Source organism: Ranitomeya imitator, chromosome 1, assembly GCF_032444005.1.
Source record: "Ranitomeya imitator isolate aRanImi1 chromosome 1, aRanImi1.pri, whole genome shotgun sequence".
NCBI classification, from domain to species: Eukaryota; Metazoa; Chordata; class Amphibia; order Anura; family Dendrobatidae; genus Ranitomeya; species Ranitomeya imitator.
Window position 1 is genome coordinate 13637549 of NC_091282.1, and position 124830 is coordinate 13762378.

The window sequence follows — 124830 nt, forward strand, 5'->3', positions numbered from 1 at the left end:
ATTTGCAGGAGAATTCCTTGGTTTTTGTATTACTTATTGTGATATAAATTAACCTGGTGACAGACGACACATGATATCAGTGCAAAATAAAATGGGAAAGAAAAAACCCCACAATTAATAAATAAGACATACAATTAATAAAATAACATCATGTCCTTTCTTATATTTACGCCTGCTGGAACCCTGGTGTTTAGTTTGAGCCTCCACCAGGCTTCCCTGCTTCTCAATATACTTTCTACATCTCCCCCTCTTCTTGGGTTGAATATTTTCTCTATGGCGTATACAGTCATGGCCAAAAGTATTGACACCCCTGCAATTCTGTCAGATAATACTCAGTTTCTTCCTGAAAATGATTGCAAACACAAATTCTTTGGTATTATTATCTTCATTTAATTTGTCTTAAATGAAAAAACACAAGAGAATGAAGCAAAAAGCAAAACATTGATCATTTCGCACAAAACTCCCAAAATGGACCAGACAAAAGTATTGGCACCCTCAGCCTAATACTTAGTTGCACAACCTTTGCGACCAACCGCTTCCGGTAACCATCAATGAGTTTCTTACAATGCTCTGCTGGAATTTTAGACCATTCTTCTTTGGCAAACTGCTCCAGGTCCCTGATATTTGAAGGGTGCCTTCTCCAAACTGCCATCTTTAGATCTCTCCACAGGTGTTCTATGGGATTCAGGTCTGGACTCATTGCTGGCCACCTTAGAAGTCTCCAGTGCTTTCTCTCAAACCATTTTCCAGTGCTTTTTGAAGTGTGTTTTGGGTCATTGTCCTGCTGGAAGACACATGACCTCTGAGGGAGACCCAGCTTTCTCACACTGGGCCCTACATTATGCTGCAAAATTTGTTGGTAGTCTTCAGACTTCATAATGCCATGCACACGGTCAAGCAGTCCAGTGCCAGAGGCAGCAAAGCAACTCCAAAACATCAGGGAACCTCCGCCATGTTTGACTGTAGGGACCGTGTTCTTTTCTTTGAATGCCTCTTTTTTTCTCCTGTAAACTCTATGTTGATGCCTTTGCCCAAAAAGCTCTACTTTTGTCTCATCTGACCAGAGAACAGTCTTCCAAAACGTTTTAGGCTTTTTCAGGTAAGTTTTGGCAAACTCCAGCCTGGCTTTTTTATGTCTCGGGGTAAGAAGTGGGGTCTTCCTGGGTCTCCTACCATACAGTACCTTTTCATTCAGATGCCGACGGATAGTACGGGTTGACACTGTTGTACCCTCGGACTGCAGGGCAGCTTGAACTTGTTTGGATGTTAGTCGAGGTTCTTTATCCAACATCCGCACAATCTTGTGTTGAAATCTTTTGTCAATTTTTCTTTTCCGTCCACATCTAGGGAGGTTAGCCACAGTGCCATGGGCTTTACACTTTTTGATGACACGGCGCACGGTAGACACAGGAACATACAGGCCTTTGGAGATAGACTTGTAGCCTTGAGATTGCTCATGCTTCCTCACAATTTGGTTTCTCAAGTCCTCAGACAGTTCTTTGGTCTTCTTTCTTTTCTCCATGCTCATACACACAAGGACACAGGACAGAGGTTGAGTCAACTTTAATCCATGTCAACTGGCTGCAAGTGTGATTTAGTTATTGCCAACACCTGTTAGGTGCCACAGGTAAGTTACAGGTGCTGTTAATTACACTAATTAGAGAAGCATCACATGATTTTTCGAACAGTGCCAATACTTTTGTCCACCCCCTTTTTTATGTTTGGTGTGGAATTATATCCAGATTGGCTTTAGGACAATTCTTTTTGTGTTTTTTTCATTTAAGGCAAATTAAATGAAGATAATAATACCAAACAATTTGTGTTTGCAATCATTTTCAGGAAGAAAATTAGTATTATCTGACAGAATTGCAGGGGTGTCAATACTTTTGGCCATGACTGTATATATATATATATATATATATATTTTATTTATTTATTTATTTTTTTAACGATTCTGTTTCCACGGTGACAATCTAAAAAATGTTTGTGATATGTTTCTATCAAAGCTTGCATTTTCTACATTATGAATATGTTCTCGGATTCTAAATTTAAGCTGGCGCTTAGTGTTACCAACATACTTTAAACGACAAGATCCACATGCCATGATTTAAGTGACATTGCAGGTATTGCAACTCAAGAAGGATTTTATGGGAAATGTGAATTGTTCACTAGAATCCATAAAACTGGAGCATATCAGGGAGAATGTACAAGTCTTGCAAACTTTATGTCCACATTTAAAGAAGCCCTTTGTGTGGAGCCGACGCTGAGATTTAGATTCAGAAGTGTTCTGATAATTGGGTGAGAGTGTGTTACCCAATGATACAATTCTGTACCCATCATGTAGAAGTTTTGCTGTCAGAATCCTGATTTTGTATAATTTTCCTAATTGCAGGAAACTGATTATTATACTGTAGAACTAGTGTGACTGGACCAGTAGTCGTGCTTTCCTTTCTTTTTTGTTTTGAGTAAAAGCGCGGTCTCCCCTCTACTATTTTCTCAGCTCGATTGAGATTACTATTCGTGTACCCTCTTTTGCTTAATCTTTTTTTGATTTGATTAACTTCAACTTTATAATCTACTAGCTGAAGAACCCGGCGTTGCCTGGGCATAGTAAATATCTGTGGTTAGTTATAGCACCTCACATCTCTCATTTTCCCATCACGCCTCTCATTTTCCCCCTCACATCTCTCATTTTCTCCCTCACACCTCTCATTTTCTCCCTCACTCCTCTCATTCCCCCCTAACACTTGTCATTTCGACCTCACATCTGTCATTTTCCAATCACTCCACTATTTTCCCTCACTCCTCTCATTTTGCACTCACATCTTTTCATTTTCACCTCACACCTCTCATTTTCCCCTCAGTATATACGTTTGTCATCTCCCTTATATATATATATAGTATACACCTGTATGTCATCTCCTATATATAGTATATACCTGTATGTCATCTCCCCTGTAAATAGCATATACCTGCTGTATGTCATCTCCTCCTGTATATTGTATATACCTATGTGTCATCTCCTGTCTATAGTATATACCTGTATGTAATCTCTTCTGTATATAGTATATACCTGTACATCATTTCCTCCTATATATATAGTATACCTGTATGTCATCTCCCCTGTATATATATATATATATACCTGCTGTATGTCATCTCCTCCTGTATATACCTATGTGCCATCTCCTCTTTTATATAGTATATACCTGTATATAATTTCCTCCTGTTTATAGTATATACCTGTGTGTCATCTCCTTCTGTCTATAGTATATACCTGTAAGTCATCTCCTCCTGTATATATACCTGTATGTCATCTCCTCCTATATATAGTATATACATGTATGTCATCTCCTCCTGTATATAGTATATACCTGTGTGTCATCTGCTCCTGTATATACCTGTGTCATCTCCCTGTATATAGTATATACCTGTATGTCATCTCCTCCTATATATATTATATATCTGTGTCATCTGCTCCTGTATATAGTATATACCTGTGTGTCATCTCCCCTGTATAAAGTATGTACCACGTAGTATATTGCCCAGCCACGTAGTATATTGCCCAGCCACATAGTATACTGCCCAGCCACGTAGTATATAGCAGACACGTAGTATATTGCCCAGCCACGTAGTATATTGCCCAGCCACGTAGTGTATTGCACAGCCATGTAGTATATAGCACAGCCAAGTAGCATACAGCCCTTGAAGTATATAGCACAGCCAAGTAGCATACAGCCCATGTAGTATATAACACAGCCAAGTAGCATACAGCCCATGTAGTATATAACACAGCCACATAGTATATAGCACAGCCATGTAGTATATAGCACAGCCACGTAGTATATTGCCCAGCTGCGTAGTATATTGCCCAGCCACGTAGTATATAGCAGACATGTAGTATATTGCACAGACATGTAATATATTGCCCAGCCACGTAGTATATTGCCCAGCCACGTAGTATATTGCCCAGCCACGTAGTATATTGCACAGCCACGTAATATATTGCACAGCCACGTAGTATATAGCACAGACGTAGTATACAACACTGCCCATGCAGAATATAACCCAGGTCACAAAGTATAGAGCACAGCTATGTAGTATATTGCCCAGCCGAGTAATATATACCACAGCCACATAGTATATAACACTGCCCATGCAGTATCTAACACAGCCCACGCAGTATATAGCAATATGGGCACCATATCCCTGTTAAAAAAAAAATAGTTATATACTCACCTTCCGTCGTTCCCGGGATCCCAGCCCAGGCATTTACCGATGCTCCTCGCGACGCTCTGGTCCCAAGAGTGCATTGCGGTCTCGCGAGATGATGACGTCATAATCTCGCGAGACCGCAATGCATGGACCCGAGCGTCATGAGGAGTGGGAAACGCCTGCGCTGTATGCGGGGGCCGACAGAAGGTGAGTATATAACGATTTTTTATTTTTTTTATTATTTTTAACATTAGATCTTTTTACTATTGATGCTGCATAGGCACCATCAATAGTAAAAAAGTTGGGGACACACAGGGTTAGCAGCAGCGTTAATGGAGTGTGTTACACCGCGGCATAACAGGGTCTGTTAACACTGCCATTAACCCTGTGTGAGCGCTGACTGGAGGGGAGTATGGACGGGGCACTGACTGCAGGGGAGTAGGGAGCGGACATTTCGCCGCCGGACTGTGCCCGTCGCTGATTGGTCGTGGCCGTTTTGCTGCGACCAATCAGCGACCTGGGATTTCCGTCACAGACAGACGGAAGTGACCCTTAGACAATTATATAGTAGATGAGGAAAATTACAACATCACTGATAAAATCTTGAAATTCCTGTGAGAAATTACTATATTTCTGTAGATGAAATTTTAGTGCATGTAGGGCCACTTTATGAGGTATAGATGTATAAAGGGAGACCACATCTGAAGTAATCCAAGAAAACCCACTACACCAGGTGAAATTCTGCACGGCATCCAACACATCCGAGCTATCCCTTAAGTCAGTGATTTTCAACTTTCTTTGAGCCGCGGCACACTTTTTATACTTAAAAAATCCCGGGGCAGACCACCAACCAAAATGGCACAAAATGACACTAAAACAGTACATATTATACATATAGTTAATAATATAGATTCTAAATGTATTTATACTCACTCAGTGTGAAACCTGGGCCTGTTTCAATAAACACAAAAGGGATATCCTAGCAGGGATGGTGGAAAGACACACACGAAGCTCTTCCTCAACAGTTCTCAGTCTCTCCCTGTTTTTCGTTTTTATCGCAGTCAAGCTTGAGAAGCCCAGCTCACATAGATATGTGGTCGAAAATGGGAGCAATGTCAAAATGCCCCCATACTGTCCTGATTTGTTGTGCCCCCTTAATGTCCTGAAACACATCCGCATTCCCCCCCATATCATATGTTCCCTCAGACCAGTCTTTCATCCAGCTGAGCTGCCTCACCTGCCCCCTTGGCTAAGGCTTCACAGTGACAGTCGTCAGACTCACATTCTCACAACAGTCTGACAGTCTCCAGAGACAGAGTCACAGACATAGATACCGTATATACTCGAGTATAAGCCGACCCCCCTAATTTTGCCACAAAAAACTGGGAAAACTTATTGACTCGAGTATAAGCCTAGGGTGGAAATGCAGCATTTACCGGTGAATTTCAAAAATAAAAATAGATCATTATTTCCCCATAGCTGTGCCATATAGTGCTCTGCATGTTCATTATTTCCCCATAGCTGTGCCATATAGTGCTCTGCGCCGTTCATATCTCCCCATAGCTGTGCCATATAGTGCTCTGCACTGTTCATTATTTCCCCATAGCTGTGCCATATAGTGCTCTGCACCGTTCATTATTGCCCCATAGCTGTGCCATATAGTGCTCTGCACTGTTCATTATTTCCCCATAGCTGTGCCATATAGTGCTCTGCACCGTTCATTATTTCCCCATAGCTGTGCCATATAGTGCTCTGCACCATTCATATTGCCCCATAACTGCCATATAGTGCTCTGCACCGTTCATATTGCCCCATAGCTCTGCCCCATATAGTGCTCTGCACCGCTCATATTGCCCCACAGCTCTGCCATATAGTGCTCTGCGCCATTCACATTTCCCCATAGCTCTGCCATATAGTGCTCTGCACCGTTCATATTTTCCCATAGATGCTCCACATAAATCTGTGCCGCTGCTGCTGCAGTAAAAAAAAAAAAAAAAAAAAACGCCATACTCACCTCTCTTGCTTGCAGCTCCCAGCGTCTGGTCCCGGCGTCTCTCCGCTCTGACTGATCAGGCAGAGGGCGCCCTCTGACCTGCACAGTCAGTGCAGATAGACACAGGGAAGATGGAGCGGCGCCCGGCGGCTGGAACGGGGACAGGTAAATATGCGATACTTACCTGGTCCCGACGTCCGGCTCCTTCTCCCGGACAGCTGGTCTTCGGTGCCGCAGTTCTTCCACTGTTCAGCGGTCCCACGTGACCGCTGGACAGGGAAAGAGATGCAGCACCGAAGACAGAGTCAGACTGTAACGTCAGCCGCTGCTGGCGCTTCCCTGATGCAGAAGTGCCAGCGGCGGTCTCAGCGGTTGTCAGGGGCACTGAAGGGACTCGCTTGTCTTAGGCAAGCAAGCGAAATGGAGGGGGCACCATAGTTTGGGGAACGTTACCCGCGGCACACCCGACCATGTGTCTAGTGTGCCGCGGAACACTGGTTGAAAATCACTGCCTTAAGTAACCGGGAATCCTTTGAACAAAGGGTTGTAGAAGTAAATCCAACCACTCACCTAACTTCTCACCAAGGGCACCAATACCCGAGACAATTGGTCTCATAGAAGGGGGATTGGTGCCCTTATGCGTTTTTGGTAAAGCATAAAGGATTGGGGTTACAGGGTTTGTCACCTTTAGATATTCCATTTATTTTTTGCTGAAAAAGCCCAAGTGAAAACCTTCATCAATAATTCTATGGGTGCGCACTTTGATAGTCTCTGTAGGATTGCTCCCCAGACGCTCATAAGTGACATCGTCATGCAGCATACTCTCTACCCAATTAACATAATCGGTTTTATTCATAATAACTACCACCCTTGTCAGAATTTTTAAAGACAAGGTTATCATTATTCAATTGTTCATGGACTATTTTCAGATAGGATGTTAAATTGGAACTGTACAAGTGCTTTCTGACTGAATTCTCAAACAGATTTCAATTCTAATTCTACAGCATTTTGAAATGTATCCATGGCAGGTCTCCTGGACTGCACACGATAATACAGGATAATAAAATTTTATTTTTAGAGAACCCAGGTTTAGTCTATTGAATATTAAAATCACTACATAGCTTTACACTCACCAAAGTGCAGACCCGTTACAGGACTGGGTCTCGGAGCCTGTTATCTGGCTCTGTCTTGCCCTTTTGATGTTCAGTGATTAATAGTATGGAGTCATATGAGTCAACCATCTTGGTTTGGACAAGAGGCTAACACTATATTGTTTCACACATCGTCAATGTTTATTTTTGTTCTCTTTATCTCTGGTTCTCCAGCTAATTATCATTAAATGTACCGTATTTTCCGGCATATCAGATGACTTTTTAACCCCTGAAAATCTTCTCAAAAGTCGGGGGTCGTCTTATACGCCGGGTACAACATGTGCGGAGCTCTGAAGTCGCCGCATATGGTGCAGGGAGCAGTCCCGGATGGTTCCCAGGGTCTGGAGGAGAGGAGACTCTCCTTCAGGCCCTGGGATCCATATGTGTGTAAAAAAAAAAAAGAATAAAACTGAAAAATATGGATATACTTACCTTCCGACGGCCCCCGGTGTTCTCCCAGCTCTCTGCGATGCATGCGGCGGATTCCGTTCCCAGGGATGGATTGCGCGCCGCGAAGGACCTTAGTCTCGGAAAATGGCGCCTTTTTTGCCAAAGTTTGGAATTTTTTTTCACCGCTTAAATATTAAAGAACCTAGACATGTTTGGAGTCTATGAACTCATAACGACCTGGAAAACCATAATGACAGGTCAGTTTTAGCAACCAGTGAACATGGTGAAAAAAATTAAAATAACCTGTGGAATTGCACTTTTTTTGCAATGTCACCGCACTTGGAATATTTTCCCCTTTTCCAGTAGACAATGTGTTAAAAACAATGGTGTCGTTCAAAAGTACAACTTGTCTCGCAAAAAAGACCTCACTTGGCCATAGTGACGGAAAAATAAAAAAAGTTATTTATCTGGGAAGAAAGGGAGCAAAAAGCAAAATCTAAAATACCTCTGGAGATGAAGGGGTTAAAAGTCATGGAGGCCATACAAAATACTAGCTGTAGCAGTGTTCGGTGTGGGGTGGACTCCTGTTTTACTCAAATACGTTGATGCAAAAAGAAGATTTTGTAATGAGAGTTATATGATTAAACTAACTTTCATATTATTGGTTAATAAAAATGTTCTAATAACCTCCGTACTGGCAACATCTTAGAAAGTGTTCTCGTGTTCAGTGAGGTATTAAAATCTTACTTATCACAGTGGGTGTACTTATTTATGCTTAATACTGTTTATTAAAGTTTATAAAGTACAGTGAACATAATTACAGCTTCTTTCCTGTATGACTTCTCATGTCTAACAGGATTTGATTTATTACTATGCTTTTCTTATATAGCGCCATCTTATTCCGCAGCTCTTTACAGACATTATCATCGCTGTCCCCAATGGGGCTCACAGTCTAAATTATATATAATTAATAATCAGAACTCTCTAAAGAAAACCCAAACCAATCGGAAGGTAACACTTCATGAAAAATTAATACATAATGACCAATCACCATAGTGATGACCCTGGAAAAAGCAGAGCTAAACGTGGGGGTGGAGGGATGCAAGACTTTCGTTACCAGTGGATACCCTTCTAGGTAAAACAAATTCCTTTAAACTTGTATTTATATCTATTGACTTTATTTGGATCCACCCTACGCACTAATAATTAAAAACTGCACTTCATTATCTTGAATCACTTGCATCCAGCACACTGGTACTATGGTGTCAGGAATATAATGTATTTGATTGTCTATTATCACGCACACTGAGCTCTGCTACATCCAAGAGCTGAGTACAGACACATGCTGTGGGCTTTTCCGTCCTCCCTTCCTCCCAACTTTCCCCCTGCTAGGAATACAGCTGTAATGTGAAACCAGTGTGCTGGGAGCAGGCCTAATCCGCTTTGTGTGAGAGCATTGTCAGGGGACATTCCCTATGTTTTCTTAAACTGGTATATAATCTCGTAGCTTAGGACTGGAAGCAGGATAAATACATTTTTGGCATCTGCATTGGCCGGGCCATCACCCAGTGCGTTTTCAAAGCGCAGCGCCTAGCATGTGTAGACTTAACTGGAAGCCAACCTTGTGAGAAGACATGCAATACATTAGTTGTCACTCTATGAGGTTCCCAGCGAGGACTCTGCGCGAAAAAGTTTTGGAGAACGAACTCAGTGTTTTAGTCCTGAGATGATACCGTGTGTGCTTTCGATTACCCCCTCTTTTTCTCATTGTTATTCTATGCTATCTTTTATTTGGAAATGATGGCTGCAAAATGAGAAGACTGGTACACCCAGCAGAATAAGGACACTTGTTGGAATATGCATGTACCACGGCCTAGACCCCATGGCAAAACCAAGACCCAAATAGTCACGGAACTGGTGAGATTTATAGGGGACCAAGGCCGTCCTCATAGCCCAGTGGACACAGAAGCCAGCACCAGCGCAGGTGGTGCTGCTGCCGAGGACAACCGCTGAATGCCGGCCCTACTTGCAACCAGGGGAGCGTGGACCCCTGCCTGCAGCTGGCTCTGCAACAATGCTCCGCCGATGACACAGACATCTGAAGTTTATCTAAAGTTTATGCTAAAAAGGAAGAAAGAAATGTTCATCAAATGGAGAGAGGTAGGCATATCTAAAGAAGAATATAATGCTGTCTGTAGGACACGAATCAGATTAACTAAAGCAGACAATGAATTAAGGCTTGCAAGAGACGTCAAAAGCAATAAAAAAGGATTTTGGGGATATGTCAAAAGTAAAAGAAAAGTCATAGATGCTATAGGATTTTTACGGGATGGAAATGATAAAATGGTAAGAAAGGATGTTGAGAAGGCCGAACTTTTAAATTCCTATTTTACATGTATTTTCACTCAGAAAGGAAATGGAACATCAACTGATATTCACTGTCCTATTAAGGGAATAGAAGAATCCAGGATATCTATAAACAGAACAATAGTGAGGAAACACTTAGCTAACATAAATGAATTCAACTCTTCAGGTCCAGATGAATTACACCCTAGAGTACTGAAGGAGATAGCAGAAGAAATTTTTAAACCACTCTCCATAATCTTTGAAAATTCTTGGAGAACAGGAGAAGTCACAGAAGACTGGAGAAGAGCAAATGTTGTTCCTATCTTCAAAAAGGGGAAGAAGGTGGACATACAATAATTATCTCCTTTTATAATATCTTTTTAAACATTTGAAAACACTGTCTATTTTTTGGAGTAAAAGATATAAAATTACTAGCTTCATTTCTCCTTGCTCTATAACGTACTGTCCTCTGAAGTAAATTATGCAACTAATTGGGTTGGCTCCTGACCCATTACCAATTCAGGAATAGGAGCTGGTGGCAGCAGAAAGTGTCCTGAGCCGTTGGTAACTGGTAAAGACGGACAGCATTGATAATTATTGTAACCGCCTGAGTGGCAGTAGTTATATTGCCCTCGCTGCAGTGTGCCCATTAGCCAGTACACAGTAAGGCAGCCTTACTGGTGACTATTTATCTTAGGTGCAGTACTGATATGTGATTAAGATATGTATAAATGTGTGACACTGAGTCACTACTCACGGACAAGCCTAGAGAAAGGGTAGACAGGAGGTCTGAGGTCAGATACCAGGAGGGCACAAGATAAAGAGCAGCAGGAGAAAGTCGTGGTCAGGTAACAGTCCAGGGTCAAATACCAGGAGGGTACGTCAAGACTAGGGAGTAAGAAAAACAGACAGTCAGAGGCCAAGTACAGGGTCAGGTACCTGCAGTCAGAGCGCGTCAAGAGCAGAGGGCATAATCCACATGAATAGTCAAGACAAATCCTACGTCCGGCAACAAGATCAGAGAAAGACACAATCAGACAGAGCTAAGCACACACCAAACTAAGCTCAGCTACAGCTGACCCCAATCTGCTATCAAGGATGAGAGGCATCTGGGGAAATGCCCGAAGGCTTGACCAGATTGAGCAGCAGGGCTGTTGATCAAAATGCTGTGAGCCCAGAATGACCCAGGATCAGATTGGATGAATGGACTGTCACTCACAATACTGACAGTCCAGCATATACCATCACATTGCGAGGTTGATCCATTACTCACAGCCTCCCTAGTCCATAGTAAAGATGAAACCATGACAAAAAGACTTCCCACATTCTGAATGAGAACAGCTTTTCTCTGTATGACTTCACTCAAGTCTAACAAGATTTGGTTTACTAAAGATTTCCCACACATTGATCATGAATATGGCTTATCTCCTGCGTGACATCTCTTCAGAAAAGACGTGATTTAAAAGATTTACCAAATTCTGGACATGAATACGGCTTCTCTCCTGTGTGAGTTCTACGATGTTTAACAAGTTGTGATTTCTCTGTAAAGCATTTTCCACATTGTTGTTGAGGGAGGATCTACAGTGATCCTTCACGGTTGACTCAGTGATTTCCAAATTAATCTACAGGGCGTTGCCGGCAATGGAAAATGACCAGACGGAGACATGTGTCTCTTTTTGGGGGGATCGCGCAGATCTCTGGCCCCCGTTTATTGTGTATCACTTTTCATAATCATAGAAATTATACTTTAACCAATCAGCATAAGAACACGCTCACAGTTCTTAACTTATAAAAATGCAGGAACAGTCTGCACGTCAAAGTCTTGTAGAACAATACACCCTTAGTCTCATGTCCTGTCCAGGTTGCAACAATCAAGGTCTCATAACAGCTGTGAACTTTAGGCCTAGTAACAAAATTTATATCAAAACAGCAAAATGGAGTCGAAAAGTACAAAATGGAGAATCTTTCTTAATTTGTTTCTTCACATTGTAAACATGAAAACAGTATCTCCCTTGTATGAATTCTTAGATGTGTTACAAGATTTGATTTTCGTCTAAAACATTTCCCACATTCTGAACATGAATATGGCTTCTCACCTGTATGAATTCTCTGATGTGTAATAAGACTCTTTTTTTCTGTGAAGGATTTGTCACATTCTGAACATGAAAATGGCTTTTCTCCTGTGTGAATTCTCTGATGTGTAATAAGACTCTTTTTTTGTGTGAAGGATTTTTCACATTCTGAACATGAAAATGGCTTTTCTCCTGTGTGAATTTTCTGATGTCTAATAAGACTCCCTTTTTCTGTGAAGGATTTCTCACATTCTGAACATGAAAACGGGTTTTCTCCTGTGTGAATTTTCTGATGTCTAATAAGACTCCCTTTTTCTGTGAAGGATTTGTCACATTCTGAACATGAAAATGGCTTTTCTCCTGTGTGAATTCTCTGATGTGTAATAAGACTCTTTTTTTCTGTGAAGGATTTTTCACATTCTGAACATGAAAATGGCTTTTCTCCTGTGTGAATTTTCTGATGTCTAATAAGACTCCCTTTTTCTGTGAAGGATTTCTCACATTCTGAACATGAAAACGGGTTTTCTCCTGTGTGAATTTTCTGATGTCTAATAAGACTCGCTTTATCTATGAAGTACTTCCCACATTCTGAACATGGCTTTTCTCCTGTGTGAATTCTCTGATGCGTAATAAGACTCCCTTTTTCTGTGAAGGATTTTTCACATTCTGAACATGAAAATGGCTTTTCTCCTGTGTGAATTTTCTGATGTCTAATAAGACTCCCTTTTTCTGTGAAGGATTTCTCACATTCTGAACATGAAAACGGGTTTTCTCCTGTGTGAATTCTCTGATGTCTAATGAGACTCGCTTTATCTATGAAGTACTTCCCACATTCTGAACATGGGTTTTCTCCTGTGTGAATTCTCTGATGTCTAATAAGACTCGCTTTATCTCTGAAGTACTTCCCACATTCTGAACATGAAAATGGCATTTCTCCTGTGTGAACTCTCTGATGTTTAATAAGACTGTCTTTATCTGTGAAGGATTTCTCACATTCTGAACATGAAAATGGCTTTTCTCCTGTGTGAATTATCTGATGTCTACTAAGTTTCCCTTTATCTGGGAAGGATTTCTCACATTCTGAACATGAAAATGGCTTCTTTCCTGTGTGAATTATCTGATGTCTACTAAGATTCCCTTTACCTGTGAAGGATTTCTCACATTCTGAACATGAAAATGGCTTTTCTCCTGTGTGAATTCTCTCATGCACAGCAACTTGTGATTTATATAAAAAACATTTCCCACATTCTGAACATGAAAATGGCTTTTCTCCTGTGTGAATTATCTGATGTTTACGAAGATTCCCTTTATCTGTGAAGGATTTCTCACATTCTGAACATGAAAATGGCTTTTCTCCTGTGTGAATTATCTGATGTTTACGAAGATTCCTTTTATCTGTGAAGGATTTCTCACATTCTGAACATGAAAATGGCCTTTCTCCTGTGTGAATTATCTGATGTCTACGAAGATTCCCTTTATCTGTGAAGGCCTTCCCACATTCTGAACACGAAAATGGTCTTTCTTCTGTGTGAATTCTCTCATGTATAATATATCTTGATTTCGTTGTAAAGCATTTCCCACATTCTGAACAGGAGTATGGCTTCTCTCCTTCATGCTTGCTTTGAGTTAGATAATCTGAGCTTTTAGTAAATTCCTTGTGACACTGAAATCTTGTATCCACTTTGTCATCTGGAATTGTAGTAACAATGCAAGATTGCTCAGGAGAGGGTTCCTCATAATTAGGAGGATTATAAGAAAGTGAAGTACTGTGAAGTCCAGGAGGTCCATGAAGGGTAATGAGGTTGCCTCCATTAGAGTGCTTCCTTATATCTTCTTTTTTACAATTTAGTGATAATAACAGTTTATCACAAGAATTTCCTATAAAGATGAAAGAAAAAAAATTCACAAAAGCATTTTGAAATTTGATGGAGCTCAAAATGAAGACGCTCGTCAGTGAAAGTACCGGTAATAAGGAAGACAACTACATGCCATAACATCACAATAGGTAAAGTGAATAACATTTATAAAATGGTGACACTGGCACAAACAGACCTCAAAAAATTAACCTTTATTGATGTATTTAAAAGGGTTAAAAATACTTGATTATCTTAAAAAAGTGAAAAATGGAGGGTCAATAGTGGAAAAAAAATATCTAGGACTAATCTCTGCTTAGATGAGCCCTAAAGTTCATCCTATCTGCCAGCGGAGGCTATTATTATTATTTATTTATATAGCACCATTGATTCCATGGTCTGTACATGAGAAGGGGTTACATACAAATTACAGACATCACTTACAGTAAACAAACTAACAATGACAGCCTGATACAGAGGGGCGAGGACCCTGCCCTTGCGGGCTTACATTCTACAGGATGGTGGGAAAGGAGACAATAGGTTGAGGGTTGCTGCAGCTCCAGTGTGGGTGAGGCGGTATCTCCGGTAGTGATGAGGTTGGCACCCTAGTTGTAGACGTGATGGCACCCCCGCTGATAGTCGGTAGCCCTAGGGACCCTAATGCACCCTGAATATCCTACACACTATAATATACACAAAAAACACACACATTCAAAAACAATTAAAGGGAGTACCCAAGATATAAATATCTCGTAGTTATTGCTGTATGTTCCAGGAGGGATGCAGACAAGAGGTGTAGTCACATTAATACCCCAACAAAGATAATATGGCCAGAGCATGCAATCACATTAATAGACATCTTTGGGGCTACAATTTAGACAAAGAAAATCTATGATCCATATCGCTAATACACAGTGCTTATAATATTTACATGGTCTAGAATATCACTAATGGAACGCCAATCAAATGGGTGCACAGTCAGATATCACATGACAAGGTACTATTAGATAATTAGCTCCTTTCTGTTCACTTAATTCAAAAGTCTAATGCCCAATGTGATATTTTCTGTTTGCCCCTCCCCACAAAAAATGGGTGCATAACTGAACATAAATTCGCCATACAAAAATCCCTCACAATATAGGTATTAATATACTCTCCTCGTCTCCTAATTTCAGAAACCAGCACATAACTGGGTACATAATCCTGTATAAAAGACATGAGAAAGAAATTCCACACAGTCGTGGTACTTATCCGCCATTCTTAGCTCCCTCTTATCCCGACGCGTTTCCCCCTTAGGAAGTATAAGGCCGGGGTCACACAAGAGAGGAATACGGACGTATTCACAAAAACAACGCATTGCACACGGCCCAATGATTCTCTATGGGGCAGCTCCCACCAGCCGTACATTTCTCTGCCATATTCAGGATCTGAGTGAAATCGCAGCATGCTGCGTTTGTCACTGTATTGCGCAAAAAATTCCGCCAATGAAAGTCTATGGTGGCGAGAAAAATACGGATTACACGCGGACCATGCATGTGACTTGCGAGAAATACGCAGCGGTGTTCTGTAGAAAAGCCGGTAATTCAGTGCGGTGTACAGTAACATCACACTGACAATAGAATAGAATTTCTACCGCTTATAGCAGTCAGTACAATAAAATTAGACAGATCATTCTTAAATATCTCCCTGTAGTCAATCAGGACAAATCTTTATGCACAATTCTTCAGAATGGATGCAGAGTAGTGGCCAGGAGAGGTTGCACACTGGGGAATATTTTGTCTCTCAGTATGGTGCGCCAGAAAAAAACTCCCACATCATGGCTATCAATAAAAGGTTTTTTTAAATGTTCTGGTAACAGATGTAATGTCTGCCAATTTGCAGACAACAAAAGAACTACCTTTTCCTCGAATCACAATGTTACTTATAATATAAAATCATTTATTAATTGTGATTCTGACCATGTCATATACTGCATAAAATGTAAGGCTTGCAACATTTGCTATATAGGTTACACCACAAGGAAAATCAAAAAAAGAATTTCAGAACACATAGCAAATATAAATAACAATAATTCAGGCTATTCTGGGGCTACGAAACACTTTATTTCTGTACATAAAGGAGCCCTATCAGATTTTTCATTTTTTGGCATAGAAAGGGTTAGTCAGTCACCTAGAGGTGGAGATTGGAAGAAACAATTAGCACTGCGGGAAGCCTTTTGGATTCTGACTTTAGACACTAAACATCCACACGGTATGAATTACAGGAATGACCTTTTTTACATATATTGAACTAACAGATATATCTTGCCACAATTTAAAGTATATATTTATGCAATTTCAGTGTATTTGAAATAGGAGAAAAAGTCTTGTTGTGTGTCTAGCTGCAGCTTTTTTCAATGTAATTGATTGCTATGTCTGTGATTGGTTCCTTGCTATATATAAACCTGTTCATCTATATGGTATTAGTTCCTATGACTAAGGGCGCCGTGGTGCGCCAGAAACGCGTCAGGCAGAGAGAGTCTCCCTCTCTCTTTTTTAATATTGTTTTTTAAAATGTTTCAATAAATTTTGGATATTTTACTTACACTGGATGGACGTGCTGGATATTCCCTTTTCCTTTCCTCTACTTCAGCTGAAATCACCAGCAGGTACTGCACCCACCAGCTATATTCATTTGCAACGGTTTACAGATGCATATCTCGGCGTGTCAAGCTCCTAACCTTCCCTCTCCCCCCCTCCTCTTTTCTTGAGAGAAAATAAATGTCTACACGTAGTATAGGTATATATAGAAGAAAAATAGAGCAGCACAAAGACAGAGTCCGGGTACAGAGCCCCCCAGGCAAATACCAAACCTCAATATATAAATCCAGACAAATTGCAGGCAGCGCAGCGTTTATAGTGAAGAGGAGCTATTTAATCAGCCCAGAGGGCGACGTTTCGGTGCCACCAGGAACCTTTCTCAAGCAGTGAACATGTGAAAGTGCCAGGTATATGACGAGTATACATGATTATAATCATTTGCATTAATCATCATTGTAAGAGCATGTAATTACATTATAATTAATATGCATAAAGTGCAGGCAGTGATACAGGAATTATTCATCACATAAAGTGCAGTGCATGAATATAGATAGAGAAGGCAATGAAAAATCTGCATTTAGACACCAATTGGTAATGATAAAACAGGTGAGCAGCCTTGTTAATCACATCCGTGACTTGCCACACTCCCTTGTGTAAAAAAAGAATATATATATATATATATATATAAAAACAGAAAAATAAATGTACAGCGGTGTTATAGCACGGTTATAATTCAGTTCTCATCTTGTGTTAATATAAAACACCATAGTTGTAAGTCTATCATTTTCAAGCATGTTACAAAGGAACGAAACCTCAGCGCTGCAATATATTCATATAATGACTGATAAGCTACAACATCTTTATAAATATATAAACAGAGAAACTAAATATACAGCACATAGAGGGTTAATATAGCAGCACTTTGATGTTGAACAATATTTGTGTCACTATAAGTATAATGCTAATAAAAATCACATCGCACCATAGATATGAGACTCGTTCTCCAGCAGGTTCTACAGAGGATTCCCATTAATATGAGATATTAGAAGGGCTGGGAGAAATCCATAATGGTGAGAACGCCCCATTACTGGGGACCCACCACACGGGGAATGGGGGAGACACAAGCCTCGCTAAAGAAATGGGTCTCATCCCAAACTCTTCCATGGATAATATTCTCCTCTGAAGCCGCATCTTACATCTTTACAATAGAGGGAATTATCCCCAAATTACAGGAAGGCGTCAAGAATAAATGTATCTGCATTATTGTTCCATCTCAATTTCCAACAAAACAAAAATCTGAATGGGACAAGCCATGGATCATAAGATTTGATTATATTCACATTTTTCAAAAAAGGAAAAACATTTTTTAAAAACAATTAGCAGTAACCCGAGCAAAAAGAAAAAGATTCCAGCTGAAGCACAAGAGACACCGCAGAGAGTAACTCATAGAAGAACTGATTATAATTCACATTTAATCCGAAAGGTTTCAGTAGATTTAACCTCCGGATCCAGAATAATCCCATAGTTTTAAGCATTGTAACCCAATCACCGCCCCATCTCAAAGGGGGGTTACTCAATGGTACGAAATGTAAGATATTTTCCAGTGTGGTCCTGTTCCACAAAATATTAATCAAGTTTCTTTTTTCTAATTGTGGATCTGAGGTGATTCAAATGTTCACTGCCTGAGAAAAGTTCCTGTTGGGACCGAAACGTCGCCCTCTGGGCCGAATAAATGGCTCCTCTTCACTACAAACGGTGTGCTGCCTCATATATATATATATGTATACACACATACATACTAGCTGTTTCCAGCCAGCTAACGCTCGGCACGCTCAGGAGCCTCGTGTGGTAATGTGTGGGGATGGAGGTTCGTGTGGTAATGTGCGTGGGGACGGAGCCTCGTGTGGTAATGAGGGGGGACGGAGCCTCATGTGGTAATGTGTGGGGACGGAGCCTCATGTGATAATGTGTGGGGACGGAGCCTCGTGTGGTAATGAGGGGGGACGGAGCCTCATGTGGTAATGTGTGGGGACGGAGCCTCGTGTGGTAATGTGTGAGGACGGAGCCTCGTGTGGTAATGTGTGAGGACGGAGCATCGTGTGGTAATGTGTGGGGATGGAGCCTCATGTGGTAATGTGTGGGGACGGAGCCTCATGTGATAATGTGTGGGGACGGAGCCTCGTGTGGTAATGAGGGGGGACGGAGCCTCATGTGGTAATGTGTGGGGACGGAGCCTCGTGTGGTAATGTGTGAGGACGGAGCATCGTGTGGTAATGTGTGGGGATGGAGCCTCGTGTGGTAATGTGTGGGGACGGAGCCTCGTGTGGTAATGTGTGAGGACGGAGCCTCGTGTGGTAATGTGTGGGGATGGAGGTTCGTGTGGTAATGTGCGTGGGGACGGAGCCTCGTGTGGTAATGTGTGGGGACGGAGCCTCATGTGGTAATGTGTGGGGACGGAGCCTCATGTGATAATGTGTGGGGACGGAGCCTCGTGTGGTAATGAGGGGGGACGGAGCCTCATGTGGTAATGTGTGGGGACGGAGCCTCGTGTGGTAATGTGTGAGGACGGAGCATCGTGTGGTAATGTGTGGGGATGGAGCCTCGTGTGGTAATGTGTGGGGACGGAGCCTCGTGTGGTAATGTGTGAGGACGGAGCCTCGTGTGGTAATGTGTGTGGACGGAGCCTCGTGTGGTAATGTGGGGGGCGGGATTATGTGTGGTAATGCGGTGGGGGGGTGGTATTATCTGTGGTATTGTGGGGGGTGGTATTATGTGTGGTAATGGGGTGAGGGGACGGGATTATGTGTGGTGATGTGTTGAGGGGACGGGATTATGTGTGGTGATGTGGTGGAGGATGGAATTATGTGTGATGTGTTGAGGGGGCGGGATTATGTGTGGTGATGTGGTGGGGGATGGGATTGTGTGTGGTGATGTGGTGGGGGGTGGGATTGTGTGTGGTAATGTGGAGGGGGGGCGGGATTGTGTGTGGTGATGGATGGGATTATGTGTGGTGATATGGCGGGGGGCGGATTATGTGTGGTAATGTGGGGGGAGGGATTGTGTGTGGTATTGTGGAGGGGCGGGATTATGTGGTAATGTGGTGGGGGCTGGATTGTGTGTGGTGATGTGGTGGGGCGGAGCTACTGTGCAGGGTCGGGATTAGCGAGTAATCACAATGCCTCATATATATATATATATATAGATAAATATATATATCATGGAGACACACATATCTACTATATAATTGTCTAAGGGTCACTTCCGTATGTCCGTCCTTCTTTCTGTCACGGATATTCATTGGTCGCAGCCTCATGGAAATCCAAGTCGCTGATTGGTCGCGGCAAAACCGCCACGATCAATCAGCGACGGGCACAGTCCGGAAGAAAATGGCCGCTCCTTACTCCCCGCAGTCAGTGCCCGGCGCCCGCATACTCCCCTCCAGTCACCGCTCACACAGGGTTAATGGCAGCGTTGACCGCGATGTAACGCACTCGGTTAACGCTGCTATTAACCCTGTGTGACCAACGTTTACTATTAATGCTGCCTATGCAGCATGAATAGTAAAAAAGATCTAATGTTAAAAATAATAATAATAAAAAAAAATAGTTACATACTCACCCTCCGTTGGCCCCTGGATCGAAGTGGTTACCGGTGCTCCCGGATCGAAGCGGTTACCGACTCTCCTCGCGACGCCCCGGTGACCGCTCCATGCATTGCGGTCTCGAGAGATGATGACGTACAGTCTCGTGAGACCGCTACGTCATCATCTCGCGAGACCACAATGCACTCTTCAGACCGGAGCGCGCGAGGAGCATCGGTAACCGCTTCGATCCGGAAGCATCGGTAACCACTTAGATCCGGGGACCAACGGAGGGTGAGTATGTAACTATTTTTTATTTTAATTCTTTTTTTTTTTTTTTTTTAACAGGGATATGGTGCATACTACGTGACTGGGCAATATACTACGTGACTCTGTGCTGTATACTACGTGGCTCTGTGCTGTATACTACGTGACTGGGCAATAGACTATGTGGCTGGGCAATATACTATGTGGCTGGGCAATATACTATGTGGCTGGGCAATATACACTGTGTTCCAAGTTATTATGCAAATTGGATTTAAGTGTCAAAACGATTAATTGTTTTGTTTTTCAAATAAACTCATGGATGGTATTGTTGTCTCAGGGTTCAATGGATCACTGAAATCAATCTTAAACACATGTGATAATTAGTTTTCCAGGTGATTCTAATTAAAGGTACCGTCACACTCAGCGACGCTGCAGCGATATAGACAACGAGCCGATCGCTGAAGCGTCGCTGTTTAGGTCGCTGTAGAGACGTCAAACATTGGCAGCTCCAGAACGATGCAGGAGCGATCCAGTGACGTAACGGGGACTCACTTATCACGCCGACCTGACGACGAAATAAAGTTCTGGACTTCTAGCTCTGACCAGCGATGGCACAGCGGGATCCAGATCGCTGCTGCGTGTCAAACACAACGAGATCGCTATCCAGGACGCTGCAACGTCATGGATCGTTGTCGTTCTCGTTGCAAAGTTGCTGAGTGTGACGGTACCTTAAAGGAAAACTACTTAAAAATGATGTTCCACATTATTAAGCAGGCCACAGTTTTCAAGTAACATGGGAAAGAAAAAGATCTCTCTGCTGCCGAAAAGCATCAAATAGTGCAATGCCTTGGTTAAGGGATGAAAACGTTAGCTATTTCTTGAAAATGTAAGCGTGATCATCTTACTGTTAAGAGAGTTGTGGCTGAATCTGAGCACAGTCGTGTTCGTGCTGATAAAGGCATAATGAAGAAGGTTTCTGCCAGGCAAGTTCATCGGATTAAGAGAGCAGCTGCTAAAAAGCCATTACAAACCAGCAAACAGATATTTCAAGCCGCTGATGCCTCTGGAGTCCCTCCAACCGCAAGGTGTAGGATCCTTCAAAGGCATGCTGTGGTTCATAAACCTAATATTCGGCCACCCCTAGACAGTGTTCACAAGCAGAAACGGTTGTAGTGGGCCCAGACATACATGAAGACTAATTTTCAAACAGTCTTGTTTACTGATGAGTGTCGAGCAACCATGGATGGTCCAGATGGATGGAGTAGTGGATGATTGGTGGATAGCCACCATGTCCCAACAAGGCTGCAATGTCAGCAAGGATGTGGTGGAGTCATGTTTTGGGCCAGAATCATGGGGAAACACTGGTAGGGCCCTTTAAAGTTCCTGAAGATGTGAAAATGATCTCTGCAAAGTATATAGAGTTTCTGACTGACAACTTTCTTCCATGGTATAAAAACCAGAAACGTGCCTTGAGGAGCAAAATCATCTTCATGCGGACAATGCCCCATCTCATGCTGCAAAGAAACCTCTGAGTCATTGGCTGCTATGGGCATAAAAGGAGATGAACTCATGGTGTGGCCACCATCTTCACCTGACCTCAACCCTATAGAGAACCTTTGGAGTATCATCAAGCAAAAGATCTATGAGGGTGGGAGGCCGTTCACATCAAAACAGCGGCTCTGGGAGGCTATTCTGACTTCATGCAAAGAAATACAAGCAGAAACTCTCCAAAAACTCACAAGTTCAACGGCTGCAAGAATTGTGAAGGTGATATCAAAGAAGGCTCCTATGTTAATATGTAACTTGGCCTGTTAGGATGTTTTGGAGTTAAATAGCTTTTTTGTTCAGTGAATGTGACCTCTTAATGCTGCAAATTCCACAAATGAGCATTTTCAGTTCTTTAAAACATATCAAATGTCTAGAAATTCTACTGTGCCTAATAATTTGGAACAGTGCATTGCGGGGTTTTATTCATTTTGGAGATTATACTGTTATCATTGGGAGGTTTCTTCAATAAAATGCAATGTATATTCTAACGGGTGATGACTTTTATTAGACTGACTGTCATTTGGACCAACCATTTAGGAAAATCAGAGAAAAATATCATTGGCAATATGCTACGTGGCTGGGCAATATACTACGTACGTGGCTGGGCAATATGCTACGTGGCTGGGCAATATACTACGTATGTGGCTGGGCAATATACTACGTATGTGGCTGGGCAATATACTACGTGGCTGGGCAATATACTACGTACGTGGCTGGGCAATATACCACGTACGTGGCTGGGCAATATACCACGTACGTGGCTGGGCAATATACCACGTACGTGGCTGGGCAATATACCACGTACGTGGCTGGGCAATATACTACGTGGCTGGGCAATATACTACGTACGTGGCTGGGCATTATACCACGTGGCTGGGCAGTATACCACGTGGACATGCATATTCTAGAATATCTGGCCATAGTCAATGCTATATTTCCATAAACAGATAACAGATCTGAGTGGGGACTTGCTTTCTTTGTGGATTGAGTTGAAGCTTTTATTGGGAATATTTTAGATAACGTTTGGGATCACATTTATCCGGCACGTTACGCTGAGCACTTGCTTCAGGATTTCCATCTAAATCTCTGAGTGACGCGATTCAGACGAAACCCCCGAGGGATCCATTCACTTTAATGGGGCAGCAGAGTTACTCTCGACTCCGTAAGCCTCTGTTCAGCGGTATCCTTTTCAGAAGTGCCACCATCTGCCTCATTATAGCAGAGCACAGGATAAATGTGTGCCGAGCCTTACTGCGATCTTTGCGAGGAAGAATGAAAATAAATGAACAGCATGTGAAGAATTGGCTTTATTTCTTTTTTACACGGTTCATAGTGCGGTATAAGTAATTAGGCGAATTTACTCTTCGGGTCAGTGCGATTACAGCGATACCAGATTTATAGCGGGTTTTTATGTTTGGTTGCTACCACACACTAAAAGATGCTTTCTATTGCGAAAACTAGTTTTTGCATCCCCATATTTTAAGAGCTATAATTTTTCCATATTTTGGCCCACAGAGACATGTGAGGGATTGTTTTTTTGCAGGACGAGCTGACGTTTTTATTGGTACCATTTTCGGGCACATGACATTTTTTGATCACTTTCTATTCTGATTTTTGGGAGACAGAATGAACAAAAATTCAAGAATTAATTTATTTTTTTTATACTGTTCTGTGTGTGGTAAAATTGATAAGGCAGCTTTATTCTTTGGGTCTTTTTTATGTTTTGGCACTTTTACATAATAAAAACTATTTTATAGAAAATAATATGTATTTTTGCATCACTTTATTCTCAGAGTTATAACTTTTTTATTTTTCTGCTGATGGAGCTGTATCGTGGCTTGATTTTTTGTGAGACAAGATGACGTTTTCAGCAGTACCATTTTTATTTACATCAGTCTTTTTGATCGCGTTTTATTGCACTTTTTTTCAGTTCGGTGGTATGATGATAAAGCATTGTTTTTGCCTCGTTTTTCATTTATTTCTTTTTACGATGTTCACTGAAGGTTAACTAGTGAGACAGTTTGATAGAGCGGGTTGTTACGGATATGACTATACCAAATATGTTATGTTTTTATTTACATAAATGTGTTTATTAGAAAATATTTATTTCATTTTTTTTCTTTATATAGGGATTTAAAAAAAAATATTTTTGCACTATTTTTGTTTAACATTGTCCCATAATAGGACATCACTGTATTATATCAGATCGCTGATCTGACACTGCACTGCAGAGTATCAGATCAGGATCTTACAGGCAGGGAACGAGGCATGATGGTGCCTGCTGAGAGCAGGTGCCCACAAACCACCTTCCCTGTACGACCCCATAGCCATCTTGGGTCCGGGGGTCTCCATGGAGACCATCAGGACAAAGATAGCACTGCGTTGTCCTGATGAAAGCACGCAGGGAGCCCCCTCCCTGTGCGATCCTCCTCTATGTCGATGTCACTACTGACAGCGGCATCAGAGGGATAAAATGCCCACAACTGATGCTAGCACCGATCGTGGGCGTTGCTGCGGGGTGTCAGCTGTCACATACAGTTGACACCTGCACACGATAACCGCAGCGCTCAATGTGAGGCTGCGCGATCGTGCTGCCGTACATATACTTCCCTTTGCAGGAACGCACCTCCCGCCGAGCAGTATAGGTGCGGCGCATGTCGGAAAGGGGTTAATTACTTCAGATTTATTATGTTGCAATAGTCTCCTACCGATTTATTTATTGAAAACAGACCCGAGTAGTAACAGAGACCCCATTCTGAGTCTGGCACTGGAACCATTGCTCCTGAATTCACCAACTTCTTTACATCTGCAGCAGCCTTGTTGTGACCTGAGGAGACTGGATAGTTATCAGATGGAATCTTCCTTGGGTACCTGCACGAAATGTATCTTGTAACACTTTGCTATCTGCTGTTTGCAGTATCCATGGGTTCTTGGATACCTCTGTCCATGCCAGAATAAAGTTGTGGAGCCTTCCCCCCACTTTCCTTGGGTCCTTACTTATGTGCACTATTTGCTGAACGGGAAAAGGCTCGTCTTCCTTTACTGCCCTTCGGGTAGCTCCATCTACCGGTCTTCCCTTTACCTTTGTATTCCGGCTTCTGACTGGAATAAGGCCTTTGAAAGGATGAAACTTTTTTTTAGGTTCCTCTTCTGGAAACCCCTTCTTCTCATCCGACACCCTTTCCAACATGATGTCCAGTACAGCAGGGGTCCCCAACTCCAGTCCTCAAGGCCCACCAACATGTCATGTTTTCAGGATTTCCTTAGTCTTGCCCAGGTAATAATTGCATCACCTGTGCAATGCAAAGGAAATCCTGAAAACATGACCTGTTGGTGGGTCTTGAGGACTGGAGTTGGGGACCTCTGCAGTACAGGACCAAACATTTGAAGGCCAGAAAAGAGGATGGAGCACAATTTAATTTTAGAGTGACAACCCCCTGATCACATTTTCAGCCATATTGTTCACCTAGCTGTATTGGCTAGATTCTCATTCCTTGCGGCGAATCTAATGGATTCTGCTGAGGTGTTCGCCGTAAAAGCTGTCGCCATTTTGAGTAACGGCATAGATTCCAACATCTATTCTCTAGGTGTCTTCCTTATACGAGACTCCAACTCTTCCATCCATATATTCATGGATCTTGCCACAGAGGTACAGGCTATATTAGCCTTAATTATAGCTGCAGATGTCTCCCATGAGATGACCCTCTGCCTTTCTGGCCTTAGGATCTTTTAGTCATGACGAGTTTTAAAAGGGGATAGCAGTTTTCTTTTCTTCCCTCGCTATAGGGATATCCACCTTAGGAATCTTTCCAAATTGTATGTCGTCCAGCTCAAAAGGTAGACATGATCTCAAACTTCCTGGAATTGTCAAGTCTCTTTTCCACATCTTCCCACTCCTCTAGGATCATGGCTTTAATATTCTTAATGACAGGGAACACTTTGTTCATACAGCTCCTTAAACCTCCGAACACTTCATCTTGCATTGAGGAGGGGGCTGGTGGGTATCCACCACCTTCATAGTATTCCTGATGGCTGACAATAGAGCGTCAGTATCTTCCCAAGAGAAAAGGTACTTCTTTTCCTCTGTGGGCATTGTAACAAATTCTTCCCTTTCCTCTTGTTCAGGGTCAGTGTAATTTGATAATTTCTCCCCTTCTGGTCTGGATTTCATCTCCCATCGTGGTCTTTTTTACCTGGGAGCCATCCGGAAGGATTGTGGGGTGACTAACTCTGTGACGGAATTCTGAACCTCCTCTCTAATTATGGTCCTTATATTGGTCATAAATGAGGGGCGTTCATCTTTAACCACCTTGGCAATACACTCCGGGAATAACTGTTTCCCATATACCATAGGGCAGTGGTCCCCAACTCCAGGCCTCGAGGGCCACCAACAGTGCAGGTTTTCAGGATTTCCTTAGTATTGCACAGGGGTTGGAATCATCACCTGTGCAGATGATCACATTACCACCGATGCAATACTAAAGAAATCCTGAAAACCTGCACTGTTGGCGGCCCTCGAGGCCTGGAGTTGGGGACCCCTGCCATAGGGGAATAATATTCCCATAGGGGAATAACTGTTTCCCATATACCAGAGACCAAACCGCTGCACGACCAGCTCTACCCTCACCTACTGTGTCCTCACCCATCCCTTGTAGATTGTGAGCCCTCGCAGGCAGGGTCCTCTCTCCTCCTGTATCCTCACCCATCCCTTGTAGATTGTGAGCCCTCGCGGGCAGGGTCCTCTCTCCTCCTGTATCCTCACCCATCCCTTGTAGATTGTGAGCTCTCGCGGGCAGAGTCCTCTCTCCTCCTGTATTCTCACCCATCCCTTGTAGATTGTGAGCCCTCGCGGGCAGGGTCCTCTCTCCTCCTGTATCCTCACCCATCCCTTGTGGATTGTGAGCCCTCGCGGGCAGAGTCCTCTCTCCTCCTGTACCAGTTGTGACTTGTATTGTTCAAGATTATTGTACCTGTTTTTATTATGTATACCCCTCCTCACATGTAAAGCGCCATGGAATAAATGGCGCTATAATAATACATAATAATAATAATATTATATGTGACCGGCAGTTTAGTATTACACATGGCACATCTCTTTCCTTTCTTTTTAGGTGTGGATGGTGTCATGGACCTTTTAGGGGCTTTCTTGTCCTATAAAGGATCAAGGGAAGGTACTAGGAATTATAGCCTAGACAACAGTGTGAGACCCAAACTCCCAGAACCTCACCTGTACCAGGGTTTCAGCAGGGGTATCAGACCTTGCATAGCGGGCTGACTAGACGAACTGGGACCTCAGCTCACCCCTGTCCACACTTGAAATAGTATTGTCTCACATATCTTCCATGTGAATCGTCAAAAGACGGTTCCCCTTTAAATAAGGATCTGGCGCTTTTTTTTAGGTCTCCTAGAAGTACATTACACGATGGAACGCACGCTGGGTACTAGAAGCCTGCGCGTCATCCTTCTGTAACTGGAAGTTCCTCTGAATCTTCTGCGCATATCGGAGCCATGCGCAGAGATGGGCCGTGCTAGCCGAGAGCCCCTCTGGAGGGGAAGCTGCTCACTCCAGGAACCACCGCTCACCTGGACAGGCTGAGGGACCCCTTATTCAGCGGGGTGTAGGCCTCCGGACCCTCTGCAGGAGGAAGGGGAGAGATGATGAGGACACCGTCCCAATCCTCCTGCGTCCGGCAGCAGGAGCTCCAGCTTGCTGGAAGATGACAGGTACGACTCTTCTGTGTCCGTCCTTGATAGGGACAGGAGAAACACTGAGGGGCGGTGGAGGGAGGGGATAAGAAGGACAACCTCCTGATGGTGCTGACAGGAGGGACGTCCTGGAAAAAATGGCTTTGTAAATCTTGTTGGAAAAATTAGAAATTGCTGCTCAACTTTTAACCCTCATAACATCCTAACAAAAAATCAACAGCAGGTGAAGAATTGGATTTATTTAATGTTTACGCCGTTCCTCGTGCGCTATAAGTGATTAGGCGACTTTCTTTAAATCTGACATTTCCCTCTCCGTGGGTGGCACCATAATAACACCCCGGCAGCAGGCACGCTGTCTGGGTGTTATGTTTGACTCCGATCTCTCCTTCACCTCCCATATACAATCTCTTGCCCGCTCGTGCCGCTTACACCTAAAGAACATCTCTAGAATCCGCCCTTTTCTCACCATGGAGACAGCTAAAACCCTCACTGTCGCCCTGATCCACTCCCGCCTGGACTACTGTAACGCTCTACTAATTGGCCTCCCCCTCACTCGACTTTCCCCTCTCCAGTCCATCCTTAATGCAGCAGCCAGGGTCGTCCATCTGGCTAATCGTTACTCGGACGCGTCCGCTCTTCGCCAGTCGTTACACTGGCTGCCCATTCATTACAGGATACAATTCAAAGTACTTGTTCTCACCCACAAAGCTCTGCACAGTGCGGCACTCCCTTACATCTCCTCCCTCATTTCTGTCTATCAGCCTAACAGACCACTGCGCTCTGCAAATGACTTTCGATTAACCTCTGCACTAATCCGTACCTCCCACTCCAGACTCCAAGACTTCTCCCGTGCTGCGCCAATCCTCTGGAATGCTCTACCCCAAGATATTAGGACCATCCATAATTTGCATAGTTTTAGGCGCTCGCTCAAAACACATTTGTTCAGAGCGGCCTATCACGTTCACTAATCAAAGTTATGTTATGTTTGTGTGTGTAGCCCATTCACTATCCCTATCTATTCCCCAACCCCTAAAGATGGCTGGACCATGATTGTAAATACATTATTGTAAATACACACCTGTACTTTGTATCTCCCCCACCTCATTGTAGATTGTAAGCTCTCACGAGCAGGGTCGTCTTATTGTGCTTTAATTATTGTATTGTTAATGTTGTTACTTATGACTTTTGTGTTTGAAACTGTTAAACTGTAAAGCGCTGCGGAATATGTTGGCGCTATATAAATAAAGATTATTATTATTATTTCTTCAGGTCGGTGCGATTACAGCGATACCAGATTTATAGCGGGTTTTTATGTTTGGCTGCTGTCACACACTAAAAAACAGTTTTTTGTTCCAAAAACTAGTTTTTGCATGGCCACATTTTGAGAGCTATAATTTTTCCGTATTTCTGCCGACAGTCAAGAGACGGCTTGTTTTCTGCAGGACGAGCTGACGTTTTTATTGGTACCATTTTCGGGCACATGACATTTTTTAATCGCTTTCTATTCTGATTTTTAAGAGGAAGAATGAACAAAAACCATCAATTTCAGAATTGTTTTTTTTTTTTTTTTTTTTTATGCCGTTCCGAGTGTGGTAAATGATAAAGAAGCTTTATTCCTTAGGTCAGTACGATTACAGTGATACCACATTTTTATAGTTTTTTATGTTTGGCGCTTTTACAGAATAAAAATTATTTAATAGAAAAGATTATTTTTGCATCGCTTTATTCTGAGAGTTATAACTTTTTTATTTTTACACTGACGGAGCTTCATTGGGGGAAACAGGAAACCATGGGACGTAACAAACAGTCTTCTAGGGTTTGATAAACAAGGACTAGTCAAAAGCACGATCAGACACAAGAATCTCAGGTCAGGGATCGGCCACTTTAATATGCAAAACATTTCCACCCAGGCCCGAAAAAAAAATACCAGAGGAGACGGAAGGAGGTGAGAAGGACCTGGAAGGCAAAAACGTAGAAACAGTTTAGAGAGCTGCTAATGGAGGTCTGATGAAGAATGGTGCAGGAGGCCCTTGGCAGAGATGACGATAGCAGGAAGAAAGTTATGGTGGTCTGTCCCATGTCAATATGCATCCAGATTAATAGAGTGGATCCAGACTGTAAGACAAATATGATGACTCTCCAGATGCAAAGGGGGAATCTGAGCGTCTGAAGAAACTGTTCTTGACAGATGGAGCGCTGAATCGCACTGTGACCAAATACAATATATACAAGAGACTGATAAAGAGAATCAGAAGGAAAGGAACGAGGATGACTCAGGAAAGGAAGAAAGAATGCTGTAGAGTGTTCAACACCAGACGCAGGCCCCCCCAAGGCACACGGGAGGGCCGTTAAGAGATTTAGTAAGCGTGCTCACCCCACAGGAAATCTCAAACAAATGAAATGGAAAACTGCTTTTCCTGAAAGAACAGTAGAAACTTGCCCCTGGGGAGCTGAGGAACAAACTAGGCTAAAGATCCAACAATAGGGGGGAAGGGATGAGAGAGGAAGGGGAAAATAAGAGGGTTTCCCTACTTAGATCATAATCATCCCATGATCGGAGGAACCAGAGCTTGAATGCTGCGTTTCACGAGCAGGCCGTGAATCTGGAATAGTCAAAATATGATGGATATGGAAAACATATATAGAAGTTTCCAAGTGGAGACTGTAAGAAAGTAGACTACCTCCATGCTAGAAGAAGGCGGGAGGAAGGGGGAGGGTTCGAGTGTAGGCGACTGTGAGAGTGTTGGAGAAGAATTTCTGAGTTGTGGAATCACAGAGGAAAAACCTCGTAGAGCACCCTGGATCTCTTCAGGACGATGTAGGGTATGCTCCACCATAAACGACTATGGACAAGAACAGTTGGATGAAACAAAAACGGAGATCCGTCTGATGAGACAACCAATCTCAAGGCATGTCCGATTCACTAAATAGTGGACTGAAAGAAAGGTAGACAGCTGCTGCTATTGACCATAAGGTACATGACGGGTGGTGGGTCTGACTCACTGGATAGGGGACAGAACACTAGTACCACTGCTGCAATCGGCTCTCAACACCCTGTGACTGACTGTGGATACAACCCGGAAGGGCACAGGAAAGAGCACTTCTGTGCTGCGGTCAAGGTCAGGATACCTGACAGCATTACACAGAATAGCAGTGTCTGACGCCCAGCTATATTGTGCACAGCACCACAAACTCTGTCCTGAAGCAAGTCCTGTTCTACCATATCTCCTGAGGACAGGGCGGCCGGGGCTTACAGACCAGAGGGAGACTGCTGGCGAGCATGGAGCTTCTAGTCATCCGGGAGCTGGCGCATAAAAATGGTGTAGGCCTGGATGGAGCTCATCTCTCTTCATAATGCAGAGTAATGCCGGCATCTGATTCTGGAGAGGAAAGATGGCGCCGAGGGCAGAAAAGAGCAGAATGAGTTTCCGCGAGACAGAAAAAAAAAAAAGCACACTGCTGTCCCAGGTATAGAGGGAGCAAGGCGAGCTGTGATTGGATGAAAAAGGTGGACAGGAAGTGCTGGAGAGACCAAGCGACTGACTGGCTGGGATTATGGGGGGCGTGTCCTAGTTCCAGGAGAAGGCCCAGAGCTGAGTCGGGAACTAAATTTTGAAACTAGGCCGCCGGGAAAAACCAGGGTGGTGAGGGAGTCACAGCTGGACTAAAAGAGTAGGAAAAAAAGCCCCTAATGAGCTGTGCATGACCCAGAGATGAGGAAAGGGAAGGAAACCACATGTCTGCAATAATAATGAATAAAAAACAAGCATTACTAATATTATATATAGTGTGACAAATTCACTGGAGGGGAGATATGTAGCACTGAGGTTGTTGGCTTCAGTAATATAAACCTAGGAAAATGATCCAGCACACTAAGTGCTGAGAGGGGTTAATCGGCCATGTTTAGTGCAGGGTTGACTGAACAGCTGTATAGTGGGAGGGTCCAGAGGATAAATACCCAGCCTTCTACAGCATTCAGTGTGGGGTGCGCCTGGAGGGAAAGCTCTGGAGCCGCATGTTCATGATCAGGAAAGCTGAACCTTGTGTTGTTTGTTCTTGAAATGTACGGATTCCTGCAGTAACAAGGACTGTGACACGTTATTTTTTGCTTTCCTGTTAGGCCAGGAAGTCCGTGTTTGTGTTGCTAACGTTGCCCTGGTTTATGCAGTACTCTAAATAAATCAGTGGAAGATTTAAAGAGACAGTGTCCTTGCATGTGCTGAGTGAAGACGGCTGTAAAAATGGAACAGCAGTCAGACAAAATGGAGGAGCTGATCAAGCACCTAATCCAAAGACAGCAGCAGCTCCAACAGCAGCACCGGCTGGCACAACAGGAGACAAGTAAGCAGCTGATCCAACAGCTCCAGCAACTGCAGATTGAGTTACTCAGAGGTAATGCATGGCACAGCGACAGCTTCAACCCCAATGTCAGCTGATGATTTTTCTGTCCAGAAGGTGGTGAGGATAGCCTTGCAGAAAATGACACAACGCGATGGCAGAGAGGCCTTTTTAACAGTTTTTGAAAGGGTCACAGATAGGGAGAAACTCCCACCAGAGTAGTGGGTGGAAGTCTTGAAGCCATTCTTAATGGGGGAGCCACAAAAAGCCTATTATGATTTTGGTTTACAGGACACAAATATGCAAAATTGAAAACAAAAATGTTCGGGCACTTGGGGGGTTACAATGTCTGTCAGGGCACAACTGGTCCACTGCTGGGCATATCACCATGGCAAATCTCCTCGCTCCCAAATGTTTGATCTGCTGCACCTCGTCCAAAAGTGGTTACAGCCACAGTCCTCTACACCAAAGCAGATGGTGGAGCGAGTTTTAATGGACTGGTGCGTGTACTCCCTTCAGAGCCCGATGCACACTTGGGTTACCCAGGAAGATCCCCGGAACCCCTATGACTTGGTCGGAGTGGTCGAAAGGTATCAAGGGTCAAAAGGTCCTTGAGGAGACAACCCACTCCCTACTGGGGGGGCGGAAGTTAAAAAGGGGTTGGGGAGCCCAAAGTCCAAGGGGGTAGTCGAGGTCATGCAGAGGGCCTAATCAGGGGATGTAATTTGCTGGAGATGTCAAGGCCCAGGTTATATAGCTGCAGATTGTCGTCTGACCATCGAGCAAACGGACTGTACCATAGGACGCTGGTGTTCATTCTACGCATATCCAGCTTGCAGTGTGGACTGTCCACCCAGCGAGGGGCCCCAATCTTGTCCTGTCTCATGGTGGAGAAGGGAATTTCTGCAGCGACTACAGGAAACTAAATGAGCTGGCTAAATTTGAAGCGTATCCGATGCCCAACGTCTATGAACTCGTAGAGAAGCAAGGGTCAGCTAGATACATCACCACTCTAGACCTAACTCACAGTGCAAAGGAGATGACGGCCTCTTCTACACCTGACGGTTGCTTCCAGTATACGGGAAGGCCGTTCGGGAAGCCAGGAGCCCAAGCTACCTTCCAGAGAGTCATAGACCGGATCAGAGCCCCTCACAAAAAGTAAGCCGCAGCTTACCTTGATGATATTGTGAGATTGTAATCCCGTATTGGGGTAGTCATCTGCAGAAGATCCAGGCCATGCTGGATGTGCCGAGGAAGGGGGGAAAGGTTACCGTAAACCCAAAGAAGTGTGCCATGGGGAAAGAGAGGGAAAATACTTGGGCTACATTGTTGTAAAAGGTGAAGCAAAACCGCAAGTGAGTAAGGTGGAGCCGTGGAGGTAATCCAAAATTGGCCTACAAAGATCTCCAAGAAACAGGTCCTCAGGCATTTCTAGGAATGGTGGGAACCTATCAGCGGTGTATACTGAATTTCACCAAGATAGCCACACCCCTGACCGATCTTCTTAAGGGCACAAAGACGTTAATGGCCAAATCGTCTCTGGAAGCAGAAATGGCGGTCCAAGAGAAGAAACTCAGGGCTACAGGACTTCAACTTTCATGTGGAACACAGGCCTGAGAAGCACTTTGGTAATGTAGATGCCCTTGTCTAGACTTCCGTGTTTAGTGAATGAAGGTGCCAAAACCCCAGGCTTTGGGCAGATGTGGGGGGATATGTGACAAAGTCACTGGCAAAGTACTGGACGGGAGATATGTAGCACTGAGGTTGTTGGCTTCAGTATCATAAACCTAGGAAAATGATCCAGCACACTATGTGCTGAGAGGGGTTCATCAGCCATGTTTAGTGCTGGGTTGATTGAACAGCGGTAGAGTGGGAGGAGTCCAGAGGATAAATACCCAGCCGTCTACAGCATTCAGTGTGGGGTGGACCTGGAGGGAAAGCTCTGGAGCCGCATGTTCATGATCAGGAAAGCTGAACCTTGTGTAGTTTGTCCTTGAAATGTACGGATTCCCGTTGCAACTAAGACAATGACACGTTATGTTTTTGTTTTCCGGTTAGGCCAGGAAGGCTGTGTCTGTTTTCCTAATTTTGCACTGGTTTATGCAGTACTCTTAATAAACCAGTGGAAGATTTAAAGAGACAGTGTTCCTGAGTCTACCTCTATGTGTAGCCGAGTGAGATGTTCTACCACAACATATATCTACATATATAAGTTTACCAGAGAACCCCAATGTTTTCCTGGGCCTCAAAATTTTCCCGATGGACTACGGCACACACACTGGAGAGAGTGGACCTGCGGGAGAAAAATCACCTCCTGTGTCCTCCAATGAAGCGATAGAGAAATTAGCTCAGTCACTGAGGGGTTAAGTTTGTATTTTTTATATCTTTTTCTTCTTATTTTCTTTGGATTGTATTTTTTATATCTTTTTCTTCTTATTTTCTTTGGATTTATTCGCATTTGTATTCAGCAGAGATTACCGTTCTGGAGCAGGAAACTTTAAATGGTCGTGTAAAGGGTTAATAGTTGTTCAGTAAAGAAAAAAACGGCTTGTACACAGACGGCACACGGGACAATGTAACTCGCCTGGACTGATCAGATGAGTAGTTTTTTTATGGACCTAATATTCATTTAAAAGGGATGTTTCAAAAAAAACACATTTTTTTTTTAAATTTTGATATTATAATACATTTTAAAATCTATCCTATTTTGCACATATCACCCCCTAATTACGCCCCTCCAGGCTCTATTTACCCAACAGTTCCAGTGTGAACCCATATGTGGGGAGGAACCGCATGTTATATACCGGGGTGGGGGCTACAGAGCCGGATATTATACGTTCGGGGGCTATGGGGCCGGATACTATACGCTCGGGGGCTATGGGGCCGGATATTATACGTTCGGGGGCTATGGGGCCGGATATTATACGCTCGGGGGCTATGGGGCCGGATATTATATGCAGGGGGCTATGGGCCCAGATATTATCTGCTGGGGAGCTATGGGGCCGGATATTATACGTTCGGGGGCTATGGGCCCGGATATTATACGCTGGGGGGCTATGGGGCCGGATGTATGACATCTGTTTGTAGATACAAGCTCGTAATCCCTTTTATGATAAAGCAATTCTCCACCCCGGCACAGAGGAGGGACTAAACATTTGTCATGTGCTGTCACCTACCTGGTGTCCTCCGCTTGCCTCCGCCTGAGACCGGTGTTCTGTTCCTCCTACAGCCAAGATGGCCTCCATAGTGGCAGAGGGACGACAGCCGTATGTCTGACCCACACCTCCATAGCACGGCACTTCCTGACTTACCACAGGGCTCTTCATGCCACCGGGCGGCTGGCCTGGATGTGGAGGGACCAGAACATCGGCCTCAGTGTAGGAGGCAAACAGAGGGGACAGGTAGGACGACTCTACATGTGACATGTGACGTCACTCGTCAGCACCAGGCAGAGGCTGCTACATCACCGAGATCCATAGGACGGGGAGATTCATAACCTGGAACACAAGCTCAGTCATTTATATGGCAGCACGGGACTTGTGGAAGAAAAATACAGACAGAAAGGATGGAAAGAATATTAACAAAGGTAAAGGAAAACTAAATCTGTGCTTCCTAAATCATTAAGAAGAGGTGTGAAGGCGGATCCATCATTCATCGGTGCACCACCGGACTCTACAGGAGCAGCCGCGCCATCACCGGACACTTCTGCTGTGATGTGGACAGAAGATAAAGCTTCACTGCACCGGAGACTCCACACAATATCACACACGGCCGTCATTATTACAGTCATGGCCAAAAGTATTGACACTCCTGCAATTCTGTCAGATAATACTCAGTTTCTTCCTGAAAATGATTGCAATCACAAATTCTTTGGTATTATTATCTTCATTTAATTTGTCTTAAATGAAAAAACACAAAAGAGAATGAAGCAAAAAGCAAAACATTGATCATTTCACACAAAACTCCAAAAATGGGCCGGACAAAAGTATTGGCACCCTCAGCCTAATACTTGGTTGCACAACCTTTAGCCAAAATAACTGCGACCAACCGCTTCCGGTAACCATCAGGGTATGTGCACACGTCACACGATTTTTTCCTGACGAAACCCTGAGATTTCTGCCAGAAATCCGCGTTTTTTTTGCGCGGATTTCTCGCGGAAATTGCGCGTTTCTTGCGCGGATTTTTTGCGGATTTTAATTTTTTTTCCTGATTGTCATTTTGGCTTAGAAATCCGCAAAAATTCCGGAAAAAGATAGAGCATGTCTGGATTTTTAGCAGTAAGCGTTATTTTTTGCGGAAAAAACGCTTACATCTGCACAAAAAATCCGGAATGCATTCTAAATGATAGGATGCATAATTTTAGCGTTTTTGATGCGGAATTATAGCGTTTTATAGCGAAATTCCGCAAAAAAAAAACCGCTAAAAATCCGGACGTGTGCACATACCCTCAATGAGTTTCTTACAATGCTCTGCTAGAATTTTAGACCATTCTTCTTTGGCAAACTGCTCCAGGTCCCTGATATTTGAAGGCTGCCTTCTCCAAACTGCCATTTTTAGATCTCTCCACAGGTGTTCTATGGGATTCAGGTCTGGACTCATTGCTGGCCACCTTAGAAGTCTCCAGTGCTTTCTCTTAAACCATTTTCTAGTGCTTTTTGAAGTGTTTTGGGTCATTGTCCTGCTGGAAGACCCATGACCTCTGAGGGAGACCCAGCTTTCTCACACTGGGCCCTACATTATGCTGCAATATTTGTTGGTAGTCTTCAGACTTCATAATACCATGCACACGGTCAAGCAGTCCAGTGCCAGAGGCAGCAAAGCAACCCCAAAACATCAGGGAACCTCCGCCATGTTTGACTGTAGGGACCGTGTTCTTTTCTTTGAATGCCTGTTTTTTTCTCCTGTAAACTCTATGTTGATGCCTTTGCCCAAAAAGCTCTACTTTTGTCTCATCTGACCAGAGAACATTCTTCCAAAACGTTTTAGGCTTTTTCAGGTAAGTTTTGGCAAACTCCAGCCTGGCTTTTTTATGTCTCGGGGTAAGAAGTGGGGTTTTCCTGGGTCTCCTACCATACAGTCCCTTTTCATTCAGACGCCGACGGATAGTACGGGTTGACACTGTTGTACCCTCGGACTGCAGGGCAGCTTGAACTTGTTTGGATGTTAGTCGAGGTTCTTTATCCAACATCCGCACAATCTTGCGTTGAAATCTCTTGTCAATTTTTCTTTTCCGTCCACATCTAGGGAGGTTAGCCACAGTGCCATGGGCTTTACACTTCTTGGTGACACTGCGCACGGTAGACACAGGAACATTCAGGTCTTTGGAGATGGACTTGTAGCCTTGAGATTGCTCATGCTTCCTCACAATTTGGTTTCACAAGTCCTCAGACAGTTCTTTGGTCTTCTTTCTTTTCTCCATGCTCAATGTGGTACACACAAGGACACAGGACAGAGGTTGAGTCAACTTTAATCCATGTCAACTGGCTGCAAGTGTGATTTAGTTATTGCCAACACCTGTTAGGTGCCACAGGTAAGTTACAGGTGCTGTTAATTACACTAGTTAGAGAAGCATCACATGATTTTTCGAAGGGTGCCAATACTTTTGTCCACATCCTTTTTTATGTTTGGTGTGGAATTATATCCAATTTGGCTTTAGGACAATTCTTTTTGGTTTTTTCATTTAAGACAAATTAAATAAAGATAATAACAAAAATAATTTGTGATTGCAATCATTTTCAGGAAGAAACTGAGTATTATCTGACAGAATTGCAGGGGTGTCAATACTTTTGGCCATGACTGTACATACCAGTCATCATCATCATCGTTAGGGCTGGAGGAACGCACCAAATAAATATAAAGATAGTAATAAGGTGCATTCGCAGCCCGGGTCCACCGTGCTGAGATGGAACCTGCAGCTAAGTAATGGCATCACTCGGTGTGAATAGAAGCGAACTCTGTTACTCCACAGAGTCGCAGTAGTAACGCTGTACCCTGTTAGCATATAAAGGCACAGATTATTGACCTCGTGGAGACCAAAACATCCAACACCGCGGAGACACCATCACGTGTTTCTCAACGCAGGCAGTGAATAGCCAGGCCTTTCCCCGGGAAGGAACAACCAAGGAAAGGGCAGCATCCGATAAAGGAAAACATCCAATAAAGGAAAACCACCTATGCCAAGCATGGTATCCATCCACAGACAGCTGTTTCGGGGTTTTTGCCCCTCATCAGTGCGGAGTAGGAAACTGGCTATCAGGAGCAGTCACAGGGTGCAGAAGGTGGACGGTAGTGGGATCCCTAGAATTCACCCCACTACACTGGTGGATGGACTCGCTCTGACCCTCGGTGGCTTTTGAGCCCGCGCCTGAGGATGCCCGGAGCAGATGCGGAGTCCAAGCGGGAATTCCCACCCTAGAAGAGTGAACGCAGCTGTGAAGCCACTATTAGACGCTGACTTGTTTGCTCCACTCACTCTAATACCCAAACAACAACCAGAGGGAAGGGGATCATTTAGGAGCATTCACCAGAGTCAATCTCACAGCACACACATACATTGGCATACATACATGCGCATGGCCGAGCGGCCATGCAAATCTTTTATAGTCGCAGCCTTTCGGGACCTTCCTGGTGGTACAATCAGAGCCGCTATAGGACCTGAGCATGTAACCTCCGGCCTCCAATGAGAGGTCGTCCCACGGGCATGCTCAGTAGACAAAAAGCAGGACTTAGTCCCTGGAGAGTTTGCTCGCCGCTGATTAATGCTGGTTACAATTGCTGGACCTGGAACGGCAGCAGTAACCAGACGCTCAGCATCCGCTTGAGGAAGACGCTGGGACCGACGTCTCTGCTGAGCAGGCTGGGGAAAATGGGAGACCGCAGAGGACATGGTTCGAGATTTCCCCTGTGCAGCGGCAGGAACTCGACACCTAAAAATCATCATCATCATCATCACCATGCGCCGGTTAATATCACACACCTGTGAAAACATCTCCCGGAATCTCCTCCTTCCCGTCACTCACACACGGCTGATCCCCCCTCGTCATCATTTCTTCTTCTGTCTCATCCTTCACTTTATTCTTAGTCAGATCTTCCTCCTGATATATCAGATGTAACAATCAACACAATACAAGAAACCACCAAAATCTGTGACCTCTATGACCTCGATCAGAAATGTCCCCCCATATACAGATCCGGTACAGGGCTCAGCACCGTCTACCTGATGATCCTCCGGGATGTTGTGATTCTCCTCCGGACAGTCCTGGGGACACAGAGGACGGGGACATCTCTCTGGTGGATTTCTCCTCCTGGATCCATCTGTAGGAGACACACAGTGATGGAACAGATTGTGTCATGTGATTATGAGATGATGGGAGTAATAGTAGGTGAACACAGAACAGACATGACAGTCTCCCCTCCTCACCCTGCTGATCGGCCCATATTGCGATCGCCTCTTGTGCTCCATGTATAACGTCAACCTTAATATCAATCAGATCTTCACCCTAAAAAGAAAAACGTAAGATGAGCTCAGGTCCCATCACTTCATGGTCAGATGTTGTGGAGGCTTCAGTGTCATCTACCTGATGATCCTCCGGGATGTTGTGATTCTCCTCCGGACAGTCCTGGGGACACAGAGGACGGGGACATCTCTCTGGTGGATTTCTCCTCCTGGATCCATCTGTAGGAGACACACAGTGATGGAATAGATTGTGTCATGTGATTATGAGATGATAGGAGTAGCAGTTGGTGACCACAGAACAGACATGACAGTTTCCCCCTTACCCTGCTGATCGGCCCATTCATCCATTGTTTCTTTGGCTTCATCGATAACCTCAAACTTAATATCAATCAGATCTTCACCCTAAAAAGAAAAATGTAAGATGAGCTCAGGTCCCATCGCTTCATGGTCAGATGTTCTGGAGGCTTCAGTGTCATCTACCTGATGATCCTCCGGACAGTCCTGGGGATACAGAGGACGGGGACATCTCTCTGGTGGATTTCTCCTCCTGGATCCATCTGTGGAGACACAGACTGAATACATCACCTGCCGTGTATCTGTCTATATATGAGACACGTCTCTCAGAACCGGTAATTCTAGGTTTATGTATCAGGGACTAAATTACATTGTTGTGGTCCTCACCACCGGTACCGAGGTCCCAGCACATTGTGGACCCCAAGTATGAAGTGATAATCAGCGAGGACAAAGCCTAATGCTCTCTGTTCTGCACTCGGAGGATGAGGACCCTGAGGAGGGGAACAGAGAAGACCCTCGTCAGTCAGATGATGGAGCCGCACTAAGAAACACAACTTCTCCAAGTTCCCTCCACCAGGGATGGAACCACAGAGGAGCTGGAGAAAGCTCCACATTTCTATCCAGCGGTTTCTTCTCTCTTAATTCGCCATTATGGAGATTGGGGGAAGGACGGTCACCATTTACCAGTGATTGTTTTTAGGGAGCTCATGACGTCACCATGAAGACACGGCCTCCCTCCTGGACAGGATCCTCTGGGATCACTAAGAGGAGAGATCCTGTCGTCCTGCTATTACTAGACGAGTTACTGCGTTTTTATTCTTCTTTCACCCCTTCACGACCGTTAAAGTATAGGTACATCTTGGCGATCGTGCCAGCACAGGAGCTATACCCTCGCAATCGCCGCTGGGAGTTTGGCTTATGGGATAGCAGAGACCCGGCTATCAATGTCAGGAGCGGTGCCCGCACTGCCCCTGGCTGTTCACCCTCCTAGATAACTCGATTAATATTGTTAGCAAAATTTAGGAGACTGGGAGAGGGAGGAGGCTTCCTCTTCCTTCCGATCGGCACTACCGTGACATCATTGCAAATCTCCGATGGTCGTCATGGCAACCCAAGGTTGACATGACAACCGCAGGGTCTGCCAGTGACAGCACCAGGGGCATGGAATAAGAGGCTTTGGTCAGCGTAATATACCAGCGATCTGTGTAATAAAAGTGCCACAAGATTTAAACCCCTTCCCGACCTATGACGCATACGCTGCGTCATGAAATTCGGTGCCAACCCGACCTGTGACGCCTATGTGGCGTCATGGAGGGATCGAGTCCCTGCAGATCGGGTGAAAGGGTTTATTCCAATTTCCCCTGATCTGCAGGGACAGGGGGAGTGGTACTTCAGCCCGGGGGGGGGGGGAGGTGCTTCACCCCCCGTGGCTACGATCGCCCTGATTGGCTGTTGAAAGTGAAACAGCCAATCAGAGCGATTTGTAATATTTCACCTATGAAAACTGGTGAAATATTACAATCCAGCCATGGTCGATGCTGCCATGGCCGGAAACCCTGATCTGCCCCTCGCCACCGATCTCCTCCCCAGTCCTCCGTCCTGTGCTCTGCTCACCTCCGTCCTCCTGTCTGCTCCCCCTTGCTTCGATCCCACCCCCGTGCTCCGATCCCCCCACCTCATACTAACCGAGCCTCCCGGTGTCCATCCATCTGCTCCATGGGCGCCAGCATCTTCCAAAATGGCGGGCGCATGTGTAATGCGCACGCCGAATCTGCCGGCAGATTCGTTCCAGGTACATTTTGATCACTGTGATAAAACCTATCACAGTGATCAGAATAAAAAAAATAGTACATGAATCCCCCCCCCCCTTTATCACCCCCCATAGGTAGGGACAATAATAAAATTGTCGCGGCGGCCACTTTCCTGAAGCCGAGATCTAAATCTGCGAACTCGGCTACAGGAAAATGGCCGCCCGATCTCCATCTGTGCAAGCGCGGCCTCCTGCGGCCATTTTCCTGAAGCCCCGGGAAGCAGAGCACTCCATCTGCGCACGCGCAGCCTCAGGAAGATGGCCGCCGCCACCGATAAACCGGTGATTAACCCGGCTCTGCTGCTCACATTGCATTCCGAGCCGCTGCATCACCTCACCTGTGGAAGGGACCCTGCTCCCGCCATACCGCTCATTATCCCAGCACCTGTGCCGTCACCACACCACTGCTGCAACCCCCCCCATGGACACCAGGCCGTGGCGTCACCCACCTAAGCAGGAAGGGACCCTGCTCAGGTGCACGCTGTACCGCATCACCCCACCTCTGCCGACACCATGCCTCCTGTGACCCTGCTCTGCCACCGCCAGCCCTCAGGTAAGATACAGTAAATTCGGACAATAAGACGGACCCCCATCTTATAAAAAAAAAATCTCTTTTTCTGCAATTTTCACCCCAAATTTGAGGTGAGTCTTATGGTCTGGTGCGTCTTATAGTCCGAAAAATACGGTAACTCTCGTTTAACAGAATAAAAATTTTAAATTTGAAAATTGCAAAATTTTCGCCAAATTTCCATTTTTTTTTACAAATAAACGCAAAAATTATCGACCTAAATTTACCACCAACATGAAACCCAATATGTCAAAAAAACAAACTCAGAACCACTAGGATCCGTTGAAGCGTTCCTGAGTTATTACCTCATAAATGGACACTGGTCAGAATTGTAAAAACAGCCAGGTCATTAAGGTGAAAATAGGCTGGGTCATGAAGGGGTTAAAAAAAATATATGAAAAAACAAAAACAAAATGGGTATATTTATGTAAAAACAAAAATAAAGTCCACATATTTGGTAATTCTGCATCCAGAATGAACTGATCTACAAAACTGTCCCACTAGTTAACCCCGCAAAAAACACAAGCCACCATAAAGTTCCATCAGCAGAAAAATAAAAAAAGTTACAGCTCTCAGAATAAAGCGATGCAAAAATAATTATTTTTTTCTATAAAATACTTTTTATTGTGTGAAAGCGCCAAAACAAAAGGAAAAAAAAAACTATATAAATGAGGTATCGCTGTAATCGTACTGACCCGAAGAATAAAACTGCTTTATCAATTTTACCACACGGTGAATGGCATAAAAAAAAATTCCTGAGTTGCTGGTGTTTGTTCATTCTGCCTCCGAAAAATCGGAATAGAAAGTGAACCAAAAAAATGTCATGTGCCGACGTCAACTCGTCCTGTAAAAAATAAGCCATCACATCACTCTGTGGGCCGACATATGGAAAAATTAAAGCTCTCAAAATATGGTGATGTGAAAACTTTATTTTGCAATAAAAAGCATCTTTTAGTGTGTGACAGAAGCCAAACATAAAAACATCGCAGTAAGGCTCGGCTCACATTTATCCTGCGCTCTGCACTGAGCGCTTACGCCAGGGCTTCTGTGTAAATCTCTGAAATATGCGATTCAGACAGAAACCCCGGCGGAAGATTCCCTATAATGAGGCAGATAGAGGCAGTGTGGACATCGTGTGGCTTATGATCCGGCGGTGTCTGTCTTTTTCGACAGAGTAACTTTGCTGCCTCATTATAGTGAATGGACCTGTCCGTCATGTTACCTGAATTACGTCACTCGGAGATTTAGATGAAAACCCGAAATAAGTGCTCAGTGTAGAGTGCAGGATAAATGAGATCCAAAATGGGCCCAACAAAAGCTTCTACTCAATCCACTCAGGTCCGTCATCTCTCAATGGAAATATAGGGGGCTTCCACATTACTGATCACTCAACAACATCCACTGCTGCCTGTTTATTGAAAAGACCCATGGAGTCAAAATAGACACTACATCTGTAGATAAATTCTCAAAGGGGTGTCATTTCCAAAATGCAGTCACTTGAGGGGAATCTGTATATGGAGTCCGCAAGCTATTCTAGGAAAATCTGCACTCCAGAAGGCAAATAGCCCTCTGTAATCTCACCATATGGCTAAAAAGTACTGCGCAGCCATACAGTATATGAGGTATTTCCATATTCAGCAACAGTTGTGGGACACACCAATCACTCTCAGACAAAATTGCACTCCAGAATTCAGTTGGCGTTCCTTCCTTCCCGAGCCTTGCCGTGCATGGAAACAGTAGTTTCCACCACATAAAGGATATCGGCGTGCACAGAAGAAATTGCACAACAAATTTTGGGGTCCACTTTCTCCAGTTTTACTTACGAAATTTAAAAATTTGGACCTAAATCAACAAGTTTGTGGCAATTTTTTTAATATTTTCACGGCTCAATACTATAAACTTCTGAACTATGAGTTCAAGGTGCATACCACACTTCTACATATATTCCTTGAGAGGTGTAGTTTCCAAAATGGATTCACTTCACAAGGATTCATTCTTGACCTGTCCTCTGCTTTCAACACAGTTGATCACTGCCTACTGCTACAGATTCTTTCTTCCCTTGGCATCAAAGACCTTGCCCTGTCCTGGATTGCTTCATACCTTTCCGACCGCACATTTAGCGTTTCCCACTCCCACACCACCTCCTCATCCCGCCCTCTCTCTGTTGGAGTCCCTCAAGGCTTTGTCCTAGGGCCCCTACTTTTTTCCATCTATACTCTTGGCCTAGGACAACTCAAAGTCCCATGGCTTCCAGTACCACCTGTATGCGGACGACACTCAGATCTACCTCTCTGGCCCAGATGTCACCTCTCTGCTGTCCAGAATCCCGAAGTGTCTGTCAACCATATCCTCCTTCACCTCTCGCTTCCTAAAACTCAATGTAGACAAAACCGAACTCATCTTTCCCCCACCTCACGTATCCCCCCTACCTGATCTATCTATTATGGTAAACGGCATCACGCTCTCTCCCGCACCTGAAATCCGCTGCCTCGGGGTAACTCTCGACTCTGCCCGGTCTTTCAAACCGCACATCCAAACTGTTGCCACCTCCTGTCGCCTCCAACTCAAAAATATTGCCAGAATCCGTTCCTTCCTCAGCCCACAATCTACCAAAACTCTTGTCCATGCCCTCATCATCTCCCGCCTCGACTACTGCAACACCCTCCTCTGTGGCCTCCCCGCTAACTCTCTTGCACCACTCCAGTCTGTCCTCAACTCTGCTGCCCGGCTAATCCACCTCTCTCCTCGCTACTCCCCTGCTTCTCCCCTCTGCAAATCCCTCCACTGGCTCCCCATTCCCCAACGAATCCAGTTCAAACTACTAACACTGATCTACAAAGCCATCCACAACCTGTCCCCTCCCTATATCTCTGAACTAATCTCCGAATATCTTCCCTCAAGTAATCTCCGATCCTCCCAAGACCTCCTACTCTCCTCCACGCTTATTCGTTCCTCATACAACCGCCTCCAAGATTTCTCCCGAATATCCCCCATCCTCTGGAATTCCATGCCTCAACACGTCCGACTATCCGCCACCCTTGGCTCCTTCAGACGGAACCTGAAAACCCATCTCTTCAAGAAAGCCTACAGCCTGCAATAACCATTCTGCCGCCTCACCATCGCCAGAGCCACCGCCTCGCCCCTACCTTCTGCCTCTTGCCCACTATCCTATAGAATGTAGGTCTGCAAGGACAGGGTCCTGTCCCCTCTGTACCAGTCTGTCAATGTAAACCTGCTTACTGTAATCGATATCTATAACCCTGTATGTAACTCCTTTCTCATGTACAGCACCATGGAATTAATGGTGCTATATAAATAAATAACAATAATAACTTGTGGTTTGTTTCACTGTTTAGGCACATCAGGGGCCCTGCAAACATGACATGGGGTCCGCCATCTATTACACCCAATTTTGATTTCCTAAAGTCGAATGGTGCTCCTTCCTTTCCGAGCTCTGCCGTGCGCCCAAACAGTAGTTTTTTTTAACCACATATGGGGTATCGACGTACTCAGGAAAAACTGCGCTACAAATTGTATGGTCCATCTTTGTAAAAATTGAGTCTAAAGCAATGTTTTTGTGGGGAAAAATAAAATCTTCATGTTTTCCCTCCACATTTCTTTAATTCTTATGAAGCTACTAAATGTTTCTTCTTGTATGTGGTTTTGAGCACTTTGAGGGGTGAAGATTTTGAAATGGTGTAATTTTTAGGTATTTTCTGTCACATGGGCCCCTCAAAGTCACTTCAAATGGGATGTGGCCCCTAAATAAATGATTTTGAAAATTTTGTTGGAAAAACGAGGAATTGCTGATAAAAATTTAACCATTTCAATTTCCTAACAAAAAAAAATATGTTTAAAAAAATAAAGTAAAGTAGATATATGGTAAATGTAACTTGTAGGCATAAAAATTCAAAGTTGCAACATTTTCTAATTTTTTTGTCAAATGATCGATATTTTCATAAGTAAACGCGAAAAATAATGACCAAAATTGACCTCGAATATGAAGTACAATGTGTCACAATAAACAGTCTCTGAATCACTGGGATACCTTGAAGCGTTCCAGAGTTATCTCATGAAGTACAGTGGGGCAAAAAAGTATTTAGTCAGTCAGCAATAGTGCAAGTTCCACCACTTAAAAAGATGAGAGGCGTCTGTAATTTACATCATAGGTAGACCTCAACTATGGGAGACAAACTGAGAAAAAAAAATCCAGAAAATCACATTGTCTGTTTTTTAACATTTTATTTGCATATTATGGTGGAAAATAAGTATTTGGTCAGAAACAAACAATCAAGATTTCTGGCTCTCACAGACCTGTAACTTCTTCTTTAAGAGTCTCCTCTTTCCTCCACTCATTACCTGTAGTAATGGCACCTGTTTAAACTTGTTATCAGTATAAAAAGACACCTTCAAACAGTCTGACTCCAAACTCCACTATGGTGAAGACAAAAGAGCTGTCCTCTGTGGGGTGTGTGGCTTATTGTGGTCGTATGGACAGATACTTCTTCAGTCTCTGCCTGGGAACTCTGCAGCTCCTTCAGGGTTACCTTTGGTCTCTGTGCTGCCTCTCTGATTAATGCCTTCCTAGCACAGGCTGAGGGTTTTGACATGCGCCCAGGTTTGTTGTGGTAACATTCTTTCCATTTGATGATAACACTGGTCAACAGCATTTTTGGTGCCAAAGATATTTCATCGAATTTAGGGTAACTTTGGGCCGCTGATTCTGAATATGTCATCAGTTTTGTCAGATTGGCTCAAGTTTTTGAGATTTTTGGTATCTTATTTATAGCACTTGTTGGTAAATGCGACGCATCATCTCATTAATTTCTTTGGATTAGTACTTGAACTGAGCAGTTCTCAATATAGTTTTGTGTTAATTAGTGTTCTAAAAGTTTGTTCATAGCTTGATTTTTGCACTAACTTTATGTTGTTGTCTGTTTTCCAGTGAAAAGCATGAACTCATCAAGAAGAAGTTGTCTTAACGATCCAGACTCATTCTGTTACATTTGTGGTGAATACACACTGCCAAAACATAGAAGAAACATAACAGACTTCGTAAAAAAAGTGTATTTTGCCTATTTTGGGGTTATGCTTGGGGACCAAGACAAGTTTTGGGCACCACACATAGTGTGCAAAGCATGTATCGAATTATTACGAAAATGGAGCAAAGGACAAAGAAAAAGCTTCAAATTTGGTGTTCCAATGGTGTGGAGAGAGCAAAAAAATCATCATGATGACTGTTATTTCTGTGCAGTGCAAGTGCAAGGATTCAATAAGCATAAGAAACGAAAATGGGAGTAACCTAACATGGAATCTGCAAGAAGGCCTGTCCCTCATTGTGAAGATGTGCCTGTACCTGTGGTTACCATGTTACCTGACCTTCCTCCACCTGATGATGATGAAGTGTGTTTTGGCAGTGTGTATTCACCACAAATGTAACAGAATGAGTCTGGATCGTTAAGACAACTTCTTCTTGATGAGTTCATGCTTTTCACTGGAAAACAGACAACAACATAAAGTTAGTGCAAAAATCAAGCTATGAACAAACTTTTAGAACACTAATTAACACAAAACTATATTGAGAACTGCTCAGTTCAAGTACTAATCCAAAGAAATTAATGAGATGATGCGTCGCATTTACCAACAAGTGCTATAAATAAGATACCAAAAATCTCAAAAACTTGAGCCAATCTGGCAAAACTGATAGCATATTCAGAATCAGCACCCCAAAAATACCCCAAATTCATTAAAATATTTTGGACACCAGAAAAAAATTTTTTTTTTGTTGACCTGTGTAATGGATTTGATGGTGCTTCGGGGGATCATCAGAGATTGGGGGATTTTTTCTTATAACTCAACCCTGACTTGCACTTTGTCCCTGACTTGTTTGGAGACTTTGTCTTCATGGTGTTGTTTGGTTAGTGGTGACGCCTTCTTCCTCTGCTCACCCCACTGCCTCTTCCTGCCTGTTGTGGTCCTGCTGCTTCCGCCACCTCCGCACTGCTGTCCTCGCTCTGCATGGCACCTCGCCAGGTTGGATCAGTGACTTCACCGTGCACAGAATCGTCTTTCACTTCCGCACTCTGGTCCGTCTCCCGACTTGTTGACTTAACATCACTTGTTGGCAACTGTGTCTCACCATCATCGTCCACCTCAAAAAAAATTTTGGAGCGAGGGCCGCATGATAACCCTTGATATGGTGTAAGAGGAGGAGAACAAGAAAAATAAAACATGAACTGTATCCTCATTTTAGGGTGGAAAGGGTGCATGGGAATACAGATGCGCCTATTAGTTATCAAATTCAAATGAGCTTTATTGGCAGGACTAAGTACATGTTAGCATTGCCAAAGCATATGGTAAAAATACGGGGGTGGGGGAGGGGGGCATATAGAGGTCCAGGGAATATCAAATGTCATGTTATCATGACCCCGGCAGCAATAATACCCCCGGAATAACCTTAAGCAGGGAGGGAGAAGTGACTGCGGCCTGCAAGCCTTAGATCTGAGTCAACTCCGTGTAAAATAAAAATAAAGATGCCGTCATACAATGGGAGAAAGACCCAAATGTAACTCCTGTTTGAATAAATGGACAAAGGACTGGTGGTGTTCTGTCCCCAGGATGGGTTGGAGAACTTTCCCCCACATGGTTCATGAATATTCATTGGCAAAGGTCTCCAAGGAGATAAAAACATGTTTTGAGCCCCCAGTTTTGATCTATGTGAAGCCTTGTGGGCTGCCTGAGGCTCTGAGCCGGCACAGGAGGAACTGGCGCCCACCTTAGCTGGAGTCCGATGCCTGAAGGTCCTTGTTGTGCTAGTTGTATCCCGTGCCCCTGGATCTGGGACTCCTTGTTGTTGGCCTCAGAAGTCCCACTCCTTCTAAATGAAATGTTTTCTGAGGCCCTATTCTACGTATATTCCAGGGGGTCTTACATTCCCTCATTCTAATTTCTGATAGGTCTTGCACTTAGTGCATAGGCTTCAGCAGTCTACGAGTCCCAAAAATTCAGAAATCTCATGCACACGATTCCATTTTTTTCTTGACAAATGGAAAACTTCTGCATTTTTGAAAGAAGTAGGATGTCAATTTTTTCAGTGATTTTACAGTGTTTTTTTCACCATTGAAAAACCGCAAAAATGCAGTAAAAACAGTGTGAACACAGCCTAAGGGGAGGAGGAGGGTTTTTCTCTCCTATTAATTTTGCCATAAAAAAACAAGTCATACAGGAAAGGATGTTTCCTAACCTTTTACTCCTGTAAATTCCATTTTATATGCGGTTTTGTATATTTATTGTTAATCCATAAAAGTTCCGCAATACTCATTGACAACATTGTTCACAGTAGTGGCCTGGGAGTCAGAGATGTGTCCAGGCGTCTTCCCCCTGCTGTTCCTATGTCACTTGAACCCCATTTCCATCCATGTCAGAGATTTTACTACGGTATCACATGTCAGTCATCATCACGTGCCGGTCATTATTACACACCTGTGGAAACATCTCCCAGAATCTCCTCCTTCCCGTCACTCACACACGGCTGATCCCCCCTCGTCATCGCTTCTTCTTCTGTCTCTTCCTTCACTTTGTTCTTAGTCAGATCTTCCTCCTGATAACAGATGTAACAATCAGCACAATACTTTTAGTAGCATCTTGAGGGGTGCTCGCGTGTGGGGTCAGGCACGCGCATTCCTGCAGCAAAGCATCACGGCAGCTAAGCATCGAGACGCCGCAGTTATTTCAACGGCAGGAGTCAGGACCCCACTCTATGTATCTGTCTTTGGGTATGTCTGCTGAGTAATCACTTCTTTTTACTCGGATCTAGCTTTGCTATTAACCCATCTTACTCCTTCACCATGTTTACATATGCCCTTACAGTGTTTGCTCCACTAATCCTCGCTCTCCTCTCTATCTCTAACCACAAACCCCAGCACCCTCTAACCAAATAATCATCTCCCCTTCCCTCCCCACCTGTCCTCCTCTGCTGACCTGCTCCTCAACCTCAAATCTGTACTAATAAAACATAAAACAAGCCGCCACTCTCCTTCTCCCACCTGCTCTCCCTCTCTCTGCTTCTCCTCACTGCTGGCGACATATCTCCCAACCCTGGACCCCCACAGCTCATACCTCCCATTACTACCCCCTCCTACCGCTCCCTATCTAATATGAACTACCGCAATCTTTCCAACATAAAACCCGTGCACCTGACGCCCACCCCCCCTGCTCCCTCTCTCTGGAGCACTCTGGAATGCCCGCTCAATCTGCAATAAGCTTCATGTGATTCATGACATTTTTCTCTCTCACAATCTTGCCTTCCTTGGCCTCACAGAAACATGGCTAACACCCTCTGACACCGCCTCCCCTGCTGCGCTGTCTTACAGCGGCCTCCACTTCACCCACACCCTTCGCCCCGGCAACAAACATGGTGGAGTAGTGGGTCTTCTCCGTTCTCCTAACTACACCTTTAACTCAATCCCACCTCTACCCTCCCTTATCCTCCCCGCTTTTGAAGTCCACTCTGTCCGCATCTACTCCCCCTACAACCTCCAAGTGGCCGTCATATAACGACCTCCAGGCCCGGCCACTGCCTTTATTGACCAATTCTCTACTTCGCTTCTTCACTTTCTCTCTGCTGACATTCCCACCATCATGATGGGTGACTTCAACATCCCCGATGATACCCTTCAGTCATCAGCCTCCAAACTTCTGTCCATTACTTCATCCTTTGGACTTACTCAGTGGTCCTCCTCAGCCACCCACACAGACGGACATACCCTAGACCTGGTCTTCACCCATCTCTGTTCTCTATCTAACTTCACCACCTGACCCCTCCCTCTATCCGACCACCATCTGTTCACCTTCTCATCCCTGTCCTCCTCACCAGTCACCCATGTCCAGCAACATCCGCACCTCGGCAGAAACCTTGCACACCAAGACACCCACACACTCTGACTCTATCCTACCACTGGCATCCATATCCTCACTCCACGACACAGACAGTGCCACTGCTTTCTACCACGCCACTCTCGCATCAGCTATTGACACGGTCGCCCCTCTCATTCATGGCAGAGTGCGACGTATCAATAGACAACCCTGGCACAATAACACCACTAAAAAGCTCCGGCAAGTGTCCAGGGTTGCAGAGCGGCATTTGATGAAAACAATCGCAAGATGACTTCACTGCATTAAACAGGCAACACTCGCTTTTAAATCTGCTCTCACCTCTGCTAAACAGGCCTACTTCACAACCTTCGTATCTTCCCTATCCTACAACCTCAAACCGTTATTCAAAACCTTTAACTCCCTCCTCCGCCCCCCACTGCCTCCTCCAACCTCCCTCATCTCTGCTGAGGACTTTGCCATACACTTTGAAAATGGTAGTTACTTACCGATAACGGTATTTCTCTGATCCCATGATGGCACCACGGAGAGAGGGGTCCGCCCCCAGGGACAGGAAACCTACAGGTGAAAAAGGGCGTACCTCTCTCCCACATCAGTTGGATTACAGAGCCTTATACAGAACTTCAGCTACAACTCAATATTTGCACAAATTAAACGTAACCAATTTAACTTAACAGAGGCACCGTGACTAAAATTAATTACTAGTACATTACGATGTGCACACCTGTGTGTGAAAAGGGAGGGAATATACGGGTGCCATCATGGGATCAGAGAAATACAGTCATCGGTAAGTAACTACCATTTTCTCTATCCCCATGATGGCACCACGGAGAGATTTGCATAGATAGTAACTCTTAGGGAGGGACCACTGCCTCTAGAACCCTTCGCCCAAAGGTAGGATCAGAGGAGGTCAAGTCTAGACGGTAATGTTTGAAAAATGTAGACTGAGAAGACCAAGTGGCCGCTCTACATATCTGTTGTACCGAAGCGCCAGCTCTCCGCCCAGGATGATGCCACTGCTCTGGTCGAATGAGCCTTTATATTCTCCGGGATGGCTGTCCCGCAGGATGAGTAGGATAGGGCGATGGCGTCTCTTATCCATCTCGCTAACGTGGCTTTCGATGCTTTTTGTCCCTTGCGTGGACCCTGGAAGCAGACAAACAGAGCCCTATCCTTCCTGCACTCCCTAGTGGCTGATAGATATTGGACCAGACATCTTTTTACGTCTAGGGTGTGCAGTGTTTTTTCCCCCTCATTTTTGGGGCTGGGACAAAAGGAGGGCAAAGAGATCTCTTGCGTTCTATGAAATTGTGACGCTATTTTAGGGAGGTAAGCCGGGTCAGTTTTAAGAATGACTCTGTCCTCTAGTATTTGAGTAAAGGGTGGGCATGCCGATAATGCTTGTATATCGCTGACACGATGAGCCGAGGTCAGGGCCACTAGGAGTGTGGTTTTTAGAGATAAGATCTTTAATGGCACTTCTGTCAGAGGCTCAAAGGGAAGTTTGGTTAGGGCATTTAAAACAAGGTTTAGATCCCAAGGAGGAGAATTGTGGAGGGGAATAGGCCTGGACCTACTTGAGGCTTTAATAAATCTCATGACCCAGCGATTTCTGGCCAAATCATAATTATACAAAGCTCCCAATGCTGCTACCTGGACCTTTAGAGTACTTGTAGCCAAACCTTTTTCCAACCCCTTCTGTAGGAACTCAAGAATTTTCTCTATTGGGATCTCCCCGGATAGGTCTGCGCCAGATACCGACATACATTTTTTCCACACTTTCTGATATATTTTGGTGGTTACGAGTTTTCTGCTCTGTAATAGAGTGGACACTAGATTGGGTGAGAACCCTTTATCACTTAGAAGCTTCCTTTCAAAAGCCAGGCTGTCATGTGTAGGTTCTTTACACTGGGGTGAAACACCAGACCCTGGGATAAAAGTTTCGGAGTGTCTGGTAGAACCCAAGGGCTTGATATGGACATTTTTCTTAGCCAAGAAAACCATATTCTGCGGGGCCAGAATGGAGCTATTACTATCACTGTTGCTCCCTCCTCCCGAATTTTCCTCAGCACTAAGGGGATGAGAGATATCGGAGGGAACGCGTAGGCGAGGAGATAGTTCCAGGGAATTGTTAGGGCGTCTAGATCTACTGGGCCCCCAACGGGGATCGATTGAGCAGAATGTTTTTAGTTTGCAATTTTGACTGTTCGCGAATAGGTCTATTTCTGGCAGTCCCCAGAGTTTTACGATTTGGATGAATATCGACTGATTTAGCTCCCACTCCCCCTGCTTTAAGCATGTCCTGCTCAAGAAGTCTGCAGTTTGGTTTTCTGAGCCTTTCAAGTGGAGAGCTGTCAAGGACTTTAGACTGTGTTCTGCTATGTGGAAGATGGATTGGGTTACCTCCATCAATGCTCGACACCTGGTGCCCCCTTGGTGGTTTAGATATGCAACCACTATTTGGTTGTCCGAAAAGACTTTTACGTGATGGGAGTGAAGGAGATTTAGAAAGTGCGTTAGGGCCAATTTCACCGCTAACAGTTCTTTCATGTTTGAAGAAGCTAGTTCTTGACTTTTGCTCCAATTCCCCTGTGCCACTTGATCGTCTATATGTGCTCCCCACCCCCAGGGGCTTGCGTCCGTCGTTAGGATTTTTTCCGTCAGAAGTGCCCAAGGAACCCCCTTGGTTAAATTCACTGGGTCTGCCCACCATGCTAGGGAGTGTATTGTGCTTTGTGAGATATTTAATTGCCCGTCTAAATTTCCGTCCCGGGAATGACATTGTGCCCTCTGCACGGCCGGGATACATGCAGTCATAGAGCCCAGCAGGGACATTGCTTTTCTCAGAGTAGTGACTGGGGATACTGTTGTGAGTGCTGCTCTTGGGCTCCCTCTTGTGGTTTCTAGTGGTATGGCTGCTCCTTGGAGTTAGCTGTCATCAGCTGCCTCCACTTATCTTCTCTTCTGCTCGGCTATTTAGGTCTGGCTCTGTCTTCAGCCAGTGCCACTTGTAAATGGTTCCTGGTTGGATTCACATCTCTTTGGAGTTCCCTGTTATCCTGACAAGTTCAGCTAAGCTAAGTTTTTGCTTGCTCTTTTCTGTCCATAGATTGTGGACTTATCCATTCTGTGCTTTCTATGTTTGTCCAGCTTATCAGTGTGTATTAATTCTGTCTTGCTGGAAGCTCTGGGAGGCAGATTTGCCCTCCACACCTTTAGTCAGGTGTGGAGTTTTTTTTTTGTAAACTCTGCATGGATTTTTGTAGTGTTTTATACTGACCGCACAGTATTCCATCCTGTCCTATCTATTTAGCTAGACTGGCCCCCTGTGCTCATCCTGGTTTCATTCTGTGTATGTCTTTTCCCTCTCCACTCACAGTCATTATTTGTGGGGGGCTAATCTATCCTTTGGGGATTTTCTCTGAGGCAAGATAGTTTTCCTGCTTCTTTCTTTAGGGGTAGTTAGCTCTTAGGCTGTGACGAGATGCCTAGGGAGAGTTAGGAGCATTCCACGGCTACTTCTAGTGTCGTGTTGAGCTTAGGGACTGCGGTCAGTACAGTTACCACGTCCTTCAGAGCTCGTTCCATGTTGCTCCTAGACCAGAGTATCATAACAGTACAAGTGGCCAAAAATGAATTAAATGCATCTCAAAAGAAGGAAAAGAAAGTTCTGAACCATTTTTTTTTCTGTGCTTTGGTTTGTCTTTTTTTTTCTTTTTCCTCTTGATATCTGGGTGGTTCAGGATATATGCTTTGGCATGGATGTTCAGAGTGTGTTTTCTTGTGTGGATCAACTTGCTGCAAGAGTACAGAGTATCCAGGACTTTGTTGTCCAGACTCCGGCTTTAGAGCCCAGAATTCCTACTCCTGATTTGTTTTTTGGGGACAGATCCAAGTTTTTGAACTTTAAAAATAACTGCAAATTGTTTTTTGCTTTGAAACCCCGTTCTTCTGGTGATCCCATTCAGCAAGTAAAAATCATCATATCCTTGCTGCGTGGTGACCCTCAAGACTGGGCTTTTTCTCTTGAAACAGGGGATCCGGCATTATTGAATGTAGATGCATTTTTTCAAGCGCTCGGATTATTGTATGACGAACCTAATTCTGTGGATCATGCAGAAAAAACTCTGTTGGCCTTGTGTCAAGGTCAGGAAGCGGCAGAGTTATACTGCCAGAAATTTAGAAAATGGTCTGTGCTCACTAAATGGAATGAAGAGGCTCTGGCTGCTATTTTCAGAAAAGGTCTTTCTGAAACCCTTAAAGATGTTATGGTGGGCTTTCCTACGCCTGCCGGCTTGAGCAAATCTATGTCTCTAGCCATTTAGATTAATCGGCGTCTGCGCGAGCGCAAAGCTGTGCACCATATGGCAGTATCCTCTGAGCAAAGTCCTGAACCTATGCAATGTGATAGGATTTTGACTACAATAGAACGGCAGAAATTCAGACGTCAGAATAGGCTGTGTTTTTACTGTGGTGATTCGGCTCATGTTATCTCTGATTGCCCTAAGCGTACTAAGAGAGTCACTAGGTCTGTTACCATTAGTACTGTACAGCCTAAATTTCTCTTATCTGTGACCCTGATTTGCTCATTGTCGTCCTTTTCTGTTATGGCATTTGTGGATTCAGGCGCTGCCCTGAACTTAATGGACTTAGAATTCGCCAGGCGCTGTGGTTTTTCCTTGCAGCCTTTGCAGAGCCCTATTCCTTTGAGGGGTATTGATGCTACACCCTTGGCCAAGGATAAACCCCAGTATTGGACACAGATGACTATGTACATGGCTCCTGCACATCAGGAAGATTGCCGTTTTCTGGTGTTGCATAACCTGCATGATGTTGTTGTACTGGGATTTCCATAGTTACAGGAACATAATCCGGTGCTGGATTGGAAAACTATGTCGGTGACTAGTTGGGGTTGTCGAGAAATACATAGTGACGTTCCTTTGATGTCAATTTCCTCTTCCCCCTCTTCTGAGGTCCCTGAGTTTTTGTTGGATTTCCAGGATGTATTTGATGAGCCCAAGTCCAGTTCCCTTCCGCCACATAGGGACTGTGATTGTGCTATTAACTTGATTCCTGGTTGTAAGTTCCCTAAGGGCCGACTTTTCAATCTGTCTGTGCCAGAGCATGCCGCCATGCGGAGCTATGTTAAGGAATCTTTGGAGAAAGGGCATATTCGGCCCTCTTCGTCACCATTGGGAGCGGGTTTCTTCTTTGTTGCTAAGAACGATGGCTCCTTGAGACCCTATATTGATTATCGTCTTCTTAATAAGATCACGGTCAAATTCCAATACCCCTTGCCTTTGCTTACTGATTTGTTTGCTCAGATTAAGGGGGCTAGTTGGTTTACTAAGATTGACCTCCGAGGGGCATATAATCTTGTTCGTATTAAACAGGGTGACGAATGGAAAACTGCATTTAATACCCCCAAAGGCCATTTTGAATACCTTGTGATGCCATTTGGGCTCTCTAATGCTCCATCTGTGTTCCAGTCTTTCATGCATGATATTTTCCGCAATTATCTTGATAAATTCATGGTCGTATATTTGGATGATATTTTGATTTTTTCCGATAATTGGGAGTCTCATGTGAAGCAGGTCAGGATGGTGTTCCAGATCCTTCGTGATAATGCTTTATTTGTGAAGGGGTCTAAGTGCCTATTCGGAGTTCAGACGGTCTCTTTTTTGGGTTTTATTTTTTCTCCCTCATCTATAGAAATGGATCCTGTTAAGGTCCAAGCTATTCATGACTGGATCCAACCCACATCTGTGAAGGGTCTTAAAAAATTTTTGGGCTTTGCTAATTTCTATCGCCGTTTCATTGCCAATTTTTCCAGTGTGGTTAAGACCCTTACTGATTTGACGAAGAAAGGTGCTGATGTGACTAATTGGTCCTCTGAGGCTGTTGAGGCCTTTCAGGAGCTTAAACGCCGATTTACTTCTGCCCCTGTGTTGCGTCAACCGGATGTTTCTCTTCCTTTTCAGATTGAGGTCGACGCTTCTGAGATTGGGGCAGGGGCCGTTTTGTCTCAGAGGGAGTCTGATGGTTTTTTGATGAAATCGTGTGCTTTTTTTTCCCAGAAAGTTTTCGCCTGCGGAACGCAATTATGATGTCGGCAATCGGGAGTTGTTGGCTATGAAGTGGGCGTTTGAGGAGTGGCGACATTGGCTTGAGGGAGCTAAACACCGTGTTGTGGTCCTGACCGATCATAAGAATCTGATTTACCTCGAGTCGGCCAAGCGGCTAAATCCTAGACAGGCTCGATGGTCCCTGTTTTTCTCCCGTTTTGATTTTGTGGTCTCGTATCTTCCGGGATCTAAGAATGTTAAGGCTGATGCCCTCTCTAGGAGTTTTTCGCCTGATTCTCCTGGAGTCCTTGAGCCGGTTGGCATTCTTAAGGAGGGGGTGATTCTTTCTGCTATCTCCCCTGATTTGCGGCGGGTGCTTCAGGAATTTCAGGCTGATAGGCCTGACCGCTGTCCAGTGGGGAAGCTGTTTGTTCCTGATAGATGGACAAGTAAGGTAATTTCTGAGGTTCATTGTTCAGTGTTGGCTGGTCATCCTGGGATTTTTGGTACCAGAGATTTGGTTGCTAGGTCCTTTTGGTGGCCTTCCTTGTGCAGTTCTGTGGGACTTGCGCCCGGGCCAAGCCTTGCTGTTCCCGCACTAGTGGTTTGCTTTTGCCTTTGCCGGTCCCCGAGAGGCCCTGGACGCATATTTCCATGGATTTTATTTCGGATCTTCCTGTTTCCCAGAAGATGTCTGTTATCTGGGTTGTTTGTGACCGGTTCTCTAAAATGGTCCATCTAGTACCTTTGCCTAAGTTGCCTTCCTCCTCAGATCTGGTTCCATTATTTTTTCAGCATGTGGTTCGTTTGCATGGCATTCCGGAGAATATTGTGTCTGACAGAGGTTCTCAGTTTGTCTCTAGATTTTGGCGGGCTTTTTGTGCTAGGATGGGCATTGATTTGTCTTTTTCTTCGGCGTTTCATCCTCAGACTAATGGCCAAACTGAGCGAACTAATCAGACCTTGGAGACCTATTTGAGATGCTTTGTGTCTGCTGATCAGGATGATTGGGTGTCTTTCTTGCCGTTGGCCGAGTTTGCCCTTAATAATCGGGCAAGTTCGGCTACTTTGGTTTCACCTTTCTTTTGTAATTTTGGTTTTCATCCTCGTTTTTCTTCTGGGCAGGTTGAACCTTCAGATTGTCCTGGTGTTAATTCTGTGGTGGACAGGCTGCAGCAGATTTGGACTCATGTGGTGGACAATTTGACGTTGTCTCAGGAAAGGGCTCAACGTTTTGCTAACCGCCGTCGGTGTGTTGGTCCCCGGCTTCGTGTGGGGGATTTGGCTTGGTTGTCTTCTCGTCATGTTCCTATGAAGGTTTCTTCTCCTAAGTTTAAGCCTCGGTTTATTGGTCCTTATAAAATTTCTGAAATTATTAATCCGGTGTCTTTTCGTCTGGCTCTTCCTGCCTCTTTTGCCATTCATAATGTTTTCCATAGATCTTTGTTGCGGAGATATGTGGTGTCCGTTGTTCCCTCGGTTGACCCTCCTGCCCTGGTGTTGGTTGAGGGAGAGTTGGAATATGAGATTGAGAAGATTTTGGATTCTCGTTTTTCGAGGTGGAGGCTTCAGTATCTTGTCAAGTGGAAGGGTTATGGCCAGGAGGATAATTCTTGGGTTGTTGCCTCCGATGTCCATGCCACCGATTTGGTTCGTGCTTTTCACTTGGCTCGTCCTGATCGACCTGGGGGCTCTGGTGAGTGTTCGGTGACCCCTCCTCAAGGGGGGGGTACTGTTGTGAATTCCGCTCTTAGGCTCCCTCCGGTGGTTGTAAGTGGCACTTTTATGAGTTCTGCTCTTGGGCTCCCTCTTGTGGTTTCTAGTGGTATTGCAGCTCCTTGGAGTTAGCTGTCATCAGCTGCCTCCACTTATCTTCTCTTCTACTCGGCTATTTAGGTCTGGCTCTGTCTTCAGCCAGTGCCACTTGTAAATGGTTCCTGGTTGGATTCACATCTCTTTGGAGTTCCCTGTTATCCTGACCAGTTCAGCTAAGCTAAGTTTTTGCTTGCTCTTTTCTGTCCATAGATTGTGGACTTATCCATTCTGTGCTTTCTATGTTTGTCCAGCTTATCAGTGTGTATTAATTCTGTCTTGCTGGAAGCTCTGGGAGGCAGATTTGCCCTCCACACCTTTAGTCAGGTGTGGAGTTTTTTTTTGTAAACTCTGCGTGGATTTTTGTAGTGTTTTATACTGACCGCACAGTATTCCATCCTGTCCTATCTATTTAGCTAGACTGGCCCCCTGTGCTCATCCTGGTTTCATTCTGTGTATGTCTTTTCCCTCTCCACTCACAGTCATTATTTGTGGGGGGCTAATCTATCCTTTGGGGATTTTCTCTGAGGCAAGATAGTTTTCCTGCTTCTTTCTTTAGGGGTAGTTAGCTCTTAGGCTGTGACGAGATGCCTAGGGAGAGTTAGGAGCATTCCACGGCTACTTCTAGTGTTGTGTTGAGCTTAGGGACTGCAGTCAGTACAGTTACCACGTCCTTCAGAGCTCGTTCCATGTTGCTCCTAGACCACCGTATCATAACAGGATACCGTCAACTGTAACACTGCCTGCGTCATTTTTTGAATCTTTCCCTGAGGAAGGTAGCACTTCTGCGTGATTGAGTCTAGGACTAGCCCTAAGTACTCCTGTACCTGGGATGGCACTATTTTGGATTTGGGTATGTTCAGCAGCCAACCTAGACTCGACAGTGAAGCCATGACCAAATCCAACTGTTGTTTGCAATGTTGGAATGAGGTCCCTACCACGAGGAGGTCGTCCAGATAGGGAACTATTAGGACATTCTGTTCCCGTATGTGGGCCATCACTTTTGACATTATTTTCGTGAATACCCGAGGTGCGACGGCTATCCCGAAAGGGAGAGCCCGGAATTGGTAGTGTTTTACTTCCCCCTGGATATTCACTGCCAGTCTGAGACATTTTTGATGATCTCTGTGGATGGGCACATGGTAATACGCGTCTCGTAAGTCTAGAACAGTCATGAAACACAAGGGAAAGAGTATTTTCACGCAAGATTTTATTGTCTCCATTTTGAAATGTTGAATCTCTAGGAAACTGTTTAATCTTTTGAGATTTATGATCGCTCTGTACGATCCGTCCGGTTTCCTGCAGAGGAAGAGGGGAGAATAGAAGCCCGTGCCTCTTTCCTGGTATGGGACTTCATGCAATACTCCTTTCTGGATTAAGTTCAGAATTTCCTCCTGAGAGCTGACTGTTCGTGCGACTGTTTCTGAGGTGTTACCATGAAGGAATTGCCGGGAGGGATACGAAATTTGAGTCTGAGACCTTTTCGTATTATACCTAGTATCCAGGGACTGTTTGAAATTTTTTCCCAGGCTGGAAGAAACCCGGCTAGTCTCCCTCCGACCCGGGGAGTACCTTCATTGTGATTTTTTACTATCAGGAGGGGGGGGGGGGGTTTGTTGAACAAGAAGCCTCTGTTTTTATTCCTTCTGTCTTCCCATCCATCTTTATTTCCTTTTGGGGGTCTTCTCCGCATAAACTTCCTGTTCCGAAAGCAACGCCTATAAGACTGGTTGGGGAACCCGGGGAAAGATTTCTTCTTATCCCCCGCTTTTTCAAGGATGTCGTCCAACGTTGACCCAAACAGAAATTCACCTTCGCAAGGTATTGAGCATAGTTTGGTCTTCGTTTGCAAGTCCCCCAGCCAGCACTTTAGCCATAGGGCACGTCTCGCGGCGTTTGAGGAGGCGGCCGACCTGGCTGCTAATCTAGCCGAGTCTACCGATGCGTCGGCCAAGAAGGCTGCCGCACCTTTCATTACGGACACTGACTTTTGGATCGTCTCTCTTGAGACTTTTCCCTTTAATTTGGAATCCAAGTGCTTGAGCCATACCATTAAGGCGCGGGCTGTACAAGTGGCCGCGATGGCTGGTTTTAGACCACCTCCTGCTGCTTCCCAGGAATTTCTTAAGAAAGCGTCAGCTTTTTTGTCCATCGGGTCCTTTAGGGTACCCATGTCCTCGAAGGGCAGGGTGAATTTTTTAGAGGCCTTTGCTATGGCCACATCCAATTTTGGTGCCTTGCTCCAGGATGAGCAGGCTGGGTCATCAAACGGGTATTTTCTCTTGGGGGTCAAGAGAACTTTTTTATCCGGTTTTTTCCATTCTTTTTTGATCAAAGAGTGAATTTTCTCGTTTATCGGGAATACTCTTCTTTTCTTTTGTTCCAATCCGCTGAACATTATGTCCTGTGCTGTTCTTTTAGGGCGTTCATCTACCAGACCCATGGTCGTTCTGATGGCCTTTACCAGTGCGTCTGTCTCTTCGATGGGGAAGCAACTGCGTCCCCCTTCTGAGGATAGCGAAGAGGTCTCGGATGCTGAAGAATCGCTAGAATCAGATGTTTCACTTTCACTATACTAGATTCAGGAAACTTGTGACTTGATCTGTGTTTCTTCTTTGGAGCTTTAATGCCTTTAAGGGCAGTCTCCACCTGATTTTTTATTAACAATTTTAGGTCTGAGGCAAACGCCGGGGATTCCTCCTGAATTGTTTTCTCTATGCAAGAGCCGCATAGCTTTTTCTCCCAGGAGGAAGGTAGCTCTTCTAAACATATAGCACACACTTTGTGCTTCGATTTGCCTGTACATTTTCTTCCCTAGGAAAAAAGAGTAACCCCGTATTACATCAGTACTTTCACGTAGATCACTCACCCCAGTGAATAAGAGATACCGTCCCTGGCCTGGGGACTATATCCACTGGATTCGTCACCGGTCGTGTAGTTTTTCCAGGGAGACCCGGCTGCGTTGTGACCCTGAGCGTCCACTGCTGCTGCGCTGCTGAGAGGAAGTGTTTCCCTTGCGCTGATGCTGTGAGCGCTGGTGCCGCTGTACCTGCACTCGCTCAGGAGACAATAGTACACTCTCCTGTGCATCTTGCTGCTCCTTGTCACTCATAGTGGCCTCCACACTGCGTTTAGTGAAGAGGAGGTTTAATCCACACATCCCCCCTGGAAGTGCCTCTTTTTAAAGTTGCCGCCGTCGGAAGTGGCGATCTGCGCATGCGCACGCACTACTTCCGGTTCAGACCACAGGCGTCCCATAGGGAAGATATAATCGGGGACGCCCGCGCGCTCTAACGTTCCGCCTGCTGTCTCTGCCTGCACCGCACTTCTGGTATAGGCGGCCGGCGTTTCAGCGGTCCCATGTGCGCCCAGCTTCTGCGCCTGGGACCTTATGGTAGCGTAGCCGCCGCTACCTCCATGTGCCGTCAGCGGTACGGAGGCTGTATCGGTGACCGCTGTCACCTGCCTCCTTCCTCCCCCCCTTTTTTTTTTGTATCGTGGGGAAGGCAGGCTCGATCCTTCTTCACTGCCTCCCCTCACCACACTCACCCATAGGGCCCGCCGACCCCAGCGGTGGTGCTTCAGGGCCGGAGAAAAGGGGGGAGAAAACCTGCTGGATCCAGCCGTGACAGGGCACCCTCTGTCAGGAACTGACCAGACCAGCTCCCTCATATCCAACGAAGAGTCCTTCAGGTACGTGCTGTAGGTTCCCCGTCAGGGACAGGAAACCAACTGATGTGGGAGAGAGGTACGCCCTTTTTCACCTGTAGGTTTCCTGTCCCTGGGGGCGGACCCCTCTCTCCGTGGTGCCATTATGGGGATAGAGAAAATGAGATCGACCAAATAAGGCAAGTCTTCATTGTCCAACCACCACAACCCCTTTGTATACCAGACCAATGCCCAAACCCCATAACCTCCCTATCCAACATCACTGAAGGGGGGCTTTATTGTCTCCTCTCCAAATCACACCTCACCACCTGTGCGCTCGACCCCATCCCTTCTCCTCCCCGACCTCACCACCACAATTATCCCATCCCTAACCCACCTCTTCAACCTATCACTAACTTCTGGCACCTTCCCTTCTGCATTCAAACATGCCACAATCACGCCTATTCTTAAAAAGCCAACCCTCGATCCAACAGCTATGTCCAGCTAATGACCAATATCGCTGCTCTGATTCGCTTCCAAACTCCTGGAGCAGCACGTCCACGCTGAACTTTCCTCCCACTTATCATCTAACTTGGTGTTCGACAATCTACAATCTGGTTTCCGCCCCCATCATTTCACTGAGACAGCCCTGACCAAAATCACTAACTACCTACTTCAAGCCAAAGCTAATGGACAATACTCTGTACTCCTCCTTCTAGACCTGTCCTCTGCTTTCGAAACAGTTGACCACTGCCTCCTACTACAGATCCTCGCCTCCTTTGGCATCAAAGACCTCGCCCTATCCTGGATCTCCTCTTACCTTTCCAATCGCACATTCAGCGTCTCCCACTCCCACACTACCTCCTCATCCCACCCTCTCTCTGTTTGAGTCCCCCAAGGCTCTGTTCAAGGACCCTTAGGGTATGTGTCCACGTTCAGGATTGCTTCAGGACTTGGTCAGGATTTTACATCAGCATTTGTAAGCCAAAACCAGGAGTGGAACAATTAGAGGAAAAAGTATAATAGAAACATATGCTCCACTTCTGCATTTATCACCCACTCCTGGTTTTAGCTTACAAACACTGATGTAAAATCCTGACCAAATCCTGAATGTGGACACATACCCTTACTCTTCTCACTCTATACACTTGGCCTGGGACAACTCAAAAAGTCCCATGGATTCCAGTACCACCTTTATGCTGATGACACTCAGATCCACCTTTCTGGCCCAGACGTCACCGCTCTGCTGTCCAGAATCCCAGAGTGTCTATCAGCCATATCCTCCTTCTCCTCTCGCTTCCTCAAACTCAATGTGGACAAATCTGAACTCATCATCTTTCCTCCATCTCACAGACCTTCCTTACCTGACCTATCAATAGCAATTAACGACATCACGCATTCCCCCGTACCGGAAGTCCGCTTCCTCGGAGTAACCCATGACTCTGCCCTGTCTTTCAAACCGCACATCCAAGCTCTTTCCACCTCCTGTCACCTCCAGCCTCAAAAATATCTCCAGAATCCGTCCTTTCCTCAACCTTCAATCTACTAAAATGCTTGTACATGCCCTCATCATCTCCCGCCTTGACTACTGCAACATCCTTTTCTGTGGCCTCCCTGCTAACACCCTTGCACCTCTCCAGTCCATCCTTAACTTTGCTGCCCGACTAATTCATCTCTCTCCTCCGCTTCCCCCCTCTGCAAATCTCTTCACTGGCTCCCATTCCCTCAGCGTATCCAGTTCAAATTACTAATACTGACCTACAAAGCCATCCACAACCTGTTTCCTCCATATATCTCTGACCTAATCTCCCGATATCTTCCCTCACGTGATCTCCGGTCCTCCCAAGACCTCCTTCTCTCCTCCACACTTATCCGCTCCTCACCCAACCGCCTCCAAGACTTCTCCCGAATATCCCCCATCCTCTGGAACTCTCTGCCCTAACACATCCGACTATCAACCACAGTCGGATCCTTCAGACGGAACGTGAAAACTCATCTCTTCAGGAAAGCCTACAGCCTGCACTGACGTCGCTGCCTCCTCACCACTAACGGAGCTATCGCCTCACCAACACCGGAGCTACCGCCTCACCAACACCGGAGCTACCGCCTCACCAACACCGGAGCTACCGCCTCACCAACACCGGAGCTACCGCCTCACCAACACCGGAGCTACCGCCTCACCAACACCAGAGCTCCTGCAACCATCAACCTATTGTCTCCTTCCCCACCATCCTGTAGAATGTAAGCCCGCAAGGGCAGGGTCCTCGCCCCTCTGTATCAGTCTGTGATTGTTAGTTTAATGTAAGGCTACGTTCCCATTAGCATTTTGCGGGGCAGCATCGGGCGCAGCCGCGGCGACGCATGCGTCATGCTCCCCTATATTTAACATGGGGGCGCATGGACATGCGATGTCTTGCGTTTTGTGACACATGCCTCTTTTTTGGCGCAAGCGTCAGAGCGCAGAGGACGCAGCAAGTTGCATTTTTTTTGCATCCAAAATCATGCCAAAAAAGGACGCATGCGTCACAAAACAATGCGTTTTGCATGCGTTTTTGTTTGCGTCGCCGACGCAGCACCGCACAACCCAAATGTGAACGTAGCTTTAGTGATATCTGTAACGTGTATGTAACCCTTTCTCATGTACAGCACCATGGAATCAATGCTGCTATAGAAATAAAAAATAATAATAATAATAATAATAAAAAGTATACAAGAAACCACCAAAATCTGTGACCTCTATGACCTCGATCAGAAATGTCCCCCCGTATACAGATCCGGTACAGGGCTCAGCACCGTCTACCTGATGATCCTCCGGGATGTTGTGATTCTCCTCCGGACAGTCCTGGGGACACAGAGGACGGGGACATCTCTCTGGTGGATTTCTCCTCCTGGATCCATCTGTGGAGACGCAGTGATGGAATAGATTGTGTCATGTGATGATGAGATGATGGGAGTAGTAGTCGGTGACCACAGAACAGAAATATCTGTGTCTGCATCACTAATAGCAACCGACCAACGCTGAAGAGACAATCTGATGTCAGGGGAAGGTTCCTCTCACCTCGTGGTGTCAGAGGCCGGAGCTCCTCCATCATCACATCCTGGTACCGATCCTGGTGTCCTTCTAGATACTCCCACTCCTCCATGGAGAGATAGACAGCGACGTCCTGACACCTTATAGGAACCTGACAACAGCCACACCGTCATCACCCAGAATCCTCCAGTGCTGTATAATGTCCCAGCAGTCACCTCTCCGCTCATCACCCAGAATCCTCCAGTGCTGTATAATGTCCCAGCAGTCACCTCCCCGCTCATCACCCAGAATCCTCCAGTGCTGTATAATGTCCCAGCAGCCACCTCTCCGCTCATCACCCAGAATCCTCCAGTCCTGTATAATGTCCCAGCAGTCACCTCTCCGCTCATCACCCAGAATCCTCCAGTGCTGTATAATGTCCCAGCAGTCACCTCTCCGCTGATCACCCAGAATCCTCCAGTGCTGTATAATGTCCCAGCAGCCACCTCTCCGCTCATCACCCAGAATCCTCCAGTCCTGTATAATGTCCCAGCAGTCACCTCTCCGCTCATCACCCAGAATCCTCCAGTGCTGTATAATGTCCCAGCAGTCACCTCTCCGCTCATCACCCAGAATCCTCCAGTGCTGTATAATGTCCCAGCAGTCACCTCTCCGCTCATCACCCAGAATCCTCCAGTGCTGTATAATGTCCCAGCAGTCACCTCCCCGCTCATCACCCAGAATCCTCCAGTGCTGTATAATGTCCCAGCAGCCACCTCTCCGCTCATCACCCAGAATCCTCCAGTCCTGTATAATGTCCCAGCAGCCACCTCTCCGCTCATCACCCAGAATCCTCCAGTCCTGTATAATGTCCCAGCAGTCACCTCTCCGGTCATCACCCAGAATCCTCCAGTGCTGTATAATGTCCCAGCAGTCACCTCTCCGCCCATCACCCAGAATCCTCCAGTGCTGTATAATGTCCCAGCAGTCACCTCTCCGCTCATCACCCAGAATCCTCCAGTCCTGTATAATCTCCCAGCAGTCACCTCTCCGCTCATCACCCAGAATCCTCCAGTGCTGTATAATGTCCCAGCAGTCACCTCTCCGCTCATCACCCAGAATCCCCCAGTCCTGTATAATGTCCCAGCAGTCACCTCTCCTCTCCGCTCATCACCCAGAATCCTCCAGTCCTGTATAATGTCCCAGCAGTCACCTCTCCAGTCATCACCCAGAATCCTCCAGTGCTGTATAATGTCCCAGCAGTCACCTCTCCGCTCATCACCCAGAATCCTCCAGTCCTGTATAATGTCCCAGCAGTCACCTCTCCGCTCATCACCCAGAATCCTCCAGTCCTGTATAATGTCCCAGCAGTCACCTCTCCTCTCCGCTCATCACCCAGAATCCTCCAGTCCTGTATAATGTCCCAGCAGTCACCTCTCCGGTCATCACCCAGAATCCTCCAGTGCTGTATAATGTCCCAGCAGTCACCTCTCCGCCCATCACCCAGAATCCTCCAGTGCTGTATAATGTCCCAGCAGTCACCTCTCCGCTCATCACCCAGAATCCTCCAGTCCTGTATAATCTCCCAGCAGTCACCTCTCCGCTCATCACCAAGAATCCTCCAGTGCTGTATAATGTCCCAGCAGTCACCTCTCCGCTCATCACCCAGAATCCCCCAGTCCTGTATAATGTCCCAGCAGTCACCTCTCCTCTCCGCTCATCACCCAGAATCCTCCAGTCCTGTATAATGTCCCAGCAGTCACCTCTCCAGTCATCACCCAGAATCCTCCAGTGCTGTATAATGTCCCAGCAGTCACCTCTCCGCTCATCACCCAGAATCCCCCAGTCCTGTATAATGTCCCAGCAGTCACCTCTCCTCTCCGCTCATCACCCAGAATCCTCCAGTCCTGTATAATGTCCCAGCAGTCACCTCTCCAGTCATCACCCAGAATCCTCCAGTGCTGTATAATGTCCCAGCAGTCACCTCTCCGCTCATCACCCAGAATCCTCCAGTCCTGTATAATATCCCAGCAGTCACCTCTCCAGTCATCACCCAGAATCCTCCAGTCCTGTATAATATCCCAGCAGTCTCCTCTCCAGTCATCACCAAGAATCCTCCAGTGCTGTATAATGTCCCAGCAGTCACCTCTCCGCTCATCACCCAGAATCCTCCAGTCCTGTATAATGTCCCAGCAGTCACCTCTCCACTCATCCCCCAGAATCCTCCAGTCCTGTATAATATCCCAGCAGTCACCTCTCCGCTCATCACCCAGAAACCTCCAGTGCTGTATAATGTCCCAGCAGTCACCTCTCCGCTCATCACCCAGAATCCTCCAGTCCTGTATAATGTCCCAGCAGTCACCTCTCCGCTCATCACCCAGAATCCTCCAGTGCTGTATAATGTCCCAGCAGTCACCTCTCCGCTCATCACCCAGAATCCTCCAGTGCTGTATAATGTCCCAGCAGTCACCTCTCCGCTCATCACCCAGAATCCTCCAGTCCTGTATAATGTCCCAGCAGTCACCTCTCCGCTCATCACCCAGAATCCTCCAGTGCTGTATAATGTCCCAGCAGTCACCTCTCCGCTCATCACCCAGAATCCTCCAGTGCTGTATAATGTCCCAGCAGTCACCTCTCCGCACATCACCCAGAATCCTCCAGTGCTGTATAATGTCCCAGCAGTCACCTCTCCGCTCATCACCCAGAATCCTCCAGTCCTGTATAATGTCCCAGCAGTCACCTCTCCGCTCATCACCCAGAATCCTCCAGTCCTGTATAATGTCCCAGCAATCACCTCTCCGCTCATCACCCAGAATCCTCCAGTGCTGTCCTGTATAATGTCCCAGCAGTCACCTCTCCGCTCATCCCCCAGAATCCTCCAGTCCTGTATAATGTCCCAGCAGTCACCTCTCCGCTCATCACCCAGAATCCTCCAGTGCTGTATAATGTCCCAGCAGTCACCTCTGCGGTCATCACCCAGAATCCTCCAGTGCTGTATAATGTCCCAGCAGTCACCTCTCCGCTCATCACCCAGAATCCTCCAGTGCTGTATAATGTCCCAGCAGTCACCTCTCCGCTCATCACCCAGAATCCTCCAGTCCTGTATAATGTCCCAGCAGTCACCTCTCCAGTCATCACCCAGAATCCTCCAGTCCTGTATAATGTCCCAGCATTCACCTCTCCTCTCATCACCCAGAATCCTCCAGTCCTGTATAATGTCCCAGCAGTCACCTCTCCACTCATCCCCCAGAATCCTCCAGTCCTGTATAATATCCCAGCAGTCACCTCTCCGCTCATCACCCAGAATCCTCCAGTGCTGTATAATGTCCCAGCATTCACCTCTCCTCTCATCACCCAGAATCCTCCAGTCCTGTATAATGTCCCAGCAGTCACCTCTCCAGTCATCACCCAGAATCCTCCAGTCCTGTATAATGTCCCAGCATTCACCTCTCCTCTCATCACCCAGAATCCTCCAGTCCTGTATAATGTCCCAGCAGTCACCTCTCCACTCATCCCCCAGAATCCTCCAGTCCTGTATAATGTCCTAGCAGTCACCTCTCCAGTCATCACCCAGAATCCTCCAGTCCTGTATAATATCCCAGCAGTCACCTCTCTGCTCATCACCCAGAATCCTCCAGTCTTGTATAATGTCCCAGCAGTCACCTCTCCGCTCATCACCCAGAATCCTCCAGTGCTGTATAATGTCCCAGCAGTCACCTCTCCTCTCATCACCCAGAATCCTCCAGTCCTGTATAATGTCCCAGCAGTCACCTCTCCAGTCATCACCCAGAATCCTCCAGTCCTGTATAATGTCCCAGCATTCACCTCTCCTCTCATCACCCAGAATCCTCCAGTCCTGTATAATGTCCCAGCAGTCACCTCTCCACTCATCCCCCAGAATCCTCCAGTCCTGTATAATGTCCTAGCAGTCACCTCTCCAGTCATCACCCAGAATCCTCCAGTCTTGTATAATGTCCCAGCAGTCACCTCTCCGCTCATCACCCAGAATCCTCCAGTCTTGTATAATGTCCCAGCAGTCACCTCTCTGCTCATCACCCAGAATCCTCCAGTCTTGTATAATGTCCCAGCAGTCACCTCTCCGCTCATCACCCAGAATCCTCCAGTCCTGTATAATGTCCCAGCAGTCACCTCTCCGCTCATCACCCAGAATCCTCCAGTGCTGTCCTGTATAATGTCCCAGCAGTCACCTCTCCGCTCATCACCCAGAATCCTCCAGTCCTGTATAATGTCCCAGCAGTCACCTCTCCGCTCATCACCCAGAATCCTCCAGTGCTGTATAATGTCCCAGCAGTCACCTCTCCGCTCATCACCCAGAATCCTCCAGTGCTGTATAATGTCCCAGCAGTCACCTCTCCGCTCATCACCCAGAATCCTCCAGTGCTGTATAATGTCCCAGCAGTCACCTCTCCGCTCATCACCCAGAATCCTCCAGTGCTGTATAATGTCCCAGCAGTCACCTCTCCGCTCATCACCCAGAATCCTCCAGTCCTGTATAATGTCCCAGCAGTCACCTCTCCACTCATCACCCAGAATCCTCCAGTGCTGTATAATGTCCCAGCAGTCACCTCTCCGCTCATCACCCAGAATCCTCCAGTGCTGTATAATGTCCCAGCAGTCACCTCTCCGCTCATCACCCAGAATCCTCCAGTCCTGTATAATGTCCCAGCAGTCACCTCTCCAGTCATCACCCAGAATCCTCCAGTGCTGTATAATGTCCCAGCAGTCACCTCTCCACTCATCCCCCAGAATCCTCCAGTCCTGTATAATATCCCAGCAGTCACCTCTTCAGTCATCACCCAGAATCCTCCAGTCCTGTATAATATCCCAGCAGTCACCTCTCCGCTCATCACCCAGAATCCTCCAGTCCTGTATAATGTCCCAGCAGTCACCTCTCCGCTCATCACCCAGAATCCTCCAGTCCTGTATAATGTCCCAGCAGTCACCTCTCCGCTCATCACCCAGAATCCTCCAGTGCTGTATAATGTCCCAGCAGTCACCTCTCCGCTCATCACCTAGAATCCTCCAGTCCTGTATAATGTCCCAGCAGTCACCTCTCCGCTCATCACCCAGAATCCTCCAGTGCTGTATAATGTCCCAGCAGTCACCTCTCCGCTCATCACCCAGAATCCTCCAGTCCTGTATAATGTCCCAGCAGTCACCTCTCCGCTCATCACCCAGAATCCTCCAGTCCTGTATAATGTCCCAGCAGTCACCTCTCCGCTCATCACCCAGAATCCTCCAGTCCTGTATAATGTCCCAGCAGTCACCTCTCCGCTCATCACCCAGAATCCTCCAGTCCTGTATAATGTCCCAGCAGTCACCTCTCCGCTCATCACCCAGAATCCTCCAGTGCTGTATAATGTCCCAGCAGTCACCTCTCCGCTCATCACCCAGAATCCTCCAGTCCTGTATAATGTCCCAGCAGTCACCTCTCCGCTCATCACCCAGAATCCTCCAGTCCTGTATAATGTCCCAGCAGTCACCTCTCCGCTCATCACCCAGAATCCTCCAGTGCTGTATAATGTCCCAGCAGTCACCTCTCCGCTCATCACCCAGAATCCTCCAGTGCTGTATAATGTCCCAGCAGTCACCTCTCCGCTCATCACCCAGAATCCTCCAGTGCTGTATAATGTCCCAGCAGTCACCTCTCCGCACATCACCCAGAATCCTCCAGTGCTGTATAATGTCCCAGCAGTCACCTCTCCGCTCATCACCCAGAATCCTCCAGTCCTGTATAATGTCCCAGCAGTCACCTCTCCGCTCATCACCCAGAATCCTCCAGTCCTGTATAATGTCCCAGCAGTCACCTCTCCTCTCATCACCCAGAATCCTCCAGTCCTGTATAATGTCCCAGCAGTCACCTCTCCTCTCATCACCCAGAATCCTCCAGTCCTGTATAATATCCCAGCAGTCACCTCTCCGCTCATCACCCAGAATCCTCCAGTGCTGTCCTGTATAATGTCCCAGCAGTCACCTCTCCGCTCATCACCCAGAATCCTCCAGTGCTGTATAATGTCCCAGCAGTCACCTCTGCGGTCATCACCCAGAATCCTCCAGTGCTGTATAATGTCCCAGCAGTCACCTCTCCGCTCATCACCCAGAATCCTCCAGTGCTGTATAATGTCCCAGCAGTCACCTCTCCACTCATCACCCAGAATCCTCCAGTCCTGTATAATGTCCCAGCAGTCACCTCTCCGCTCATCACCCAGAATCCTCCAGTGCTGTATAATGTCCCAGCATTCACCTCTCCTCTCATCACCCAGAATCCTCCAGTCCTGTATAATGTCCCAGCAGTCACCTCTCCAGTCATCACCCAGAATCCTCCAGTCCTGTATAATGTCCCAGCATTCACCTCTCCTCTCATCACCCAGAATCCTCCAGTCCTGTATAATGTCCCAGCAGTCACCTCTCCACTCATCACCCAGAATCCTCCAGTCCTGTATAATATCCCAGCAGTCACCTCTCCGCTCATCACCCAGAATCCTCCAGTGCTGTATAATGTCCCAGCATTCACCTCTCCTCTCATCACCCAGAATCCTCCAGTCCTGTATAATGTCCCAGCAGTCACCTCTCCAGTCATCACCCAGAATCCTCCAGTCCTGTATAATGTCCCAGCATTCACCTCTCCTCTCATCACCCAGAATCCTCCAGTCCTGTATAATGTCCCAGCAGTCACCTCTCCACTCATCCCCCAGAATCCTCCAGTCCTGTATAATGTCCTAGCAGTCACCTCTCCAGTCATCACCCAGAATCCTCCAGTCCTGTATAATGTCCCAGCAGTCACCTCTCTGCTCATCACCCAGAATCCTCCAGTCTTGTATCATGTCCCAGCAGTCACCTCTCCGCTCATCACCCAGAATCCTCCAGTGCTGTATAATGTCCCAGCATTCACCTCTCCTCTCATCACCCAGAATCCTCCAGTCCTGTATAATGTCCCAGCAGTCACCTCTCCAGTCATCACCCAGAATCCTCCAGTCCTGTATAATGTCCCAGCATTCACCTCTCCTCTCATCACCCAGAATCCTCCAGTCCTGTATAATGTCCCAGCAGTCACCTCTCCACTCATCCCCCAGAATCCTCCAGTCCTGTATAATGTCCTAGCAGTCACCTCTCCAGTCATCACCCAGAATCCTCCAGTCTTGTATAATGTCCCAGCAGTCACCTCTCCGCTCATCACCCAGAATCCTCCAGTCTTGTATAATGTCCCAGCAGTCACCTCTCTGCTCATCACCCAGAATCCTCCAGTCTTGTATAATGTCCCAGCAGTCACCTCTCCGCTCATCACCCAGAATCCTCCAGTGCTGTCCTGTATAATGTCCCAGCAGTCACCTCTCCGCTCATCACCCAGAATCCTCCAGTCCTGTATAATGTCCCAGCAGTCACCTCTCCGCTCATCACCCAGAATCCTCCAGTGCTGTATAATGTCCCAGCAGTCACCTCTCCGCTCATCACCCAGAATCCTCCAGTGCTGTATAATGTCCCAGCAGTCACCTCTCCAGTCATCACCCAGAATCCTCCAGTGCTGTATAATATCCCAGCAGTCACCTCTTCAGTCATCACCCAGAATCCTCCAGTCCTGTATAATATCCCAGCAGTCACCTCTCCGCTCATCACCCAGAATCCTCCAGTCCTGTATAATGTCCCAGCAGTCACCTCTCCGCTCATCACCCAGAATCCTCCAGTCCTGTATAATGTCCCAGCAGTCACCACTCCGCTCATCACCCAGAATCCTCCAGTGCTGTCCTGTATAATGTCCCAGCAGTCACCTCTCCGCTCATCCCCCAGAATCCTCCAGTGCTGTATAATCTCCCAGCAGTCACCTCTCCGCTCATCACCCAGAATCCTCCAGTGCTGTATAATGTCCCAGCAGTCACCTCTCCGCTCATCACCCAGAATCCTCCAGTGCTGTATAATGTCCCAGCAGTCACCTCTCCGCTCATCACCCAGAATCCTCCAGTGCTGTATAATGTCCCAGCAGTCACCTCTCCGCTCATCACCCAGAATCCTCCAGTGCTGTATAATCTCCCAGCAGTCACCTCTCTGCTCATCACCCAGAATCCTCCAGTCCTGTATAATGTCCCAGCAGTCACCTCTCCGCTCATCACCCAGAATCCTCCAGTGCTGTATAATGTCCCAGCAGTCACCTCTCCGCTCATCACCCAGAATCCTCCAGTGCTGTATAATGTCCCAGCAGTCACCTCTCCACTCATCCCCCAGAATCCTCCAGTCCTGTATAATATCCCAGCAGTCACCTCTCCAGTCATCACCCAGAATCCTACAGTCCTGTATAATATCCCAGCAGTCACCTCTCCGCTCATCACCCAGAATCCTCCAGTCTTGTATAATGTCCCAGCAGTCACCTCTCCAGTCATCACCCAGAATCCTCCAGTCTTGTATAATGTCCCAGCAGTCACCTCTCCAGTCATCACCCAGAATCCTCCAGTCCTGTATAATGTCCCAGCAGTCACCTCTCCGCTCATCACCCAGAATCCTCCAGTCCTGTATAATGTCCCAGCAGTCACCTCTCCGCTCATCACCCAGAATCCTCCAGTGCTGTCCTGTATAATGTCCCAGCAGTCACCTCTCCGCTCATCCCCCAGAATCCTCCAGTCCTGTATAATGTCCCAGCAGTCACCTCTCCGCTCATCACCCAGAATCCTCCAGTGCTGTATAATCTCCCAGCAGTCACCTCTCCGCTCATCACCCAGTATCCTCCAGTGCTGTATAATGTCCCAGCAGTCACCTCTCCGCTCATCACCCAGAATCCTCCAGTCCTGTATAATGTCCCAGCAGTCACCTCTCCGCTCATCACCCAGAATCCTCCAGTCCTGTATAATCTCCCAGCAGTCACCTCTCCGCTCATCACCCAGTATCCTCCAGTGCTGTATAATGTCCCAGCAGTCATCTCTCCGCTCATCACCCAGAATCCTCCAGTCCTGTATAATGTCCCAGCAGTCACCTCTCCGCTCATCACCCAGAATCCTCCAGTCCTGTATAATGTCCCAGCAGTCACCTCTCCGCTCATCACCCAGAATCCTCCAGTCCTGTATAATGTCCCAGCAGTCACCTCTTCGCTCATCACCCAGAATCCTCCAGTGCTGTATAATGTCCCAGCAGTCACCTCTCCGCTCATCTCCCAGAATCCTCCAGTGCTGTATAATGTCCCAGCAGTCACCTCTTCGCTCATCACCCAGAATCCTCCAGTCCTGTATAATGTCCCAGCAGTCACCTCTTCGCTCATCACCCAGAATCCTCCAGTGCTGTATAATGTCCCAGCAGTCACCTCTCCGCTCATCACCCAGAATCCTCCAGTCCTGTATAATGTCCCAGCAGTCACCTCTTCGCTCATCACCCAGAATCCTCCAGTCCTGTATAATGTCCCAGCAGTCACCTCTCCGCTCATCACCCAGAATCCTCCAGTCCTGTATAATGTCCCAGCAGTCACCTCTTCGCTCATCACCCAGAATCCTCCAGTGCTGTATAATGTCCCAGCAGTCACCTCTCCGCTCATCACCCAGAATCCTCCAGTCCTGTATAATGTCCCAGCAGTCACCTCTCCGCTCATCCCCCAGAATCCTCCAGTGCTGTATAATGTCCCAGCAGTCACCTCTCCGCTCATCACCCAGAATCCCCCAGTGCTGTATAATGTCCCAGCAGTCACCTCTCCGCTCATCACCCAGAATCCTCCAGTGCTGTCCTGTATAATGTCCCAGCAGTCACCTCTCCGCTCATCACCCAGAATCCTCCAGTGCTGTATAATCTCCCAGCAGTCACCTCTCCGCTCATCACCCAGAATCCTCCAGTGCTGTATAATGTCCCAGCAGTCACCTCTCCGCTCATCACCCAGAATCCTCCAGTGCTGTATAATGTCCCAGCAGTCACCTCTCCGCTCATCACCCAGAATCCTCCAGTCCTGTATAATGTCCCAGCAGTCACTTCTCCGCTTATCACCCAGAATCCTCCAGTCCTGTATAATGTCCCAGCAGTCACCTCTCCGCTCATCACCCAGAATCCTCCAGTGCTGTATAATGTCCCAGCAGTCACCTCTCCGCTCATCACCCAGAATTCTCCAGTCCTGTATAATGTCCCAGCAGTCACTTCTCCGCTTATCACCCAGAATCCTCCAGTCCTGTATAATGTCCGAGCAGTCATGTCTGCTTTGGTCACCGTGGTAACTGCACCTCCAGCAGAGGACGGTCACCGTGGTAACTACACCTCCAGCAGAGGACGGTCACCGTGGTAACTACACCTCCAGCAGAGGTCGGTCACCGTGGTAACTACACCTCCAGCGGGGCCGTGAGATGAGGAGCAGACGCTGCACATCCCCCATACAATGCTGCCCGTCCCCAACACTGAGGAGCCGCAGTCACAGGGAGCAGGAGCCTCCACAGGAACAGCTCTGATCTCACCCCACACTCTCCTCTCACAGATTTACCACAAACCCTCCTGTAATCTCACCGGAATGGCGGGAAATCTGCTGCTGGCTGACACCAGAGAACACGAGCTGCACACAACCAGGACGGAGCTGCTGCACTGAGGGTAAATGCTAGAGTGTATTGGCTCCTTCCAGGTGTGACGTCATTTCCGGGGGCGTGTCCTATCGGGAGGGGGCGTGTTCTGAGTTCACATCATGGGCTATTCTCTATTGGTTGAGCCTAGAGTGTATGGGCTCCTTCCAGGTCCTGACTGCAGCCCATACACTCTAGCATTTACCATTCTGTATTTACCAAGGCGGGAAAGCAGCCTGGTTATGGCTCGTGGACGGCACATGGAGGTCAGTGGTCTCAGGGCGAAAAGATGCTACTTACTGCTCGCTACTAGGGGGCACCTGTGGTGCGATTTTGGGGGGCACCTGATGCTGGCTAGTGTCTGGGACCCTTGTGGGATTTTGGGGGGCACCTGATGCTGGCTACTGTGGGGGACCCATGTGGTGGGATTTTGGGGGGCACCTGCTACTGGCTGTTGTCGGGGACCCTTCTGATGGTATTTGGGGGGACCTGCGGCTGGCTGTTGTGAGGAACCCCTGTGGTGGGATTTTGTGAGACTTGCTGCTGGCTGTTGTGAGGGACCACTGGTGGGATTTTTTTTTTGGGGGGGGCACCCCCCTGTGGTGGGATTTTGGGGAAAATACTAAAACCCTATGTGTCATATGTCTATACCTATGCCTGTGGTAGATTTTGCCTGTGGTAGATTTTGCCTGTGGTAGATTTTGCCTGTGGTAGATTTTGCCTGTGGTAGATTTTTTTAGTCATATTAGTCTATATCTGTGGTAGATTTTTTACAGTGTGCGGGAAATCAGCGATTCCGCAGAATTAATGTACATGTTGCTTTTTTTTTCCGCGATTTGTTTTTTTTCGCGGAAAAAAATCGCAACATTTGCACAAGTTTTGCGGATTACATTGAAATGAATGGGAACCATATGTAAGCGTTTTTTTCACGTTTTTATAGAAAAAAACCGCGAAAAATACAGAACGTGTGCACATAGCCTTACAACTCCCTTCTCTGTGTACCTGAACTGAGAGAGGGAGGGGGATGTTTTGAGTGAGATAATATTAAGGCTAGGTTCTCATTTCGTTTTCGGGTGAGCGCTAACAGACAGCGTTGCACGGCGAAATTAACGCTGTGCAACGCGTCCGTTAGCGCTCCCATTGCCAGCAATGTTAAAGCGCATTGCTAGTGCGTGCCATTTTCGGCACGTGCTAGCGATGTGCCGTTCTTTTGTGGCGCGCCTCGGACGCTGCTTGCAGCTAGCGCTAGCGGGGACATTTAACGCGACCCCTAAAAAGACATTGCGTTAGCGCAATCCATTAGCGCTTAGTGCTAAACGGATTGCCCTAACGCAATGAGAACCTAGCCTAATATTGTCTACCTTGAGATAGTTTATAAACCCTCCTCTCACACATCCAGTACCCAGCAACCACAGAATGCAGAGTAAGTGGACATGTGAGCTGGGGCATAGAATGCAGAGTAAGTGGACATGCTGGCTGGGGCATAGAATGCAGAGTAAGTGGACATGCTGGCTGGGGCATAGAATGCAGAGTAAGTGGACATGCTGGCTGGGGCATAGAATGCAGAGTAAGTGGACATGCTGGCTGGGGCATAGAATGCAGAGTAAGTGGACATGCTGGCTGGGGCATAGAATGCAGAGTAAGTGGACATGCTGCCTGGGGCACAGAATGCAGAGTAAGTGGACATGCTGCCTGGGGCACAGAATGCAGAGTAAGTGGACATGCTGCCTGGGGCACAGAATGCAGAGTAAGTGGACATGCTGGCTGGGGCACAGAATGCAGAGTAAGTGGACATGCTGGCTGGGGCATAGAATGCAGAGTAAGTGGACATGCTGGCTGGGGCATAGAATGCAGAGTAAGTGGACATGCTGGCTGGGGCATAGAATGCAGAGTAAGTGGACATGCTGGCTGGGGCATAGAATGCAGAGTAAGTGGACATGCTGGCTGGGGCATAGAATGCAGAGTAAGTGGACATGCTGGCTGGGGCATAGAATGCAGAGTAAGTGGACATGTGAGCTGGGGCATAGAATGCAGAGTAAGTGGACATGTGAGCTGGGGCATAGAATGCAGAGTAAGTGGACATGTGAGCTGGGGCATAGAATGCAGAGTAAGTGGACATGCTGGCTGGGGCATAGAATGCAGAGTAAGTGGACATGTGAGCTGGGGCATAGAATGCAGAGTAAGTGGACATGTGAGCTGGGGCATAGAATGCAGAGTAAGGCTACTTTCACACTAGCGTTAACTGCAATCCGTCCCAAAAACGTCTTTTTCCCGAAAAAACGGATGCGTCAAAAAACTGCAAAACGTATGCAACGAATACAGCATTTCGACGGATCCGTCGCAAAACCGTCGCAAATCCGATAAACGGTTCCGTTGAAATGCTGGATGCGTTGCATACGTTGCATACGTTTTTTCCATCCGTTGCATACGTTTTTACGACGGATCCGTTTTTAAAATGGGAGGCACCAAAATTTGATTGGCTACTGGAAACTAGGGAAATCTATATACTGACTGTATTTACAGCACATCTTTGAGGGTTTTAGTTTAGTGGCAATGATGGATGGTGTAATTGGGAGGATTTCGAGTTTGGTTACTGAAGTTATATTTGAGACGAATCGCCTGGATATCATAGTGCGGGAGAAGGAGGCGGCAGCAGAAAGACGGATGATGCAACAGAGAAGGCGACGATTCTGGATACATCCAATCAATGAGCTGCGGATGACCAGGGGTGTCCAGTCCACTCTCTATCTGGAGTTGCGGTGCAACCCCCAAAAATTCTTTAGTTATGTACGGATGAGGATGGAACATTTCGATTATTTGGTTGGAAAAATAGAGGATGTCATCCAAAGGCAGGACACAAGGATGAGGCTTGCCATCACACCGGCGGAGCGGCTCATGGTGACACTGCGGTAAGCATTTTTTCTTTATGTCATTGCTCATATTGAATGTGAGTACATGCTGCAGAGAATACTGCGCTGACACATTGCGCCGCATTTACTGTAGCATGTAATTTGTTGGTTTATTTGAGGCCATTCCACTTGTTTTTCTTGGTTGATGGTCTGTGCAATTTTTTTTTACATTTTTTTTTATTTTTCCCTGCAGCTTCCTAGCTACGGGTGAGTCTTTGACTTCACTCCATTTCCAATTCCGGCTGGGGATTTCCACTATTGGCGGAATTGTGAAGGACACATGTCGTGTGATTTGGGACACTTTACAGCCGGAGTATATCCCACAACCAACAATGGAAATCTGGATGAGAAGTTCCGAACAATTTGAGCGAATGTGTAATTTTCCAAATTGTGTTGGTGCTGTGGACGGCAAACACATTAGGATTGCAAAACCGGCAGGAACAGGATCAGAGTACTATAACTATAAAAAATACTTCTCAATTGTACTCATGGCTATTGCTGACGCCAACTGCCGATTCCTTGCTGTGGATATAGGAGCGTATGGCCGGTCCAACGACTCCCAAGTGTTTAAAAACTCTCCGATGGGTCGCTGCCTGTATGGAGATACATACAATTTCCCGCCAGCAAGACCGCTCCCAGGAACCAGTGAACCAGCCTTGCCCTATGTGTGTGTAGGTGATGAAGCCTTTCAACTGTCGCCGCACCTACTGAAACCATACAGCAGCCGTGAATTACACCGCACCAAGCGGGTATTTAATTACCGTCTTACCAGAGCAAGAAGAGTGGTAGAGTGCTCTTTCGGTATTTTGACAGCAAAGTGGAGAGTTCTGCTGACGGCAATAAAACTGGATACAAAAACTGTAGACGATGTTGTCAAGGCATGTGTGGTGCTCCATAATTTTGTTATTTCAAAGGAGCCCGTTACCTTGGATGACGAACAATTGGAGACATCCTTGTGGGATTACCGAAGTGCCTCTGTTCGCTCCACCGGTTCTGTTACTAGGATGAGGGAACAGTTTGCTGAATATTTTTTGTCACCTGTTGGGCGGATTCCATGGCAAGACATAATTGTGTGACTTTTTTTTAATTTTTTTTCTTTTTTTTTTCCAAAATTTTTTGGTAGCAACTGCCACAAAAAAAAAAAAAAAAAAAAGAGTGTGTGTGGTTTGCTTGCTAATATAATATAAAACCATTTTGTTAAACCTTGAAAACGTCTGGTGTTTCTTTTCACTTAACCTTTCATATTTACCTTAATTAATGAACACACACACACACAGTAGATTGTAAACCAGAATTATGTTTATTTCAAAAAATATATTTTTTGTGGGTAATTTTCCCACACAATTTTTTTTTGGTAATTTAAAGAACCTTTTTTTTTTTGGCAAAAAAAAACTATGTACAAGTACATTCCAGGTTCACAGGTCCTGGTATTGTTGGGTGGAGTAACTATGGGAGGAGGGGCTGGAAGGTTGGACCACGTCGGTAGGTGGGATTGGGGAAACCCTACCTGTTGCGTCTGTAGTGGAAGGGGGGGGGAAAACAGGAGGCTGACCAGAGGGGTGTTGTGTTGGGGTAGGTGGAAAACTTACTGGGGAAGTAAAGCTGGGCAAAGATGAAGAAAACACGGGTGAATACATTTGGGTTGTGGGCCGGGTTGGGTATTGGTAGTGATGTTGATATTGAGAGTGATGTGGATATTGGGACTGGCGGTGATATTGTGGGGCATGGTGTTGAAATTGGGACTGGGATGTGTGGGGAGGTGTGGGGGTAGATTGGGGTTCGTTAATTACCTTCAGCAGAGCGTTATGGCAGCTATTCATTACCCGCATCTGCTGATCAAAAGAAAGCTTTTCCATGCTCCTGAGCATGGACTGAAAAAAAAGATTGGCTGGAGCTTGACTTACATCTAAATGCAGTCTATCCAAGCGACTGCTGATTTCATGGTGGTTTTCACTCATGCGTGATTGCATCATGCTGAAACCAGCAGTCACTTGTTCTCCCAAAATTTTAAATGAATTTTGGAAGCCTGCATTTAGATGCAAGAACTCAGGAGCATAGCTCCTTTCCTGACCCCTCTGACGCTGCCGCCATGAACCTACCGGTGGTGTAGAGGTGGCAGGGTCAGAGGGGTGGGGTAAAGGGAACGCTATCTGTTGACCATCAGATGCGAATAAGGAAGGCTGCACTCCACTGGTAGAGGCGGATGAAGTGGAGGGGACAGAGGGGTGAGAGGTGTGGGGCCTACCGACGTGGTCCCCGGTGGCGGACTCAGGAGGGATCGCTTCAGAGGGTGCAGAGGTAGATGCAGGCGCACGGTGGCTGGAGTAGGTGCTGTGAAAGAAAAAAAAATAAGTTAATATATTGATATGAAAAAGGCCGGACTGAAACAAAAGTTTTGTGATTAGACAGGTTCTTACTGTGATGTTGAATACTTACACTCTACTCAGCATGGTTTCCCTCAGGAAGGAGAGGTTCTGGCCATATCTGTACCTCCTCTTCTTCCTTGCTGCTGAGCCACTCGGGGCCTGCATCTCCTCGTTAAACTCCCTCTTAAAGCGATCCCTCAATGACCGCCACCGCTTCCTAACCTTGGTACCTGTGAAGACAGGAATGAAGAAAAAAAAAAAAATATTCGTAAATGCAAGACATTACATTCAGCTCAAAACATCACTGAAAAGTGAATACTTACATAGTTTGCTCTGCTGCTGTGGAAGAAGGTCCTCCCACCTCGCAAAGATGTTCCGGCATACTTCCAACCAGAGCCGACGGGTGACACTGGTATCAGCATGCCTGCGGTCAGCCATGTTCCACAGTGGCTCCCGTTCACGAACCTCCTTGATGAGGGCTTCAATATCGATATCTGAATCGTATTCGGGAGCACACTGTGAAGCCTGTTAGAACAAAAAAAAAAGAAAGAATTAAAAATTAGTAGACTGAAAGCAAAAAATTAACAATTGAAGCCCCACAAAAAACCGACTCACTGATGGCCGACCGCGGCGTCGAGTCCGCCGACTCTGGGAGCGCCTGGGAGAACCTTCATGCTGTGCTGGACGTTCAGCAGCAGCAGCAGCAGCAGCAGCAGGAGACTGAAATAAAGGATAAAAAAATTAGCTTTAATGTATGTATATGTTTTCTGTGTTACGTTATATATGAAATTCTGTTTTGTGTACGGTGCAGTGTGATGTGTGAAGCAAGTGTTTCACCACTACTTACACTTGGTTCCTCCTCCACTTCGATGTCTCCACCCGTCTCGGTCCCTTCCGACAGCTCCTCATCGGATTCTGATTCCTGTTTAAACATAATAAATGCATGTAGTGACTCAAAATGATGTAAATTTAAAAAAAAAAACCAAAAAAATTTTTTTTACTTACCGATACCTGCTGTTGCTGTGGAGGAGGGCTGCCGGAAGAGGACATTGTGTGGCTGTGGTCCAGGTGGCTGTGGTCCTGGTAGGTCTGTAAGTTAAAAGACACTTGCAATCTGCTCTACACATTGAAGTAGCAGATTTGGAGTCTTCAAAACTTACTTTTCAGATTTTCTGGATGTGGTCCAGGTGGCTGTGGTCCAGGTGGCTGTGGTCCAGGTGGCTGTGGTCCAGGTGGCTGTGGTCCTGGTAGGTCTGTAAGTTAAAAGACACTTGCAATCTGCTCTACACATTGAAGTAGCAGATTTGGAGTCTTCAAAACTTACTTTTCAGATTTTCTGGATGTGGTCCAGGTGGCTGTGGTCCAGGTGGCTGTGGTCCAGGTGGCTGTGGTCCAGGTGGCTGTGGTCAAGGTGGCTGTGGTCCAGGTGGCTGTGGTCCAGGTGGCTGTGGTCCTGGTAGGTCTGTAAGTTAAAAGACACTTGCAATCTGCTCTACACATTGAAGTAGCAGATTTGGAGTCTTCAAAACTTACTTTTCAGATTTTCTGGATGTGGGCCAGGTGGCTGTGGTCCAGGTGGCTGTGGTCCAGGTGGCTGTGGTCCAGGTGGCTGTGGTCCAGGTGGCTGTGGTCCAGGTGGCTGTGGTCCTGGTAGGTCTGTAAGTTAAAAGACACTTGCAATCTGCTCTACACATTGAAGTAGCAGATTTGGGGTCTTCAAAACTTACTTTTCAGATTTTCTGGATGTGGGCCAGGTGGCTGTGGTCCAGGTGGCTTATGCCGGTCAGTGTGGTCCCTACTCTATCTGCAATATAATAAGTATAATGGATTGAAAGTTAGACCAAAGCAGAAATAGGTAATGTTTACCACTAAACACCATGTTAAAATGAGAAAAATATGTGAACACCCAAACCCAAAAACTGGTGCACGTTATACCATTCTTTTCCATGTCCCAAAAACAAAAAAAGGTAAACTGTGAGACACCTTTAAAAATATTTTTATGTTTTAAAAAAAAAAACAATTACCTCCCCGAAATAAAATTTCAAAGGATAACCTTTATTAAAAAATGACCACTCAAACAACTCTGTATTGCATGTGTAACCATTGGTACATACACCTGATTTAAATTTACCTTTAAGAAATTATACTACGGACAATTTTTTAAGAAACATTTTATTAATATATAATTTATTTCTTTTTTTTCTCTGATCGCCCATGACGGCACCACGGAGAGAGGGGATCCGCCCACCAAGGACAGGAAACCTACGGATAAAAAGGCGGTACCACTCTCCTGCATCAGTTGGTTTCCTGTCCTTGATGGGAGACCTACGGACAGTGGGCCCAACTACATTCCAGGGATCTCCAATGGCAGCTACTGTCCGAGCAAATCCGCCTAGGAGAGCATTTAGACGGGCGGTTAACATTGTCTCCTCGCACCAATCTCTCTCTAACTTGGTGGACATTGCAGGAAAATCTTTCCCAGGGAGTTCCATGGGTAATCCCGATATCAAAGGTCCTAACAACGGACGCAAGCCCCTCAGGGTGGGGGGCTCATCTGGGCGACCTTGTAGCTCAGGGCATTTGGTCCCCGTCCCTTGCAAACAATTCCTCCAATATGAAGGAACTCCTGGCAGTAAAATTTGCCCTTCAGGAATTCCTGGGGGTCCTTCAATCTCACCATGTGAGGGTGATGTCAGACAATCAGGTGGTAGTATCGTATATAAACCATCAGGGGGGTACCCGTTCCAAAAGTCTAATGGAAGTGGCCAACTCGATCCTTCAGATAGCCGAAAACAACCTTCTATCCCTGACAAGTCTACACATAAAAGGGATAGACAATTACAAGGCAGACTTCCTCAGTCGTTCCAGCCTAAAACAGGGAGAATGGGAACTAAATCCAGGCATATTTACCCAGATCACTCAGAAATGGGGGGTTCCCAAAATAGATCTCTTCGCGAGCCATTTAAACAAAAAAGTAGCCGCCTTTTGCTCTCTATCTCCCATGGGGAACCCAGTAGCCCTGGATGCTTTCCTGATTTCTTGGGGTCACCATCTGGTCTATGCCTTTCCTCCTCTCATTTTGATTCCAGCAGTGCTGAGGAAGATTCGGTAGGACGGGGCGTTGGTCATATTAATTGCCCCGTTCTGGCCGAAGAGACCTTGGTTCTCATGGATGAGAAAGATGTCAATATCCGACCCTTGGGTATTGCCAGACCTACAGGATCTGTTGTCACAGGGCCCAATCTATCATCCGCGGGTCAAGAACTTACACTTGACAGCCTGGCTCTTGAGAGGAAAATATTAGAAAGCAGAGGGTTCTCTTCAGGGTTAATTTCAACTCTGTTGAAAAGTAGGAAGCCGGTTACAACAAAACAGTACGGCAAAATATGGAAAAAGTTCCTGTCCGTTTCAGGCGCTAAAATAGGGAAAGAAATTCCTATTAATGCCATTTTAGAGTTCTTGCAAAACGGGTTGGAAATGGGGTTAGCCACCAGTACCCTAAAAGTCCATGTGGCAGCATTAGGTGCTCTATTTAATTTTGACTTGGCTTCAAATAGGTGGGTCTCTAGATTCATTAGGGCGGCAGGAAGATCTAGGCCTCTGCCAGTAAAAGTGGTTCCTCAGTGGGACTTAAATTTGGTCCTTAAAGCCCTGACTAGTCCTCCATTTGAACCATTACATGAATCTACAATAAAAACGCTATCCCTCAAGACAGCTCTTTTAGTCGCCCTTACTTCTGCCCGTAGGGTCAGCGACTTGCAGGCCCTTTCAGCCAGGCCTCCTCACACACAATTTCTAGAGGATAGGGTTGTTTTAAAAACAGACCCAGCATATCTCCCGAAAGTGGCTTCAAAATTTCACAGGTCTCAAGAGATATCTCTTCCCTCCTTCTGTCCCAATCCTAAAAATAAGGAGGAACAAAATCTACATACACTAGATGTAAGGAGATGTCTCTTACATTACCTAGAAGTCACTAGAGAGAGTAGGGAGGATTCCTCTCTGTTTGTGTGTTTCCAGGGTCCCCGGAAGGGGAAAAAAGCATCTAAAGCCACCATAGCAAGATGGATCACGGACGCCATCAGCCTAGCATACTCAGCAAGTGGGATGCCCGTTCCCGGGGAGGTTAAAGCTCACTCAACAAGGGCAGTAGCAACTTCCTGGGCGGAGAAGGCCGGAGCTTCCATAGACCAGATATGTAGAGCTGCTACCTGGTCCTCACCATCCACATTCTATAGGCACTATAGATTGGACCTAATCTCCTCTTCAGACCTTACTTTTGGTAAAAGGGTTCTGGAGGCAGTGGTCCCTCCCTGAATGTACTATCTATGTAATTCTCTCCGTGGTGCCGTCATGGGCGATCAGAGAAAAATATAGTTCTTACCGATAACGGTATTTCTCTGAGCCCATGACGGCACCCGTACATTCCCTCCCTTCACTTATGGGTGCACACATGGAATAGTGCCATAGTCTATTATAATTTAAAGTCACGCGGTATCTTGTTATGCTAAACAGTTAAAATTTTTACAAATGTCTTAGTAGTCTCCCATCATTATCTATGTAAACAACTGATGCAGGAGAGTGGTACCGCCTTTTTATCCGTAGGTTTCCTGTCCTTGGTGGGCGGATCCCCTCTCTCCGTGGTGCCGTCATGGGCTCAGAGAAATACCGTTATCGGTAAGAACTATATTTTTTTTTTTTTAAATCACAATGGAGCAGAAATGCTCTTTATTTTAAAATACAAGTACATCGAATGGGAATGGTTAAGTAAATTTAAAAAAAAAAAATATAACCTCAAGCTGCAGACCATTAGACTTTGCAATAATACATCCATTTTAATAAACAAAAAAAAAAAAAAGGTGCACAAAACACTATACTAAAGGTACTGTCACACTAGACGATATCGCTAGCGATCTGTGACGTTGCAGCGTCCTCACTAGCGATATCGTCCAGTGTGACAGGCAGCAGCGATCAGGCCCCTGCTGTGATGTCGCTGGTCGGGGAATAAAGTCCAGAACTTTATTTGGTCGCTGGACTCCCCGCAGACATCGCTGAATCGGCGTGTGTGACACCGATTCAGCGATGTCTTTGCTGGTAACCAGGGTAAACATCGGGTAACTAAGCGCAGGGCCGCGCTTAGTAACCCGATGTTTACCCTGGTTACCAGCGTAAAAAAACAAACAGTACATACTTACATTCAGCTGTCTGTCCCCTGCCGTCTGGTTCCTGCACTGACTGCTGGCCGGAAAGTGAAAGCACAGCACAGCGGTGAGTCACACAGCGATGACTCACCGCTGTGGCTGTGCTCTGCTTTCACTTTACGGCCAGCATTCAGTGCAGTAACCAGACGGCAGGGGACAGACAGCTGAATGTAAGTATGTACTGTTTGTTTTTTTACGCTGGTAACCAGGGTAAACATCGGGTTACTAAGCGCGGCCCTGCGCTTAGTTACCCGATGTTTACCCTGGTTTACCGGGGACCTCTGGATCGTTGGTCGCTGGAGAGCGGTCTTTGTGACAGCTCTCCAGCGACCAAACAGCGACGCTGCAGCGATCCGGATCGTTGTCGGTATCGCTGCAGCGTCGCTAAGTGTGACGGTACCTTAAAGGTACCGTCACACTGAACGATATCGCTAGCAAACCGTGACGTTGCAGCGTCCTGGTTAGCGATATCGTTCAGTTTGACACACAGCGGCGATCAGAATCCTGCTGTGATGTCATTGGTCGCTGCAGAAAGTCCAGAACTTTATTTCGTTGCTGGACTTTATGTAGACATCGCTGAATCGCCGTGTGTGACGCCAATTAAGCGATTTGTTCACTGGTAACTAGGGTAAACATCAGGTTACTAAGCGCGGCTCTGCACTTATTAACCCGATGTTTACCCTGGTTAACAGTGTAAAAGTAAGAAAAAACACAAACACTTCATACTTATGTTCCGCTGTCTGTCCCTCGGCGTTCTGCTTCTCTGCCCTGTATAAGCACAGCGGCCGGAAAGCAGAGTGGTGACGTCACCGCTCTGCTCTGCTTTACGGCTGGCTGGCGCTCACAATGCAGAGAAGCACAGCACGGGGACAGACAGCGGATATTTTTTTTTTTTACCTTTTTTTTTTTTTTACTTTTACACTGGTAACCATGGTAAACATCGGGTTACTAAGCGCGGCTATGCACTTAGTAACCCCATGTTTACCCTGGTTACTGGCATCGTTGGTTGCTGGAGAGCTGTCTGTGTAACAGCTCTCCAGCGACCAAACAGCGACGCTGCAGTGATCCGGATTATTGTCGGTATTGCTGCAGCGTCACTCAGTGTGACGGTACCTTAATTAGTAAATACATCAAAAATCAATATTAACCAATATGGCATTGACAAATGCACATGCAACCAACAAGACGCACACAAACATACCTGCAAGCCGAGTCATAACGCAAGCATAACACATGAACAGTCGCAATATTGACGAAGGCATAATAAGGTGCAGGCACGTGAACACATACATACAAAAGCACACAGCAGTACAAAAATAAACACACACACCCACACACACACACACACACACGGCCATCAGTCCTCCGGCTGGAGCTTGATATCTTCACAGTGGCAGGCCTCACGGTGGATCTGGACTGTAGCATGGCAATGACTGTTGCAGGATGACGGCAGGCCTCAGGTTGGATTCAGGTTTTATAAGCTCTTGCTATAGTCAGTACGTCATACACAAATGCGCACACACACACACACACAAATGGCAATATACTCACACTGTTGTAGTGTGTCTGGTCCTTGCTGCCAGGCTGGGCTCTTGGTGTCCGGCTGGGCTCTTGGTGTCCAGGCTGGGCTCTTGGGGTCCGGCTGGGCTCTTGGTGTCCGGCAGGGCTCTTGGGGTCCAGGCTGGGCTCTTGGGGTCCGGCTGGGCTCTTGGTGTCCAGGCTGGGCTCTTGGTGTCCGGCAGGGCTCTTGGGGTCCAGGCTGGGCTCTTGGTGTCCGGCTGGGCTCTTGGTGTCCGGCAGGGCTCTTGGGGTCCAGGCTGGGCTCTTGGGGTCCGGCTGGGCTCTTGGTGTCCAGGCTGGGCTCTTGGTGTCCGGCAGGGCTCTTGGGGTCCAGGCTGGGCTCTTGGGGTCCGGCTGGGCTCTTGGTGTCCGGCAGGGCTCTTGGGGTCCAGGCTGGGCTCTTGGGGTCCGGCTGGGCTCTTGGTGTCCAGGCTGGGCTCTTGGTGTCCGGCTGGCTGGAGGCTTCTTCTTCTCTCTGAGTCTTGCTGGCATATGTGGGGGTTGAAGGCCCAGACCAGGTTTATATAGATTTGGGGATGTCTGGCCATTTAGATAAAAACACCTGTTTCTGAGCATGCTCAGTAGAAAAAAACGTATTGCAGCGCTGCATTGCGTCGTACGACGTGTCTCGACGCATCCGTCGCTCATAGACTTTCATTCTAGCAAAAGACGCATGCCGACGAATGCGCCGAGACACGTTTTATTGGCGGAGACAAAAAACGTTACAATCTTCTTTTTTCCAGACGACGTGTCGCCTCTTTTCGACGCATCCGTCGAAAGACGTATACCGACTAATGCAAATCCGTCGCAATACGTCGCCAATACAAGTCTATGGGGAAAAAACGTATGCAGCAAAATATTTTGCTGCATACGTTTTTTCTGCAAAACGACGCATTTTAACGTATTGCAGTTAACGCTAGTGTGAAAGTAGCCTAAGTGGACATGTGAGCTGGGGCATAGAATGCAGAGTAAGTGGACATGCTGGCTGGGGCATAGAATGCAGAGTAAGTGGACATGTGAGCTGGGGCATAGAATGCAGAGTAAGTGGACATGCTGGCTGGGGCATAGAATGCAGAGTAAGTGGACATGTGAGCTGGGGCATAGAATGCAGAGTAAGTGGACATGCTGGCTGGGGCATAGAATGCAGAGTAAGTGGACATGCTGGCTGGGGCATAGAATGCAGAGTAAGTGGACATGCTGGCTGGGGCATAGAATGCAGAGTAAGTGGACATGTGAGCTGGGGCATAGAATGCAGAGTAAGTGGACATGCTGGCTGGGGCATAGAATGCAGAGTAAGTGGACATGCTGGCTGGGGCATAGAATGCAGAGTAAGTGGACATGTGAGCTGGGGCATAGAATGCAGAGTAAGTGGACATGCTGGCTGGGGCATAGAATGCAGAGTAAGTGGACATGCTGGCTGGGGCATAGAATGCAGAGTAAGTGGACATGCTAGCTGGGGCATAGAATGCAGAGTAAGTGGACATGCTGGCTGGGGCACAGAATGCAGAGTAAGTGGACATGCTGGCTGGGGCATATCTTAAGGTAGCGTCACACTCAGCAACTTTGCAACGAGAACGACAACAATCTGTGACGTTGCAGCGTCCTGGATAGCGATCTCGTTGTGTTTGACACGCAGCAGCGATCTGGATCCCGCTGTGCCATCGCTGGTCGGAGCTAGAAGTCCAGAACTTTATTTGGTCGCTAGATCGGCGCGTATCGTCATGTTTGACATCAAAAACAACTACGCCAGCAATGTTTTACATGGAGCGAGAACAATAAGCGAGTCGCCGTTACGTCACTGGATCGCTCCTGCATCGTTCTGTTTGACGTCTCTACAGTGACGCTCCAGTGATCGGCTCGTTGTCTATATCGCTGCAGCGTCGCTATGTGTGACTGTACCTTACTGAAGTCAAGCTGCAACACCAGGCTCTCCCATCATCACTTTGGTAAGAATTACGAATAACGGTTTTGAGCTCCGTTTTTTTTATTGGAATAAGTTCATATTAGTACAACAACGTTATCTTCCAAGTTTCATTAAGATCATTTTAGGGATTCAGTCTTTATGCGCCATTTTCTGCCATACCTATGCCTAGTGTGTTATCACGGTTGGAAACGGAAAAACGGTTTTGAGCTCCGTTTTTTTTAATTGGAATTAGTTCATATTAGTACAATGACGTTATCTTCCAAGTTTCATTAACATCTTTTTAGGGATTCAGTCGTTATGCGCCATTTTCTGCCATACCTATTCCTAGTGTGTTATCATGGTTGGAAACGGAAAAAACGGTTTTGAGCTCCGTTTTTTTAATTGGAATATGTTCATATTAGTACAACAACGTTATCTTCCAAGTTTCATTAGGATCTTTTTAGGGATTCAGTCTTTATGCGCCATATTCTGCCATACCTATGTCCATGGTAGTTTTTTTTCTAAAGTTGAATGTTTTTAATCTATTTTTTCTTTACACTTCACTCTATTTAAAAATAAATTAGCGGAGGTTAAACTTTAATTGCGTTTTCAACAAGGCAAACCCGTACATTGCTATAGAGTAACTTTACATTTGAAATAAACACTGAATCCCTAAGTATATCTTTATCGAAAATTTTTGCCTTAGGCCGACCTCACAACTGCGAGTTTTACGAACGTATGAGCGGTTCATAAAATACGGATTGCATACGGTACAATGCTTCTCTATGCCCCTGCTCCTATCAGCCGTGTTTTACTGATCCGTATTATACGGTCTTCTACGGCCATAGAAAATTGCAGCATGCTGCGTTTGTCACCGTATTGCGCAAAAAAATCCACTAATGAAAGTCTATGGGGGCCAGAAAAATACGGATTACACACGGACCAACAGTGTGACTTGCGAGAAATACGCAGCGGTGTTAGAGAGAAAAGCCGTCAATTCAGTGCGGTGTACAGTAAAATCACACTGACAGGTTAGATTAGAGTAGGTGGAATAAATGTCTACACATATATATATATATATATATATTTCTATGTAGATATACTAGATGGTGGCCCGATTCTAACGCATCGGGTATTCTAGAATATGCATGTCCACGTAGTATATTGCCCAGCCACGTAGTATATTGCCCGTCCACGTAGTATATTGCCCGTCCACGTAGTATATTGCCCGTCCACGTAGTATATTGCCCAGCCACGTAGTATATTGCCCAGCCACGTAGTATATTGCCCAGCCACGTAGTATATTGCCCAGCCACGTAGTATATTGCCCAGCCACGTAGTATATTGCCCAGCCACGTAGTATATTGCCCAGCCACGTAGTATATTGCCCAGCCACGTAGTATATTGCCCAGCCACGTAGTATATTGCCCAGCCACGTAGTATATTGCCCAGCCACGTAGTATATTGCCCAGCCACGTAGTATATTGCCCAGCCACGTAGTATATTGCCCAGCCACGTAGTATATTGGCCAGCCCACGTACTATATTGCCCAGCCCACGTAGTATATTGCCTGTGACCACAACGTCATCACAGGTCCTGCGCTGATACCAACCCTGGGACCGGAAGCTGCCGTGGACTACAAGGGGCCCTCAGAAAGGTGAGTATATTTTTATTTTTTTAAATGTGACAAACCTGGCTGGGCAATATAGTACGTGGCTGGGCAATATACTACGTGGGCTGGGCAATATAGTACGTGGCTGGGCAATATAGTACGTGGTTGGGCAATGTAGTACGTGGCTGGGCAATGTAGTACGTGGCTGGGCAATATAGTACGTGGTTGGGCAATGTAGTACGTGGCTGGGCAATATAGTACGTGGCTGGGCAATGTAGTACGTGACTGGGCAATATACTACGTGACTGGGCAATATACTACATGGCTGGGCAATATACTACGTGACTGGTCAATATACTACGTGGCTGGGCAATATACTACGTGGACATGCATATTCTAGAATACCCGATGTGTTAGAATCGGGCCACCATCTAGTGTGTGTGTGTGTGTATATGTATATATACATATACACACACACATACTATGTGTAGACATTTATTTTAGCTATTCTATTCTAACCTGTCAGTGTGATTTTACTGTACACCGCACTGAATTGCCGGCTTTTCTCTCTAACACCGCTGCGTATTTCTCACAAGTCACACTGCTGGTCCGTGTGTAATCCGTATTTTTCTGGCCCCCATAGCGGTCCTGCGCTTAGTAACCCGATGTTTACCCTGGTTACAAGTGAACACATCGCTGGATCGGCGTCACACACGCCGATCCAGCGATGACAGCGGGTGATCAGCGACCAAAAAAAGGTCCTGATCATTCCCCACGACCAACAATCTCCCAGCAGGGGCCTGATCGTTGGTCGCTGTCACACATAACGAGATCGTTAGCGGGATCGTTGCTACGTCACAAAAAGCGTGACGTTGCAACGATATCCTTAACGATATCGTTATGTGTGAAGGTACCTTAAGGCAAACATTTTCGATAAAGATCTACTTAGGGATTCGCTGTTTATTTGAAATGTAAAGTTATTATATAGGAATGTATGAATTAACATTGTTGAAAACAGAATTACATTTTTAAGCTCTGTTTTTCTTGCTGGAAAAAGTTCATATTAATGACAAAATTATTTTCAAAGTTTCATCAAGATCTTCTTAGGGATTCAGTGTTTATTTCAAATGTAAAGTTACCATATAGCAATGTACGGGTTTGCCTTGTTGAAAACGCAATTAAAGTTTAACCTCCGCTAATTTATTTTTAAATAGAGTGAAGTGGAAAGAAAAATAGATTAAAAAAATTCAACTTTAGAAAAAAAACTACCATAGACATAGGTATGGCAGAAAATGGCGCATAACGACTGAATCCCTAAAAAGATCCTAATGAAACTTGGAAGATAATGTTGTTGTACTAATATGAACATATTCCAATAAAAAAAACGGAGCTCAAAACCGTTTTTTCCGTTTCCAACCGTGATAACACACTAGGCATAGGTATGGCAGAAAATGGCGCATAACGACTGAATCCCTAAAAAGATCCTAATGAAACTTGGAAGATAACGTTGTTGTACTAATATGAACATATTCCAATAAAAAAAACGGAGCTCAAAACCGTTTTTCCGTTTCCAACCATGATAACACTGTAGGCATAGGTATGGCAGAAAATGGCGCATAACGACTGAATCCCTAAAAAGATGTTAATGAAACTTGGAAGATAATGTTGTTGTACTAATATGAACATATTCCAATAAAAAAAACGGAGCTCAAAACCGTTATTCCGTTTCCAAAAAATTTGACCCCTACATTCATGTATTGCAACTTTATGTCAAATAAATACATATGTAAATAAATTGGTTACTCTGCTTCAAATGGAGTGAAGTGGAAAGGAAAACTAAATTAAGAAAATGAAACGGTAAAAAAAAATCTAAAATAGGCAGAGGTGATTACGACTAAAATATCTACCATAGGTATAGGTAAATATGTCACATAGGGTTTTAGTATGCACCGAATTTTGGTGACCTGCTGCTGGCTATTGTTGGATTTTGGGGGGGACTGCTGCTAGCTGTTGTGGTGGACCCCTGTGGTAGGCGACCTGCTTGTGTGTGGTTGGGTGACCTGCTGCAGTCTATTGGGGGACCCCTGACCTGCTTGTGGGGGGTGACCTGCTGCTGGCTATTTGGGGGACCCCTGTGGTGGGATTTGGGGGTGACCTGCTGCTTATGGGGTGACCTGTTTGGGGTGGGAGACCTGCTGCTGGCTATTGGGGGGACCCCTGTGGTGAGATTTGGGGGTGGCCTGCTTGCGGGGGACCCCTTTTAGTGGGGGTGACCTGCTTATGGTTGGGTTTGGGGAGGCGACCTGCTTGTGGCTGGACCCCTTTTAGTGGGGGTGACCTGTTTGTGGAGGGGTGACCTGCTGATGGCTATTGATGGGCCCCTGTGGTGGGGTTTGGGGGTGACCTGCTTGCTATTGTGGGGGACCCCTGTGGTGGGATTTTGGGGGGGCACCTGATGCTGGCTATTGTGGGGGACCCCTGTGGTGCGATTTGGGGGGGGCACCTGATGCTGGCTATTGTGGGGGACCCCTTTGGTGGGATTTTGAGGGGCACCTGATGCTGGCTATTGTGGGGGACCCCTTTGGTGGGATTTTGAGGGGCACCTGATGCTGGCTAATGTGGGGGACCCCTGTGGTGCGATTTGGGGGGGCACCTGATGTTGGCTATTGTGGGGGACCCCTGTGGTGGGGTTTCAGGACGTCATGCTTGTGGTTGGGTTTGGGGGGGCGTGACCTGCTGTCTATTGGGGGGGGACCCCTGTGGTGGGATTTGAGGGCTATCTGCTTGTGGGATGTGGGGGGCGACCTGCTTCTGGGGGGGAGACCTGCTGCAGGCTATTGGGGGACCCCTCTGGTGGGATGTGGGGGGGGCAACCTGCTTCTGGTGGGATGTGGTGGGTGACCTGCTTCTGGTGGGATGTGGGGGGCGACCTGCTTCTGGTGGGATGTGGGGGGCGACCTGCTTTTGGTGGGATGTGGGGGCGACCTGCTTTTGTGGTGGGACGTGGGGGGGGCGACCTGCTTTTGTGGTGGGACGTGGGGGGGGCCACCTGCTTTTGTGGTGGGACGTGGGGGGGGCCACCTGCTTTTGTGGTGGGACGTGGGGGGGGCCACCTGCTTTTGTGGTGGGACGTGGGGGGGGCCACCTGCTTTTGTGGTGGGACGTGGGGGGGGCCACCTGCTTTTGTGGTGGGACGTGGGGGGGGCCACCTGCTTTTGTGGTGGGACGTGGGGGGGGCCACCTGCTTTTGTGGGGGGGGGGGGCACCTGCTTTTGTGGTGGGACGTGGGGGGGCCACCTGCTTTTGTGGTGGGACGTGGGGGGGGGCCACCTGCTTTTGTGGTGGGACGTGGGGGGGGGCCACCTGCTTTTGTGGTGGGACGTGGGGGGGCCACCTGCTTTTGTGGTGGGACGTGGGGGGGGCCACCTGCTTTTGTGGTGGGACGTGGGGGGGGCCACCTGCTTTTGTGGTGGGACGTGGGGGGGGCCACCTGCTTTTGTGGTGGGACGTGGGGGGGGGGCCACCTGCTTTTGTGGTGGGACGTGGGGGGGGGGGCCACCTGCTTTTGTGGTGGGACGTGGGGGGGGGCCCACCTGCTTTTGTGGTGGGACGTGGGGGGGGCCACCTGCTTGTGGGGAGGCGGCCTGCTGCTTACGAAGGGATCCCTTTTATTGGGGGGTGACCTGCTGCTTACTGGGGGATCCCCTTTATTGGGAGGCGACCTGCTTATGGGTTGGGTTTGGGGGGGCCCTGATGAGGGTTTAGGCTGGGTGGAGTGGATGTCCGATGAGGGTTTAGGCTGGGTGGGGGTGGACGGTTGATGGGGGTTTGTGAGGGTTGGACGTCTGGTGGGGGGTTGGACGTCCGGTGGGGGTTTATTCTTGGGTGGGAGTAATGCTTGGAGGAGGGGTGGACGTCCGATGGGAGTTTATTCTTGGGTGGCGTGGTGTACGATGGGAGTAATGCTTGGAGGAGGGGTGGACGTCCGATGGGGGTTTTTGCTGGGGGGGGTTAAGCTGGGGTGGCATCCGATTGGGAGGTCTGATGGGATTTATGATTGGGGCAGGGGGCGTCATATGGGGATTTACGCTTGGGGGAGGGAATGTCTGGTGGGCTTTGGGTTTATCCTGTGGGGTCTGCTGATTAATGTGAGGTGCAGGTTTCTGACTGGGGGAGCGAGGTTATGCTGTGTGGCCTTCTGGTTGATGTGGTGGGGCTAATGCTTCATTGGGGTACACTAAAAAACATGGGTGTATGCTGCTTATGCTATGCAAAAAAAATGTAGGTATTTCCTGTAGAGGAGGGTACACCACCAACTGGCACGAAGCTAATCCGTTTTAGCTTAATGTCAGTAGGAGGCAGACATGGGTCTGGACCGCCCAGCCCAGTTTTTCCCGTCTCCCATGACAGCACACATGAGAGAGGGGATCCGCCCAGTCAGGACAGGAAACCTACTGAAATAAAAGGGCGGTACCTCTCCCTCGCTTCAGTTGGTTTTCCAGAGCATGAGAGGCCCTCTTGGTTTCACACTCTTGATGTAAGAAGGTCTATGTTACAGTACATATCCTTGACCAGTCAGTGGAGGAAGGATCAGTCTCTATTTGTAGCTTTCCAGGGTAGCAGGAAAGGTCATGGGGTATCTAAAGGTACTATTGCCAGGTGGATTAGGGAGGCCATTAGCTTATCCTATACTGCATGTGGCGTTCCGATCCCTGAAGGCATCAAGGCTCACTCCACCAGGGCCGTGGCTACTTCCTGGGCAGAAAAAGCAGAGGTATCGCTTGATCAGATATGTAAGGCCGCTACCTGGTCCTCACCATCTACCTTTTTTAAACACTACCGACTGAACTTATCTTCCTCTACTGACCTGACCTTTGGTAGAAGGGTGCTGCAAGCGGTGGTCCCTCCCTAAGGTGTTCCTTTCTCCAAAAATCTCTTATGTGGGCTGTCATGGGAGACGGGAAAACACCAAGGTTACTTACTGGTAGCCGTTTTTTCCGGAGCCCATGACAGCACCTGTATATTCCCTCCCTTCTTTTTCACCCTTTGGTGCGCACTTTTAGTTGGGTGTTTTTGTTATTATAATGTGGTGGTGGATTACCACGTGTACTAACCAAGGAGGCCTCTCATGCTCTGGAAAACCAACTGAAGCGAGGGAGAGGTACCGCCCTTTTATTTCAGTAGGTTTCCTGTCCTGACTGGGCGGATCCCCTCTCTCATGTGTGCTGTCATGGGCTCCGGAAAAACCGGCTACCAGTAAGTAACCTTGGTGTTTCTGCCTTAGGTTTTGGGGGGTTTTATATTAACGATTTTCCTTTTTTTTTTTTTTTTTTTTTTTTTTCAGATATGGAATTTGTCACTCTAATCTCCCACCTAGAATTGTCACTACCGTATTATCTGTGGTCTACAAGGCAAGGCCCTAACACATCAAGAGTGTTTGTGGTTCCCTAGAGGACCATTCATGCCACGAATCCCCCTACCCTCTCGCCCCTCTGCGTCCAGGTTATTCCATGCCCATCTTCATCATCGGTCTGCGAAAAAGCATTTGTGATCTTAAGGACAGGTATATCCTACCAGGCAGTGAGGGGGCTACTTTAAAAAAAAAAAACAGGACAAATATGTTCTAGTTTTCCCCTGAGCAATGTGGACGTCTCCTGGGGAAGCCTTCATATTCATGCAGCCTCCACGTTTTCCAGAGGCTCCTGTGACCCTGCTCTTACAAATATCCAGGCTTCGGTCTAGGCCTTCTCTGGTAGCCGGTCCACACCGCCAGCGCCCTGAACAATCATGCATGCCAACTTTCTAGTGCGTCCTACTCTGCGCCTATCAATTTAAGGCCGGTTTCACACGTCAGTGGCTCCGGTACGTGAGGTGACAGTTTCCTCACGTACCGGAGACACTGACACACGTACACACATAGAAATCCATGCATCTTTTCGATGTCATTGATTTTTTGCGGACCGTGTGTCCGTGTGCCAAACACTGAGACATGTCAGTGTTCCTGGGAGCGCACGGATCTTACAGACCCATTAAAGTCAATGGGTCTGTGTAAACACGTACCGCACACGGATGCTGTCCGTGTGCGTTCTTCCTGTCATAGGGTTAAAATTGTAAAAATTGTTGCAATACACGGACACACGTACAGCACACACCCTAAAAACGTACTCACGGACATCACACGGATGGCCTACGTGAACACTCTGGTACCGGAATTATCTGGACGTGTGAGACTGGCCTAAGGCTGGTTTCACACCAGCGTTCGGCAGCCTTCTTCCTCTGTTGAGCCCCGCCCACTGCTGCACCTCTTCCTTCAGCTCCGCCTACGTCTGCATGCATCCCCCCTGTGCGCCCCCCCGCTGTGATTAAAATACTCACCTAGCTTCCGGATCCCTCGTCGGCGCTGCTTCCTCTCCTGTCCGCATCGTCTCCTGTATGCGGTCACGTGGGGCCGCCGATTACAATCATGAATATGCGGCTCCACCTCCCAAAGGGGTGGAGCCGCATATTCAGTACTGTAAATGAGCGGCCCCACGTGACCGCATACAGGAGACGATGCGGCCAGGAGAGGAAGCAGCGCCGACGAGGGATCCGGAAGCTAGGTGAGTATTTTAATCACAGCGCCCCCCGCTGCCCCCCGGCGCACAGGGGGTGGGAGGGGGGGGACCTGGATCTGCATTTTACACACTAATATTCATATCTTCCCTGCAGCAAACGCTGCTGCAGGGAAGATATGAATGGGGATTCAGCACGATGCCGGGAACAGCGCTAAACTTTAGTGCTGTCTCCGGCACAGTGCGTGTGGTACCCAGTGGGCACACGGGCGGCACACGTGTGCCACACTGATGTACACACGGACACGGATAACTCCAGTACCGTTTTTGTACGGTACTGGAATTATCTGGACGTGTGAAACTGGCCTAAGAGTACTTCGCTTCTGCAACAGAGGACTAAAGTCTGCCTCCCGAGAGATCTGCTGTTCAATTTTGGTTGTTTTGGAAATGTTCTGTCCAAAAAAACGACGGGACAACTCTCCGACCCGCCAGGAAAAGACGAGACCTTCCTTTAGGCCAGCCCCCTCCTGGCATCCATGAACCCACCAGCACTGGTCTGCTAGGCCTGGTGGCCCCAAACTTTGACCCCTTTACCCCCAAGGGTGGTTTGCACGTCAATGACCAGGCCAATTTTTACAATTCTGACCACTGTCCCTTTATGAGGTTATAACTCTGGAACGCTTCAACGGATCCTGGTGATTCTGACATTGTTTTCTCGTGACATATTGTACTTCATGATAGTGGTAAAATTTCTTTGATAGTACCTGCGTTTATTTGTGAAAAAAATGGAAATTTGGCGAAAATTTTGACAATTTCGCAATTTTCAAACTTTGAATTTTTATGCAATTAAATCACAGAGATATGTCACACAAAATACTTAATAAGTAACATTTCCCACATGTCTACTTTACATCAGCATAATTTTGGAACCAAATTTTTTTTTTTGTTAGGGAGTTATAAGGGTTAAAAGTTGACCAGCAATTTCTCATTTTTACAACACCATTTTTTTTTTAGGGACCACATCTCATTTGAAGTCATTTTGAGGGGTCTATATGATAGAAAATACCCAAGTGTGACACTATTATAAAAACTGCACCCCTCAAGGTGCTCAAAACCACATTCAAGAAGTTTATTAACCCTTCAGGTGTTTAATAGGAATTTTTGGAATGTTTAAATAAAAATGAACATTTAACTTTTTTACACAAAAAATTTACTTCAGCTCCAATTTGTTTTATTTTACCAAGGGTAACAGGAGAAAATGGACCCCAAAAGTTGTTGTCCAATTTGTCCTGAGTACGCTGATACCCCATATGTGGCAGTAAACCACTGTTTGGGCGCATGGGAGAGCTCGGAAGGGAAGGAGCGCCGTTTGACTTTTCAATGCAAAATTGACAGGAATTGAGATGGGACGCCATGTTGCGTTTGGAGAGCCACTGATGTGCCTAAACATTGAAACCCCCCACAAGTGACACCATTTTGGAAAGTAGACCCCCTAAGGAACTTATCTGGATGTGTGGTGAGCACTTTGACCCACCAAGGGCTTCACAGAAGTTTATAATGCAGAGCCATAAAAATAAAACAATATTTTTTTCCCACAAAAATTATTTTTTAGCCCCCAGTTTTGTATTTTCTCTAGGGTAACAGGAGAAATTGGACCCCAAAAGTTGTCCAATTTGTCCTGAGTACGCTGATACCCCATATGTGGGGGGGGGGGAACCACCGTTTGGGCGCATGGGAGGGCTCGGAAGGGAAGGAGCGCCATTTGGAATGCAGACTTAGATGGAATGGTGTGCAGGCGTCACATTGCGTTTGCAGAGCCCCTAATGTACCTAAACAGTAGAAACCCCCCACAAGTGACACCATTTTGGAAAGTAGACCCCCTAAGGAACTCATCTTGATGTGTTGTGAGAGCTTTGAACCCCCAAGTATTTCACTACAGTTTATAACGAAGAGCCGTGCAAATAAAAAATATTTTTTTTTCCACAAAAATTATTTTTTAGCCCCCAGTTTTGTATTTTTCCAAGGGTAACAGGAAAAATTGGACCACAAAAGTTGTCCTATTTGTGCTGAGTACGCTGATACCCCATATGTGAGGGTAAACCCCTGTTTGGGCACACGGGAGAGCTCGGAAGGGAAGGAGCACTGTTTTACTTTTTCAACGCAGAATTGGCTGGAATTGAGATCGGACGCCATGTCGTGTTTGGAGAGCCCCTGATGTGCCTAAACAGTGGAAACCCCCCAATTATAACTGAAACCCTAATCCAAACACACCCCTAACCCTAATCCCAACAGTAACCCTAACCACACACCTAACCCAGACACACCCCTAACCCTAATCCCAACACTATTCCCATCTGTAAATGTAATCTAAACCCTAACTTTAGGCCCAACCCTAGCCCTAATGGGAAAATGGAAATAAATACATTTTTTTTATTTTTCCCTAACTAAGGGGGTGATGAAGGGGGGTTTGATTTACTTTTATAGCGGGTTTTTTAGCAGATTTTTATGATTGGCAGCCGTCACACACTGAAAGACGCTTTTTATTGCAAAAAATATTTTTTGCGTTACCACATTTTGAGAGCTATAATTTTTCCATATTTTGGTCCACAGAGTCATGTGAGGTCTTGTTTTTTGCGGGACGAGTTGACGTTTTTATTGAAAACATTTTTGGGCACGTGACATTTTTTGATCGCTTTTTATTCCAATTTTTGTGAGGAAGAATGACCAAAAACCAGCTATTCATGAATTTCTTTTGGGGAAGGTGTTTATACTGTTCCGCGTTTGGTAAAATTGATAAATCAGTTTTATTCTTCGGGTCAGTACGATTACAGCGACACCTCATTTATATCATTTTTTTTATGTTTTGGCGCTTTTATACGATAAAAACTATTTTACAGAAAAAATAATTATTTTTGCATCGCTTTATTCTCAGGACTATAACTTTTTTATTTTTTTGCTGATGTTGCTGTATAGCGGCTCATTTTTTGCGGGACAAGATGACGCTTTCAGCGGTACCATGGTTATTTATATGTGTCCTTTTGATCGCGTGTTATTCCACTTTTTGTTTGGCGGTATGATAATAAAGCGTTGTTTTTTGCCTCGTTTTTTTTTTTTTTTTTTTCTTACGGTGTTTACTGAAGGGGTTAACTAGTGGGACAGTTTTATAGGTCGGGCCGTTACGGACGCGGCGATACTAAATATGTGTTCTTTTATTGGGTTTTTTTTTTTTTATTTAGATGAAGAAATGTATTTATGGGAATAATATTTTTTTTTTTTTGTCATTATTTTGGAATATTTTTTTATTTTTTTTTTTACACATTTGGAAATTTTTTTTTTTACTTTTTTAGTTTGTCCCAGGGGGGGACATCACAGATCAGTGATCTGACAGTGTGCACAGCACTCTGTCAGATCACTGATCTGACATGCAGCGCTGCAGGCTTCACAGTGCCTGCTCTGAGCAGGCTCTGTGAAGCCACCTCCCTCCCTGCAGGACTCGGATCCGCGGCCATCTTGGATCCGGGGCTCGAGCAGGGAGGGAGGGAGGTAAGACCCTCGCAGCAACGCGATCACATCGCGTTGCTGCGGGGGGCTCAGGGAAGCCCGCAGGGAGCCCCCTCCCTGCGCGGTGCTTCCCTGCACCACCGGCACATCGCGATCATCTTTGATCGCGGTGTGCCAGGGGTTAATGTGCCGGGGGCGGTCCGTGACCACTCCTGGCACATAGTGCCGGATGTCAGCTGCGATAAGCAGCTGACACCCGGCCGCGCTCCCCCCGTGAGCGTGGCCGATCGGCTATGACGTACTATCCCGTCCAGGGTCAGATAAGCCCAGGGCACCTCGACGGGATAGTACGTCTAAGGTCACAGAGGGGTTAAACAAAAAAAAAAACCTTGATCTTTCATCCCTTCTCTCCTGCTTTCAGCCGAGCAGGACAGAAGGGATGAATGGCAGCTTCAGCACCACACACAGGGGACAGCATTTAGTGTAGCGCTGTTCCATGTGGTCCTCAGGTGGCACACGGACAGCATCCGTGTGCGGTACGTGTTTACTCGGACCCATTGACTTTAATGGGTCCGTGTGATCCGTGCGCTCCCACGAACACTGACATGTCTCCGTGTTTTGCAAAAGGACACATGGTCTGTGAAAACACGCTGACATGTGCAGAGACATATTTATTTTAATGTGTCTACGTGAGTCAGTGTCTCCGGTACATGAGGAAACTGTCACCACACGTACCGGAGCCACTGACGTGTGAAACCGGCCTTAGGCTGGTTTCACACCAGCAGAAAAAACACAAGCTCCAGAGCAGAAAACATATCCCAGATCAATTATTCCCCTCAAATAACATAATAGGAGTGCTAATTTTAGCTCAGGACACTCTTAAAGGGAAGGTACCGCGTTTGTAGGTCATTAATAAATCACTGTAATGTAGCATAACATGCTGCTATAAGCAAGTTTGAAATGCATGTGAAACAGATTTCATGTGTTATGAGTTTAAAGAATGCACTGGGGGCTGACATCTTGGTTTTGCAGCAGTAGCAGGGCACTATCAGTGTCAGATTATGGCACCCCATGGACATGGGGTCAGTGCCAGTCTATTATATCCTATCTGTAACATTGCAGCAGCATTAGCAGTGAGCTGGGCACGCCTCTGTGGGCTGCACTACTCACTGCTGTAGGTGTGACTAGCTGCCATTTTATTCTAGTCCTGTGCTCTCTATCGCAGGACAGAAGCCCTCACTGCTCCTCTGTACTCCAGGCAGTCACACATCCTCTGCTCCTCACACACTGCCCTGTGTGCTTCTCCTGCTGTGTCTCCGCCTCCCCCTCACAGACAGTCCCTGTGATCTCCGGTAAGCTGCACTCACTGCTCCTCTGTACTCCAAGCAGGCACACATCCTCTGCTCCTCACACGCTGCCCTGTGTGCTTCTCCTGCTTTGTCTCTGCCTCCCCCTCACACACAGTCCTTGTGATCTCCGGTAAGCTGCACTCACTGCTCCTCTGTACTCCAAGCAGGCAGACATCCTCTGCTCCTCACACGCTGCCCTGTGTGCTTCTCCTGCTGTCTCCCCCTCACACACAGTCCCTGTGATCTCCGGTAAGCTGCACTCACTGCTCCTCTGTACTCCAGGCAGGCACACATCCTCTGCTCCTCACACGCTGCCCTGTGTGCTTCTCCTGCTGTGTCTCCCCCTCACACACAGTCCTTGTGATCTCCGGTAAGCTGCACTCACTGCTCCTCTGTACTCCAAGCAGGCAGACATCCTCTGCTCCTCACACGCTGCCCTGTGTGCTTCTCCTTCTGTGTCTCTGCCTCCCCCTCACACACAGTCCCTGTGATCTCCGGTAAGCTGCACTCACTGCTCCTCTACTCCAAGCAGGCACACATCCTCTGCTCCTCACACGCTGCCCTGTGTGCTTCTCCTGCTGTGTCTCCCCCTCACACACAGTCCCTGTGATCTCTGGTAAGCTGCACTCACAGCCTGCAGAGAGGGAGGTGACACCTGGAGAGAGAGCAGGGCAGCTGACAGGACAGGGATTAAGGTGGGGGAAGGGGGATGGCAAGAATGTTATTCACAAAAAATGCTGCTGAGCCCACTGTGTTCTGCTCCTCTGTAAACAAGCTGTGCCTCTGATGCAGTAACTGCTGGTGATAGCAGGTCACAGGGCAGTCACATACAAAATGGTGCTGCCCTGTGATGCTGCTCTTCATTCTGCCCCAGGGATATTAGACCACCCAAAAGGGGGGGGGAGGGGGAATGGTGATGTCACCAGTTACTGCCCCAATTTTCCAGCAAAGATAAAGCTGCTAAATCTTACAATAGCTGCTTGAGGTCTAAAATGGAAAATGCTCCCCCTAGTGGTAAATATGTATATTTGTAGACAAATATATAATATTTTTCATATAGGAATGTGTGCAAACATTGCATTAATACATTTTAATTACTATTTTAAGCTTAATTTCACAAAAAAAAACAAAATACAAGAAAACTGGTGGCACCTTCCCTTTAACTAGCAATACAACACAAAAGAAGCACAAAGAGTAAACAAAGTCCTGAATAAAAGCCAAATCATTTATTTAACAAATACAAGTAAATAAAGACAATCAAAAAATCGACAGGGTGAAAAAGTTGACTTCACAGGTATAAAACCCAGGGACAGCAAAAAGATGTGGATGGGGAGGATACAAAAGCAGCAGACCCACACCTAATAAATGTCACTGTCACGTTTCATGGCACAGCCGCTAAAAAGTGCTAAATGCAGTGAATTCATATAGTCTCAGAAGTGCCAATTTCATAAAAATTAAATCCCAAAAATAAGGTGTTACTAGTCCAAAAAAGCAGCCAAGCCAGTTGCAATGACATTTACCCAATCATTAAGTGTATATCACAATGTTAGAGATCTCTGCTGTTGTCCTGACCCATAGTCTCCACTGCTGTGACCTGAGCAATGCAGCCCTTTTTCACCCTGTCGATTTTTGATTGTCTTTATTTACTTGTATTTGTTAAATAAATTATTTGGTTTTTATTCATGACTTTGTTTACTCTTTGTGGTTCTGTTGTGTGGCTTCACACCAGCGTTCGGCAGCCTTCTTCCTCCGTTAAGCCCCGCCCACTACCGCACCTCTTCCTGCATACCCTATCTTTAACATTGGGTACGCAGGCCAAGCGGATACCTTCGCATGTATTGTTTTGACGCTGCGCCAACCGCAACATGTTGCGTTTGACGCAGTTCAGCGTATCGTCAAAAGACGCGTGCCTGTGTACCCAATGTTAAAGATAGGGGATGCATGCAGACGTAGGCGGAGCTGAAGGAAGAGGTGCAGCAGTGGGTGGGGCTCAACGGAGGAAGAAGGCTGCCGGACGCTGGTGTGAAACCAACCTTAGCCCAGTCTCACACGTCCAGATAATTCCGGTACCGGAGTTGTCCGTGTGCTCACGTAGGCCATCCGTGTGATGTCCGTGAGTACGTTTTTGGGTCTGTGTGCTGTACGTGTGTCCGTGTATTGAAATAATTTTTACAATTTTAACCCTATGACCGGAATAACGCACACGGATGGCACATGCAAAGCATCCTTGTGCGGTACGTGTTTTACACGGACCCATTGACTTTAATGGGTCCGTAAGATCCGTGCGCTCCCACGAACACTGACATGTCTCCGTGTTTTGCAAAAGGACACACGGTCCGTGAAAACATGCTGACATGTGCTGAGACACATTTATTTTAATGTGTCTACGTGAGTCAGTGTATCCGGTATGTGAGGAAACGGTCACCACACAGGAGCCACTGACGTGTGAAACCGGCCTTTGGTAAACCACTTTTGAAACAATGTTCACCTGTACACGTTCTTAACCCCTTAGTGACGGGCCAATTTTTTAAAATCTGACCAGTGTCACTTTATATAGTGTCAAGATTCCCCTGACCGCTGCCACCAATTTGTCACAATTCACACCGTGACCGTCACCCCTACGTCACAGGTTGGGGTGACTTTAGGCCAACAGACGGCTATCACATGTGCAGGGGGGCTTATCTTAGTTATCCCTCCACTGCTAACAATGTGATGAGAAAACGCACACAAGGCTATTGACCTCTTAGTTTACAACAGGGGCTTATTCTAGGTATCCCACTGCTTTCAATATACCACAAACTGCAGGGATTTATGTATATCCCGCTTACAGTTCCCCTTAACACTTGCAGCTCTCTGGCGCCCTCTTACTCTCAGGTCAGATTAGGTACTGCACCCTGGGTAATTAGTCGCCAGAAAGGCTGCCGGCTATGTACTGGCTATTGGGCACGCTGCAGCGACGCGATAACTACTCCCACTTAGGCAGGATCAATAATTATCAATGCCGCAGTCGCTATAACGCCACCCAACTACCCGGTACAAAACGTATGCTGCCACCAGCTTCGATTAAACGGGTCCGAAGCTAACCCAACACAGTAGCGGATTTCCCTTCAGAAGACAGGGTACGGTTTAGAACAGGATGAACGAACTAATATTAAATATTATATCCCATAAAAAATTAGGCAGTGCTTTATCAAATATTTTATAAAGATGTTACAAATGAGACAATTGCAAATATGTACAAGGGTAATTCTGAAATAAACAGGGATTAAATGAGAAAAAGTAACACTCACATGTTCAAAGACTGGCAGGCAACCATACGTCCCAGCTCATTTGGACGTGCTGCTGGCTTCAGGAGAAGACAAGAAGTCAGGAAGAAATCTGAGCTGGGAAAGCCTGCCAGACACTTAAAACCTTAAGGCTGTGACATCACAGAAAGGCTGGCTTATCCAGACCCTCCTCTCTCTACATTCTGACTAAACTTTAAACTATTTTCTCTGATTTCTATAACTTCACTACAAAGCATGTCAGTCATACCAAACTCATCATTCATCTCAGGTTAACGTGGGCATTCTAATGAGATCAAATATGTCCTATCTGGGATACATATTTACAGAGAAAACCCTACTTCTTACCAGATGGAGTTAGAAGCCCGAGTTTCAAGGGATGGGTAGATACACCGAGTGGGAATACGAATATATATTTTCGTGTTCTTAACGTAAACATGGTGCATTATATCGTACAAAAACCAAACAAAGAATCTTTCATGAATTTTGGAGCCATTTTTCCTGTTCTAGCTGGAGGAAGATTCTAACCTGGTCGTAAATTCCTCTCGGCCATAAAACTTCCCCCAGTACATTGGCAAAGCAGCTCTTGGCTGAGTGAAAGGGAAGGAATTTGAAGCTACAACTGTTGCAGCATCACTCCAAGAAGGGGGGCTTAGCCCACGCAGGCTAGCAAGAGAACTACTTATATTTCATACCATATCGTGACATATAGTAATAACTCTGGAATGCTTCAACATATTCCATTGATTTTGAGATTTATTTTTTTTCCTGAAATATTAGACTTTATGATAATGTTAAACTTGGGTTAATATGTTTTGCATTATTTTCTAAAAATATCAGCAATGTTACATATTTTAATAAAATAGAAATTTTCAAATTTTGAATGATTTCCCTTTTATGGCAGGAGTCACAGTAGAGGAATACGGACGAGTGCTATGCGAGGAAAAAAAAAAAATCGCATAGCACTCGGACCATAGCACTCGGACCAATGTTAATCTGTTGGGCAGCTCCCATCACTTTTTTTTTTTTTCACGGCCGTATTATATGTGCGAGTGAAATTGCACTATGCTGCGATTTGCACCGTATATCAGCCGAGACTCGCCAATGAAAGTCTGTTTGTGCAAAGAAAAACTCACACCACACGGGCCATCAGTGTGACTTGCGAGAAATACACAACGGTGTCCTCTGAAAGGCTTGTGGAGCGCCTCCAAGAGCAGTGGGGAAACTCTGATCCGGGCCCTTCTTCTGTACTCAGTGGGGATGTCACGGTGGCTGACCCGGTCTGTGGCCCTCGGGGGGTCCGTTGATGTGATGGGGGGAAAGGTCTTTAAAGGGATAATGTTCGTGACGCCACCTGTGGTGTTCGGTCAGGGTGACCGACGCTGCTTAGGGGTCCGCTGGGATGATGTCAGGGATGAAACCAGGGATTCAAGCTAGAGGAGGCTAATTTGCATATTCCAGGTACCTTCTGGGAAAAGCAAGGAGTCTCCCTAAGCTAGAAGATCGTTGGGTACAGCCGGGACCAGCTGCTTGGAAAGCATCACCAAACCGCGCGCCTTTTTGCCTGTAGGACATTATTGCAAGAGAGCTTGGCTGAGTAGATTACACAAGAAGGAAAACACACAGCAAGTCAGCAGGATCTAGGAGCAACATGGCAGATGTGACAACCTATATGGTGAGCTGCAGCATGTGCTACATGTTCACAGATCGACCAGAAGAAGAATCCAATTTCACCTGTCAGAAGTGTAGACTAGTGGCCCTTTTAGAAGAAAAGGTGCGAGGTCTGGAAGAAAGAATAGCAACTTTGAAACTCATCAAAGAGAATGAAGACTTTCTAGACAGAACAGAAGCATCTCTACTGGTCACAGAAGGTGAAAAAAGTGTCAGAGAACCTCCAAAAGCAGATGAGTGGAAGCATGTGACCAAAAGAAGCAAGAAGACCATGGAGAAATCACCAACCACACAACTGAAGAACCGATATCAAATCTTTGTAGAGGATGAAGATGGCACACCTAAGGATGAAGCAATACCAGCAAGCAAAAAAGAAAAGGGCACAGCAACAAGTGACAGCAAAAAGTACAGCCAAGAAGCAACGAAAAGTGGTGGTGGTGGGAGACTCACTACTGAGAGGCACAGAAGCAGCCATCTGCAGACCGGACATAACTGCAAGAGAAGTATGCTGCCTTCCAGGTGCGATGATCAAGGATGTGACCGATAGGATACCTAAGCTCTTCAGCTCCAAGGACGTCCACCCATTTCTTCTGATACATGTTGGCACCAATGACACGGCAAGGAAGGACCTACCGACAATCTGCAAGGACTTTGAAGAGTTGGGGAAGAAAGTAAAGGAACTGGATGCACAGGTAGTTTTTTCTTCTATCCTTCCAGTAGACGGGCATGGCACCAGGAGATGGAACAGGATCCTTGATGCAAACAACTGGCTAAGACGATGGTGCAGACAACAAGGATACGGATTCCTGGACCATGGTGTGAATTACTTGTATGATGGACTCCTCGCCAGAGACGGACTACACCTCAACAAACCTGGGAAACACACATTCGCCAGAATACTCGCTACACTCATCAGGAGGGCGTTAAACTAGAAGAAGAGGGGACGGGAAGAAAAACCTTAGACTTGAACAAAGAAGACCCAGGAAAACATACTCAGAAGGGAGGTAAGAACATTTCTAAAACAATCCACAGTGAGGAGATTGGAACAAAACAAAATCCTCTAAACTGCATGCTCGCAAACGCCAGAAGCCTGACAAACAAGATGGAAGAACTAGAAGCAGAAATATCTACAGGTAACTTTGACATAGTGGGAATAACCGAGACATGGTTAGATGAAAGCTATGACTGGGCAGTTAACTTACAGGGTTACAGTCTGTTTAGAAAGGATCGTAAAAATCGGAGAGGAGGAGGGGTTTGTCTCTATGTAAAGTCTTGTCTAAAGTCCACTTTAAGGGAGGATATTAGCGAAGGAAATGAGGATGTCGAGTCCATATGGGTCGAAATTCATGGAGGGAAAAATGGTAACAAAATTCTCATTGGGGTCTGTTACAAACCCCCAAATATAACAGAAACCATGGAAAGTCTACTTCTAAAGCAGATAGATGAAGCTGCAACCCATAATGAGGTCCTGGTTATGGGGGACTTTAACTACCCGGACATTAACTGGGAAACAGAAACCTGTGAAACCCATAAAGGCAACAGGTTTCTGCTAATAACCAAGAAAAATTATCTTTCACAATTGGTGCAGAATCCAACCAGAGGAGCAGCACTTTTAGACCTAATACTATCTAATAGACCTGACAGAATAACAAATCTGCAGGTGGTCGGGCATCTAGGAAATAGCGACCACAATATTGCACAGTTTCACCTGTCTTTCACTAGGGGGACTTGTCAGGGAGTCGAAAAAACACTGAACTTTAGGAAGGCAAAGTTTGACCAGCTTAGAGATGCCCTTAATCTGGTAGACTGGGACAATATCCTCAGAAATAAGAATACAGATAATAAATGGAAAATGTTTATGAACATCCTAAATAGGCACTGTAAGCGGTTTATACCTTGTGGGAATAAAAGGACTAGAAATAGGAAAACCCAATGTGGCTAAACAAAGAAGTAAGACAGGCAATTAACAGTAAAAAGAAAGCATTTGCACTACTAAAGCAGGATGGCACCATTGAAGCTCTAAAAAAACTATAGGGAGAAAAATACTTTATCTAAAAAACTAATTAAAGCTGCCAAAAAGGAAACAGAGAAGCACATTGCTAAGGAGAGTAAAACTAATCCCAAACTGTTCTTCAACTATATCAATAGTAAAAGAATAAAAACTGAAAATGTAGGCCCCTTAAAAAATAGTGAGGAAAGAATGGTTGTAGATGACGAGGAAAAAGCTAACATATTAAACACCTTCTTCTCCACGGTATTCACGGTGGAAAATGAAATGCTAGGTGAAATCCCAAGAAACAATGAAAACCCTATATTAAGGGTCACCAATCTAACCCAAGAAGAGGTGCGAAACCGGCTAAATAAGATTAAAATAGATAAATCTCCGGGTCCGGATGGCATACACCCACGAGTACTAAGAGAACTAAGTAATGTAATAGATAGACCATTATTTCTTATTTTTAGGGACTCTATAGCGACAGGGTCTGTTCCGCAGGACTGGCGCATAGCAAATGTGGTGCCAATATTCAAAAAGGGCTCTAAAAGTGAACCTGGAAATTATAGGCCAGTAAGTCTAACCTCTATTGTTGGTAAAATATTTGAAGGGTTTCTGAGGGATGTTATTCTGGATTATCTCAATGAGAATAACTGTGTAACTCCATATCAGCATGGGTTTATGAGAAATCGCTCCTGTCAAACCAATCTAATCAGTTTTTATGAAGAGGTAAGCTATAGACTGGACCACGGTGAGTCATTGGACGTGGTATATCTCGATTTTTCCAAAGCGTTTGATACCGTGCCGCACAAGAGGTTGGTACACAAAATGAGAATTCTTGGTCTGGGGGAAAATGTGTGTAAATGGGTTAGTAACTGGCTTAGTGATAGAAAGCAGAGGGTGGTTATAAATGGTGTAGTCTCTAACTGGGTCACTGTGACCAGTGGGGTACCGCAGGGGTCAGTATTGGGACCTGTTCTCTTCAACATATTCATTAATGATCTGGTAGAAGGTTTACACAGTAAAATATCGATATTTGCAGATGATACAAAACTATGTAAAGCAGTTAATACAAGAGAAGATAGTATTCTGCTACAGATGGATCTGGATAAGTTGGAAACTTGGGCTGAAAGGTGGCAGATGAGGTTTAACAATGATAAATGTAAGGTTATACACATGGGAAGAAGGAATCAATATCACCATTACACACTGAATGGGAAACCACTGGGTAAATCTGACAGGGAGAAGGACTTGGGGATCCTAGTTAATGATAAACTTACCTGGAGCAGCCAGTGCCAGGCAGCAGCTGCCAAGGCAAACAGGATCATGGGGTGCATTAAAAGAGGTCTGGATACACATGATGAGAGCATTATACTGCCTCTGTACAAATCCCTAGTTAGACCGCACATGGAGTACTGTGTCCAGTTTTGGGCACCGGTGCTCAGGAAGGATATAATGGAACTAGAGAGAGTACAAAGGAGGGCAACAAAATTAATAAAGGGGATGGGAGAACTACAATACCCAGATAGATTAGCGAAATTAGGATTATTTAGTCTAGAAAAAAGACGACTGAGGGGCGATCTAATAACCATGTATAAGTATATAAGGGGACAATACAAATATGTCGCTGAGGATCTGTTTATACCAAGGAAGGTGACGGGCACAAGGGGGCATTCTTTGCGTCTGGAGGAGAGAAGGTTTTTCCACCAACATAGAAGAGGATTCTTTACTGTTAGGGCAGTGAGAATCTGGAATTGCTTGCCTGAGGAGGTGGTGATTGCGAACTCAGTCGAGGGGTTCAAGAGAGGCCTGGATGTCTTCCTGGAGCAGAACAATATTGTATCATACAATTATTAGGTTCTGTAGAAGGACGTAGATCTGGGGATTTATTATGATGGAATATAGGCTGAACTGGATGGACAAATGTCTTTTTTCGGCCTTACTAACTATGTTACTATGTTATGGCAGCTAGATGGTATACCTTCCCACAGGTGAAGTGTGTCCCCAGGGCTTCCCAGAGGTGTGGATGATGTAAGGCGCGGTGAATAACGAGGACACAAGGCTGCAGTCTTTCCTTTCGATGTCTCTTTCTTGGGATGCTGCCGCACGTGGGGCAGGCGCAGCTCCGTGAACCCTTGTTTTCCACAGGCCGCAGTCTGGAGCTGGCTGGAACCCACTCCAACCAGCCTCTGCCAAACTCGGTCGGGACCCACTGACTATCTCCTACTCCCTCCAGTCAGCTTCTGTCTAACTTTCTAACCAACCCACCAGTTTTACCTAAGTGTGAGGAGTGCCCTAGTAGATAGAAGCATGGCTCCCCCTGGTGGACTGGAGTGTGAAGTGTGTTTTGTGGTTGTGATACCTGGACAGATCTTCATTGCCTTCAGACGTAACATCACTCCCCCTGGGTGTGTGTCTTTAGTTAATATTAATGAGGGTATCTCGTGAAGAGGTTGAATAAGGAAAACGCATCACAATTCCTTTTTTTTAATATATCTTTAGCGCTCTGGATTTACAAAAACGCATCAAATCCGCATAAAGTGCAGAATTTCCAGTTTTCTGCTAAGACATGCAGAAATTTCCTCAAGCAAGTCTGCAACATGCGCACATATATAGATAAATATGACAAACAATCATGGTAGATAAATATTTTTTGAAAATTGTATAACACCATTTATATAATTTTTTTTTTTTAAAGGGAATCTGTCACCCCGTTTTTTCAGTATGAAATAAAAATACCGTTAAATAGGGCCTGAGCTGTGCTTTACAATAGGGTATTTTTTGTCCCCTGATTCACCACCTATGCTGCCGAAATACCTTACAAAAGTCGCCGTTTTTGCCTGTAAATCAGGCTAGTCTGGTCAAAAGGGCGTGGTCACAGCGCTGTTTCTTCCCCACATCTTGCTTATCTTCCCGTTGGTGGAGTAGTGCTTCTCGCATGCGCAAGTGCCGAATGCACTGCGCAGCTGTAGAAAAAGAGCGCTATTCAGCGGTTTATCGGTGGGCGCGGCCATCTTCCTGAGGCCGCGCGTGCGCAGATTGAGTGCTCTGCTTCTCGGGGCTTCAGGAAAATGGCCGCGGGATGCCGCGCGTGCGCAGATGGAGATCGCGGCGGCCATTTTCCTGAAGCCGAGTTCGCATCCCTTTAAATACCATGAAATTAATAGGACTTATATACAGCCAATCTACTACATAGATCAGGACAAAAACGATGATCACAAGGCCATTATTGGATAATAAAAATTCAAATATTTATTGAAAAGCATCATTTTAAAACCACATTACCAAGGTGAAACAGAGAAACAAACCTCCCGCTCATCAGTCACCCATAAACAACGCACCGCTATGGATGACTCAAAGCTAATATCAACCAGGGTGGGTGGCTAATAGAAAATACATAAATAATACCCAGGAGGAAAGATCAAACAAACTGTTAATCTACGTAGTTACAAAATATCTCATAGTTGTGCCAAAAATCCAACTCCCAATATATATCTGACATGTTCACTCCTGTGTTTCTCCATCCACCCCCGGCTACATCCTACCACTAAGGGTAATATACCCTTTTATGAGAACATGCTCAGAATAAACTATTCCGGTAAAATTACCTTAAGAGAACCGTGGTAGATATAGACACTGACATTCACAGCAGCGCATCTGCCCCGACGCGCTTTTCTGACTCCTTTCTCAGGTCCCAAAAAAGTGTTAACTAAGTACCCTTTATTATCTTGCACTATAGCGTTTACTTACTACAGGGTATTCAATCATTGTTTCTATCTCTCCCCCCCCCATGTAAAGTACGACCACTATCTATATGCACTTATATACAGCATTCTAGAATGCTGTGTATATATAGTAGGCCCACTGCCTGTATACCCTTATATACAACATTTTATAAAGCTCAACCACTATCTGTATGCCCTTAAGATACTGGCATATTAGACTTGCCTAGCCCCATCCAATGGGCTTCGCTAGTCTTAATCCGGTGCCTTCTCCTCTTCTATCACCGTCCTGTAGGTGAGTATAAGAAGTTATTTACATTATGCACATTGGCTTAGGGACATACCGTATATACTGGGGTATAAGCCGACCCCCACCCCCTCTAATTTTGCCACAAAAAAACTGGGAAAACTTATTGACTCGAGTATAAGCCTAGGGTGGGAAATGCAGTAGCTACTGGGAAATGCAGCAGCTACCGGTAAATGGCAAAAATAAAACTAGCTTCCAATAAAAGTAAAATTAATTGAGACATCAGTAGGTTAAGTGTTTTTGAATATCCATATTGAATCAGGAGCCCCGTATAATGCTCCATAGAGTTCATGATGGGTCCCATAAGATGCTTCATAGAATAATATGCCCCATATCCTGTTCTATAAAGGTTGATGGCCCCCATAAGATGCTCCATATTAAAATGTCCCATATAATGCTGCACAAATGTTAATAATGGCCCCACGAGATGCTCCATAGAAACTTTTGCCCCATACAATGCTGCATAAAGGTTGATGGCCCCATAAGATGCGCCATAGATTTTGCCCCATAAAATGCTCCACACATTATGCCTCATGCTGTTGCTGCGATTAAAATAAAAAATACACATACCTCTCTTTGCTCAGTCCCCCGGCACTTGCGATAGTCATCTTCCACCGCTGCGCGCTGCTCTGTCTTCCATCCTCTGCACTGACTGTTCAGGCAGAGGGCGGCGCGCACAATAACTACGTCATTGCACCCTCTGACCTAAACAGTCACAGCCAGAGGACAGAAGGTAGAGCGGCCCGCAGCGGTGGAAAGGGGAGAGGTGAATATTGCGCAATGCTCACCTCCCCCATCATACCTGCTCCCGGCGTGGTCCCTGGCAGCTTCTCACTGTCAGATGGTCTCCGGGAGTCGACGGCATCTTCCTGTGTTCAGCGGCCACGAACAGCTCATTAAAGTAATGAATATGCGTCCATATTCATTACTATAATAAGCGGTACCACGTGACCGCTGAACAAAGGAAGAGCTGCCCGGAGACCATTGGACATGCATGGACCGCGCCAGGAGCAAGTGAGTATGTGACAGCCACCGCTCTGTTGTGAATTCTGTTGTCGAGCTCCCTCCTGTGGTCATGGATGGTACTTCGGCTGGTTCTGTCCATGGACTTTCTCTGGTGCCTGTGGGTGTTTCTGAGTTTCCTTCTACAGGTGGCGTAGAGCAAAGCTCTAGGTGGAGTTAAATAGAGCAGCCCGCTAACGAATTAACCTCGTCACCTGTAGAAGGAAACTCAGAAACACCCACAGCCACCAGAGAAAGTCCATGGACAGAACCAGCCGAAGTACCATCCATGACCACAGGAGGGAGCTCGACAACAGAATTCACAACACCGCTCCCCCTCCCCCGCCGACCCCCAATGACTCGAGTATAAGCCGAGAGGGTCACTTTCAGCCCAAAAAGGTGGGCTGAAAATCTCGGCTTATACTCGAGTATGTACGGTACAGCACTCTAGAAGGGTGTGTATAAGGGCATATAGGTGCTGGTGGTACTATATATGGGGAAAACCTGGTGACAGGTTCCCTTTAACCCCTTTCTGACGTGACGTACTATCCTGTCGAGGTGGGGTGGGCCCGTATGACCACAGACAGGATAGTACGATCACGGCCGGGTGTCAGCTGACTATCGCAGCTGACATCCGGCATTATGTGCCAGGAGCGGTCACGGACCGCCACAGGACATAAACCCCCGGAACGCTGCGATCAAACATGATCGCAGTGTTCCGGCGGTATAGGGAAGCGTCGCGCAGGGAGGGGGCTCCCTGCGGGCTTCCCTGAGATCCCCGGAGCAACGCGATGTGATCGCGTTGCTGCGAGGGTCTCTTACCTCCTCCTTCCAGCAGGCCCGGATCCAAAATGGCCGCGGGGCTGCATCTGGGTCCTGCAGGGAGGTTGCTTCACTGCGCCTGCTCACAGCAGGCGCCGGGAAGCCTTCACAGTGCACAGCAAAGTGTCAGATCAGCGATCTTACAGTATAACATGATGCCCCCCCCTGGGGCAATGTTATAGTGTAAAAAAAAATATATATATTCACATGTGTAAAAAAAAAAAAAAAAAATCCCCCCCCCCCAAATAAATAAAATATTGAAATATTGTTCCTATAAATATATTTCTTTATCTAAATAATAAAAGTACACATATTTAGTATTGCCGCATTCGTAACGACCCCACCTATAAAACTATATCACTAGTTAACCCCTTCAGTGAACACCGTGAAAAAAAAACAACGCGTTATTCTCGTACCGCCAAATAAAAAGTGGAATAACACGCGATCAAAAAGAGTGATATAAATAACCATGGTACCGCTGAAAATGTCATCTTGTTCCGCAAAAAACGAGCCGCCATACAGTATCATCAGTGAAAAAATAAAAAAGTTATAGTCCTCATAATAAAGCGATGCAAAAATAATTATTTTTTCTATAAAATAGTTTTTATCGTATAAAAGCGCCTAAACATAAAAAAATGATATAAATGAGGTATCAATGTAATCGTACTGACCCGAAGAATAAAACTGCTTTATCAATTTTACCAAACGCGGAACAGTATAAACGCCTCCCCCAAAAGAATTTCATGAATAGCTGGTTTTTGGTCATTCTGCCTCACAAAAATCGGAATAAAAAGCGATCAAAAAATGTCACGTGCCCGAAAATGTTACCAATAAAAACGTCAACTCGTCCTGCAAAAAACAAGACCTCACATGACTCTGTGGACCAAAATATGGAAATATAGCTCTCAAAATGTGGTAACGCAAAAAATATTTTTTGCAATAAAAAGCGTCTTTATAGAGGAAAAGTATAATAGAAACATATTCACCACTTCTGCATTTATCACCCACTCCTGGTTTTGGCTACAAATACTAATGTAAAATACTGACCAAATACTGATAGTGTGACGGCAACCTAATCCGCAAAGTGTGCACATAGCCTAAGAGTGGGACATATCCAACACCGGGTTCTGGATTTGATTACTTGCAGGACTAAATTTGTGGTTTAACACCTTAGCGACCGCCGATACGCCTTTTAACGGCGGCCGCTAAGGGTACTTAACGGCGCTGTGGAAAAAGTAAATAGCGCCCCCCAGAGTCGGATTTTCTCCGGGGTCTCGGCTGCCGTGGGTAGCCGAGACCCCAGAGAACATGATTCGGGGTTTTCTTAACCGACCCCGCATTTGCGATCGCCGGTAATTAACCGTTTACCGGCGATCGCAAACAAAAAAACCGCGATTTCTTTTTAATTTCTCTGTCCTCCGATGTGATTGCACATCAGAGGACAGAGAAAAGGGGTCCCAGATAGCCCCCCGATACTCACCTATCTCCCCCGGTGCTCCTCGTGGCTCCCAGTGGGCACCGCCATCTTCAAAATGGCGGGCGCATACGCAGTGCGCCCGCCGGCCGGCACCGGGAGAATCTTTGGGGTCTCGGCTGCCGGGGGTAGCCAAGACCCCAAAGAACATGATCGGGGTCGGTTTTACCGACCCCTGTTTTGCGATCGCCGGTAATTAACTGTTTACCGGCGACCGCAAAATAAAAATAAAAAATCAAAGTGTAATTCTCTGTCCTCTGATGTGATCGCACATCAGAGGACAGAGAAATAGGGGGATTTGGGGACCCTATCATACTCACCTGTGTCCCTGGGCCCTCCTGCTGCTCCTCCTGGCCGCCGGCAAAAGAAAATTGCGGGCGCATGCGCAGTGCGCCCGCCATCTGTCGCCATTTGCCGGCCGGCAGGAGAAGAGCACTTGGGGCTAAAATTAGGGTTAGGGCTATGGCTAGGGTTAGGGCTAAGGTTGGGGCTAAATTTAGGGTTAGGCTTCTTTCACACTTACGTCGGTACGGGGCCGTCGCAATGCGTCGGCCCGATATACCGACGCACGTTCTGAAAATTGTGCACAACGTGGGCAGCGGATGTAGTTTTTCAACGCATCTGCTGCCCAATCTATGTCCTGGGGAGGAGGGGGCGGAGTTACGGCCACGCATGTGCGGTCAGAAATGGCGGACGCGACGTACAAAAAAACGTTACATTGAACGTTTTTTGTGCCGACGGTCCGCCAAAACACAACTGATCGAGTGCACGACGGACACGACATGTGGCCATCCGTCACGATCTGTCGGCAATACAAGTCTATGGGCAAAAAAACGCATCCTGTGGGCACATTTGGAGGATCCGTTTTTTGTCCAAAACGACGGATTGCGACGGATGCCAAACGACGCAAGTGTGAAAGTAGCGTTGGGGCTAAAGTTAGGGTTAGATTTGGGATTAGGGTTAGGGTTTGGATAAGAGGTAGTATTTGGGTTAGGGTTGGCATTAGGGTTACGCTTGGGATTAGGGTTAGGTTTGGGATTAGGGTTAAGGTTAGGGTTGTGATTAGGGGTGTATTGGGATCAGGGTTAGGTTTGAGGTTAGGGTTGAGATTAGGATTAGGGGTGTGTTGGATTTAGGGTTATGGTTAGGGTTGACATTAGGGTTGTTTTGGGGTAAGCGTTGTGATCGTTAGGGTTAGTGATTAGGATTATGGATCGGGTTGGGGTTTGGGTTGGAGCTAGAATTGGGGTGTTTCCACTGTTTAATTACATCAGGGGGTCTCCAAACATGACAGCCAATTTTGCGCTCAAAAAGTCAAATGGTGCTCCCTCCCTTTTGAGCTCTGCCGTGCGCCCAAACAGTGGTTTACCCCCACATATGGGGCATCAGTGTGATAGAAATATGTATATCATGTAGATCTCACTTGCATGTATACGCCTTTCATCACCCCCTCCTACTTCTTCTTCATCTCCTCAACCTCCTACACCACACCCACCTCCTTCATCACACTTCTTATCTCCTCCTCCTACACCACACCCACCTCCTTCATCACACTTCTCATCTCCTCCTCTCTCTCTCTCCGAAGCACTCTCCCCCTCCTCTAAATCACCCATCTTTTCCTCACTCAGTTGCTCGCTCCCACCTTTCATCTCCGCGTTCTGCGCACCTCATATCTCATTCTATATCACACTCTCCTTCTCCTGATCTGCTGCCTGTCGGGCAGGTGTCAAGTCCAGGCAGTGTGGTGTCTCTGTATCCAGTGCTCACAGCACAAGGCACATTCTATGTTCCCAATACAGCCCAGCCTCTGACAGTCATGATATCGGGGGAGGAAGGTGGAGATCCCCCAGTAGAAGGCACTCCCCAGGCCGCAGCAGGCTTCCCCCAGGCACACCCAGCAGCAGGCAGCTCAGGTCCGGGGACAGGGGGGGGGAGACAGGCATCACCATCAGATGGTGATCAGTATCCCCGGTCAGAGCAGCCAACATTCACACCACAATGGAACTATAATCTTCCACAGCCTCAGCAGGGTGGGGACACATCCTCTCACAAAAAGACAATATCCAAGACCGCTTATCAGCCACTGCGTGACCCCAGTGCACTCTATCACAACTATTCCTCTGATGAGGATGAAGAAGGGACTTCATACATGCTACCCAGTACTAGAAAGAAAAACCCACGGGCACCTAGGAGACGGGCAGATAGAAGCACCACCATTACACTATGTGCACTTCACCCCAAGTCAGGTGACCAGCATCCTCAACAATCTTCCAGATCCAGAGATGCACCCCATGCCATTCTACAGAAGAATGCAGCAGAACCAGCGCACATATGGAGCCACCTGGAATGATCTGTGGGCCGTGATGGAGATAAAGGCAGGTGATGCCTTCTGGCCAATCATGAAAGAACACTTCAAGCTTTCAGCAGACTTAGACGTACATGCCTGGGAGTCAGGGCCGAAGCTGATTGAACAACTCAGAGAGTGGGCCAAAGGCAGGCTGGCCGGACAGGCCCTCAGCTTACATGACATGAGTCAGGAGAAGACAGAGACTGTGGAGAAGTTTCATGGCAGAGTAATGCAGGTGTTCCAGGACCTGGGCTTCACCATTCATGATCAGATACACAGGCAGATGTTGGCACAGGTCCTTTGTGCATGGACTCAGAGAACCAATCAAGAAGCCACTAATAGTGGCTAGGCCCGAGTACAGGTCAATAGCAATGGACACCCTGCTCACCGTAGCCAAAGGGATCGAGTCCCAACCAGGAGTGCGGAAGACAACACCCCTTATGTCGGCCATAGACTCTGAAGAGCCACCGCAATACCGAGACAGAAGGAACGTCAGATGTTTCAACTGCGGCAAATTGGGTCATTACCAGAGCCGGTGCAGAGCTCCATCACAACCCAAGACCCTGCCAAGAGGAGCAAGCCGAGGAGCAGACAAGGTGGACAGTGAAGCGCCCCATCCATAGGACGTGGGCAAGCCAGGTCCGCAAGACACCACGCTCCTGACATGCAAAACCTCTTCAGCAGGACCAACCCCTCAAATTACCCTGAAAGTGGATGGCGTTGTCAGATCTTTTCTTGTGGACACTGGTGCAGCCAGAAGTGTGATGAGACATGTGGAACTCCCTGACCCTACCTGCCTATCAGAATCCTCTGTGTCTTGCGTAGGCATCGACGGTCAAGTCAGAAATTCTCAGCTTACAAAGCCTCTGAGCGTGTGCACTCAGCCAGGACACTCTATCCTGTCCCAGTTTGTGGTGTCAAGAACCTGCCCACTCAACCTACTGGGGGCAGATCTTCTACAGAAACTAAAAGCAACCATAGTGTTCCAGGAAGATGGGACCGTGACCCTTTCTTCACCTCTGACCCAGGAAGAGTCAGTCATGCTGGCAGCCTTACAGGAACCTCAAACAACCCATGAAGGCCTACCCAAGGAGGTACTGGACGTAGTACCAGAAAGTCTATGGTCTAAGGGACCCCAAGATGTGGGAAAACTTCAAGTTGCCCCGGTGCGGGTATCGCTCAAGCCAGGTACTCCATATCCTCGTAAGGCCCAGTATCCCTTGTCCATCGCACAGAGTCAAGCCGTCTCAGACCAATTGAAGGTGTTCCTGGAAATAGGGGTCGTTGTCCCCTGCACCTCTCCTTGCAATACCCCGCTTTTCCCCGTCAAGAAAGACTGTAAAAGGAGAGCCAGCCAAGTTCAGAATGGTACATGACCTAAGAGCGGTGAATGACGCTACAGTATTTGAAACTCCAATTGTGCCGAATCCACACACTCTGCTCTCAAATGTGCCTTCCACAGCAACAGTGTTCACGGTGATCGACCTGGCAAATGCTTTCTTCAGTGTTCCCCTCCATCCAGACGACCAGTTCCTGTTTGCCTTCACGCATCAGGGGGCACAGTACACATGGGCGGTGATGCCCCAGGGGGCCCAGAACAGTCCCTCGCAATTCACCAAAGCAATGTCCACAGTTCTCGCCAACTGGATCACAGAACATGCAGAAGTGACCCTGCTACAGTACGTGGACGATCTACTCCTTTGTGCAGTTGACTTTGACACGTGTAAAGCACATTCCGTGTCTCTCCTACTCTACCTGGCGAAACAACACTGCAAGGTCTCGAAGAACAAAGTCCAGTGGTGTCTGAAGCGAGTTACATTCCTTGGGCACTGCATTGCTCAGCAGACTAAACACCTGACAGATGACCGGAAGACCACAGTGGAGAAGATGGCTCCTCCAACAACTCCAAAGGCGCTACAGGCCTTCCTTGGTCTAGTTTCGTATTGCAGAACCTGGATCCCTGATGCTTCAGTCCTAATGCAACCTCTGTATGACTGCGTTAACGTAACCCCGTTCCTGCTAACAGATGTGGCCTGCAGTTCGTTCAAGAAGCTAAAAGACTCAGTAGTCTCAGCGCCAGCACTAGGCCTACCTGACTACGAGAAGCCATTCCGTCTCTACCTGATGGAGAAAGAAGGCCATGCTACTGGAGTCCTGACACAGACACACGGGGGAAGACAGAGACCTCTAGGCTATTTTTCAGCTCGCCTGGATCCAGTTGCAAGGGGAGCCCCCTCCTGCATGAGAGCAGTATTTGCAGCACACGCCCTCCTGGACAAAACAGCTGACATCATTCTTGGACATCCACTGGAAATCCTGGCTCCGCATGACATCTCAGCAATTCTCAATCAAACCCAGCCAAAACATCTCTCCACCGCAAGACATCTTCGTCTACAGTGCTCCCTACTCCTGCCTGACAACGTCACCATCTCCAGATGTACAGTCCTCAATCTGGCCACTCTACTCCCACTCCCAAGGGGGGATACAGACACGAACCCTCCAGAACAAAATCTGCATGATACCTTCCACAAGGATCTGGATTTGCTTCGACCAGATGATCATGATTGCTTCAGCATCATGCAACAGGAAACAGCAGGTCTACCCAATGTGGCAGAAGAGCCACTGGCCAACCCAGAGTTGATCCTCTATGTAGATGGCTCCAGATTTGCAGATGATGAAGGAAGATTTCACACGGGATGTGCAGTGACCAGCAATCAAGAACTCCTGTGGTCCAGGAGTCTGCCACCTAGCCTGTCAGCCCAAGAAGCAGAACTGATAGTGCTGACGAAGGCTTGCCAGATTGCAGAAGGCAAAACTGCGAACATTTACACTGATTCAAGGTATTCGCATGGCATAGCACACGACTTCGGACCCATCTGGGCTGCAAGAGACTTCATCACAGCAAGCGGAACAACCGTAAAGCATCATGGAGCTATTAAAGACCTACTGAGCGCACTCCAACTCCCAAAAATGGTGGCAGTACTGAAGGTCAAAGCACATGGAAAACTGAACACAATAGAGGCACGGGGCAACAACATGGCGGATATGGCAGCCAAAGAAGCCGCCAAAGGAAGACAGTATGGAGAAATAGGAGCGGTCGTAGAGCCGGATGGCTACTACGTGGCAACTGAGGACAAGACACCAGATGAGATGACGTCTTGGGATCTATTCAAGAAGTTGCAAGAACAAGCCCCAAAGGAGGAGAAGGAGAATTGGATGCGGAAGGGTGCAACACATCAAGAAGGAAGGGTATACTCAATGGACTACAAACCCTGTTTACCCCGAAGCATGTACCCTATGGTGGTCCAGTGGGCACATGGGCCCACGCACAGATCAAAGACACAGATGAATGATCTGATTGGTGCTTACTGGTTCGCTCCAGGGATCTCCACCCTAACAGCCAAGTTCACTAGCAGCTGTATGACCTGCTGCAAATGCAACCCTGGAAGAATGGAGAAAGTTCCCACACATCATCTCGCCAGACCGCTGTACCCCTTCCAGAGGATCCAGATAGACCACATCCAGATGCCGCCAAGTGGAAGATTCGAATATGCCCTTGTGGTCGTGGACGTGTTTTCAGGATGGCCAGAAGCTTTCCCAGTGAGGAATCAGTCATCAAAGACTACTGCAAAGAAGCTACTCTCAGAGATCGTGTGCAGATACGGGGTTCCAGAAGTGATAGAGAGTGATCAGGGGCCCGCATTCACAGCAAACCTCACAAGGGAGATCTGGTCAGCAGTAGGGTCAGACTTAGGCCTACACACTCCCTACCACCCCCAGAGTAGCGGGAAAGTAGAAAGAATGAATGGGACACTCAAAAACAGAATGTTAAAAGTTGCCCAAGAGACACGCAAACCATGGCATGAAACACTCCCCATCACACTGTTTAGTGTCAGGCACACTCCCTGGGGCCCAGAAAAGCTGTCACTTCATGAGATTCTTTTTGGGTCCAGCCCTCGGATAGGGGTATTCTTCCCTCAGCAGTTGACAATGCAATATACTTTGTCTGCTTATGTAACTGAACTCACCAAGAAACTTGCTAACATCCATTCTCGAGTTTTCTCTTCATTACCAGATCCAGGATCGGTACCTGGTTCACACTCCCTGAAACCAGGAGACTGGGTGTTGGTGAAGAAGTTTGTGAGGAGAACGCTCGACCCCAGATTTGACGGTCCCTTCCAAGTGCTGCTGACGACACCAACCTCTGTGAAACTAGAGGGAAGGCCCACTTGGATCCACGCATCGCACTGCAAGAAGGCTCCCGTACCAGAAGATACGCCTAAGCCAGAATGATCCTGATAATGGAAAAGACAGTCAAGGAAACAACAAACCTGATGCCGCATCTCCTCCTGGACGAACCTATCCGAATTCAGATTGACCCACCTGATGGCTCCTCCAATCCTGATGATGACGACGAATATGTGGAACTGATCGAACAGAGTCGCCAATATGAGACCATGCCTGTTTCTACCCCCGTTTAGGGACAGCTCTCCTGATTGCTCATTGCGAAAGACTGTAGGGCGTAGACACTAGGTTTGCGTCGGATCGCCGGCAGCACAAAAGAGTTGCAGTGCTTTGGGACAGGAGGCTAGGCTTAGGGCAAGTGATATCTAAGGGGGGGCTTGTGATAGAAATATTTCTATCATGTAGATCTCACTTGCATGTATACTCCTCTATAATCATATATACTCATATAAACGCAAATATATCTATATACACTATAATCAATTGCTTAAAATGGCTGACATAAACTAATATAAGCCAGACAGACTGTTCGGTGTTTTCCACCCAAAAAAGCAGAAGAACTCCAGATGTATTAAGTGCTGATGAGTTGTCTCAACTTTGTCCCAGATGCAGAGAGCTACATTTTAGTTGCATAATCAGCAGTCATATGAGCATTAATCACAGTATTCCATATATATCAGATAACCAATAACTGAATTGTATGTTAATTAACTAACCGCCCAAACCACTCCTTGCTATATGCTATTATAAAAACTATGTATCAGGAAATAAATGGCCAGTCTTTTGATTGAATGTCAAGCTGTCATCACGTTTCAGACTCATTCTTTCATAAGGGCTCGATAATAATAATTGGGAGCGGCCGCAGCACACACGGGTAGATTTATCCAACCCA

The 124830-nt window shown here is 46.5% G+C and overlaps 3 protein-coding genes and 1 long non-coding RNA gene across 4 annotated transcripts; 1 reads left to right on the top strand and 3 right to left on the bottom strand.

Annotated features, from left to right (window-relative positions):
* Positions 1 to 11766: 11766 nt before the first annotated feature.
* LOC138657406 (zinc finger protein 271-like) lies at positions 11767 to 76165 on the bottom strand. The gene is made up of 11 exons (XM_069745171.1): positions 76073 to 76165; positions 65642 to 65765; positions 65384 to 65481; positions 49649 to 49766; positions 39975 to 40051; positions 39818 to 39896; positions 39616 to 39713; positions 39459 to 39537; positions 39255 to 39352; positions 39015 to 39132; positions 11767 to 14045 (listed from the first exon to the last, which is right to left on the bottom strand). The coding sequence occupies exons 2-11, from the start codon at positions 65724 to 65726 to the stop codon at positions 12064 to 12066; spliced, it is 2832 nt and encodes a 943-aa protein (XP_069601272.1). The 5' UTR covers positions 65727 to 65765; positions 76073 to 76165; the 3' UTR covers positions 11767 to 12063.
* Positions 76166 to 78344: 2179 nt separating this feature from the next.
* Positions 78345 to 80269, top strand: LOC138657457 (uncharacterized). Its single transcript, XM_069745252.1, has 2 exons — positions 78345 to 79031; positions 79225 to 80269. The coding sequence occupies exons 1-2, from the start codon at positions 78676 to 78678 to the stop codon at positions 80105 to 80107; spliced, it is 1239 nt and encodes a 412-aa protein (XP_069601353.1). The 5' UTR covers positions 78345 to 78675; the 3' UTR covers positions 80108 to 80269.
* A 100-nt stretch (positions 80270 to 80369) lies between these two features.
* LOC138657458 (uncharacterized) lies at positions 80370 to 81876 on the bottom strand. The gene is made up of 3 exons (XM_069745253.1): positions 81721 to 81876; positions 81468 to 81627; positions 80370 to 81362 (listed from the first exon to the last, which is right to left on the bottom strand). Exons 1-3 carry the CDS (start codon positions 81833 to 81835, stop codon positions 80447 to 80449), a joined length of 1191 nt encoding a protein of 396 aa, XP_069601354.1. The 5' UTR covers positions 81836 to 81876; the 3' UTR covers positions 80370 to 80446.
* Positions 81877 to 82130: 254 nt separating this feature from the next.
* On the bottom strand, positions 82131 to 83347 carry LOC138657479 (uncharacterized). The gene is made up of 4 exons (XR_011317052.1): positions 83125 to 83347; positions 82931 to 83053; positions 82403 to 82859; positions 82131 to 82319 (listed from the first exon to the last, which is right to left on the bottom strand). It is a non-coding gene; the product is annotated as an uncharacterized lncRNA (long non-coding RNA).
* Positions 83348 to 124830: the final 41483 nt, after the last annotated feature.

What these genes read in the sequence shown, in the direction of transcription:
- LOC138657458 (XM_069745253.1), bottom strand. Translation starts at nt 81,835, where the DNA reads ATGGCTGACCGCAGGCATGCTGATACCAGTGTCACCCGTCGGCTCTGG. An exon ending in ACAGCAGCAGAGCAAACTAT is followed by an intron (nt 81,628 to 81,720) that starts GTAAGTATTCAC and finishes CTGTCTTCACAG; the next exon opens with GTACCAAGGTTAGGAAGCGG. An exon ending in GAAACCATGCTGAGTAGAGT is followed by an intron (nt 81,363 to 81,467) that starts GTAAGTATTCAA and finishes TTTCTTTCACAG; the next exon opens with CACCTACTCCAGCCACCGTG.
- LOC138657406 (XM_069745171.1), bottom strand. Translation starts at nt 65,726, where the DNA reads ATGGAGGAGTGGGAGTATCTAGAAGGACACCAGGATCGGTACCAGGAT. An exon ending in TGAATGGGCCGATCAGCAGG is followed by an intron (nt 39,714 to 39,817) that starts GTAAGGGGGAAA and finishes TGTCTCCTACAG; the next exon opens with ATGGATCCAGGAGGAGAAAT. An exon ending in ACATCCCGGAGGATCATCAG is followed by an intron (nt 39,133 to 39,254) that starts GTAGACGGTGCT and finishes CTGATATATCAG; the next exon opens with GAGGAAGATCTGACTAAGAA.
- LOC138657457 (XM_069745252.1), top strand. Translation starts at nt 78,676, where the DNA reads ATGATGGATGGTGTAATTGGGAGGATTTCGAGTTTGGTTACTGAAGTT. An exon ending in CGGCTCATGGTGACACTGCG is followed by an intron (nt 79,032 to 79,224) that starts GTAAGCATTTTT and finishes TTTTCCCTGCAG; the next exon opens with CTTCCTAGCTACGGGTGAGT.